General features: G+C 39.0%; 1 protein-coding gene across 7 annotated transcripts; it reads left to right on the top strand.

The window, feature by feature from the left end:
• The first annotated feature begins 13625 nt into the window (after window positions 1–13625).
• Window positions 13626–74437, top strand: TMEM67 (transmembrane protein 67). 7 transcript variants are annotated; one of them, XR_005034147.2, is made up of 29 exons: window positions 13627–13905; window positions 15656–15744; window positions 17352–17445; window positions 20530–20629; window positions 21956–22025; window positions 22125–22199; window positions 26628–26690; window positions 29577–29731; window positions 29848–29956; window positions 35840–35926; window positions 36252–36317; window positions 37768–37924; window positions 38518–38641; window positions 48124–48229; window positions 53519–53575; window positions 54877–54975; window positions 56720–56818; window positions 57066–57152; window positions 57891–57990; window positions 58081–58220; window positions 59674–59814; window positions 62881–62961; window positions 63450–63566; window positions 66570–66686; window positions 66804–66902; window positions 67450–67552; window positions 70244–70386; window positions 71323–71463; window positions 72847–74436. XR_005034147.2 is itself a non-coding variant. In XM_036933064.2 (28 exons), exons 1-28 carry the CDS (start codon window positions 13680–13682, stop codon window positions 72871–72873), a joined length of 2931 nt encoding a protein of 976 aa, XP_036788959.2. In that variant the 5' UTR covers window positions 13626–13679; the 3' UTR covers window positions 72874–74437. The 7 variants fall into 7 exon arrangements, 2 of the variants coding, with proteins under 2 accessions (XP_036788959.2, XP_036788948.2); XM_036933064.2 differs by lacking the exon at window positions 71323–71463 and having other exon boundaries at window positions 13626–13905; window positions 72847–74437; XR_008996239.1 differs by lacking the exon at window positions 57066–57152.
• Window positions 74438–122613: the final 48176 nt, after the last annotated feature.

Genomic DNA, 122613 nt, shown 5'->3' with positions numbered 1-122613 from the left:
TGGATTCAAGCACCCTGATCACCCTTGCTGAGCCCAGGGATACACTACAAGTAGCAGATTTTTTTCAACAGCAACTGACAGAAATCTCCCGAGTTACAGTTAACCAGATGCTGTTACACCAGTACTCGCCCCTTCCCTCTGAACCACCCCTGTCCACATACCAGCTGTAACTTCCCCACATCACCCCTCCTCAGCAGGAAGTAGCTAGAACAAGCTGGCGTCCCCTATGACAAAAAGCCTGGAATATAAGACTGGAGGTACCGGAGGAAGAGACGGGTCTCACTGGAGGAACCCAACTTGAGCCAAGTAAGGAAGAGAACGGCGAATGTCACTCAAATGATTCAACGGAAGGTCCCTAGCTGCAGGTCCTGGCTAGAACATGCATCGTAGTGCTCTCTCCCCAGCAACCCAACATGACCAATCATCAGTGATTACGATACCCACACCAGCCAATTAGTTCTGTTCACAATACCCTCAGAACTCTCCCAGAGCCCTTGATAAGTCTGTCGCCCCTCCTACTGGCATGGCTTCCCTGGCCCATGCGCAGACCAGTAAACCTCGCCTGGGATTGCGCTAATAAATTTTTTATTGGCTCCTTCGCTGCCGCTTGCCTGGTCTGGTTTCGTTTACCTTTCACATTGTATTTTCCTTGGTGACTCTGATACTAAGATGCAATGGGAAGAAGTGTTCGGAATCCTCTCCTGGGATTGGTAAGAAGTGTACAGAACTTTGATACCATGCCATGTTGACAAAAAAATTCTTTCCCTTATGATTATGGCCAGAAGCCTCCTGATCCAGGCTTAAGCCACACTGGTTCTCTGCTGCCCTTCCCAGGGATGAATGCAAATAGTACTGAGTTCCCCTTATAGTTCGGAAGGTGATAATAAACCATAGAATGAGGAAATGAAGCAAATTTTGATTTTTTATTTTCCATTGCAACAAGTGTGTATTAAATGCTTACAATGTATTATGCACAACTCCTGGTGCTAAGGAGATAATGGTGAATAAAAATGGGTATGGTCCTTGCTCTCATGAAGCTTGCAGTCCATGAAAGGAGAGAAAAATTGATAGGATCATTTAACTAAATGTAAATTTACAACAGGGTTAAGAACTACTAAAAGGAAGTACATAGTGCTGTGAGTATTTCATAGGAAGGCCAGGACAACACTTTACTTACATAGAGAAGAGACAGCAGGATCAGCTACAATAGTGAGTGTTAGTCCCCCATGGCCAGTGGGTCTCTACTGCCCATTGACATAGGAAATAGCCTGTACACCCACCCCTCTCATGTTGCAGAAGGAGTTGCCTACAGGAGTTATAGATGTTCTGGAAGGAAAGGAGGTGTTAACAGGTACATGAAAATTGCTGGTAGAGTGGGGGAGAAGTAGTGGTCCAAGCAGAGAAGTAAGTGCACCGGCTTAGCAGCATTCAGAGAACTGAAAGGCCAGTGTGGGCAGAGTGCACAGGAAAATGAGAGGCTCCAGGAAGAATTCAGACCCTGATGGGGATTACAGTTCATGTTAAAGACTGTGAGCTTTCCACTGGAAAATCAATTAACTCCTTTAAGCAGAAAGGTGACATATTTGACTTATGTTTCAAAAGATTACTCCAGCCGAGATGGGGAGAATGCATTACAGTGTGGCAAGAATATGTGTATGAAGACAGGTTAACAGGTTATTTTGACTTCCAGTTTAAGGCGACAGTTTGAACATTGCAGAAATCCTAAGAGAAAATGAACTTTCAAAAGAAGCAAAACTGAAAACAATGAAGATAATAGGGTAGAAGGCAACAGCAGTAAAACATTGCAAGCAGCAGGTAGGTGGATAGTTGATCATTTTTTCTGTGATTCCAGGAGGGCTAAAATCTAAATTGACAGTGGGAAAACCAAAGAAGCCACCTTATATGTACCAAATTAAGTCCTCAAAGGCTTAGGAGGCCTCAATATTTTCTGTTGCCAAAGGATGTGAAAACAGATTCTGGAGAGGGATTAAAGATGGTGGCATAATAGGAGAAACAGAGGCTTCCTCCTAAAACCATATACAATTAGAAAATATAGTTGGTGCAACTAATCCTGAAAGAGTGACAGGAAAGAAGGCAGCACCAGACTGCATACACCTGTAAAAAAGAGCAGACCTCATGGAACAGGGTAACGTACCAAAGCTGTGACCCAGTTGGACCCAAGCCCTTCCCCCACCCCAGCTCACCAGGGGGAGGAAGAGAAACCGAGCAGGGAGGGAGTGGAGGCCTGGGACTGCTGAATAGCCAACTTCGGAGATCTGATCTGGGAGCACAAACCTACATTTCATGGTGCTTTCATGATACTCACTTTATTACAGGGTTGGAAAGCTAATACAGGCAGAATTCCTGGAGAGACTGAGATTCCAGACACTTGTGGAAAGCAGGGATCCATATCCAGCTGCTCTGGGACAAAAGCTTATACCTGTGTGCTTGGCTCACTGGTTTAGGCAGTGGAGACAGGCATAGCAGCTGGGAAGCAGGAAACAGCTCTTCCTCCTCACAGGAACCAATACCACTCCACTGTGATCCCCAACATTGCTTCAGTGGCTGAGCAGCTCCAGGGTAGAGCTTCTGGACATTAGAGGGCACCATATACAAACATGAAACGCCAAAGGAACCTGGTCCAGAGTAAAATTAATATAACTCTGGAGAAAGATTTAAATGACATGGACCTTATGACTCTTCCTGAAAGGGAGTTCAAAATAAAAATCATCAACATGCTAATGGAGGTATGGAAAGATACCCAAGAACTCAGGAATGAATTCAGGTCAGAGATCCAATTGCTGAAGAGCATGATAGAGGGTATTAAAAGCAGGTTGGATACAGTGGAGAAGACGATAAATGAAATAGAAACTAGAGAAGAGGAATACAAAGAGGCTGAGGCACAGAGAGAAAATAGGATCTCTAAGAATGAAAGAATATTGAGAGAATTGTGTGACCAATCCAAACGGAACAATATTTGCATTATAGGGATACCAGAAGAAGAAGAGAGAGAGAAAGGGATAGAAAGTGTCTTTGAGGAGGTAGTTTCTGAAAACTTCCCCAATCTGGGGAAGGAGATAGTCTCTCAGGCCATGGAGATCCACAGATCTCCCAACACAAGGGACCCAAGGAAGACAACACCAAGACACATAGTAATTAAAATGGGAAAGATCAAGGATAAGGACAGACTGTTAAAAGCAGCCAGAGAAAGTAATAAGATCACATACAAAGGAAAGCCCATCAGGCTAACATCAGACTTCTCAGCAGACCCCTCAGCAGACCCCTTACAGGCCAGAAGGGAGTGGCATGATGTATTTAATGCAATGAAGCAGTAGGGCCTGGAACTAAGATTACTTTATCTGGCAAGATTATCATTTGAATTTGAAGGAGGGATTAAACAATTTCCAAATAAGCAAAGCTGAGAGAATTTACCTCCCACAAGCCATCTCTACAGTCTGTTTTGGAGGGACTGCTATAGATGGAAGTGTTCCTAAGGTTTAATAGCTGTCACCAGAGGAAATAAAACCACAGTAAAGAAAGTAGAACAGCTAATTACTAAGCAAATGCAAAATTAAATTAACTATCCCCAAAGTCAATTAATGCAAAGAATACAGAATATGATACCTAATATATAAAGAATGGAGGAGGAAGAAAACGGAGGAGAAAAAGAAAAGAACCTTTAGATTGTGTTTGTAACAGCATATTAAGTGAGTTAAGTTAGACTCTTAGTAAGGAAATTAACCTTGAACCTTTGGTAACCACGAATCTAAAGCCTGCAATGGCAATAAGTACATACCTATTGATAATCACCCTAAATGTAAATGGACTGAATGCACCAATCAAAAGACACAGAGACACTGAATGGATAAAAAAATTAGACCCATCTATATGCTGCCTACAAGAGACTCACTTTAAACCCAAAGACATACACAGACTAAAAGTGAAGGGATGGAAAAGATATTTCATGCAACTAACAGAAAAAAGCAGGAATTGCAGTACTTGTATCAGACAAAATAGACTTCAAAACAATGAAAGTCACAAGAGACAAAGAATGACATGACATAATAATAAAGGGGTCAATTCATCAAGAAGATATAACCATTATAAATATCTATGCTCCCAACACAGGATTACCCACATATGTGAAACAAATACTAATAGAATTAAAAGGGGAAATAGAATGCAATGCATTCAGTGTAGGAGACTTCAACACTCCACTCACTGTGAAGGACAGATAAACCAGACAGAAGATAAGTGAGGAGACAGAGGCACTGAACAACACAATAGAACAGATGGACCTAACAGACATCTAGAGAACTCTACACTCAAAAGCAACAGAATACACATTCTTCTCAAGTGCACATGGAACATTTTCAAGAATAGATCATATACTCAGCCACAAAAAGAGCCTCAGTAAATTAAACAAGATTGAAATTGTGCCAACCAGTTTCTCAGATCACAAAGGTATGAAACTAGAAATAAATTATGCAAACAAAATGAAAAATACCACAAACACATGGAGGCTTCACAACATGCTCCTAAATAACCAATGGATAAATGACCAAATAAAAATAGAGATCAAGTAATATATGGAGACAAATGACAACAATAATTCAACACTGCAAAATCTGTGGGATGCAGCCAAGGCTGTGCTAAGAGGAAAGTATATTGCAGTACAGGCCTACCTCAAGAAAGAAGAACAATCCCATATAAGTAGTCTAAACTCACAATTAATGAAACTAGAAAAAGAACAACAAATGAGGCCCAAATTCAGTAGAAGAAGGGACATAATAAAGATTAGAGCAGAAATAAATGAAATTGAGAAGAATAAAACAATAGAAAGAATCAATGAAAGCAAGAGCTGGTTCTTCAAGAAAATAAACAAAATAGATAAACCCCTAGCCAGACTTATCAAGAAAAAAACTTGTGCCCTTTAAGATCGGGAACAAGACAGGGATGTCCACTCTCCCCACTTCTATTCAACATAGAACTGGAGGTCCTAGCCACAGCAATCAGACAACAAAAAGAAATGAAAGGCATCCAGATTGGCAAGGAAGAAGTTAAACTGTCCCTGTTTGCAGATGACATGATATTGTACTTAAAAAACCCTAAAGAATACAGTCCAAAACTACTAGATCTAATATCTGAATTCAGCAAAGTTTCAGGATCCAAAATTGATACACAGAAATCTGTGGCATTCCTATACACTAACAATGAACTAGCAGAGAGAGAATTCAGAAAAACAATTCCATTCACAATTGCATCAAAAAGAATAAAATACCTAGGAATAAACCTAACCAAGGAAGTGAAAGGCCTATACTCTGAAGACTACAAGACACTCATGAGAGAAATTAAAGAAGATACCAATAAATGGAAACACATCCCATGCTCATGGATAGGAAGAATTAATATTGTCCAAATGGCCATCCTGCCTAAAGCAATCTACAGATTCAATGAAATTCCTATCAAAATACCTATAGTATTCTTCAATGAACTAGAGAAAATCATTGTAAAATTCATATGGAACCACAAAAGACCTCGAATAGCCAAAGCAATCCTGAGAAGGAAGAATAAAGCAGGGGGAATTATGCTCCCCGACTTCAAGCTCTTCTACAAAGCCACAGTAATCAAGAGAGTTTGGTACTGGCACAAGAACAGAACCATAGACCAATGGAACAGACTAGAGAGCCCAAATATAAACCCAACCATATATGGTCAATTAATATATGATAAAGGAGCCATGGACATACAATGGGGAAATGACAGCTTCTTCAACAGCTGGTATTGGCAAAACTGGACAGCTACATGAAAGAGAATGAAACTGGATTATTGTTTAACCCCATACACAAAAGTAAACTCGAAATGGATTAAAGACTTGAATGTAAGTCATGAAACCATAGAACTCTTAGAAGACAACGTAGGCAAACATCTCCTGAATACAAGCATGAGCAACTTCTTCCTGAACCCATCTCCTCAAGAAAGGGAAACAAAAGCAAAAATGATCTCATGGACTATGCCAAACTAAAAAGGTTTTGTATGGCAAAGGACATCATCAACAAAACAAAAAGGCATCCTACAGTATGGGAGAATATATTTATAAATGATATATCCAATAAGGGGATAACATCCAAAATATACGAAGAATTTACACACCTCAACACCCAAAAAGCAAGTAACCTGATTAACAATTGGGCAGAGGATATGAAGAGACAGTTCTCCAAAGAAGAAATTCAGATGGCCAACAGACACATGAGAAGATGCTCCACATCACTAATCATCAGGGAAATGCAAATTAAAACCACAATGAGATGTCACCTCATACCAGTAATGATGGCCAGCATCAAAAAGACTAAGAAGAGCAAATGCTGGCGAGGATGTGGAGAAAGGGGAACCCTCCTATGCTGCTGGTGGGAATGTAAGCTAGTTCAACCATTGTGGAAGGCAATATGGAGGTCCTCAAAAAACTAAAAATAGAAATACCATTTGACCCAGGAATCCCACTCCTTGGAATATACCCAAAGAATACAACGTCTCAGATTCAAAAAGACATATGCACCCCTATGTTTATCACAGCACTTTTTACAATAGCCAAGGTATTGAAGCAACATAAGTGTCCATCTGTAGATGAATGGATAAAGAAGATGTGGTACATATATACAATGGAATACTATTCATTCATAAGAAAGAAACAAATCCTACCATTTGCAACAACATGGATGGAGCTGGAGGACATCATGCTGAATGAAATAAGCCAGGCAGGAAAGACAAATGCCAAATGATTTCCCTCATTTGTGAAGTATACCAATGAAGCAAAACTGAAGGAACAAAATGGCAGCAGACTCACAGACTCTAAGAATAACTAGTGTTTACCAAAGGGGAGGGGTGTGGGAGGGCGGGTGGGGAGGGAGGGAGAAGGGGACTGAGGGGTATTACATTTAGTACCCATATTATGGGGGATCACGGGGAGAACATTGTGTCACAGAGAAGGAACATAGTGGATCTCTGGCAACTTGCTGCACTGATGGACAGTGACTGCATTGGGGTATGGGTGGGGACTTGATAATATGGGTAAATGTAGTAACCACATTTTTTTTCATGTGAAATCTTCATAAGAGTGTATATCAATTATACCCTAAAAAATCAATAAATAAATTAATTTTTTTTAAAAAGACGTGAAAACAGAGTTGGCTGAACATCAATATATAAAGTATTAAAGACATCCACTTAAGACTCCATCCTTCCAGTCCCAAGTAAACTGTCTCTCCCTCCCTATAACACAAGACTGAAGTTTTATTCTCTGGAGACAGTATGACTAGGCAATAATGGGTACAGTTGAGATCAAGGGTTCTATATAGAAAAGAAGAGCAGATGTGAGATGAGACTGAATAATAATGAAACTCCTTCCCCACTAAACCTGGCAGCCAGGCTTAAATCCTCCAAGGAAAACATTCTGGGGAATCTGATCAGTACAACAAGGCTGGAGGATACTGACGTGTTGGATGCCCTATGAAACAGTCCAGGCCAGTCACCCTACACATTATAGCCCAGTCATGAAGCCCCACCTGTCCCTGTAGAACTTCCAATTAGCTTTTCAGTGTGCTCCACTCTAATATGCATATATTATATAGGTATACATATACATTGTTATATACATAAATAGTAAAAGGTCACTGGATTAATTAATAAATCTAACACCAAACATAACTTTGAAGAAACAGAGATTGTTTAGGCATAAGAAACTAAAACACCATCAGTAATGTCCTCAAATAGATAAAACATTACATCCATGAAGGAATACTAGAGTGTTATAAATAAGGTATAGTCAGAAAACAAGAGCTCTTAGAAGGTAAATTAATAATAGTGGAAATGAAAATTTTAAGGGAATGTTTGACAGGAAAAGCTTAGAAAATCTTCCAGAAAGTAAAGCAAAACAAAATAAAATGAAAAATAGAAAAAATAATTTAAGAAAACTAGAGGGACAGTCAAGGAGGTCCAACATATGAAAAATAGGGTATCCAGAAAGAGAGAACAGGAAAGAAGGAAAGGAGATATTCAAAGGAATAATTAAGGTCCAACAAGTACTCAACACAAAAGAGGACAATGAAACACCACAAGACACATCATTATAAAATTAAGAAAAATGAGGACAGAAGGACATATTAAGACTTAAACTAAAAGGCTGCTGCACAGGAAAGGAAATGATCAACAAAATATCAATGGGAGATGATATTTGCAAATCATATATCTGAAAGGTGTTAATATCCAAAAAGACATATAAAACTAATATAGCTAAATATAAAAAACAATATGATTTAAAAATGGGCAGAAGGCAAATGGATATTTTCCAAAGAAGAAATTCAGATGGCCAAGAGGCACATGAAAAGATGCGCCATATCACTAATCATCAGGGAAATGCAGATCAAAACTACAATGACATATTATCTCACACATGTTAGACAGGTTATTATCACACACACACAAAAAAAACAAATAACAGTTGTTGGCGAGGATGTGGAGAAAAGGGAAGAACTGTGCACTGTTGGTAAATTGGTTCAGCCTCTATGGAAAACGACATGAAGTTTCCTCAAAAAGTTTAAAATAGAGCTACCATATGATCCACTGAGTCCCCTTCTGGATGTTTACCTGAAGAAAATGGAAACACTAACTCAAAAAGTATACATTCACCTCCATATTCATTGTAGCATTATTTACAATAGCCAAGATATGAAAACAACCTAAGTGCCTCAAAGATGGATGAATTGATAAAGAAAATGTGGCATATATATATAATGAAATATTATTCAGCCATGAAAGAGAATGAAATCTTGCCATTTGCAACCATATGGAAGAATCTCATGCTAAGTGAAATAAGACAAAGAAAGATAAATAGTGTGTGATCTCACATGCAGAATGCAAAACCAAAACAAAAACAAAAAACAACTCCAAGCTTGTAGAAACCAATAACAGATTGGTGGTTGCCAGGGATAGGGGGTGGGAGGGGTCACAGGCTGTTGAACAAATTTCCAGTTATAGAATAAATAATTCATGGGGATGTAATATACAGCATGGTAACTATAGTTAATAATACTCCATTGCATATTTGAAAGTTGCTAAGAGTAGATCTTAAAAGTTCTCATCACAAAACATTGTGTAACTGTGTATGGTGATGGATGTTAACTACACTTATTGTGGCAATTAGTTCTTAACACATACAATCAGTACGTTCTACACCTAAAACTTATATGTTATATGTCAATTATACCTCAAAAAGATAAAATTAAATATTTTCCTTAAAAAAAAGAACACAGATGTCTGGAGCCTAATAGTTTTTGTTGGCTGTCTCTGTGCCTGAACCTCCTCATCTATGAATTGGGGATAACAGTACTACTTCTAAGAGATACCATGAGGATTAAAAGCACTTGGAGGAGAACCTGGCACATAGTAAATGTGTTAAATATATTGAAAGGAGATTATAGTTTTAAGGAAGAAATTAAGAATCAATGATAGTAATTGATAAGTAAAGAAGCAATGATGCTTATTCACATAAGATAAAAATTGTAGTATGGTATATGACTTAATTGTGAATAGCATTTAAGTAGTCATAATAATGTAAAAGTGATAACTACTCTAATTGAAAATTCTAAATAAATATATTAAAGAGATGGAGGTGTTCAGAAAGCATATCTTCATCCTCCATAACAGGCAGTCAATTAATAATACCTAAAATTGAAAAAATCAAGTTTTGAAATAGGTTTTGCAGTAATTTATATGGCAGAAGATAGCATTTTAGGGTAGTAGTGATGGTAGAGGTTAAGAAAAGTAAGAGAACTCAAGGAATATTTGGGCAGTACATTAAAAAAATCAAGAAGTCTTGTTAATAGACTGGAATGGGAACATGAAGAAAAGGAAAGAATCAAAAGTGATCCTAGATTTTTGACCTACTGTAAAGGTTAGATAATGTTGCCATTAACTGAGATAGAGGCTGCTGGAAGAGGACGAGGTTGGAGGCAGGGGAAGGAATGGTGATCGTGAGTTGTTTTTGGACACCTGGAATTAAAGATGCTTCATTCCACCCAAAAGGAGTTTTCAAGCAAGCAGTGGAAATACTGGTTCAGAGTTCAGAATAGATACTTTGCCTGGAAAGATAAAAATATATAAATCATCTACAAAAAGTAGTCACTGAAGTCATAGACATTACCACCTAGGAGGAAAACCAAAGACTGAGAAGAGAAGCAGGTCTAGAACTAAGCCCTCAGGACTCCATATTTAATGGTGCAGTAAAGGAGGATGAGCTCGCAGAGAACAAGAATAGCCAGAAAATTTATTCTAGGAATAACCTGGAGGAAAGCCAGGTTATTCCATCTTGTAGGCCAAGTTCAGTTTGAAACATCTTGAATATGATTCAGCAGTTGTTTATATCTAGTTAACTATTGTCAATGAGGAGTCTGGAGATTGGGAAAGAATGCAGGGTGTACCACACAAAGTGTCCCAACTATAAGAGCTTAACCTCACTAATTCCCCTTTCTGATTACAACCTCCACTTCTGCAACTCTGAATTTGTTCTTCAATGTTCTTTGTAGTATTTTAATTCCTTATTCCTCTCAGGGGCTCACTTGCCTTTCCCTTTACTAATTCCCAGGAAAGCACACACATTGATTCAAGAGCAGTAGTAAAGAATCAGGGCTAACATTGTGGACTCTGGTATCAAATTACCAGGGTTAGAATCATGATCTGAGTATGACCCTAGGAAGTCATAGTCATATATGTTTGCTAAGCCCTGGTTTTCTCATTTGTGAAATAAGGGTTATGATAATGGTCCCAACTCCATCAAATGAGATATTGAGGTGGTTGACACATTGAAAGCAGGCAATTAATATTAATTATTTCAATTATTATCCATGGCCTTAACTCCTACCAACATATTTGATAATTACTATAACTTTAATTTCTACCTCTGAAATTTTTTCTTAATTCAATATGAAGCTTTAATCTGCTTCCAGGTACTTCCTATCTTCCTTTAATGTAACAATCCACCCAGCCACCCAGAATAGAAACTGGGAGCAATCCCTGTTTCTGTTTATTTACTTCCTTTGTCCAAGTCATAATCTTCTCATGATTCTTCCCACTAAACAGCTCTTTCATTCATCTTCTCCTGCCTCTCCCCTCTTCTATTACCCTAATTTAGACTCTAGATTTCTGCTTTAGCCTCCTAAGTGATCTTTGCCTCTAGAGGTTTCCATATTTGTCTTTTCCTGGATATTTCCTAAAATGCAAATCTGATCATGTTATTCCCTAGCTTAAAGTCATAACATGCTTGAAACCATGGTAGGCAAATATAGACATTCAAAAGCCTTTATTTTTATTCCTTCCTACTTTTCCACCTTATCTCCTGCCACTTCTATGCATAACCTTTACATTTTATCTGGGTGATAGTGGGCATGTCTTTAAGCCTGGTAAATGGGGAAATGTATTACCTATTCATGAGGTTGTTAAAAAGGTTGAAATGATGCATTTAAGAATTTTAGCACAATACAGAGAAAACACTTGTTTCCCTGATTAAAGAGACAGAAGAAACATCTCTAGTTCAGCTTCTTTCATTTTTCCTGTCTTTAATATGACTGTTGATATCTGGTGTTAGACAATCACGCTGCAGCTAAGAGTGAAAAGTAAAGAGAACTGCAGAGATGGCTCTCTAACATAATTGAATGAATACAAGCAGCTACCTACCTCCAGACCTCTCACATACTTTTTTGTTTAAGCAATTGTGAACCAGCTTAAATTACCTGACCTTCTATTACTTCCAGCAAAAATATCACTAATAGTACAGTCCAAATTTATGCTTAAAAGTTTTAGCTAACATTCTTTCTGCTATCTTGTAAGCAGTTTATACAGATGAACCCATAGTATCTACAGTTACCTCAAATGTAACTGCCTCTATTTTGAATCCTTCTGCTACAAATAAGCTCTCTAGATCTTTGGGGGCAGTTTTGTTAGTTGCAGTGCCCAAAGCTCATAGACAATCATAGTTTCACTGTGGTAATACAATGGCTGTACCATCTTGTTAACTAAAAACAATAGGTTTGTCCTACATGTAGAACATGACAAAATTTTTCTCTATTCCACAAAGAAGACACTTAATATGATTGAAAAGTTAACAGGTTTTAGAGTTGACCAGATGGAGATAAATTCCAGTTCCACCGTTACCTAAAATGTAAATTTTTGATTCTCAGTTTCCTTTTTTTGTAAAAGGATACAAAAAAGGTATAGTATTTCCTCAAAGGATTATTATGAAGAGTTAAGGTTAATGTTGTCAAGTGCCTAGCACAGTGCATAATGAATGGAATTTCTTTTATTGCTTTAATTATATACTAAGCAATTAGTAAATATTTATTATTGCCCTAATCCCTTCCACAGAAAATAAATCAGTATACACTTCATTAGGGAAGACTAGAGTTAAAGTTTACCCATAGAAAGAAGCTTTTGCAAATTAATCTCAACTGTTCTGACCATATCCTTTCTGGATCCCCATTAACATTTATATAGCCCCATGGTTTTTAAAAAATCTTACTCAGATAAGTGATTTCCACTTCCAACTAGACACTCCAACAACATGGTAATTAGTCAAAAACATTCTTTAGAAATCCTCTTTTAAGGAAAGGTTTTCAGAACGTAGCCCTCCTGTGTCATAGATATTCGTGACTGAGTGAGTGCTGGTGGTTTAAGTTACCTAACTTCCTTAGATGTTATTTTCCACATGCATTGAGATTATATGTGTTTGTGTGTTTTCCTTTAGTGGCAAATCATTTCCATTAGAAATCTGTTTTTTGAGAAAACCGAAAGTTGTTTCAAGCTACTAGTAGTGATGAATAAGGTGGTTAAAAAATATGCCAGGCGATTTTATTGGTGATGAGGGAGTTGGGGAGGAGAACAAAATACAACAAAAATAGAAGTGAGATTTAAATATTAAGAAATTTTTCCTTATGACCTATAATTGGCTTTGAAGGTATTCTAAAATATTTTGGACTAACAGTCTCCAAGGCTGCTTACTTCGAAAAACAACGTTCATATATGTGTAAATTTGACTTAGTTAGATTCCTTTTTTATTCACAATGTGGTAAAAATGATCTCATTGTATATACATGATTTCCTATACTTAAAAAGTAGAAACACAGAGAAAGGTCTGGCAGGAAAACCTTTTTCAGTGCTTTTATGTGCTTGAGCATATGTCATAACTGTTTTTCATTTTTTTTTTTGACACATACATTGTTGGAATGTCTCCTTTAACACGAAAATGGCCTAGTCTGGATTAACTCTGATGTAAACATCATCTAACAGTTTAATGAAATTAGTGAAACAATACTCTTGTGTGATATTTTCTTTGCTGTGTATTCCATTTCCGGACCTCCTAAATTGATTTCACTTTCCGCTAACGGGTCGCGTCCCCAACTTTGAAACAATCGTTTTAAATTGCCGGTCGCGTCCGCCAGACTCTATGGTTAGCCGACTTCTAAGTCATCCTTTCTCGGGCTAGCAAGTCGGCTGCGACTTTGGCAACCTAGCAACCAGGCAGCGTGTGCAGACACTTCCGGAACCTGGCCGGAGTTGTCCAATCGGCTCTGCGGAGTTGCTGCAGAGGCTGATGGGGTAACGGAGACGGCACTGCCTCAGGCGACTGCACCATGGTGATGGGCCGCGGTGGAACTAGGCTGGCAATGGCGGCGTGGTCCATCTTTCCGGCCGCTGCTGTGATTGCATTCCTCCTGTTAGACCTCCCAAGAGTCTCACAGGCCCAGACCTTCTCCTTCCCCTTCCGGCAGCCGGAGACGTGCGGCCACAACCAGTACTTCGATATCTCCGCGCTCTCCTGTGTTCCTTGTGGAGCCAACCAGAGGCGGGACTCCCTAGGTGAGAAGGTTCCGGGTGGGCCTTGGCCAAAGTAACATTCTGGCCTTGGTGCTGCCCCAAGTCCCTGGCGTCGCTGAAACACCTATTCGTCTGCGGGAAGAAAGTTTCAGGAAAATTAATTGCCAACGCCTGAGAAAGGGTTTTCTTGGGGGATTGTAGGTTGCACACAAATGAGGATGGAGAACCCCGAGATCTGCTACTCGGTGATCCATTGCCATAATTTCTGAGCGCTAGTTCCCCGGGGACTCCTCATCCGAGGGGTCTTTAGGCAGGCACCTGGAAAGTCGACCACTAAATGTGGAAAAAATACAGAGAAGTAAGCTGAAGTACGGAGGAGCAGATGACAGGACGGGTTGGGAAGGGAATGCATATTGGTGCTTTTATAAACTTCGATAGCCCCAAATCCTAGAATTGTAGAGCTGGAAGGGACCTTAACCATGATCTGGTCTAGTCTTCTCATTTTACCGATAAGGAAGTTGAAGCCCAGATGAGGGTGTAATGTTTTGTCACCTAAACTGGGGTGGGGGGAAGAACTCCTGTCTCTGCTTTCAGTCTCCACCTGTGCATTTCCATTATACATTGTGGAATAATATATTTCCTTAGAATTTAGGCCTTTTATTGTTGAAAGTTACTAATTGACCTTACATCTCTTTAGAATAAATCAAAAATTTTTTGAAACATCTATTCTTTGTTCCTAGTTCTCACTGAAACTGCTCTGAATATGACGTTTACCATATTCTAAAATCTAAGATTTAAAAAAAAGTTAGTGAAAATATATGAAATCCTGATTTGGGCGATGGTTATGGGGGTATATACACATGTCAAAATCCATCTATAATTTGTTTATGTATGCACCTCAAGATAAACTTAAAATAATTTATTTAAAAGTAAAAAAAATTCTTAAAGATGTTTTCAATCTCAGTTTGATCACGCATGGTATCACCTTCTGCCATGTTAAATTTGATGTATCCTCGCGTGAATCATACAGGACAGGTCAGGCTTCTCACATGAAGAAATATGAATGAGAAAACATTTCACAGACTCTAAAGTGTAAAGTATTAGTTTCATAATTATGAATCCGGATATCATACTCATTCTACCTAAATTTCTATAGGTCCTGTTTCCACTTATTGCCTCCTTAGAGAATGTTATCTTTGCCTATGTGTTAAATTAAATAGTAATTATCATATAATAGTTACTATCTGTCCAAGCAGAGGAAAACAAATTATTTTAATCAAGGTAATTTTCCTAATAAGATTTTGTTTTGACAGTAAATTTGAATTCTTGGATGTATATTTATGGTTGGGTGAAATAGAAATGTAAATTTTCCATAGCAGTTAATGAATAGATTATTAGTGTAATAGTTGAGTAATTTAGTAATTTATTCTTACACTAAAATAGTCGCAAACACAAAACCTTCCTTTTGCCAGACACATTTCTAAGAGCTTTTCATATATAAACTAATATTCATACTTAACCTATGAGGTAGGTAGGTAATTTTCCCCCCGATTTTACCAAAGTGACAATGAGGCACAGAGAAGTTCAGTAACTTGCTCTAGGAAACACAGCTAAGTAGCAGAATTAAGATTAGAACCCAAGGAGTATGTTTCTGTATTTGAATCCAGGCAGTACTGGTTCCAGAGTATTGTTCTTACTACCGTACCGCTTTTCAAGATTTTAATAACTATTAAAAATGTCCTGATCTTGGAGTTTTTATTTACCAAGGTCAAAATTGGCATTTTCTTTTTAGGAACTTCATGTGTGTGTGTACCAGGATTTCAGATGATCTCCAATAATGGAGGACCTGATATTATTTGTAAAAAGTGCCCAGAAAATATGGTATGAAGTATTTACTTTAAAATAATTTTACTGTAAAAAGTAGTAAGTTAAATGTCTTTTTTTTTTAAACTATGACTTAATATACTCTAATGTTTTCCCACAAACTTTAAAATTATTAAGCTAGAGTAAATTTTGGGAGGTCCGTGAAATTTTATGCAAACTTTGAAAAAACGGGCATGTATTTCTTTACTTTTTAAAATCTGAAACCCAAAAATACCCACAAAGTTGTGGAAATTTGCATGTCTATTTTTTCTCATAAAGAAACTTAGCGATAAAAACAGATAAGTATACGTATATAGAGCAATTTGGGATGTGTGTATCCTAATGTACAGATTCAATTCAGTTTTCTATAACATGTCAACAGTCATATAATAATTCATGTTCAAAACGATATGTAAGGTGTGCCATTCATGAAATGCCAATTGCCTCATACTAAATAGCTAAATAATGTCTGTCTGTTGCTGTTTTGTTACTTATTTCATCATAATTTTTGGAAAATTAGTAAATTAGTAGCTACTATATATAATGATTCTTAATGGAAACACATTTTCCAATCATTTTGGATAACTAGGAGTCTTTGTGTGTCAGTTCTGACTTTTAATGTTTCTTCTCATTATCTATATTTTAAAAAATTGAATCTGGGAATTTAATATAAAGTTACCAGTTGTTCCTAATTTATGACTAATACTTATAAGTTTGAGGATCATCTTGATACTTATTTTATGTTTTTGGAAATATTTACCCTAGCTGAATTACCAGTCATAAAAAGCTACTAATATGAAATGGCAAGACAAATTTATTTTTCAGTGACATTGCTAAAGTGTCATAATTTTTAAATGGCCCTTTATAATAATTATGCTGCCAAGTGTAGGAGCATTTCTTGATATACCCAGTCTTTTCAACCAAAATTAAAAATAATTTTTGGTATTGTTTTGCTGTTACCATTGTTCTCTATTAGTTTTGATTATGTCCATGTATGTAATACAATTATTGTATTTTTATCCCAGGTTTAGGAAAAGCCATATAATATAATAATCCCAATTTGGAATAATGTCATATTTTACCAAAAACCTTTACTAGTACAAACTACTAATGGGTAGAAGGAAATATCCTTATAATTTAATTTAACAACTTTATTTACATATAATTTATATACCATAAAATTCATCCATTTTGAATTATAACTTAATTTATAAAAGCTAATATATTTGGATTTTTAAAAATTAGAATAATTACTTAAGAACAAGTTAAACTAAACCATTAATTGGCTATCTGTTGATTAAATACTGTTGAATTTTGTTGTTTTATCTTTGTAAATGGAAAAACTGAATGATAGTACTACTTTGAAAGTAAGGACTCATTTGAACTAAAAATTATGAAGAACTATTGCCTAGAGTTAATAGTAGTCAGTACCTAGTAATGTATAGCTTTATTTTAGAATGTAAGCACAATGGGCTATCCAGGAAATTTTTATGTGACTCATGCATATATGATTTATTTGAGTATTGACTACAAGTTATATACTGTTGTGGCTTTTTGAACTTACATAATCAGTTAAGAAGGAAAAAGCTAATATAGATGGAGAAAATAATTTTTTTTTAATTTAGAAAGGTGTTACTGAAGATGGCTGGAACTGCATTTCTTGCCCTGGTGGTTTAACGGCAGAAGGAAAATGCCACTGTCCCACTGGCCATATTTTAGGTAAGAAGTAGAGTCTTTATGAAATGGTAGTGATGAATCTTCATTTGTGTTTGTTTTTGATAAGGACATTCACTGAAATAGCTTGGTTTTTTTCTTCCTAGTGCTTGCTGCTGTCTTAAACATCATTGGATGTTCTGGACAGCACTCCAATGATGTTTAAGACAGCAGCAAGCACTAGGAAGAAAATAAAAAACCCTACCCATTTAAAAAACAAATTGTTAATAATGTAGGATTGAATGGATACATCCTTAAAATAACATTATAGAATATATATGTTTCAACTCAGAAGCCAACATGATGCTTGATAGGGAAAAATCATAAGCATTCCTATTAATGTCAGGACCCAGATAAGGATGTAAACTATGCATTCAGGTAAGTGAAAGAAATAGATTGTAGAGTAAATTAAAAGGAGAAGGTAAAAATCACTAATTTCCAGTGATCTAATTCTATGTTTAGACAACTCAAGGGAACTACTAAAATTATTATAAACAATAAGGGTTCCTGCCTGCATATAAAATTAATATCCAAAAATTATAGCCTTCTATCCAAGTAACAATCCTTTAGAATATATGAAGGAATAAAAGATTTCATCTACAGTAGCAAAAGAAAAAAAGAAAAAAAACACCTATCCATAAACTTTAGAAGAAATGTATACAGTAAATTAATTGAAGAAACCTTAGAATAATATTGAGGCACACAAAAGCAGACTTTAAGAAATCAAATACATACTTCATTCTTGGATGGAAGATTAAAGATGTCAGCTCTCCCAATACCAATCTACACATTTAAAGGAACCCTATTAAAATAATAATAATAATAAATGAATAAATAAATAAATAAATAAAGGAACCCTATTAATTCTACTAGGATATTGTTTCACTTAATTTTCACTTTTAAGTTCCTATTTGTCTTTATTTTTATACCTTATTTATGCATTACCTGTTCAAAAACTAATTTTTTAAAGAAGTAAAAATCCCTGCCATTGACTTATTTAAAATCTACTTAGAAAGTAGGACATGCAAAAGGTAAAGTAATTTGCAAAGGATTTCTTAAGTGTGGGTAAGGGGGATGATCGTCTATAGATTCAAATGCTGCAGAGAAGTCAGTGTGAACTGAATTACTGAGATTACTTTAACAGTCAGAAATCACTGGTACTATAGTTGTGGTTTTAGTGAGTTGCTGAAAATGAATGCTAGTGGCTCTGATACCTAGTGACCCCTTAAGGTTGGGTGACAGCTGTGAAAATAGCGTTTCATTTTAGGGGCTACTATTGCATACTTAAAATTCTTCATGGTGTGAGTTTCTTAGAGCTTCCTTGAACTTTTGCTTAATTCTGTGGATTTGCAAGAAGGGTTGGGGAAGAGTGGGAGAGTGGGCAGAAAGAGGTTCCATTTTCTTGCACAGCTTCCCCCAGCTCTTCTCATTTCTTATGTGAGAAGAAAATACCCAGGTAAACAGATAAATAATTTTTTAAAATAACACAGTAAGTACATAGTACTAAAAATACCAAATAATAAATAAGGCTATAAAATGGAAAGTGAAACACTAAGCTTCCCACCTATTTCATTTCCCAGAAGTAATTTGTTTCTTCTCTATCATTTCAAAGCTCATATATATGCAAATATTTTGGAATGTTTACTTGCAGTGTATTTTGGAGATAGTTCCATAAGAGCACATACAAATTTACAGCTTAAAAATATCTATCTATCTTTTTCAAGTTCAACTTCAAAATTATACTTTAAATAGTATAGAAAAATACAAATAAAAACTAAGGGTCCTTTCCTTCCTACCTTCACTCCCATTCCCAGTCCTCAAATTTAACCACTATTAAGTTTCTTCTATATTCTTTCAGGAATGCTTTATATATTTATATGTCTCTATATATCCTTGAAAATATCTGTAGAAGTCTTGTCATACTTGCTCATTTATTTACAAATATTTGTTGATAAAAAGTTAAAATAAATTTTAAAAGTTTATTTAACAGAAGGGCAGTGACTAGCCCCAACTCAGTCTCACCAGATTGTTGTCATATAGGAACATGGGTCCCATGAAACTAGGTTTTCCCATTTTTTGAGATGCCAGAAATAAAAAATTTTAAGTAAAACCTCTCAATTTTGAATCTAATTACAAAGAACAGTTTATTGAGTACCACCTGGAAGGTACTCTGATGACGGTAGTCAGAGCAAACTGTTCACCTTCACTTCTGTTAAAATTATTTTTACCACCTTGTAAAACCATAAAACACTATGGAAAAAATATTATGGATAACATGATTGGGACTATGGGTCTTTAACCATTTTTCCTAATGCTGATTATTACTTCCTCAGCCCCAAAGTAGTTGTTATCATTTTGATGTGTGTGTGTGTGTGTGTGTGTGTGTGTATCCTTCTACAATTTTTTCTCCTTTTTTTAATGTACAGATATACATTGTAGCCACAAGAAATATAAGTGGTATTTTTATGTAAATGTATCATACCACATGTTTTGTTCTACAGCATACTTTCCTCAGTTAACAGTATGATCTGTTAGATTACCTCATTCTTTTTAGTTCACTTCATAGTATTTCATAGCTTGGATATACTACCTTTTTTCTATTTTAAATATTTAGGTTGTTTTCTAACAAATAATGCTCTATGAATATCCTTATGTACATGTACAAATAGGTTAGATGTCTATAAGTGAAATTGCAGTGCTATAGGTTATGTGAATTTAAAATTTTAATAGGTGCTACCCTATTTGGCAAACCAAAGCCCTCTAAGGTACAGAAACTTACCAGCTGTCTATGAAGAGTTGTTTCCCCATACCCAGTGTAATAGGAACACACACAGGTAAGAGGTAAGAAAATTTTTGAGGAAAAAAATTAATTTATTATGATGATTTGGAAAATTACTATCTATTGTTTTATGTGGGGTTAGGCAAGGCTTCACTTTTCTACACCTTATTTTGGAGGTGACTGACACGACATTTTTTGCAAATAAGGTATTTTGAAAATTAGAATAATAATTAAAAGTGGCTTTGAATAAGTATGAAAAGCTTATGTGTTGACTATGAGTTATATCTTAATTCTGTTTCTAAATTGTTTAGTGGAAAGAAATGTTAATGGAACATTGTTGTCTCAAGCAACTTGTAAGCTCTGTGATGAAAGTGAAGACTCTTTCACGGTAGCAAACACTTTAGGAAACAGGTAAGGAGTGTGCTGATACTAACTTTTTAAATATCATATTTATGTAGAATCTGTACCTTTTTAAAGTACTTTCCTGTCATATCACGTGCTCCTTGTAATAACCCAAGGTAGGATAGAAGGAGATATTAACACATAAAGAAGCTGGTCAGAGAATGAGACTGAATAGAGTTCAAATCTTGGCTTTGTTTTAGTTGATGACCTTGGCTAGCTCAATAAATTAGTCTCTTTGACTTTAGAATGGGGATATACCACTTACTTCATATTCTATAATGTGGTAACTTGTATTTACAGCATACTATATGCCAGGTACTGTGCTTTATGTGTTATAATGTTATATTAAAAAGCATATTAATAAGTATAATGATAATAATAACCCAGGAATCCTGATTTTTAGCCCTGTTCTCTATCATTTCCTGTTCTCCCTTTATGCATGTATACACATGCACCACACACACATATACCCCCTCCCACTCTCTAGCTCAAACATATTATCCTTATCTAAACTTCTTTAATTTTTTAGAGACCTACATGATGACTTCCCCCTAAAGACAGTTTTCAAATCCCAAGTTTAAGGTAGAACATACTTAAGCAGCTTTCTCTAGGGACGCTTAGTGTTGAATCATCTCTTGTCTCAGGCTGATAGGGATTGTAGCATCCAAATACTGACTACTGGGCTGACTACTAAGTCTTCCCGTCCAGTATCTCCTCAAGACAAGTCCGAGTTCTGTGCTGCACCCCAGACCCTGCTCCTACCTGCTCTATCTTGCAAGTAATGAATACCCATACAAACCCATCATGTCTCCACTAGTCTGGTGGATGCTCTTCCTCCCTCTATGTAATTCATTAATATGAATAAGTATTTTCCTAAAATAAAGGTGATGCATAGATTTTTAAAGTTTGGCCGTAGGTTTGATGATGGGTATCTTTTCAGCATCTGTTACCTTTTTGCTTTGTGGCAGACAAAATGAGGAAAGTATATTTGATATAACTACTTATAAAAATGGATTGGGTTTCATTTTTATGAGTTTGTTGGCTCTTTTAATTGAATGACTTAACTGTCTTTGCTATTCACTATTATTTTTTCTTTACATTCCATGTAGTTTCAAAAGAATACTCTATTATTACTTAATTTTATTTATATCTTGCTTTATAGTACAAAGAGTAGTATGAAACTATTCAAATCAGTGTTAATATTTTAATTTTATTACAAGCAGTTGCTTAGTTGAATGAATCTCTCTAATCCAGCATTTAGGAAAACAAGTTTTCAATTTAATAAGATTTAGTATAATTGATTAACATTTAAAAAATGTTTTATTATGTTGACAGGTGTATCCCTTGTGAACCAACATTCATCAGTACCAACAGATCCTGTACATGTTCAGAACCTAACATTTTAGTAAGGCTAATCACATTGATAAAGTATGTATTTTAAATTATATTGCTAATACCGTTCCATAAACTGGGTTTTGTTTTGTTTTGTTACTTATTTATGAAGACCGGGGGATTATGTTTCAGCAGCACAGCGAATTTTCCTCCCCGTATAATTTCAGCTGCCCGTTACGGAGAACTTGTGAGTATGTTTCAGTTTTTTTGTTCCGTTCTTGAAGATCTTTTTGTGTTTATTCCTTTGGTAATTAATTTGGGGCTGAAATGAGAAATGTGTAAATAATTTTAAAACAAAAATTAGGAATCTAAGAAACACTAACAACTCAGCATTATATTGTATAAGTCCAGTTACTCTCTGTTTTACTTTCTAGCTCATTCCTTTTTTAGTGGATCTCAAAATTTGCTCAATTAAATCTGGACAGGTCCTTTAGAGATCCTATAAAAAATACATTACAACACTGTTAAAAGCATCAGAAACTTGAGATTTTACTCGAGATTTGAATCCTGGGTTTGCCAGTTGTTAGTTTTTTATCCTTAGACTTACTTAACATTTCTAAACTTCAGTTTTATTTTCCATAATTTTATTTTATAACAATAATACTGCACATGCTTGTATATGGTAATCACTGGGGAAATGAGGGTTATTTGTATCTGGTCAGGTTCCTTATTTTATATATGAGAGCTTGGAAACCTGTGGTTAGAGCTTCTGCAACAGAGGCTTGTGATGACAATGTCTGGGATATAAAATGGGAAGTAAGTGGATGAATTGGAACTGAAGAGGTCATACAAGAAAACAGAAGTTAGATAACTAAGTAGGAGTTAGTTAATGAGCACTGATGATACCTGGTACGCCAGCCCAGCTCAGAGTGGACAAGCTAGGATCTGGTTGCTAAAGTCATCCTTGGATAAGTGGGAGTGATTAGGAGGGCTGTGAAGATAGGCATGTTAAGGTTAGAATCTGGGCTCTTGATGAATAAAGCAAGAATTCCTTTCCTCCAGTATATATTGTGGGGGTCACAAGCGAAGACCAAATATTTGCAAAACAGTAAAGTAGATGTTTAAATGGGAATATAAAGGGAGCTCTGACATCACCCCCAAACTGACTCATTTGTAACAAGATGCATGTCTTCTGGGACATTCTTCCCCTACCTCTGACTATAGTGAACTTCTATATACCACTATCAAACTTACAGGACTTCAGTTTTCCTTTTTTAAAATTTAAAATTTAAAATAAATAAAAATAATTCTGCCAGAATCCCCAACATCATCTCATTTTCCTATTTGGCCTCAGATCACCAGTCTGAGAAGTCATGCCCTTTTCATTCTCCAATCTGAAACAAGTCCTCAGTCTTTCCTGGTCTTTCATGAACTCAACACTTTTGAATATTACAGACCTAACAATTTATAAGATGACCTGTGACCTGGATCCCTACTCTTTTCTCATAAGACTTTTCCTGTTTATTTGTTAATTAATATCTGTATGAATGAGTGTGTTCCTATTTTATTAAAATGGTTGTAATCCAATATATGCATTATTTGTTTTGATACTCAAATTGTCCTAGACTTGGTCAAACCCCTTCACATTAGCTCCTGTATCTTTCTGGCATATCACCATCATTTTTTGAGCATTTCCTTTCTGGCATAATAAGATTTCCAGAATGCAGTAGATCAATTGCAGACTTCTCTGGTTGGAAGGGAAGGTGGGCCGGGAAAGGCTGTTCCATTCTTAATGCTAATCTGATTTAGTTAATGTATTTCATTTAAACATGCTAGTCATGAACACTGATGCTTTCCTAAGGGCAAGTTTGGAACCCCTGATTCTAAGTCATTTTATAACTGGTGTTCATACTGGTTGTGTGTTGCCAGAATATGAAACATGTAAATAAATGAAGTTAAGATTATGTAGCTATCTTGACTCTGTCTATCCTCAAACTTGGCAGGTGTAAGAACTCAGTTTTATCAGTGCCTTTGTAGGTCAGTCAGGTTGTAAGGGATGGTTTAAAGTAATTAAACTCTTAAAAGATTAGATCGACTGATAAAGCAGAATATGCTTGTTTATTAGTTAATGTTGAGACTGTAATTGCCAGCTGGACTGAAGTACTTGTGTTGACTCAATAACATATAACCTTCCTAATTGGAAAAGCACATTAGAATATTACAGGTTAGATGTTTTTCTGGGTAATACAGAATTAGGTCATAATTAGTTTGGTTTAATTTTTTGAGAGGCATCCAATCCTACTCTAGGAATATACTTGCCAAATAGTATAGAATTTCCATATATATGGTTGAGTGTCTTCTTACTGCCTTTCCCCAAAGATAGTAATAGTGATCTAGCATCTTGGTTTCATTTGTTTTTCCCAAGTTTTATTTTGAAAAATTTCAAAATAACAGGAAAGTTGAAAAATGAAGGCACTAACTATGTATATATGTTTTACTTAGGTTAATCAACTATTAATGTTTTGCCACATGTGCTTTATCTCTGTGTATATAAATGCATATATATATGCACACACATGTACACATACATATGTGCACTTTTTTTTTCTGAACCACTTGAAAATAAGTTGTAGACATGTGACATTTCACTTCTAAATACTTTATTATGTAGCTCCTAAGATCAAGGGCACTTACCAGACATCAAATCCAAGAAATTTTAAATTAATATAATAGAATTGCCTGATACTCTGTTCATATCCAAATTCCCCCTCTTATTCCAATAATGTCCTTTATTCCCCCACTCCTTCTTTTGGGGAAAGGAAGAATCCAGAATCCAATCAAGGCTCACATTGCAATTACTCTTTTTAGTCTCTTAATCTAGACCCTTGCTCTGTTTTGCTTTTTTTGCTGTTACAGCATTGACTCTTGTAGACTGTCCCACAATGTGGATTTTTCTGATGGTTTTCTCATGATAAGACTCAGTGAAATATCTTTTTGAAAAAATATTATATAGGTGTTATATACAGTACATTGCATCATAAGAAAAGGCAGATAATGTCACTTACCCAGGATGCTAAATTTGATTGCCTGTCTGGTGCTTCTCTCCATTGTAAAGGTACTGTGATCTATAAGTTAGTCTGAGACTATACTTTTGAGACCATGAAAATATCCATGTTAAAAACCATTGATGCAATTTGCCTGAATCAATTAAATTGGTCATTTCAAAATGACTTTGCAGTTCTATTATTTCCTCTCATTCATTAGCTAGCTATCTTCTGTAGAGTGCTTTACTTTCTGTGCCTTTTTTTTTTTAGCCTAACTGCAAACTCAGGAAATATTTGTTTATTCAATGTGTTATAATTGACTATTTTTACTCTTCTTTTCAAAACTCAGATTGCCCCAAATTTGGACTTTCCTTTTGAGATAGCTCCTGTGTTATTTTGACATGTCTCCATTAACCTTTTTGCACTTCCTTGGTTTCTGTGCTCAACCAACATAATAATAATTTTTAATAGTACATAACACTGTAGTTCATACACTGAAATTATACAATTGTACCTTCTTTGAATATTAGATTTTCTGTTATCAGTAGTATTCCTCTCAACCATTTTATGCCGATATGTTTTTCCTTTTGGAGAGATTATCGTCAAGATAAATTTAGGTGTTTCTAAATTCCTAGGTTAAAGTGTGTGCATATTATTTTATCAGGGCATCACTCAACTTCAGCTCTATCACTGGCATTGTCTGTGGGTTCATTTTCCATGACTTTGTAAGCACTGTTGCCATTGCTTTCCATTTTTACTAGTTTTTTGATGTGTTGCATGAATGTTTTTTTTCTTACAAAATGTGAATTTTTGCTTATTGAAGAGATGAGAATAGTGATTCATGTAATTTTATATTTTTTTGATACCCCTGGTGCTGTGTTGCATGTAATTTAGTTTTATCTTCTCGGTCTATGCCCAGAGAATCTACTCTGAATGGTGCTTTTCACTGTCTTATTTTTTAGCAAGATGTGCAGATAAGCTCTAATGCAGTTGTTCTTAGCCAGAGGTTTGTATCTGCAGCTTTCAGATTGCATGCATGTTTTGGTCTCTTCCAAGAGATTCTGATTGATTTGATTTAGAAACTAGGCATTTTCTGTTTTTAGGAAATTCCACAGGTGATTCTGATGCCCAGCATTGTGTGAGAACCACCACTTGGAGGTTATAAATGTTACTCTGGGTATCCCCAATCTCCTGTTGCTTAGAAATCATTCATAAATATTTATTTTTTATTAATTGCCAATTTAACACAATACAGTGATCCTAAATCAGTGCATGTTAACCAGTCAATACTAAATCAGTATCAAGTTTTTCTTTTTTTTTGTCCACCTTGTTCTTTGTTTTTTGTATTAGTGAAATGCGCATAGTAATTTTTTTGGATTACAGATATACTTTGTTTCCTTGTGTCTTTTGCCAAAATGACAGACTTTGTAATGAAGTCCTATTTGTAATAGCTGACATTGGTTAGAATTGTTTTCTTATATTCTTATTTGAATTTATTTTTCTCATAACAGTGAAAGAGAAATACTAGTTATTTTCCATTGGACAATGTGCATATTAATCTCTTCCTAATAATGTAAATTTAAGGAATCTTCTTTTGAGTCTAAAACTAAAATTCATCTTTTTGTTTACAGGGCATGTCTCTTACTTCAGAATGGTTTGCAAAGTATTTGCAATCATCAGCAGCTGCTTGTTGGGTCAGTTTGAATTTTTAGAAAACAATTTCATTTCATTTTGAAAAAACTATGGTACCACTTTTTCCCCCAAGATAATGAAAGTTTTCTAAGTAGATATATCTCCTTCATCATGTTCTATAAGAAGAATAAGCCCTTACTAGTAGATTAAAAGAAGGAAAATGTTACTCATTTCACATTTCATTGTACACAAATTGTATGTCTCCCAAGTTTATTCAGCTAGAATTGAGTGTTAGGGGACACTGATTCATACTGTCATTTACTAAATGTTTATTGATGACTTACTGTGTGCCAGGTCCTGTTCTCAAATCAGGTTATATATTTCATAAAAAGATAGAAAAATCCATCATGGAATTATATTAGAAATAAATGTCAGGTGGTGCTATGCAGTAGGAAGACACATAAACCAGGAGAAAGAGCATAGAGAGTGGAAAGGGTACTCTTTTATACAGGGTAGTCAGGATATGTTTCCTGTTAGGGTTGTATATGAACAAAGACCTGAAACAAGTGAGAGTGAGCCATGTGAAATCCCAGGGAAGAGTGTTCTAGGTGGAGACCAGGGCAAGTACAGAGGTCCCAAAGCAGGAGTTCCCTGGCATGTTCTACTAAGAAACAGGAAGGAGGCTGGAGTGGATGGAGCAGAATGAGCAGGGAAAGTGGAGGAATGATGAGTTCAGGGATGAAGAGAGGGCTTTGGCAGGGACCTGGAGTTCACTGTAAGGAAGATAGAAGGATTTTGTGCAAAGGGAAGTATGACTGAATTTCAGGTTTTGAAAGGAACATTCTAGCATGGAGAATGGATTTTTCTGGGGCAAGGACAGAAACAGGGAGACCAGTTAGGAGCATTACAATCTGAGTGAATGAGAGTAGACCTGTGGATGAGTGTGGTACCGTGGAAATGAGAGAAGGGTTTAGTCTCTGGATAAACTCTGACGAGTGAGCCAACAGGATTTACTGATGAGTTGGATATGGGAAGGGAGAAAAAGACCACTGTGATGTTTGACTTGAATAACTATAAAAATGGAGTTGCCTTCTGAATTCTCTCAGACTGTTCAAGTTCAGTTGGACAATATCCACCAGATCATAGATAAGTTTTCACAAATGCCTAAGGTGCCTAACTGGTTTTCTTGGTTTCACTGGAGATGGCTGGTAATTACAGGTATGCTTTGGTTACGTAACTGTACTCCTATTATGTTAATGTGTGTGCACAATTTAATTAGTAGTTTGAAACCTATACATGCTGAAGTTACTCTACAAGAAGATATGTCAAAGAAATAATCAATCTTCCCAGGTTTTCTTCCGCCTGCTACTTCTATAGCTTTTCTTCTTCCTTCCTAATTACAACCCTTAAATAGAATTCATGCCACATATCGAATTTACCGAGTATCATAATTCTTCCAAGTGGTAAAGACACCTCAAGACAAATGCTGGGCATAGAAGCCACAGGGCATAAATATGCAAAGAAGTAAAAAGCTAACCTTTTCAAACAATAAGGCTTCTCTCTCACTTACCAACTTTACATTTCCCTGTATGGCCCCAGAAGATGACTGGTTAGCCAGAGACGGGTAAGATTCCTCAAGGGAGGAACAACCTAAGACAGGCACAGTCGCAGGGGGGCCATCAGGTGAGAAAATGGGGATCAACAGAGGTGAGGCTTAGAACCTCCCCCCCCCCCGTTCTGAGAGAAATCTTCTGCATACGTGGATGTTTTATTGCCCTGGTCTAGCTTGGATTAACACATAGTCTACAGGCACACACCTGATCATCTACATTTGCTCTCTTACAACACTAAACTATGTTTTCTACCTTTATCTTGTATCTACCTACCACTTCAGCATTTTATTAAAAATAATAATAATAAAGAGAGAAATGTGGTATCCACATAGAAATCAAGTATAAAAATCAAATGAATATTCATATTTGAACTGACTGTTTATAGTTCATAATGCATGAGCAAAACCGAAAGCTTCTGTGATGACTGCCCTTGTACTGTTCACCATGTAACTTATTCACTATGTAAGAATTTGTACTCCATGTAAGAACTTGTTTGTTATGCTTCAGAAGATTGGAGACTGATGAAAATTAGGCTTGGGGTGGATTAATGATTGTGCATTGAGCATTGACCCCCCTATACAGAATTTTATTGTTGTTAACAACCATTTGATCAATAAATATGAGAGATGCCCTCACAAAAGAAAAAAATATATATATATATATGTATGTATATATACACACTTCCAATTGTAAAATAAATAAGTAACCGGGATGTAATGTATAGCATAAGGAATATAGTCAAAATATTGTAACAACTTGGTATGGTGATAGCTGGTACCTAGAATTATCATGTATATAAATGTTGAATCACTGTGTTGTACACCTGAAACTAATGTAATACTGTGTGTCAACTACCCTTCAATAAAAAATAATTATCCAAAAAAAAAAAAAAATGAAGTTGCCTTTTCCTGATAAGGAAAACTGAAAAAGTTTGAACAACTAACTCAATAAATGATCTTACTTTGTTGTTCGTAAAACAGATTGCTTAAACCAAATGGATTAGACTTATATGCATAGATTCTAATATATAAATTATTATTTCAGATATAATTATATAATTGTTGCTTTAAATATCATGTTGTGTTTTAGTTCTTTTTTCAATTGCCTGTCTGTCTTTATATTTTTGCCTAAAATTTGTAATTAAGCATATTATTCATCTGTCATATGAAAAGTTCTTTTCTATTTAAATTAGATGAAAGGTATTAAAAAGCAAAAAAATACCCCATAAAAGTATTTATAAAATAGGTCAAATTAAAACCAAGCAAATTTTAATATCAAGTTTTGCTTAGAGTAGTAAAGTCCATGTTACATTTCTCTGCCATTATTCTTTTATAGGTGTATGCCAATCTAACATCTTGCCAAGCTCTCGGAAATATGTGTGTGATGAACATGAATTCTTATGACTCTGTCACTTTTGATGCATGTCGACTGTTTCAGTTTATCTTTGAAAACACTGCTAGACGGCATACAGTTCATTCAATTTCTTTTTGGTAAGGATATGCTACTTGATGAACTGTCATTTCAACCTAATTCAGTGTAGCTATTTTCCCAAATATTAATATTTAAAAATGCACCCCATTATTAACACAATTGTAATTGTCTCTAGGAGACAGAATCTTCCATGGCTGTTCTATGGAGACCAACTAGGATTAGCTCCTCAAGTACTCAGGACTACACCTCTTCCTACAAATTTCATTTTTAAAGGGCAAAATCAGGTACAAGTCACTGTCTTATTATAGCATGACTACATTATAAATTGTAATTTTGAAAGGTAATAAGAATGTTATAGTCACAATTCTTCCTTTAGTTCTTTTATTTTAATAAAAAGTTTTTTTACTAATGTATTATTGATATACACTCTTCTGAAGGTTTCACATGAAAAACAATGTGGTTACTACATTCATCCATATTATCAAGTTCCCCCCCTTATCCCATTGCAGTCACTGTCCATCAGTATAGTGAGATGCCAGAGTCACTACTTGTCTTCTCTGTGCTATACTGTCTTCCCCATGTTCCCCCCACATCATGTGTACTAATCATAATACCCCTTAATCTCCTTCTCCCTCCCTCTCCACCTGCCCTCCCCCATGCCTCTCCTTTGGTAACCTCTAGTCCCTACTTGGAGAGTATGAGTCTGCTGCTGTTTTGCTCCGTCAACTATGCTTCGTTGTTATGCTCCACAAATGAGGGAAATCATTTGGTACTTCTCTTTCTCTGCCTGGCTTATTTCACTGAGCATAATACCCTCTAGTTCCATCCATGTTGTTGCAAATGGTAGGATTTGTTTCTTTTTTGTGGCTGAATAGTATTCCATTGTGTGTATGTACCACATCTTCTTTAACCATTCAACTACTGATGGACACTTAGGTTGCTTCCATATCTTGGCTATTGTAAATAGTGCTGCAGTAAACATAGAGGTGCCTTGAATGTCTTTTTGAATCTGAGAACTTGTAATCTTTGGGTAAATTCCTTGGAGTGGAATTCCTGTGACAAATGGTATTTCTATTTTTAGTTTTTTGAGGAACCTCCATATTGTTTTCCACAATGGTTGAACTAGCTTACATTCCCACCAGCAGTGTAGGAGGATTCCCCTTTCTCTGCATCCTCACCAGCATTTGTTGTTCTTAGTCTTTTCGATGCTAGCCATCCTAACTGATGTGAGGTGGTATCTCATTATGGTTTTAATTTACATTTCCTTGATAATTAGAAATGTGTAGCATATTTTCATGTACCAGTTGACATCTGAATTTCTTCTTTGGAGAATTGTCTGGTCATATCCTCCACCCATTTTTAATAGGGTTATTTGCTTTTTGGTTGTTGAGGCATGTGAGTTCTTTATATATTTTGGATGTTAACTCCTCGTCAGATAGGTCATTTACAAATATATTCTCCCATATCTGTAGGATGCCTTTTTGTGTTGCTCATGGTGTCCTTTGCTGTTCAGAAGTTTTTTAGCATGATATAGTCCCATTTGTTCATTTTTTATTTTCTTTCCCTTGTTCCAGGAGATGCATTCAAGAAAAAGTTGCTCATATTTATATTCAGGATATTTTTGCCCATGTTTTCTTCTAAGAGTTTTATGGTTTCATGACTTACATTCAGGTCTTTAATCCATTTTGAGTTTACTTTTGTGTATGGGGTTAGACAATAATCCAATTTCATTGTCTTGCATGTAGCTGTCCAGTTTTGCCAGCACCAGCTGTTGAAGAGGCTGTCATTTCCCCATTGTATGTCCATGGCTCCTTTATCGTATATTAATTGACCATATATGCTTCGGTTTATATCTGAACTCTCTAGTCTGTTCCATTGATCTGTGGATCTGTTCTTGTGCCAATACCAAATTGTCTTGATTACTGTGGCATTGTAGTAGAGCTTGAAGTTGGGGAGCATAATACCCCAGCTTTATTCTTCCTTCTCAGGATTGCTTTGGCTATTCATGGTCTTTTGTGGTTCCATATGAATTTTAGGATGACTTTTTCTAGTTCATTGAAGAATGTTATTGGTATTTTGATAGGAATTGTATTGAATCTGTAGATTGCTTTAAGCAGGATGGCCATTTGGATAATATTAATTCTTCCTATCCATGAGCACGGGATGTTTCCATTTATTGGTATCTTCTTTAATTTCTCTCATGAGTGTCCAGTAATTTTCAGGGTATAGATCTTTCACCCCCTTGGTTAGGTTTATTCCTAGGTATTTTATTCTTTTTGATGCAATTATGAATGGAATTGTTTTCCTGATTTTTCTTTCTGCTAGTTTATTGTTAGTGTATAGGAATGCAACAGACTTCTGTGTATTAATTTTGTATCCTGTAACTTTGCTGAATTCAGATATTAGATCTAGTAGTTTTGGAGTCGATTCTTTAGGGTTCTTTATGTACCATATCATGTCATCTGCAAACAGTTTGGCTTTTTCCTTGCCAATCTGGATGCCTTTTATTTCTTTGTGTTATCTGATTGTTTTGACTCGGACCTCCAGAACTATGTTGAATAAAACCAGGGAGAGTGGGCATCCTTGTCTTCTTCCCAATCTTAAAGGAAAAGCTTTCAACTTCTCACTGTTAAGTATGACGTTGGCTGTGGGTTTATCATATGTGGCCTTTATTATGTTGAGTTACTTGCCCTCTATATCCATTTTGTTGAGAGTTTTTATCATGAATGGATGTTGAATTTTGTCAAATGCATTTTCAGCATCTATGGAGATGATCATGTGATTTTTGTCCTCTTTGTTATCTGGTGGATGATGTTGATGGATTTTCAAATGTTGTACTATCCTTGCATCCCTGGAATAAATCCTACTTGATCATAATGGATGATCTTTTTGATGTATTTTTGAATTCGGTTTGCTAATATTTTGTTGAGTATTTTTGCATCTATGTTCATCAGGGACATTAGTCTCTAATTTTCTTTTTTTGTGGTGTCTTTCCATGGTTTTGGTATTAGCGTGATGCTGGCCTTATAGAATGAGTTTGTGAATGTTCTCTCTTCTTCTGCTTTTTGGAAAACTTTAAGGAGGATGGTTATTAGGTCTTCTCTCAATGTTTGATAAAATTCAGCAGTTAAACCATCTGGTCCAGGAGTTTTGTTCTTAGGTAGTTTTTTGATTACCAATTCAATTTCATTGCTGGTAATTGGTCTGTTCAGATTTTTCTGTTTTCTTCCTGGGTCAGCCTTGGAAGATTGTATTTTTCTAGAAAGTTGTCCATTTCTTCTAGGTTTTTCAGTTTGTTAGCATAAAAATTTCATATGATTCTCTCACAATCTTTGTCTTTCTGTCGTGTCAGTAGTGACTTTTCCTTTCTCATTTCTGATTCTGTTTATGTGTGTAGAGTCTCTTTTTTTCTTGATAAGTCTGGCTAGGGGGTTATCTATTTTGTTATTTTCTTGAAGAACCAGCTTCTGCTTTCATTGATTCTTTCTATTGTTTTATTCTTCTCAATTTTATTTATTTCTGCTCTAATTTTTATTATATCCCTCCTTCTACTGACTTTGGGCCTCATTTGTTCTTTTTCTAGTTTTGTTAATTGTGAGTTTAGACTGTTCATTTTGGATTGTTGTTATCTCCTGAGGTAGGCCTATATTGCAGTATACTTCCCTATTAGCATGGCCTTTGCTGCATCCCACAAATTTTGCATTGTTGAATTATTGTTTTCATTTGTCTCCATACATTACTTGATCTCTGTTTTTATTTGATCATTGATTTTTTAGGACCATGTTATTAAGCCTCCATGTGTTTGTGGGCTTTTTTCATTTTCTTTGTGTAATTTATTTCTAGTTTCATACCTTTGTGATCTGAGAATCTGGTTTGTACAATTTCAATCTTTTTGAATTTACTGAGATTCTTTTTGTGGCCTTGATATCTGTTCTTGAAAATGTTCCATGTGCACTTGAGAAGAATGTGTAACCTGTTGCTTTTGGATGGAGTGTTCTGTAGATGTCGTGAGGTCCATCTGTTCTAATGTGTTGTTCACTGCCTCTGCCTCCTTATTTCCTGTCTAGTTGATCTATCCTTTGGAGTGAGTGGTGTGCTTAAGTCTTCTAAAATGAATACACTGCATTCTATTTCCTCCTTTAATTCTGTTAGTATTTGTTTCACATATGTCGGTGCTCCTGTGTTTGGTGCATGGATACTTATAATAGTTATATCCTCTTGTTGGACTGCCCCCTTTATCATTATGTAATGTCCTTCTTTGTCTCTTGTTACTTTCTTTGTTTTGAAGTCTATTTTGTCTCACACAAGTACTGTAACACCTGCTTTTTTCTCCCTATTAGCTGCATGAAATATCTTTTTCCATCCCTTCACTTTTAGTCTGTGTATGTTCCTTGGTTTGAAATGAGTCTCTTATAGGCAGCATATATATGGGTCTTTTTTTTAATCCATTCAGTGACTCTGTGTCTTTTGATTGGTGCATTCAGACCATTTACATTTAGGGTGATTATCAGTAGGTATGTACTTATTGCCATTGCAGGCTTTAGATTCGTGGTTACCAAAGGTTCAAGGGTAACTTCCTTACTGTTGAACAGTCTAAAACTTAACTCACTTAGCATGCTATGACAAACACAATCTAAAGATTCTTTTTTTTTGTTCTTCCTTTTCCTTCCTGTTCCATTCTTTATATATTAGGTATCATATTCTGTACTCTCTGTCTATCCCTTGACTGACTTTGGGAGTAGTTGATTTGATTTTGCATCTGCGTAGTAATTAATTGTTCTAATTTCTTTACTGTGGTTTTATTTTCTCTGGTGACAGCTATTTAGCCATAGGAACACTTCCGTCTATAGCAGTCCCTCCAAAATACACTGTAGAGACGGTTTGTGGGGGGTAAATTCTCTCAGTTTTTGCTTATCTGGAAATTGTTTAGTCCCTCCTTCAAATTTAAATGATAATCTTGCCAGGTAGAGTATTCTTGGTTCTAGACCCTTCTGCTTCATTGCATTAAATATATCATGCCACTCCCTTCTAGCCTATAAGGTGTCTGTTGAGAAGTCTGATGATAGCCTGATGGGTTTTCCTTTGTATGTGATCTTATTTCTCTCTCTGGCTACTTTTAATACTCTGTCCTTATCCTTGATCTTTGCCATTTTAATTATATGTCTTGGTGTTGTCCTCCTCAGGTCCCTTGTGTTGGGAGTTCTGTGTACTTCCATAGCCTAAGAAACTATCTCCTTCCCCAGATTGGGGAAGTTTTCAGTAATTATCTCCTCAAAGACACTCTCTATCCATTTTTCTCTCTTCTTTTCTGTTACCCCTATAATGCGAATATTGTTCCATTTGGATTGGTCACACAGTTCTCTCAATATTCTTTGATTCCTACAGACCCTTTTTTCTCTCTGTGCCTTAGCTTCTTTGTATTCCTCTTCTCTAATTTCTATTCCATTTACCTTCTCCACTATATCTAATCTGCTTTTTTAATCCCTCCATTTTAGTATTATATGTCATTTTGGGAGGAGGGCTCTGTCTCACCTCTCACGCTGCTATCTTCAATCTCTTTTGCTTTAGTTCTTTTAAATTTTAATTACTAAATGAAACCTAAATATATATAGAAACTAAACTATAGAATTTCACTGTCTTGAGTATATGGCTACCTCTGTATTATATGGTTACGGCAACAAGTTGTGCTTGTTGTATTGGAAGGATAGTTTTCATCACCAAATTCAAAACAATCTCTGTCTTGTAGCTCTAGTTTTTAAAAAGTACTTCCAAAGATTGATTGGGACTCTGTGCCATTTCCCCAGGACTTTACAGGTCCAAATTCTCAACTCCCTATTTTTTGATCTTCTATAATGAAGGAATAGATTACTCCTTTCCCTACTCACTCTCCATCTCCCAACTCACATTTTAGCAGGTTTGCAAGGATGTTATCTATCACTTGCACTGCCTCTCAATTCCGAAATAATAGTTTTCTTGCAAAAAAAAAATCCATTTATTTTAAGTGTGTTAATCATAGAAATACTTAACTTTGCTTCAAAGAAAAGATAGTTGAATTTAATATTTCATCTCTGGAAAAAGACAGGATCTGTCAACAATGAAAATTTCTTAATAGAATGCTGTATTTCAGAGTATGTGGCATTATTTTATTCTTGTACTTACTTAATCAGAATTCAAAACTGAAGTTTATTGCTGCTTCCTATGATGTAAGAGGAAATTTTCTCAAGTGGCAAACTTTAGAAGGAGGTGTTTTACAGGTGAGCATAATTTTAGCTAATGAATTACTAATGTGCCCCATTTTTGCCTGATGCAAAGATGAGGAAAAGACCAGATTACTGTTTGATTATTATATCAGTTGTATGCTACAGTTGATTTTTTTCTGAAAGCTACTTTAAATGGGAATTTCTTGAAGCTACTTTAAGTTGTGATATTATAACAAAGATACCCCCTTAACTTTTTACACCCTTAATATATTAAATAAATATTACACAAAACATGTCCATGTTGGGGCTTGAGAACTCTTGATTATAAGCAGAAAAAACATTGTGAGAGGTATTTATTATTTGTATTATTTTGCTACAGCTCTGTCCAGACACAGAAACAAGACTAAATGCTGCTTATTGTTTTGGAACAACCTATCAACAAAATGTAAGTTTGACTGAATTCACAGTCTTCATTTTTCACATCAGCAATAATTGGAATTATCTTTGAATTTTTAAAATTAGAAATGTTTTTAATACTAATGGATAGTTTCACTCATTTACATAGCCTTCTATTACCTGGGTAGAGAAAATACTAATTTACTCAGCATGAAGAGAGTACTTTGTCATTTTAGAGTCTGAAGCATAATGTTAGATTTTCATAGTTAATTGTTTATTGACTTTTAGGCATATAGGTCTTAAAAATAATGTGTACTTCTGGACATTTTGTAATAAAGTAAAAATATTAACTTTATTTTTAATGACTAGTAAGATATTACCCCCTCATCTCTCTACATTCCAGTAACAAATAAAAATGCTTCCTTTTCTCTCCCTTCATACTTTCCTCCTACCTCCCTTCCCTGACTTTCCTTCCTTTGGTATCCCATTTTTTGAAATTACAGTATAGTACAAAGGAATATTATGAGCCATTAAACATTTGAATCCTAATCTACAAGACCACTTCTTGATAAGGTGCATATACACACACCATAGAATAAAACTGATTCCAGTTTTGTTAAAACCATAATGAAAAATACCATCATAGAAGACAATAAACATTTTTAACAGTGCTTATCTCTGAATGGTGGAATTATAGGTGATTTATTTTTCTTTTTTATATTTTCCAAATTTTCCTTCATGAACATGAATTTACTATCATTTTCAGAAATGACTTACATGTTGTTTTTTAAAAAAAGAAAGAAGTGTTACTATATGTCTACCATGGACCAGGAGAATCAATACTTACTAAATGCCTGCTGCTGTGTTCTCAGCATTTTATCATTGTTATTTTATTTGATCCATGAAATAGCTATGTGAGATACATATTATCTATGCTTCACAGATGAGAAAGTAGTGCTTAGTGAGATTAGGTAATTTACTCAAGGTCTTGCATCAAGTAAATTGTAGAACCAGTGTTCCATTAAACTTGGCTACCTCTGAAGTGGTTCACAGCCTAGTAGAGAAAACATCTGTATAGACAAAAAATTACAAAGACTGTAATAAGTGTTGTTCTCTAGGGACCACATTGGCACAAAGGAAGGGTCATGGGTCATGAACACTTCCCTGGGGTAGAACAGAAAGAATTCACAGAGTGAGTCAAACTTGGGCTTGTAGAATGAAATTGAGTTTGCCAGAAGAACACAGTGGGCCAGGAATGTCAGGCAGAAACATTTGCGACATCCAAGAGACAGAAGAGCTTAGCATATTTAGGAACAGCAAGTATTATTAAAAAAATACATTTGTAGTATTCATGTTTTGGAAGGCACATGGAAATGCATATAAACAAGATAGTTTAAAGATATTTTATCTTAAAAAATCAAAAAACATTTATTTAAAGGTAATAAATATGCTTTCTAATTTTCAATTGGGATGATTTTGTTTTACATTTTATTTTCTAGTGTGAAATTCCTCTCTCTAAGATCTTAAATGACTTTCCCACTCCTATATTTTATGATGTATATGTTGAATATACCAATGAAAATCAACACCAGTATATTTGGGCTGTGCCTGTGTTAAACCTAAATCTTCAACACAATAATATATTTGTGAACCGAGGTGAGACATCCTTATATACTACTCTCTATGAGTTGAAACCAATAAATATATCAACCAACATGATAGTAAACCATGGATTATAAAGTCACGGATTCTCTCTTACTATATGCTTTGTATAGCATGACCAAAAGTAAAACAATAAGATTGCTAGTTTGTTTACAATTTTTACTAAATGTATCAGGATTACTGTTAAGAAATTAATATTATTACTCATGTTATATCCTGAGAAGAGTTAGAACTATAAATTGGGGCTTCTTCAAGATTTCTATGAGCTGCTTTTTGGACAAATTAGTTTCTTGTTTCCCATATTATAAAATCCTGCTTATTCAGGAAATTTGAAGGGAAAATCCTTCCAAACTAATGAAGAGTCCAATCAGAAGACATTCAAGTGAGGTGAGGAAAGCTATTACTAGGAATTGCTTATAGCAGTAGCTGTTTTTGTAACCACAGTATCTTAAACAAAATGTATTATCTTTATGTTTTAAATTTGTTCAATAAACTCCTTGAGAACCATCTTAAACAATTTGAAGGGTTTTTTTTAATGCCATCTTTTTTGTTGTTTTTGTTTCTTTGTTTTGCTTTTTATGATAAAGACAGTGCCTCTAGCAAGTGGCTTTTGACTCGGCGCATTTTCTTAGTGGATGCACTAAGTGGACAAGAAAATGACATAGGAAGTCAGCCAAGATTAATTCGAATTGCTACCCAAATATCACTGAGGTAAATGTCTAATGCACTAAATTAGGCCTGGAATATATGGGAAAATGTCTTAATGAAAGTGTTTGTCAATAATTATCAGATGAAAATGATAACAACTGAATTTGGACATTACATAAGGATTTTCAGATATCTCCATAGAGTGGTACCCACCAGTAAAGGTGAGGAGCCAAGGGGGCGGTTATATCAGAAGAGCCTGGGGAATCTCATCCAAGTTTGCATTCTAGGCTCTACTCTACCTCTGAATTAGAATGATTTGGGAGGTGAAAGGAAAGTGAATGCCAGTGGGCTGAAACGGTATGATAAAAAGAGCCTGCTGAAGGGACGTTGTTCTCCCAGCTGACACACACGCCAGCTGCCCACAACTACCTCTATAGCAATGAAAAGGCAGAAGAATCTGATCCAGTTGAGAATCACCCAGACAACACCTGAGAGGGGGCCTGGGGAGACAGATTTAACCAATATTTCTGAAAAAGAATTCAAAATAAAGGTAATAACCATGCTGATGGACCTGCAGAGAAATATGCAAGAGCTAAGGGATCAAGTTAGGAGGGAGAATACAGAAATAAAACAATCTCTGGAGGACTTAAGACCAAACTAGATGAGCTGCAAGAGGCCATTAATGGAATAGAAATCAGAGAACAGAAACACAGAGAAGCTGAGGCAGAGAGAGATAAAAGGATCTCCAGAAATGAAAGAATATTAAGAGAACTGTGTGACCAATCCAAATGGAACAATATTCTCATTATAGGGGTACCAGAAGAAGAAGAGAGATAAAAAGGGATAGAAAGTTTATTTGAAGAAATAATTGCTGAAAACTTCTCCAAACAGGGGGAGGAAATAGTCTCTCAGACCATGGAAGCCCACAGAACTCCTAACAAAAGGGACTCAAGGAGGACAACACCAAGACACATAATAATTAAAATGGCAAAGATCAAGGACAAGGACAGAGTAGGAAAGGCAGCCAGAGAGAGGAAAAAGGTCACCTACAAAGGAAAACCCATCAGGCTATCATCAGACTTCTCAGCAGAAACCTTACATGCCAGAAGAGAATGGCATGATATATTTAATGCAGTGAAACAGAAGGGCCTTCAACCAAGAATACTGTATCCAGCATGATTATCATTTAAATTTGAAGGGGGGATTAAACAATCTCCAGATAAGCAAAAGTTGAGGAAATTTGCCTCTCACAAACCAACTCTTCAGAATATTTTAAAGGGACTGCTCTAGATGGAAGCACTCCTAAGACTAAATAGATGTCACCAGAGAAAATAAAATCATAGCAAAGAAGGCAGAACAACCAAATAATAACTAAAGGCAAAAAATAAAATCAACTACTCACAAAAGCAGTCAAAGGAAACACAAAAGAGCACAGAATAAAACACCTAACATATAAAGAATGGAGGAGGAAGAGTAAGAAGGGAGAGGAACAAAGAATCATCAGACTGCGTTTATAATAGCTTAATAAGCAAGTTAAGTTAGGTGGTTAGATAGTAAAGAACCTACCCTGGAACCTTTGGTAAACATGAATCTAAAGCCTGCAATGGCAATAAGTACATATCTTTCAATAGTCACCCTAAATGTAAATGGACTGAATGCACCAATCAAAAGACACAGAATAATAGATTGCATAAAAAAGAAGACCCATCTCTATGCTGCTTACAAGAGACTCACCTCAAACCCAAAGACGTACACAGACTAAAAGTAAAGAGATGGAAAAACATATTTCAGGCAAACAATAGGGAGAAAAAAGCAGGTGTTGCAGTACTAGTATCAGACAAAATAGACTTCAAAACAAAGAAAGTAATAAGAGATAAAGAAGGACATTACATAATGACAAAGGTGTCAGTCCAACAAGATGATATAACCACTGTAAATATATATGCACCCAATACAGAAGCACCAACATATGTACAACAAATACTAACAATACTAACAGAATTAAAGGAGAAATAGAATGCAATCCACTCATTTTAGGAAACTTCAACACACCACTCACTCCAAAGGACAGATCCACCAGACAGAAAATAAGTAAGGACACAGAGGCACTTAACAGCACACTAGAACAGATGGACCTAACAGAAATCTACAGAACTCTACACCCAAAAGCAGCAGGATACACATTCTTCTCAAGTGCACATGGACGGTTTTTCCAGAATAGACCACATACTAGGCCACAAAAAAGAGCCTCAGTAAATTCAAAAAGATTGAAATCCTACCAAACAACTTCTTGGACCACAAAGGTATAAAACTAGAAATAAATTGTAGAAAGAAAACAAAAAAACTCACAAACACATAGAGGCTTAACAACATGCTCCTAAATAATCAACGGATTAATGACCAAATTAAAATATAGATCAAGCAATATATGGAGACAAATGACAACAACAACACAAAGCCCCAACTTCTGTGGGAGGCAGCGAAAGCAGTTCTAAGAGGAAAGTATATAGCAATCCCGGACTATTTAAAGAAGGAAGTACAATCCCAAATGAGTAGTCTGAAGTCACAATTACTGAAATTGGAAAAAGAACAAATGAGGCCCAAAGTCAGTAGAAGGAGGGACATAATAAAGATCAGCGAAGAAATAAATAAAATTGAGAAGAATAAAACAATAGAAAAAAATTAATGAAACCATGAGCTGGTTCTTTGAGAAAATAAACAAGATAGATAAACCCCTAGTCAGACTTACTTAGAGAAAAAAAGAATCTACACACATCAACAGAATCAGAAATGAGAAAGGAAAAATCACGACGGACCCCACAGAAATAAAAAGAATCATTAGAGAATACTATGAGAATCTGTGTGCTAACAAGCTGGAAAACCTAGAAGAAATGGACAACTTCCTAGAAAAATACAACCTTCCAAGACTGACCAAGGAAGAAACAGAATATCTAAACAGACCAATTATCAGCAACGAAATTGAAGCGGTAATCAAAAAACTACCCAAGAGCAAAACCCCCGGGCCAGATGGATTTACCTCAGAATTTTATCAGAATACAGAGTAGACATAATACCCTTTCTCCTTAAAGTTCTCCAAAAAGTATACAAGGAGGGAATATTTCCAAACTCATTCTATGAAGCTAGCATCACTCTAATACCAAACCAGGCAAAGACACCACCAAAAAAGAAAATTACAGACCAATATCCCTGATGAACATAGATGCAGAAATACTCAGCAAAATATTAGCAAACCGAATTCAAAAATACTTCAAGAGGATCATACACCAGGACCAAGTGGGATTCATCTCAGGGATGCAAGGATGGTACAACATTCAAAAATCCATCAACATCATCCACCACATCAACAAAAAGAAGGACAACAACCACATGATCATCTCCATAGATGCTGAAAAAGCATTCAACAAAATTCAACATCCATTCATTAAAAAAACTCTCAACAAAATGGGTATGGAGGGCAAGTACCTCAACATAATAAAGGCCATATATGATAAACCCACAGCCAACATCATACTTAACAACAAGAAGCTGAAAGCTTTTCCTCTAAAATCAGGAAAAAGACAGGGATCCCCACTCTTCCCACTGTTATTCAAAATAGTACTGGAGGTCCTAGCCACGGCAATCAGACAAAACAAAGAAATACAAGGAATCCAGATTGGTAAAGAAGAAGTCAGACTGTCACTATTTGCAGATGACATGATATTGTACATAAAAAACCCTAACAACTCCACTCCAAAACTACTAGAACAAATACCTGAATTCAGCAAAGTTGCAGGATACAAAATTAATACACAGAAATCTGTGGCTCTCCTATACACTAATGATGAACTAGCAGAAAGAGAAATCAGGAAAACAATTCCATTCACAATTGCATCAAAAATAATAAAATACCTAGGAATAAACTTAACCAAGGAAGTGAAAGACCTATACCCTCAAAACTACAAGACACTCTTAACACAAATTAAACAGGACACTAACAAATAGTAACTCATCCCGTGCTCTTGGCTAGGAAGAATTAATATTGTCAAAATGGCCATCCTGCCTAAAGTAATCTACAGATTCAATGCAATCCCTATCAAAATACTGACAACATTCTTCAACGGACTGGATCAAATAGTTCTAAAATTCATATGGAACAACAAAAGACCCTGAATAGCCAAAGCAATCTTGAGAAGGAAGAATAAAGTGGGGGGGATCTCACTCCCCAACATCAAGCTCTACTACAGAGTCACAGTAAACAAGACAATTTGGTACTGGCACAAGAACAGAGCCACAGACCAGTGGAACAGAATAGAGACTCCAGATATTAACCCAAACATATATGGTCAATTAATATACAATAAAGGAGCCATGGACATACAATGGGGAAATGAAAGCCTCTTCAACAGCTGGTATTGGCAAAACTGGACAGCTACATGTAAGAGAATGAAACTGGATCATTGTCTAACCCCATACACAAAAGTAAATTTGAAAGGGATCAAAGACCTGAATGTAAGACATGAAGCCATAAAACTCAGAAAAAAACATAGGCAAAAATCTCTTGGACATAAACATGAGCAACTTCTTCATGAACATATCTCCTCAGGCAAAGGAAACAAAAGCAGAAATGAACAAGCGGGTCTATATCAAGCTGAAAAGCTTCTGTAAAGCAAAGGACACCACCAATAGAACAAAAAGGTACCCTACAGTATGGGAGAATATATTCATAAATGACAGATCCGATAAAGGGTTGACATCCAAAATATATAAAGAGCTCACACACCTCAACAAACAGAAAGCAAATAATCCAATTAAAAAATGGGCAGAGGAGCTGAACAGACACTTCTCCAAAGAAGAAATTCAGATGGCCAACAGGCACATGAAAAGATGCTCCACATCACTAATCATCAGAGAAATGCAAATTAAAACCACAATGAGATCTCACCTCACACCAGTAAGGATTGCCGCCATCCAAAAGACAAACAACAACAAATGTTGGCGAGGTTGTGGAGAAAGGGGAACCCCTCCTACACTGCTGGTGGGAATGTAAATTAGTTCAACCATTGTGGAAAGCAGTATGGAGGTTCCTCAAAAAGCTCAAAATAGACATACAATTTGACCCAGGAATTCCACTTCTAGGAATTTACCCTAAGAATGCAGCACTCCAGTTTGAAAAAGACAGGTGCACCCCTATGTTTATTACAGCACTATTTATAATAGCCAAGAAATGGAAGCAACCTACGTGTGCATCAGTAGCTGAATGGATAAAGAAGATGTGGTACATATACACAATGGAATATTATTCAGCCATAAGAAGAAAACAAATCCTACCATTTGCAACAACATGGATAGAGCTAGAGGGTATAATGCTCAGTGAAATAAGGCAGGCGGAGAAAGACATGTACCAAATGATTTCACTCATCTGTGGAGTGTAAGAACAAAGAAAAAAAATGAAGGAACAAAACAGCAGCAGAAACACAGAACCCAAGAATGGACTAACAGTTACCAAGGGAAAAGGGACTGGGGAGGATGGGTGGGAAGGGAGGGATAAGGGTGGGGAAAAAGAAAGGGGTCATAACAATTAGCATGTATAATGTCGGGGGGGCACGGAGAGAGCTGTGCAACACAGAGAAGACAAGTAGTGATTGTACAGCACCTTACTACACTGATGGACAGTGACTATAATGGGGTTTGTTGGGGGGGCTTGGTGATGGGGGGAATCTAGTAAACATAATGTTCCTCATGTAATTGTAGATTAATGATACTAACATTTTTAAAAAGATATAATTATGGATACAGAAGAGATTTTTCAAAACTTTCTTCAGGAAATTATGAATTATATGGTAGCAAATTTCAAGATCTACATGAAATGTATAATTTCCAGGTAGAATATAAAATGACCCAAGAATAAGTGGTAAATCCAAATGGTCCATAACATTAGAAGTAACTGGAAAGATAATTAAACATCTTCCATTAGTTAGAGGAAATCAAAATTGATTATTAATGTCTTCAGATATATAAAAGGGATCCATGGAAAGAGAACAGAACAATACAAGAAAGGATCAATAGAGAACAAAGATGAAGAAAGAACCCTTATGAACTTAAAATATGGTTATTTTAACTTAAAAATTCAATGACACATTTGGGAGAAAAGTTTAGAAATCTCTCAGGAAGTATAGAAAAAAAGACAAAAGTAGAGAAAACAGAAGAGGACAATATAAGATAAATACTGGACCAGTGCAGGTAGTCTAACATCTTACTAATAGGAATGCTAGAAAGAATAGAGAAAATGGAGAGAAAAACATTTTTTTAAGCCCAGTAAATTTCCCAGTGCTGAAAATCCTGAGCTTTTAAAATTGCAAGGACTCATTGACTCTCCAGGTCAAAGAAAGTCAACCCACAGTAAGAAAAAGAAATATCTAAAACCTCCATAGATTCAAAAAAAGGAGAAAAATAAGGAGAATTGATGATTACTTGGTCCAGTTGACCAGGTGGGAGTTAGTGGAGAGGGTACTCTATAGTTATATTGGCAAGAAAAAGAGAGTGATTTGGTTTCATAGAAACCTGAGCAAACAAACTAACAAAAAGTAAGTATTAAGCAGAGTGTTGTACAAGGAAGGAAGTGTCATGGCAGTCTATTACTTGGCTTAGAGTTATAAGGGATTAATAGCCAGAATATATAAAGAGCTTCTACAATCAACAGCAAAAGGTAACCTCATTTAAAAATGGACAAAAGATTTGAATAGATATTTCTCCAAAGATGACACACAGATGGCCAACAAGCATGCGAAAGATGCTCAAAAATCACTAATCATTAGGGGAATGCAACTCAAAACCACAATGAGATATCTCAGAAAAAAATAAAGAAAAAAAATACCAGCAGCATTCTTCAACAAACTGATCAAATAGTTCCAAAATTCATATGGAACAAAAGACCCCGAATAGCCAAAGCAATCCTGAGAAGGAAAAATAAAGGGGGGGGGATATCGCTTCCCAACTTCAAGCTCTACTACACAGCCACAGTAATCAAGACAATTTGCTACTGGCACTAGAACAGAGCCACAGACCAGTGAAACAGAATAGAGACTCCAGATATTAACCCAAACATATATGGTCAATTAATATACAATAAAGGAGCCATGGACATACAATGGGGAAATGACAGCCTCTTCAACAGCTGGTGTTGGCGAAACTGGACAGCTGCATGTAAGAGAATGAAACTGGATCATTGTCTAATCCCATACACAAAAGTAAATTTGAAATGGATCAAAGACCTGAATGTAAGTCATGAAACCATAAAACTATTAGAAAAAAACATAGGCAAAAATCTCTTGGACATAAACATGAGCAACTTCTTCATGAACATATCTCCCCAGGCAAGGGAAACAAAAGCAACAATGAACAAGTGGGTCTATATCAAGCTGAAAAGCTTCTGTACAGCAAAGGACACTATCAATAGAACAAAAAGGCATCCTACAGTGTGGGAGAATATATTCATAAATGACAGATCCGATAAAGGGTTGACATCCAAAATATATAAAGAGCTCACACACCTCAACAAACAAAAAGCAAATAATCCAATTAAAAAATGGGCAGAGGAGCTGAACAGACACTTCTCCAAAGAAGAAATTCAGATTGCCAACAGGCACATGAAAAGATGCTCCACATCACTAATCATCAGAGAAATGCAAATTAAAACCACAATGAGATATCACCTCACACCAGTGAGGATTGCCACCATCCAAAAGAGAAACAACAACAAATGTTGGCGAAGTTGTGGAGAAAGGAGAACCCTCCTACACTGCTGGTGGGAATGTAAATTAGTTCAACCATTATGGAAAGCAGTATGGAGGTTCCTCAAAAAGCTCAAAATAGACATACAATTTGACCCAGGAATTCCATAAGAATTTACCCTAAGAATGCAGCACTCCAGTTTGAAAAAGACAGATGCACCCCTATGTTTATTGCAGCACTATTTACAATAGCCAAGAAATGGAAGCAACTTAAGTGTCCATCAGTAGATGAATGGGTAAAGAAGATGTGGCACATATACACAATGGAATAATATTCAGCCATAAGAAAACAAATCCTACCATTTGCAACAACATGAATGGAGTAGAGGATATTATGCTCAGTGAAATAAGCCAGGCGGAGAAAGACAAGTACCAAATGATTTCACTCATCTGTGGAGTATAAGAACAAAGCAATACTGAAGGAACAAAACAGCAGCAGAAACACAGAACCCAGTAATGGACTAACAGTTACCAAGGGAAAAGGGACTGGGGAGGATGGGTGGGAAGGGAGGGATAAGGGTGGGGAAAAAGAAAGGGGGCATAACGTTTAGCATGTATAATGTGGGGGGTGTCACATGGGTGGGCTGGGCAACACAGAGAAGACAAATAGTGATTCTACAGCATCTTACTACACTGATGGATAGTGACTGTAATGGGGTTTGTTGGGGGGACTTGGTGATGGGGGAGTCTAGTAAACATAATGTTCCTCATGTAATTGTAGATTAATGATAACAAAATAAAAAAAAATAAATGATGAAAAAATTTAAAAAAAGAAAGAGCCTGCTAGGTGATTGTAATGTGCAGGCATCCTCTGTCTTCATCCCCTTTACTAGCTACTGTTCTAGGTTGACCCAGATTAACTATAAACACCTCACTCTTCCTAGGATACTTTAATGGCGAGCCTACCTTAGAGTCATGCTGTGCAGCCCTTCTTTCTCTTTTCCAGTGTGAGATTCCTATCTGTATGCCATACCTGCCTTTCCCACTCCAGTATTTTATGATGTGTCCCTTGAATACACTGATGAAAATCAGCACCATCAACTTAAATTAGTCTGGCAGTTTGACATACTTCAATATGTGTTATTTTTTTCACCGTTACTTCATTTTCACTTTAATAACAATCTTATGAGGTAGGCACTACAGAGGGTCTGTCATATATTTTGCTTAAACCCAAGTGTACCATGTTTGTAGCATTCCCGCAGTCTGCTGCTAATGTAGTATCGCCAGTAAAAATGAAATCGAACCTAGTCAGGCCTGATTTGATCTTGGTGAGACCATGGTGACCTGCAGTGTTGTACATTTTCTTTTTTGAGTTTACAAACTGTACATTACTAATGCTTTGAGTTCAGCAAAATGTACCCCATAAACAATACTAGGTAGGACACATTATTTTGTTCAGAATCAATCTTTCTCTTTTGAAAATGAGGATATTATCTGCCTTCTCTAGGCTTCATGTAACACCCCTCTTTTGAGTATTCCTCAAAGATGGTTCACATTAAGTGATTTCATTTGTAAACATAGGAGCTAGATAGAGAAGAGTTCTAATTGGTCTCAGAGAGTATATTTTAATATTAAAGTTTTGCCTACTTAAGGTAGCTTGTGTTGTTACCATTAGTTTACATTTGGCCTTCCCTAGTTTCTATTTAACTGGTTGGTTCTCAGATTACCACGACTTAAATTACAAAGAAATGATGTTAACTATATGTTTACATGATTAGATGTATTTATAATAAGAAATGTATTTCTTTTAAACAGCATCCACCTTGTACCCAATACAGAAAATGGAAACATCTATCCTCCCTTAATTACCATTGCCTACAGTGATATTGATATCAAAGATATTAACAGCCAGTCTGTGAAGGTGAGTTCCATACTAATCTGTGCCTCTGTATGTGTTAATATAATACTGCTGCAGTTTACATTATAGTCAAAAGACAATTGTCTTTAAGTTTTAAATAAACACTGTATAGTCAAGTCTTAATTATTTTTACTAATAATGGTAAGAGAGTTCTTATAGATCCTGAGTATAAAAAAACAAGAATCAAGTTTTTCTGTAGACAGTGTCACCAGCAGTTGGGCATCCTGTCCTTGATCCTGAGGTATGCTGAGATGTTCAGTGTCTGCTCCTGTCTTCTTTTGCCACCTTGCTTCTGTTAAGATTTTGTCTCCTTGCCTAATTAAACCAGGAACTCAAACTTTATAGTAGGTGTTTTCTTTTCTCACCAGTCTTGCCCACCTGACAGAGAAACACTTCAACAGGCATAAAGAGATTCAAATGATCAACTTTATTACTATAATGCTAAAGTGAACTACAGAATGTAGTTTAGCCTGCACACAACTAGGCTTCTTACTACTTCCTCAGCTTAATTAAAGTTAACCAGAGATCTAATGAATGGTCTCTCCTGCCTGCGAGGCCTGGATGTAGAAGGGAGAGCTCGTATACCCCGAGGACAGGCTGAACCAAGGAGAGTGAGTATGGAAAAGGCTGAGCCACACACATAGTTCCTCTTCCCAACCTCATCAGTCAGATAAGGCAGCCCTGCTTTGAGGGGGGATAAGTGAGAGGGGTAGAGAGCAAAACCAGAGGCAATCCTGTACTTTTTCCTCAGAATAAATAGGTATTCCTTCCCTCTCTGGAAGATGAGAAATGGGGGAATAAGCATTCCTTAGCTCCAGGACCCACTAGGAGCTTTTAGTTTTACTGTTTAACTTTCCTGAATTTGAATGTCCCAGTTCCTTCAGAGTGCTTCAGGCCTGTCTGTCACGCTTGTACTTGTACTCAGCTGCTGTTGGATTCAGGCTCCCATTAAGCAAAAAGTAGGCACATAACTTTTCTCTGAGAAATTTCACATCCTCATTTTCATGACCTAATTCAATGTTAAAATTATCTCCCATTGCCTGAGCTTATATACACTGTAAGGAAAGGAGAAGAAAATACAGAAACATGCTTAATAACAACAAAAGACTGCTTGGTTTAGAATTTCCTGGAGTGATCATTCTTGGTTAACCAAGAGTTTATTTATTTATTTATTCATTTATTCATTCATTTATTATTTATTTATTTATTTATTTTTTATAGAGAGAAACCTTTTAATACCTTTAACTCTAACAGTTGGTAGCTACCGGTAGCTACAATGAAAACAACAAAAATTCATGGTTGTAGACAGTCACATTGGCTAATAACACTTCATAAAATTAATATAAACACTATACAATACACATCACCCTGAGAATATTGGAATCTCCTTAATATATCTATTATCTGTGAGATGTGTTAAATCCCACTATTTCACTGGATTCATCTATATCTGCCAATTTTTTTTTCTGTTTTATTTTATATATTTTTCTTTTTTCTTTTTTACTTTTTATTATTTATTTATTTTTTTAATATTCATTTTATTATCATTAATCTACAATTACCTGAAGAACATTATGGTTACTAGACTCCTCCTTTACCAAGTGCCCCCCCACAAACCCAATTACAGTCACTGTGCATCAGCGTAGTAAGATACTGTAGACTCACTACTTGTCTTCTCTGTGTTGCACAGCCCTCCTGTGCACCTCCCCACATTATCCATGCTAATTGTAAGGCCCACTTTCTTTTTCCCTGCCCTTATCCCTCCCTTCCCACCCCTCCTGCCCAGTCCCTTTCCCTTTGGTAACCATTAGTCCATTCTTGGGTTCCGTGATTCTGCTGCTGTTTTGTTCCTTCAGTTTTTCTTTGTTCTTATACTCCACAGATGAGTGAAATCATTTGGTACATGTCTTTCTCCACCTGCCTTATTTCACTGAGCATAATACCCTCTAGCTCCATCCATGTTGTTGCAAATGGTAGGATCTGTTTTTTTCTTATGGCTGAGTAATATTCCACTGTGTATATGTACCACCTCTTCTTTATCCATTCATCTGCTGATGGACATTTAGGTTGCTTCCATTTCTTGGCTATTATAAATAGTGCTGTAATAAACATAGGGGTGCACCTGTCTTTTTCAAACTGGAGTGCTGCATTCTTAGGGTAAATTCCTAGAAGTGGAATTCCTGGGTCAAATTGTATGTCTATTTTGAGCTTTTTGAGGAACCTCCATACTGCTTTCCACAATGGTTGAACTAATTTACATTCCCACCAGCAGTGTAGGAGGGGTTCCCCTTTCTCCACAACCTCGCCAACATTTGTTGTTGTTTGTCTTTTGGATGGCGGCAATCCTTACTGGTGTGAGGTGATATCTCATTGTGGTTTTAATTTGCATTTCTCTGATGACTAGCGATGTGGAGCATCTTTTCATGTGTGTGTTGGCCATCTGAATTTCTTCTTTGGAGAAGTGTCTGTTCAGCTCCTCTGCCCATTTTTTAATTGGATTATTTGCTTTTTGTTTGTTGAGGTGCATGAGCTCATTATATATTTTGGATGTCAAGCCTTTATCGGATCTGTCACTTATGAATATATTCTCCCATACTGTAAGGTACCTTTTTGTTCTATTGATAGTGTCCTTTGCTGTACAGAAGCTTTTCAGCTTGATATAGTCCTACTTGCTCATTTTTGCTTTTGCTTCCCTTGCCTGGGGAGATATGTTCATGAAGAAATCACTCATGTTTATGTCCAAGACATTTTTGCCTGTGTTTTTTCTAAGAGTTTTATGGTTTCATGACTTACATTCAGGTCTTTGATCCCTTTCAAATTTACTTTTGTGTATGGGGTTAGACAATGATCCAGTTTCATTCTCTTACATGTAGCTGTCCAGTTTTGCCAGCACCATCTGTTGAAGAGACTGTCATTTCCCCATTGTATGTCAATGGCTCCTTTATCATATATTAATTGACCATAAATGTTTGGGTTAATATCTGGGGTCTCTATTCTGTTTCACTGGTCTGTGGCTCTGTTCTTGTGCCAGTACCAAACAGTCTTGATTACTGTGGCTTTGTAGTAGAGCTTGAAGTTGGGGAGCGAGATCCCCCCAACTTCATTCTTCCTTCACAGGATTGCTTTGGCTATTCAGGGTCTTTGGTGTTTTCATATGAATTTTTGAACTATTTGTTCTAGTTTGTTGAAGAATGTTGTTGTTAATTTGATAGGGATTGCATCAAATCTGTATATTGCTTTGGGCAGGATGGCCATTTTGACGATAATAATTGTTCCTAGTCAAGAGCATGGGATGAGTTTCCGTTTGTTAGTGACCTCTTTAATTTCTCTTAAGAGTGTCTTATAGTTTTCTGGGTATAGGTCTTTCTATTCCATGGTAAAGTTTATTCCTAAGTATTTTATTCTTTTTGATGCAATTTTGAATGGAATTGTTTTCCTGATTTCTCTTTCTATTAGTTCATTGTTAGTGTATAGGAAAGCCACAGATTTCTGTGTGTTAATTTTGTATCCTGCAACTTTGCTGTATTCCGATATCAGTTCTAGTAGTTTTGGAGTGGAGTTGTTAGGGTTTTTTATGTACAATATCATGTCATCTGCAAATAGTGACAGTTTGACTTCTTCTTTACCAATTTGGATCCCTTGTATTTCTTTGTTTTGTCTAATTGCCATGGCTAGGACCTCCAGTACTATGTTGAATAACAGTGGGGAGAGTGGGCATCCCTGTCTTGTTCCCGATCTCAGAGGAAAAGCTTTCAGCTTCTCGCTGTTCAGTATGATGTTGGCTGTGGGTTTATCATACATGGCCTTTATTATGTTGAGGTACCTGCCCTCTATACCCATTTTGTTGAGAGTTTTTATCATAAATGGATGTTGAATTTTGTCGAATGCTTTTTCAGCATCTATGGAGATGATCATGTGGTTTTTGTCCTTTTTGTTGATGTGGTGGATGTTGTTGATGGATTTTCAGATGTTATAAGAAGAGTATATTTATTTTGATATTAAATACTTTGTGTCTTTTCTTTAAATATTTTTATTGTTCAAAATATGCCAAACTGTATCTTGAAAAATTGGAAAATAAATAGAAAAAGAGGTGAGAGAATCATGAAATTATGCTGACAAAATCCACCTCAAATTCATTGTAATTGTTGCCTGTATGTACATTTAAACATTTCTTAATTTTTTATGACAGCCATTGCAAAAATTCTACATTAGTTTTAAGCATCCAGCTACATCTCTGTTCCCTCATCAAAAGCAAATAACCATCCCTCATTTCACTGAGCAGATCAAGACCATCCAGAATGAATTCCCTCATACTTCCTTGTTAATATTTCAGAGTCTGTTTCTTATCCTTCCTGTCTCTCATCTCTATTTCTAAGAAAAAAAGGGCCCTTCCTCCTTTCTGAAGCTAAATCTTCTCCCTATGCCCGTTTACAGTACTTTGTCCAGTATCCTGTTTCACTCCTAGCTCCTCATTCAGCCTGCTTCTACACTGGTCCCCTTTCCTTTGCTCATATCAACCATCATTTTCTGTATCTTAAGAACAAAGTAAAACAACCAAACAATAAAATCTTTCCTCAGTTCTGCCAGCTTTTCAGTTTGCTATAGTTATCTTTCCTTGATTTCCCAACTATGTACTCTTTCATCATTCAGTCTGGCTCTTGCCATTTTAGTAAACCACTTTCATGAAGATTAGCAATGAATTCCACATATATTTGCTATATTTCTTAAACATTCATGTAACATTTGACACGAACTCTTGACCTTCTTGAAACTCCTATTCCATGACCCTAGTAAGACAGATATGTTGTCTCTCCTGCTCCCCATAGTCCTGTTTCTCTTACCCTTTACTGGTTCTTCTCTCTCTTCCTGTCTCTTAAAACAGTGGTACCCCTAAGATTGTTAGTGAGCCCTTTGGTTAATCTGCATTCTCAGGGAGTGATTATTTAGCCATTTGCTAAATTCTTGATACATAGTCACATTCCTCAGTTACAGAAACCTATCAGAAAATGAAGTATGATTAGTTTTGGTGTGACTTCTGTTACGGAGCCTAATCTAGCTCCTAATGAACACTTCTTTCTTTAATGTGTGTTCAAAGAGGATATTTAAAGCAACATAAGTAATTCCCCAAAACATTTCCATTTATGTGTTAAGTAAGGGTCAACTCTAGTAATACTGATAGTTTAAGAACATGGCTTTTATGGTAAACTCCAGCTACCAATTTATTTTTGTAGTAAAAATAGGTTTGTGTTCTATCTTTTCAGTGTTTCTAATTTGCTTCCTTTTAAATATCAGGTTTCTTTCTCAGTCAAATACGCAATGAATCAAGAGGAGGCACAAGTCCGGACAGATGTGAGTTTAACTTGTTAAATATTTACAGTATATTTTTTAGTTAAAAAAATGATTTTACATGTATAGGAAAGTTGTCAAAATAGTTTTGCCTAATGTGCTTCACCCAGCCTCCCCCGATGGTAATGTCTTATGTAACCATAGTACAGTGATCATAATCAGTAAATTAATATTGATGTGCTATTACTATCTATGTACTCCTTGAATTTCACAAGTTTTTTCACTATCCCTTTTCCTATTTCAGGACCCAATCCAGGGTCACATGTTGCTTTTTGCAGTCACGTCTCCTTAGTCTCCTCTAAGCTGGGATGGTCCCTCAGTCTGTCTTTGTCTTTCATGACCCCAACACTTTGGAAGAGTACTGGTCAGTTTTTTTGCCCCTTAGTTGGGTTTGTCTCATATTTTCCCATGTAGTCTGACACACACAGATAGGACGTTGTGCCTTTCTCAGTGCATCCCATCAGAAAGTACCTGATGGCGGTGTGTTTTATTGCTGGTGATGCTCACCTGGATCATATGGCTCGAGGGTATCTGCAAAGTTCTCCACTGTATTTTCCCATTTATATTTAATTAAGTATCTTACAGGGCGATACTTTGGGATGTTGCAAATATTCTGCTTCTTATTATCCATTTGCTCTAATTTTGGTGTCATTTGATGACTCCTGCCTGTAGAAAGTATATTACCTTGATATCTGTATCAGATGATGGTGATTTTTTTATTACTGTCATTTCTTCTATATTAATTTCAATTGTCCTGTAAGGGGAAGCTATCCCTTTGCCCACATTGATTTATTTATTCAATTATTTATTTAATCCTGTATTGACTCTTGAATATTTATTTTATTCTAGTGATTATAATGCACTAGTATTTTCTTAGTCAAATTGTCCTAGATTTGGCCAATGGGAGTTCCTTCAACTTGGCTCCCGTGCCCTTTTTTTAAAAAATTTTTATTATTTTTTTTTCTTAAAGCATCATTGATAAACAATCTTATGTTGGTTTCAAATGTACATCACAGTGGTTCAGCAGTCCCCGTGATCAACTTATATAGTGATCACAAACTATTGTGCCCTTTTATCCCCCCTGCCCCACCATCACCCCACCCCTCCCCCTTAGTAACCCGTAGTTCTTTCTCAGTGTCTGTGAGTCTACTGCTGTTTTGTTCCTTCTGTTTTGCTTTGTTTTTATATTACACAAATAAGTGAAATCATATTCTCCCCTGCCCTTTCAACACATACTCCACCATTTTTTTGAGCACTTCCTTACTCTCTATTTACATATTTTTGAACATTGTTGTTTTTTTTAGATCGCTTTGGGTGTATTGGGTGGGCTAGCTGTTTTATCATCTCTTCTGAAGACAGCAGGGTGGAAGAGGCGGATTGGGAGTCCCATGATTGACTTACAGGTATGATCTCAGGAGTTTTTGAAGTATATTTTTATCTTTGGACTATACTGTATCCTTCTCACAAGACACAGCTAGAGGACGAGTGAAAAGTTGCCTGAGTTTCTCTGGAGTATATAATGAGGAGAGGGGTTCGCACCCCTCAGCGCCCTCCCTCGTCGCTGTGTGCCAGTCTGCATTCCCACCCGCAGTGTTGCTCTGGTTTCAGCACTTGATATTTTTTCAGCCTTTCCATGTTTTACCAGTTTGGTAGGATAGGTAGTAAGTGTGTCATTGTTGGTTCAATCTTCATGTCGCTGATTTCATACAGTTTATTAATCATGTGTGTTTCCCCTTCTGTTAACTATCTGTTTATGTCCCTTGCCCATTTTTTCAATTAGGTTTCAAGTTTTTCTTACTTATTTAAGGACTTCTTTGTATTTTCTAAATATAAATCCCCTTTTGGTTTTTGATGTTGAAATTTCTCTTCCAGATGTGACCCATCTGTTATTTTTATCTGTGTGTTCCTTTCTTTAACAGAAACTTTTGATTTTGATACTGTCAAATCTGAGTAGTTTCTCCTGTTTTGGAATGTGTTTTTAGGATATTGTTTAGGAAAACCTTCCCTTTCTGAAGATCACAAAGATATTTTCCCACATTTTCTTCCATTAGCTTTATGGCTTTACTTCTTCTCATTTAATCATTTTTATATTTATCTTTGTTTTTATTTTTATCTAAAATTGAATATTTACTATGAGCCAGGTACTTTTTAAAGCCTTACTTGGGTAATTCATTACAATAGCTGTATGAAGTTAGATATTATTATTATCATTCTCATTTTACACATGATGAAATTGTGGAAGAGTTTAAATAAATTTTCCACTCCTTTAATTTTTACAATTCAGTAATAGGTGGTATTACCATGTTGTTGATGAAGAATATGAGAAAGGCAACCTAGTAGCCTTTTTGTTCTGGGTATCTTCCTGACTCCAGAGCCAATGTCCTGAAGAATCAGAGTGGTGACTGATTTACTGTTTGGGATAGTCAAGAAAGGCTTCCCAGAGAAGTGAACATTAGACTGGGCTGGGCTATCTGTGCAGTCCCCGGATAGTCACTGAGGACCTGCTTGATGAGTGCCGTTCACACCACCAGACGCTAGGGCCTGTGGTAGTGAGCAAAGACAGGCATGGGCTCTGAGTTCATAAGAGTTGGCCACAGAGAAGGAAAGAATATTTGATGAAACTATGCCCATTTCACTTCACAAAATAACTTAGATGAAGTGTGGAATGGTTAGTCATTGAGTGAGTAGTTAGAACTGGCAGGTGAGACTAAAAAGGCCATTTTGGTCTAGGTGGTGAAGGGTATTGAGTTTGTGGGTCAGAACTTTACACTTTAGTGAGGAGACACTATATTTTTAAGAGGGGATGTGACACAATCCAACTTATAATTTAGAAAGGTAACTCTGGTGACAGTGTGGAGGATTGATTGGCATGAAAGTTTCCAAACCAGGAGAAAATGATGAAGCAGTCTAACTTTCTTAGATGGTGAAGGGGAGAAGGGTTGACTACGACAGTGCTAATGGGAATGGACGGAAAGGTAAAGATCCCCAAGTATCCAGGAGGTAGCTGCGGTTGGTCTTCAGAGCTGAGTGATCCATGGACACATGAAAAAAGGCTTGAAGCTTGAGAAACTGGGTAGATAATGTGTTATTAAAAGTGGTAGTATAAATTGAGTCTGTAACAACTGTAATTCTCTTTTTAAATTGCAGACAGTTATGAAATTCTTGGTATACTATGCTGGTGATCTAGCCAATGTTTTCTTTATCGTCACTGTGGGAACAGGTCTTTATTGGCTAATTTTCTTCAAAGTAAGTGAGTTTCTGAATTTAACCTAAATGCCAATGCCTGAATAACTGGTAAGCTCCCTTTATAAAGAAACTATTTTTATTTGGGAGCATTGCTGATAAGAGTTTTGAGGCAAGTGCCAAACTTACCATTCCCTGAGTATAGTGCTTATTGTGTATCACCACCTCCCTCTCTTATACTGTCTTTGGTTTATAAGTTGTGCTTAGTAAGACTTGCATGGTCATACTTAATGGTGTAATTTTATCATAGGCACAGAAGTTGGCTTTTGTTTTGCTGCCAGGGCCGGCTCAGGAAGAGCGTCTCGTTACTTACGTGGGATGTGCTTTTGCTCTAAAGGTGAATTTCCAAAGACAGGTTACTGAATTGAAAAGACCTGCTAAAAACGTATTGGTCTTTAAAATTAAAATGTTTTTGAGGTCTTTGGTGTAAAATTTAGTTTGATTTTGAAAGCACAGATTATTCTGTTTTAAAACAGCTCATTCTGAAAATCTGCCTTAAATACTTTTTCTAGGAAACCATAAATGTGTTTGGACTAACATGAGTTACAGCTAATTGATAAAATATTTTATTTGTGACTTTGTTCTCTAAACTCTGATAATGCATTCACAATGGGACAAAATGCCTTCAGGCATGAATTTTGTCTCTGTCGAGAGTTAAAGGTACCACCTTGGATAAAGTGCCAAAATCATAGAATTTATTTTCCCTGTCTCCATATTCTTTTCATCCTCTTCCCATGGCAACCTCCCTCCACACCTCATTGTTCTGTCAATCTATGTGAAGTTTTTACATGCCTCTTTGGTAGATATCATCCCATTGTAATATGATTATTGAGTGCCCCATTGATTTGAGAACCCTTTGAAGAGAGGAATCATCGTATACACTCTCCATGTTGTTTGATGAGCTTCTGGTGATCCCTGAATGGTACTATAACTTCATTTGTCACTTGTGAAAATGGTACTGTGACTTCATTTGTCACTTGTGAAAATTGTAGTATGTTTCTTTAAAAACTCAGTGTTGGTTTCATGAGCAGGCTTAATGCAGGTACTTTTCAGGTGGTCTGTTTGTCATTCTCAGGCTCTGCAATTTATGCATAAGCTCATATCCCAGATTACCATAGATATATTCTTTATTGACTGGGAGCGACCTAAAAGAAGCATTATTAAAGCTGTTGAAGGTAACTAAAATAATCATTTGCACCAAAATTCTATTGCTACCCTTGCAGAACAAAGTGAAACCCTTTTACTCATCTTATCTCCCTGACCAGGTGAGGGCGGTGTTCGGAGTGCTGCTGTTCCTGTAAGCATATGGAGAACATATTTTGTAGCAAATGAATGGAATGAAATTCAGACTGTGAGAAAAATTAACCCACTCTTTCAAGTACTTACTGTCCTCTTCTTTTTGGAGGTATAAACTCGTGTGTGCAATTTATGGGGGCCTCATTAATATTAATTTCATATAATTTCAGCTAAATTTTCATCTCAGTGGATGAGTTTTCTACAGGTTAAAATAGTTATCAAGCCATTAGAAAGAGGGGCTTTTTAAAAATTGTGGCAAAATAAGCATAACATAAAACTACCCTCTTAACCATTATTAAGTGTACAGTTCAGTTAAGTACATTCACACTGTTGTGCAACCAATCTCTAGAACTCTTTTCATATCGCAAAACTGAAACCATACCTATGCCTGGTGTCACCTCTGGAGATTATGTTTGATTCAGTAGCTCTGAGGTGAGCCCAGCTATCTATATTTTGCAAAAGCCACCTCCCTACATGACTCACATTCTCATACCTGCATTAGAATCACTATTATAAGGGTGAAATTTTCTAACAAATTATCATTGAACACCTACTGTGGACTGTGTTATTTGCAAAGAGCTGGGGCTACAGCTAAGCAGTAAATACGTAGTGAATCGGTACATGCTTATGATTCCTTTATAATTATTTTGTGGATCTCGTTGGAATTGTTAAAAGAAGTATTCAGTACTGAATATGAGACTGAAATATGTAAGCCATTTATATGGATAATAGGGATTTTCAGGAATTAGCTGCTTAAATAAGATTAGATATGATTTATTACCTCATGTCTGTCAGCTTTTTTCTCTTTTTCCTCTTTTCGTGTTTTCTCCCTTTTTTCTCTTCCTTCCTTTCCTTTTTTAAAGCTAGAAGAATATGTGTATCCCTAGAGCACATGAACAATATTTCAAAAATTCATTGTACTAGTGTTTTTTAGGAGTGTTTCATAGAGCTTTAAAAGCTCTATACATGAAAAAGAAGTGTTACATAGTCAAGTAAGTTTGGTAAACACTGGATTCAATAAAGTCATATTGATTCCTTTACCATAAATCTTCCCAGAGCCTTTATTCTTTGAGGGTAAATGCATGGAGGTAAGTATAAAATTCATGGCTAACCATGGCTTCTTTTCATCAAATAAGGTATCTTCCTCAAAAGATGTTTTGGGAAATAGTGTTTAAGAGTATAAAAAGTATTTTGCGTACCTTTTGGCATATGTTAAAAACTCATGAAATGCTGGTTGTTCATTGGTAGTTTACTGAAGGAAGTTTTATTCTTTTAATAGAAATTTTGAGCTTTGTCAGTATATATGATGTCAGTGTCAGTGTAATAAAAATATGATTATATTTGGCTTTTGGAAATATTGAAAAGAATATCAAATGAACTAAATAAATACTTTATATGAAATACTTTGTAATTTAAAATACTGGACAATTTACATTTTCTGTTTGTGCAAACTTGAATTTGTTTTTAAGGTAAGGGGTAAAGAAGAATGTCTCATTTTCAGATCAAAGAAGTTTTCTTCATCCATGTCTACTTAAATTGTTATTTTTCCCTCTTTGCTCCAGGTTGTGGGATTCAAGAACTTAGCATTGATGGACTTATCCTCTAGTCTTTCCAGAAGCTCTGCTAGCTACATAGCTCCTTACAGCCTCATTTTGAGATATGCAGTATCTGCTGTTCTTTGGCTAGTCATTGGAATTATACAGGTAATAAAAGATCATGCTTTTAAGCAACAGTGCCTCTGTTTATATACTGATTATCCTCAAATGCTGACTACATCCTGGTCTCTAAAAGAAAAGTGGTAACAACAATAATAACTAATAGCTTATTCTTACATAATGTTATAATCCAAGCACTGTATATTAATTAATTGCATTATTATATATTAATTTATTTAGTCTGAGTAGCCCTCAGAGATAGGTTCTATTGGTACCCTCATTTTACAGATGACATTGAGGTGCAAAAAGTTTAAATAGTTTCTTAAAGTCATGCAACTAGAGATTGGCAGAACTGGAATTTGAACCCAGGCAATCTGATTTCAGATTCATATTCATATCAATAGAGGGGCTCTGAGGGTTTTTCAGAGTCTGCACTTTCAAGTCATAGGCTAGACTTTCTTTAGTTTATATTTAACTACAAGGATGGCTAAGCTGCCCTTAATATTTTCTTTTATTTTTGAAATATAACTTACTGTTTACATTTATTTAAATATCATTAAATCCCACCCAAAATGATAGAACCTCTTGTGAAGATTTCTTTAAAATATTTATTCAAATAACTGAACCTGAAAATAAATCTTCTCAGCCTTATGTCATATGGGTCTAGCAGAGGATCTTTTCTATGCTTACGTCCCTTCTTAAAACTTAAAAAAAAAAAAAAAAAGAATGAGAGGGAGTAAAGAAAGAAGCAGCTAAAGCACTTAACTCTAATGTCTGCACTTCTTTCTCTTGCTTCCAAATACTTCCATGCATGGAAAGAGAGTTTGTTGGTTAAAAATTCCTTTAACTTTGAAGTCAGCAAATAAAAATGAGACCTGTAGAAAGACTGGAGTCAAGTGTTTCAAAATCTTTCCATTTCAATATTCATATGAACACATTATCTGTAATTGAAATAGAATACTGATCTATGCATATTCTATAACCCAGTGAAAAAATATTTGCCTAAAAAAGCCAATTTTTAAAGATCTTTTGGGATTGAAATTCCAAAATTCCTATAGAATTGGGTCTAGGTGGCATTCGATGACCTGAGAATAGACTTTTTAAATTTATAGTTATTTTAAATTGGTGAGACTTGTTTAAATTTGACACTATAGGAATAGAGCTAATGAGGGATAGTTTGATAATCAGAAAAGAAAGACAAACAAATCAGAATTTGAAATAAGATAGGATCAAAAGAGTATTGCTTTTGGTGTTTATCATCAATAAAATAGTAAGAAAGTATTTTATTTTGTACATAATACCAGTATTATGTTTTCTGAATAGATGAGATTCATCTGGATGTAGAAATTTAAAGGAACACCTTCTAAAGCTTTTCATATTTGGTTGAGTACAACAAAAAAAGAAAATTACAGTGGCTGAAATAAATGGTCTTTAGTTCTCCCATGAGAAAGAAAAGCAGAGGTCAGCAGTGCAGAGTGGCTCTGTGCTGCTGTCAGGACCCAGAAGCCTGTGTTCTGCTCTGCTGCTCAGCACTTCCAGCTCTAAGGTCACCTCATGGTCCTTAATGGCTGATAGGGTTGTAGGAGGAAGACAGTGGAGCAGAGCTCACCCTCTTCTCTGTAAAAGTCTTCTCAGAAGTCTCTACAACATCTCCTTAGCCAGGACTTGGTCATGTGGCCACATCTTGCTGCACCAGCATCTTTCACCTGGACAGCAGTGTGCCTACTGCAAGGAGGCTGTGTCACTGAGGAGTATGGGGAAGAGATCCCTGGGGCAGAGACAAGGGTCTCAGGCACCACATCTAACCTTATGCTTTGTTCTCACTGCTGTCATTCTGATAGGAATATTTCTCTCCATGGTAACATTTTAAGGTTTTCAGTGTTTATATCCTTAAGTGTTCCTGTAGCAACCTGCTCCATAAATTTGTCTATAAAGATTCTTTTTGATTCTCATAATGCTAGACTTTTATTTCCCCAAACCTTCAACTTTTAAGGGCATCCTTTAATTTTTAAACTTTGAAAGTTGCTGTTTTTCATCTCCTTTAAAGTTGTTTAAAACAATGTGTATATAGAATGTAGTACACTGTTTTTAGTAATCAGCTGCTGTAATTCATTAGTTTATTCATTCACATATCTGAGTACATTTCATGTACTAGGCACTGTGCTGAAGTCAGGGATGTGCTATAACAAGAACAAGTTACAAATTGGGACTGGGGATGTGAAGGGAATAAGCAGGGAGATGAGAGCAAATAAATGGAGGGGAGGGGAGGGTAAGTTAAGAATGGGGGACAACAGGGACAGCTTTAAACTGAGTGGTTAGGAAATGTTATCTTTCTCTGAAATACATCTAAGAAAGTCTACAAAGTAAACTTCTCTTTTGATATGTAAAATTTCCCTTTCTAGTATTGTTACATATAAGAAAACAACTGAAACCATTACATTTGTGTATTTAACACATCTGTAGTTGAAATAGAAGACTTGATACGTGTTTTTCTTATGCTGATTTGAAAAGCAGCAACATTTTTTTAATTGAAGTTTACTAGATACAGGCTTATATTGGTTTCAAGTATACAACACAGTGGACCAACGGTTACCCATATTATTAAATCCTCATCCCCAGTAGTCAATTACTATCTGTCAACATAGGAAGATGTTAAAGAATCACTGGCTATATTTTCCATGCTGAACTACCATCCCCATGACCAACTTATATTATGATTGAGCATTTTTGGAAAAGCAGCAGCTTGCCTAATGGTTTTGGAATTTAGGAGATGGGCAGAACTTCAGAACCAGACACAAATATGACCATTAACACATTGTTTTATCCTAAAATTTTTTAAGCCCCTGTCTTCCCCCATGTTTTTTCTACCTTGTTTAATGACACAAAATTTTTAAAAATTTAAAATAGGCTCCCTCGATGAATATTAACAGAATTCCAAAGCCTTCTTTTGACAGAAGAATCAGAAATCATAAGTAGGATTTTATCCCACAGGAATTGTTAGAGGCCAATGTGTTTTTCGTTGGAACTTCTTTGTTCTTATGATACCATACTGTGACTATAAAAGAAAATTAAAAACTAAAAGCTAATAAGTATGAACTTGGCTTAATGTTTCAGATTGTGTTCTTTGCTGTCTTTTATGAGAGATTTATAGAAGATAAAATTCGACAGTTTGTTGATTTATGCTGTATGAGCAATGTAAGTACTTTCTGACTTTATCTTACAACTGTTACTTTTCCCTTTTTAAAGGTCATGAGTACATTAAGAGAGGCCTTAAAAGTGATTTGATATGACTGGATTTCTAGTCTAGTTCTCCACTGTTTGTTAATTCCAGAGATATTGTAATGAGCTAAAGTTAATATTCACTGCCTTAATTTCTTTTTCCTTATTTACAGTTTCTTAATTATGAATTCCTTATGCTACCAGATACTTTACTGAGCACAGAATCCCTGAAAACTTTTCATTTATCAAACCTATTTCTTTCTTTCTTGTATAATACCTTCAATCTCTTTTCCATCTACATTTTAAAAATAACCTCATTATCCTTTATTACCTTATTATCCTCTTTATATATTTTCCAAGAATTCAACCCTCATTATTTGGAGATAAAGGGATCAGTTTTAAAGAAAACTTAATTCTGTTTTGTGATAAGTTGCTAATTGTTCCTTTTTCTTCTCTCTTTCTAGATATCAGTGTTTCTATTATCCCACAAATGTTTTGGCTATTACATTCATGGTAGATCAGTACATGGGCATGCGGATACTAATATGGAAGAGATGAATATGAATCTTAAAAGAGAAGCGGTATGAATATTTTATATCTCTTATTTTCTAAGTTGAGAGGTGGGTTCTCTTAATCTAGGATTCATAATATTTAAGAAAATCTTGTTGCTTTGTTTTGAAAGTTGCTAGGGTACCAACTCATTACCAGAAGCACTGATAAAGGGAAAGAATCAAATTTAATCCTGCAGTTCCTAAATGAACTATTTCAGAGTAACCAGATAATTTCATGAGGGACAGTCCTTCCTTATAGAAAAAAGTAAAAGGACTTCTAAGTTAGGAACCACCATTTTATAATGACTGATCGGTTAATACACACAGATTACAGTCGTCAATGGATGCTTAGATTATTAAGTGAAGGTTAATTGGAAACTTTATAATGAGGAATGAGGTTGACATAATCTGAACACTGGCTCAATCTTACCACAAGAAAAATTTGGACAACTGACATTCATTTCCTGTTATGATACAGTAGGAATTATACAACATTGCCCATGAAATATTCTTGCCTGAGAAAATTGAACCTGAATGTAATCAAGCCTCTAGCTCTAAAGCCACGAATTTACAGGACATAGAGGGGACAGAGGGACAAATAAAATAATACCATAGGAAGCAAGTAGCCAAAACTAGAATGTAGGCTGTCTCATGGGACAAATGATCATGTCTCCAACAAATCGAAGGCATCAAAAGAAAAGGAGGGGTGGGGGTGGGGATGGGAGAAGAACTGTTAGATAGTAAGAGAGATTTAAGAAACAAAGCAATAAAATAAAATGTGTAGACCTTGGATCTTGATTCAAACAAACCACCTATAAAAAAATCTTTGGGAAAAATCTGGGAGACTTAATAGACTATTAAATTATATTAGGAATGATTAATTTTTTAGGTGTGAAAAAGGCATGGTGCTGTTTTTTCAGACCTTATTAGTTAAGAGATACATACAGAAGTATTTACAGATGAAATGACATGATATCTAAGGTTTACTTTTAAGGAAAAAAGAAAAGTTGGGAGGATAGATGAAACAAAATTGGTAAAATGTTGGGAATTATTAATGTTGGATGATGGATGGTTTACTGTTCTCTCTACTATGTACATTAGAAAGTTTTCATAATAAATTTTAAAAAGAAAAGTGAATCCTTAAGAGGAAAAAATCAAGGGGTTTTATTGACCAAGGAACTATACCTTTGACTTGCAAGAATTTAATACATGGTAACGGCATCTCAGAGATGCCGTTGAAATGGATCAGTTGGTTAACTATTAGAAGTTACATCTGGGTTGAAAAGTTAAATATAAAAAAATGAAACTATGAAAACCTAGAAAATATTTCAGATTGAGAGAGACATTGTAAGCATAAAGAATAGAAAACATCAAAGAGGGAATATCCATTGATTTTACTTTATTAATGCAGAACATTTACAACAATCATATAAGTAAAAGACATAGCAAATTAAGGTAAAATTCTCATAGTAAATAGAACAAAAGTATTGATAACAATATTGAAAGTCATGCAAATCAGTCAGTAGGCAAACACTGAGTTAAAACCTCAGTGGAAAAATGACAAAAAGATTTTTAAAAATACATAAATAAGAAACAGAAGAGACTAATAAACCTCTAAAAAATGTTCAGCTCATATATAATCAAATAAATGAATGTAAGAATAATACTTTTGCCCTTTTCAAATTAGCAAACTCCTTTTCAAAAGCTAACACTAGCAGCAAGGACTGGTGAAATGGGCACTCATAAAGCTACTAGTCTCAGGGTGAATATTTGTAAACTTTCTGGAAAGCATTTGGCAGTATATACCAAGAGTTTTTTAAGAGTTCATTATCTTTGACTCACTATTTCTATGCCCCTAACTCAAGGAAATAGTTAGCAATGTGAATAGCTAGTTAGGTTTAGGATCTTTATCCCAGGGGTTACTTAAAAGAGCAAAAACATATATAAAAATTAGAATATTAAATCAATTGGTTTATCTATATAGTGAAGTCTTAGGTAGACATTAAAAATCATGTTTTATAGAATATTTAAGGGCATGGAGATTGACTTAGGATATAATATTAAGTGAAAAAAACTGGTCTATATCCCAGTTTTATGCTATCTATATGTATATGCCTAGACCTTTAAAGGACTGGAAATGAAACCATAGAATACTTCTATTTTTGAGTGTTGAGATCATAGGTGATTTGTTTTCTTTTCTTTTTTTAACTCTCCATATATTATAAATTCTCTGCAATAACAATGTGCTTTTCCAATCAGGAAAAAAAAACACATTCTTTTAACAACAGAGAAGTTCACTACATGTAGATTTCATAATAAGCTGTAGAAAACCAAGTGTTATATTTGCAGATTAACTTTAGACAAAGACGAGACTATTAAGCTCTGAGGTAGGCAAATAAAGGGAAGAGAAGGGAGGTAAGAGGACTTCAGCCGACCTTGAAACATCAATAGGAAGTGGCTAGTTGGTGTAGGGTAGAAACAAAACTTCATGTTTCATCGTTGTCAGGCTGCAAGTAGTGTCAAGGAGACCTGAAGTGGATTTTTGGTCCATGACATCATCAACTGTCAGTCATGTATTCAGTCACATATTACTACCTTTTTATTGCAGTTAACTAAGAAAGTTTTTAAAAGTGTTTAGATAACAAAAAGGGACTATTTACAGTTTTAAAAAGTTATTTCTAAAACAACTCTTTGGCATGTGTTAAAGATCAATCAGTAAACTTAATCATAAAGAAAGCTAAGAATACCAGTATACAGTGAACTTAGTATGGATTTTTTTAAGTCGGGAATAGTAAAAGAGATAATATAGAAATCTGCAAGGAAGTATAACAAAAGAGAAATCAGTAAAACATAAAGCGGTGTGGGAACCTTGGATAATATTAAATTTTCTTTGTCTCAAATGTAGTTTCAATAAAATTTCAATTGGCTTACAGATCTTGTAAGAGATGAAACCAACTAAAAGAAAAACATTGTATATTCTTTTTGAGATAGGCAAATTTTCATGATCTTAATTTAAATCCTTTAACTTTTCAGGAGAATTTGTGTAGCCAGAGAGGTTTGGTACCCAACACAGATGGCCAAACTTTTCAAATTGCAGTTTCTAGCCAGATGAGACAACACTATGACAGAATCCATGAGACACTTACAAGGGTTGGTATGAAGCACAGTTGTATGAAGTTCAGGTATATTTCACCAATATTTCATGTTACTGAAAAAAACAAGAATGGAAGCCATATTACATTTATTCTTGTCTTTTTTTCACATTAGAAAAATGGCCCTGCCTTGAGTTCATCAGCAAGTACTTTTGAGCAGAGCATAAAAGCATATCATACTATGAATAAATTCCTTGGCTCTTTCATTGATCATGTATGTATGTCAGCATTTATATGACTAGAATCAAAATGCAATTTTAAAAAAATTAACCAGGAATATCAATTATTTCTTCAGTCAACTGAGTCAGTGAATTTAGAACCCTCCTTCTTTTGGGTATCAGAATTAATACCATGGTTTAGGGATAGAGTTAAGTTATGTAAAAGTAAGATGAGATCCTATATGTCTATCGGTGTAGTGACAATTTGTTTAAAGTATATTTATACTGGAATTTTCTTAGCCAGTTACTAAAAAGTTACTATTTCATTACAGAACTACGTTATGCCATGATAGTATTTCTGAAAAGCTTATAAGTTAATTTTTAGTACATGTGGTTCTAAATACCACTGAAGACATTTGTAATTTAAAACATTCCTAAAGAGAATTTTGTGATAAAGCTCAGCATGGCAAAATCAGTCTTTTTGAAGAACAGATTTTCTTTGTGTACTATTTATTTTTCATTTTCTTTCCTCCTGATTTTACATTAATTGAGAAACATTTATTTCACTGCTATTTTTGAAATGAATCTGTCTTTTTATATTAGGTGCATAAAGAAATGGACTACATTATAAAAGATAAATTGCTTCTTGAAAGAATTCTTGGAATGGAATTCATGGAACCGGTGGAAAAAAGCATCTTTTACAATGGTATCCTTCAAATACCTTTGCTAAACTTGATTACTATTTTCTAAGTATGATATAAAGTGCTTATAGTTATTACTTCCCTTTTAATTTTATAATTTTACATATAAACAAAGGAAACAATGAACTTAGGTAACTTCATGGAATTATAGTTGTTTTCTGTGTTTAGTTTTATTATGTCATGTAGCAGGGAACAAAAATATAAAAGATAATTATTCTGTAAGAATGCAAAAAAGCTTAATTTCAAAATCAGTGATATACAAAGAAGAGATAGTAAAATACATACATACATAAAATTTAGATTTTATTAGAATGTTCATTCAGTGGCGCACCTATGGAACAATTAAAGGAAATAACATTAGTGATTAATCCAACCATTTAAATTAACATTTAATTTTTCATTTTATCCAAATTCTTAAAAATTGCAGATGTCTATGATAGAAGTCATGATTAAACTTGGTTTCTTATCAATATGAAGATAGTATGTATGTAACTTTTAATGTGACAGATAACCTCTTACATGGGTTGATAAGAATGGAAATGGTATAACCAGTGTCCTGGCCTAGATAACACTTACCCATGCATATGTGTGCCAGTCCTGGGATACCCAGACCAGTGGTCATTCCTTGGGCATCTTGTTTAGTAGACCCTGGGAAGTAGGCATGTGAATGGGTGAGTGGAAAGATGCTGGGATAGAAGTCTGTGCAGGCACAAGTTGCACCAGGTGCAGAAAGAAGAGCAGAAAATCTACTGAGACACATGAAGCCAGAAGAGGCAACATGGAGAAGTTTCAACTGGATCAAAAATGAGTTACTGTTGTCAAACAGGAGGGCCAAGGGAAGAGAAGCAGACATTTGTGTAGAAGGGGAAAAGGGCATACTGTACTTTTGAACTTTATGACTGAAGGCTGATAGGGAGTGGGACACAGTAAGGGAGAATTCATGAAACAAACAGGGCTGAGTCCAAATCCCAAAGGCCTTGTCTGACATCCTAAGGTTTTACTTTATCCTATGGAGCAGTGTTTCCAAAAAAATTGTTTTTAAATTTTTTGTCCCATAGAGGTATGGAGGTTGATGCACAGAGGTATAAGAAAAATACATTAAAATGTCTATTTGTATATTTACAATTCCATTATTCTTAATTTATATTTTAAAAATATTTTTGACATATGTCATGGTAACTAATAAAGTATACCTACTGTGGGATGTATGCTCAACATTTTATCCTGATAGGGATACATGGTCAAAAAAATTTGAAAAATTTCAAAAAGTGTTAAGTAGATCTGATTTGCAAGTTGGAAGAATTACTCTGGCAGTAGTGAATAGTATATAGCCCTCTAGAGAGAGGTTTTTGTGTTTATACATGTGTTGTAGGTATGAGTACCTGATATAGGTAGGCTTCCCAATGGAGTGATGGCACTATTTCTAATAATAATATAGTCATTATCATCTTCATCTTCAGGAGATGATGAGAATATGAGCAAAGGCAGTAGTAATGGGGATAAAGAAGGATTGCCAGATATACTAGGAAAAACAGGGGTAGGAGAGAAAGAGTAGTCAAAGGTAATCTGCACTTCCAGCTTGTGTGACTGGGTGGGTGGTGGTAGTACGTTTCACAAGACAGAGCATGCAGGAGGAGGCCCAAGTTGAAAGAGTATGAGTTTAGTTTTCAATATGTTGTGTCTTGAGGTACCTTTGGGACATCTGGGAGGAGATATCCAGTAAGGCATTAAATATTAACTGTAAGGGACTGCATCTTAGGAGAAAGCAAAGACATAATAAGCTGGAATTTCATCAAGTAAGGTCACTGTTGGAGCAGTGGTAGTGAAAGATCACTCAGGAAGAGCATCTAGAGCAAGCTTGTTCATTTTTAAAAATACATATACAAGTATAATATATATACAGAACTGCATATTTTGTAAGGATATGTCTTAAATATCAGTGAATTTCCACAAACAGAATATATCCTTGTAACTAGCACCCTTATCAAAAAAAGAACATTACCAGCATGCCAGACCTCCCCTTGAATAAAGGGGAAATTCCTAACTGGGTATATCCATGGCTTCAGTTGTTCTCTGGACCTCCCTAAATTGTGTGCAAGATTCATATATGTGTGCTTTTTTTCCACCCTGGTGGAAAGGTCCGCTTTCATCAGAATCTTAAATGGATGTTCATATGCCAGAAAGGACAAACCCTTCCTTGTGGAGTGAGAAGAAAAGAAGTCTTAGAGCAGAACCTTACCGGACTATTTGAGACACAAATTGTAGCACACTATGTAGTATTCTAGTCCTCACTGGTTTTGTTTTGCTTTTTCTAGCTTAGTGCATCTTAGAGAATATTTCTAAGATTTTTAGCTTTTAGTTATATAAGCAAATAAAGGATATTCATTACCTGGTCTTTGAACAATATATAGGTATTGACTATATATACTTCCACTTCTAGCAGTTACTGACACTTAGTGCAAATGTTAAAAACTGCTTTTTAAGAGCAGAGTTCCTTGACTAACCATTTACATTAGCAAATTTTAATAATTTCTGTTTATTTTTTGTAAGCCACCAAGTACTGTAAGTAGTAACTAGCTAGTTTCTATTAGGCTGTTTTTAAATGTCCAAATTTTATCACCAGAAATTTATCACAGATTTATTCTATTTTTAAATTTCTAATTTATATCTTATAAATTGCTTTTTTGTTTTAATAGATGAAGGTTATTCTTTCAGCAGTGTTCTGTATTATGGAAATGAAGCCACGCTTCTTATTTATGATCTGCTGTTCTTCTCTGTTGTGGATTTGGTTAACCAAGATTTTCTTCTAGCAGCCTTCCTTACATACCTACAACAAGAGGTAAATTTAAAGGTTTTTTGGGGTTCATTTTAAAAGAAATATGTTTGAAGTAAATACTTATTTTTGTAGCAGACTGATTATGTCTACTTTGACTAGGAATGTACGAAGGTTTAGAATATGATTAATCTTACCCCTAAAAATGAATAACATGTCAACCAACCTCATTTGATACTTTCCTTCAGGGTCAGTGAAATACTGGGGTCTCGTGGGGGACCCAAGTTTCTTGAGCAAATATGAAAGTAATCTAGTAGGAAGACACTTACATTGCCAATCTCCTAGAGGCCAGAAGTGAGCAGTAATTACAGTCCCATTCACCCTTTGCACCAAAAGTTAATGTAACAAAAAGGCAAGCACTGGAGATCTACCTCAGCTCAGCTACAGAAAACCCTCTTTAAGTTGTAACTCACACATTTCTTACCTGCGTGAATAAAAAAAATAACTTTTTGGAAGAGTGTGGAACCTGAAATGGAGATTTTAAGGAAGATTTATTCTGTAAATGTTACTAATGTTACCCAAATATTCTCCCCACCATGTGGAGGAAGAATATGAGTTAGTAAGATATATTTTATTATTCCTTGACAAGAGATCCAGAATTACAAACAAATTGTATCCCAACCGGTTATTCTGATGTTGCCTTAGCTTTTAAAGCTAGAGGAAAGTTGCCTTGAAAATTATTTAAAAGTATATTCCTGTGAAATGAGATTTGTATTACTAATTCATAAAAAATATATTCTAAATAAACACACACACTGCTTTAATATTATAAAAATAGTAATAGTCTTGAAATAATTTTGTATGTCATCTTGGAGCTCATATGTCTGATTCATGAAAATAAATGGTTGAGAGAATTAGTTTAATTTAAATATTTTAATTGATGTGAATATTTTTCTTAATATATTGTTTTCATTCTGAATTGTTTTCATATTTTTTTCCCAGATTTTTAGATTTATCCGTAATACAGTTGGACAGAAGAATTTAGCATCCAAAACATTGGTGGACCAGAGATTTCTGATTTAATTTGCTGAATAGATAACTAAGACTCAATATAATCATGGCAAAAAAGGGTTATGATTATAGGTTAGTTTGCTATATTTTTATCAGCTTGTAGTACAGCTTATTCTATTTTTATTTTTTAATATACAGAATGATTTATTTTTATTACTGATATATAACCTGTTTTGTGAATATATAGTGTGATTTAGTGGAAAATATTGTTTTCCCATTATATATGGTATTTAATTCACCAACTCATAAATTAGATAACACTGACAATGGGGCAAAAAAATCCAGATGTTGCTCTCAGCACAATATGTTCTCATAATCAAAACAGTCCCTATCATTTGTCTCTGTAGACTCTTTTACAAACTGGGATTTGCCAACATTTTCTCACATTGACAAAATTACTTGATTCCAAGTTCAAGCCTACTTTTCAGTTCACTATTTTCTTGTTTTATATATTTTATGGTTAAATAAAAGTTGAAAACTATTTTCAAGTTTACTTAAAAATTTGAAGTAGTATATTGCTGACTCAGCCTACCTTAGTAATTACTCAGGCAGTGGACCAATTCACTGTTGGATTAGCAGGTGTCGCATGAACTATGCATTCTTTTGTATACCGGTATTGTTAGGTCAGTGTCCCAAGATGTATGTGCATACATTTCAAATATCATTTACATTTATTAAGCTATAATGAATGACATTTTCCTTGATACAGTTTTTTATACATTTTAAGTTACTTAACATTTTAAGAGCATTCCCAAAGTTTTGTTCTTCAGTTATGTTTAAAGATTGTAAATAACAAACTACCATTTGCAACAACATGGATGGAGCTAGAGGGTATTATGCTCAGTGAAATAAGCCACGCAGAGAAAGACAAGAACCAAATGATATCACCCATCTGTGGAGTATAACAACAAAGCAAAAACTGAAGGAACAAAACAGCAGCAGATTCCCAGAACCCAAGAATGGACTAACAGTTACCGAAAGGAAAGGGACTGGGAAGGGTGGGTGGGGAGGGAGGGATAAGGGGATTAAGGGTCATTATGATTAGCACACATAATGTAGGGAGGGCACCGGAAAGGCAGTAGAGCACAGAGGAGACAAGTAGTGACTCTATAGCATCTTACTATGCTGATGGGCAGTGGCTGTAATGGGGTATGTGGTGGGGACTTGATAATAGGGGGAATGTAGTAACCACAATGTTGCTCATGTGAAACCTGAGCATAGGATTGTATGTCATTTAAAAATTTTTAAAAAAGAAAAAACAATAACAAACTAAATTTATCATGTTATGTCGATAGGTGATTTATTGAAAGCAAACTTAGACTTTCAAGTAGGCTTCTATTTTTTTTAAAATAAGGTAAAGAATATTAGGATCCAAAATATACTTAATGTAAATTCTGAGCCATGTAGCTAATAATTTTCCATGAAATGATTTTTTTTCTTCAATATACTCTTTAGGTGAACAAGGCAGAAGCTTTTATTTAGAGGTACAGCAAGAGGACAGAGCTCCTGGCTCAGGCCAGGAGGGAACAAGAGAGTCCCCTCTTCAATGTACTCTTTAATAATCCTTTTCATTGTATACCATGTACTTGAAAGGTACCTTATACTTCAAGTATAATAATCATCAACCTCCAAACTGATATTTCTTATTGTCTTCTATGTTAATGCTGTATAATACTTAAATATAATGCTATGTAAATATTGTTTATATTTTTTTTCTTGATTTTTTATTTTGTAAATATGTACATTTTTTAATTGAAAATATAGAATAAGACATTTGGTGTTTCTGTTTCCTATTGGATTAATCTCTATTTCATGAAATAGCACTTCGGAATGAATACATATAGCACCATTGAGGCAGGGTCTCCAAACACTACCAAAGTTGAATCTTGTCATTTTCCCTGAATCTTGAGGATTGACTGAAGAGAAAGAGGGAAAGCTAGTAAGTTGACTATTCAAAACTTCAGTTTCTGAAGGGTCATAGTACAGGAATGCCTTTATAAAAGCTGCGAAGACAGATAAATGTACCAACATGGATTTTTAAAACCACCTGCTCAGAAGCATATGGAAGACATTCAGCTCTCATTCTGCAAATGAGAAGTTAATACTAATGTGAATGTTTTAAAATGAAAATTTTGAAAAATGAGGTCAGTTGGCTCACCTAATAAATTAAAACAGAAAAGACATTAAAAGAATCATTCTACACTACTTTTGCATAATATTTTTTATTTTGGTTAGAGACATAAAAATGTATATTGATTTTCATACAGTGTTGACTCAATTTAATTTTTATGCCACAATTTAAATTTTATGATCATGTACCTAATTTTCCACAAGATCTGTAAACTTTCATCTATTTCTGTAGCACCAATTCATTGTACTTTGCATCTTATAACCCTAATTTTACTGACTACCTAGAAATGTTTGAGAAGTCTCATCATCATTTCATAATGAAACAAACTCTAGGTTTACCTAGATATTCTATATAAGTGCTGTGTCCTCCTTAGAAGTGCACAGGCCTCCAAAATAATTCTGCAGATCATTCTCTGTGTTATGAGCTGCTTATATTTACTTACTTCCCTGGCACTGCTGTCCTATTAAACTACCTTTTGAGAAGGCTCTTCTAGTTACATAGATTGAGAAGCATTCAAAAGTACCATTAATTCAGTGATTGTAAGCATAAAAAAAGTATCCTTTTTATGGTCTGTAAATACTGACAAAAGCTGAGGAGAAATAAAAGTACGTTAAGGAGCTGTGTGACTTAATGGAAAGTGCTCCAGATTTAGTAACAGAAGCCCTGGATTCAAATTAAAATTTGCCCATCACCTACCAGCTTTGGAACCTTAAACCAAGTTATTTGGCATCTTTGAAATTTCATTCTGCATCTTTGCAATGGAATCAATACCCTTTGTTTACCACTTGTAAAGATTAATTCATTAAGATAAGACTTATCACAATGAATAAACTGTGAACACTGGAATTTTTATAGTTTTTGGATTGAACTATCTGCCTCCAAATATATTTTGTATCTTGCTAATAAACAAACTCCATGATACTGAAATTTTTGAGCCTTACTTCTACTTTAGCCACCCCAGCCCCATCAGAAAGAGGACTTGGAAGATGTTACAGCTGTTGGTGAAAATAGGCAGGAAGGAGCCGTCATCACACCATGTCATAGACATGGGTCATGGCACAGACAGAAGGGGGCAGGGGATGGTGCCTGTGGAAAGGAGAATCATTTGCTCATTCGTCTACTCATTCCAGCAATACTTCTGCCTCTTCCTACTCCCCAGCTTCTCAGAAGGATTTTACAATTATTAGAGGAAACAGGTTTATTAACCAATAATTACAGCAATCTGAAAAATGCATCAGTCACCAGGGTGCATGGGGAAAACCCTCCACAGTGCATCTGTGGTCATCTGGGCTTTTATGTGAGAAATTTAAAGATAGGCAAGTGCCATCAACGCAAAGAGCAGTATGTGCTCTGAGATGAAGTACATGGCAGTTGGGTACTACAGGTAATTTGATTACAGAATACATGTGTTTATATTTTTTAGTTTTCTGCATATTATGATGTACTATTTTGACAGCTTAAAATTTTTTATGGCTAGGGGTATTCTAGTCATTTCTTAGAGATAGCAAAGAGCTGAGCCAGGAGCATGCTTTTGATATGTAAACTAACCAATCCAAATACTACCTGTTCCATCTGGCCCCCTATACACCAGTAGGCAATATTCCTCTGCCTTCATCATCCCAGGACCAGGCAGCAGAGAACGAGAACCACTCCAATAGTTTAGAGCCTGCTGTATAATCAAGCTAGCCAGTCCTGAACTGTTTACCCCACCCTGCCTTGACTTTACTGTATAAGGGCATAAACTAATGAAGTCCATGGCCTAGGCTCTCCCTTTGCTCCTGTCCCTCTGCCTCCTGGCCAGCACTGGTACTGCCCCAAATGGTTCTGCATAGTGTAGGGTATCTGTGTGGCACAGCGTGCCTTCTGTTTCCAGGACCTGTGAGTAAAAATAAACTTTGTTTTCCTGAGCCTCTCCTGTATCTCCTCTTGTGGCCCCACCTGACTGACTATCATGTAAAAGAACACAAAACAGTACGTTTGGGGTTCTTGGAGGGTTAGGAGGTCAGAAAGAAAATCAAGCTGTAGCATTAAAGGTTTTTATATTCTAGCCACAGTATATAGAGAATTTAGCCAAGCCAAGTTTACCAGCCTCCCCCTCAAATACCCCATAGAGTGAGTGAATGGACAGAGGCATGAGAGAGGATTTTCCACAAATTACTCTGGAAAAATTGATAGTCTGTAGGCTAAGAGACTGGTGCTCCTCCCTCTGTTGCCTGATGCTTGTTACAGTTCACAAGAAAATACATTGCCTGTAAGAGAGGCAGGGAAGGGTAGTGGCTAAGAACAGAATCTGGAGCCAGACTTGCTTTATTCAAGTCCTGGCCCCACCACTTACTTAGCTGGGTGATTCAGGGCAAGTCATGTACTTCGCTGTGACTACATTTCATCATCTGTAAAAGGGAATACTACTACCCACCCCACAGAGTTACTGGGAAGATGAAGTGTGTGTAGTGGTAGTCGTAGTAGTAAGTTCCATTGAAATTCAATTCTGAAGGACCCAGAAGAGCCCATCTGGAACCTGTAGTAAGATGCTGTCCCATTTCTGGGAGTGCTAGAGGTAGCAGTAGAGAAACTACCCAAAAAAATAGTCTGTGTATAATGTGGGGGTTGGGGCACGGGGAGGGCTGTGCAACACAGAGAAGACAAGTAGTGATTTTACAGCGTCTTACTACCCTGATGGACAGTGACTAATGGGGTATGTGGGGGGGACTTGGTGAAGGGGGGAGTCTAGTAAACATAATGTTCCTCATGTAATTGTAGATTAATGATACCAAATTAAAAAATTTTTTAAAACAGTCTGTGGGCTTTAAAGAATAACGTTGCCTCTATTTTAATCATTACAAAGAAAAATACAGTGGGTGTGGCCCAAGGATAAACAAATGACCACTGGAATGGAATGTGGACACAGACCCATAGGTGTACAGTCACTTCATTTATGACAAGGGTGATACATGTGCAGTCAGGGAAGGGTAGCTTTTCGATGTCAAGTGACTATCATAATGAAAAAAAATATCTTTACACCTATGTCACACTTTATCAAAAATAAAGTTCAGGAAGATGGTAGATCTAAATGTGATAACTGATAATGCTTCTAGAAGATAATAGAATATATTCATGACTTTGGTGTAGGTCAAGCTATCTTAAGACCCAAAAAAGACCAACCTTAAAGGAAAGTATTGGTAAGCTGGACTTTCCAATTTACACTAAGTTTACTCAAACGTATATTTACATCTGATGTAAATGTAATTTTATATTGAAATTTTAAATTTTAAATTTATATTGAAATTATAACCTTGCTTATCAAGTGGTAACATTGTAAGAATGAAAAAGCAAACCTCAAGATGAGAAAAAATATTTTAAAACATATCTAACAAAGCACTTCCATTCAGAATAAAATCATCAAACCACTAAGGAAAAGACAACTCAATGGAAGAAAATAGTCAAAAGACAGAAGTATGCATCTCTCAAAAGAGTATTTCCAAATGACCAATAAATACATATGAACTACAAAACCACCAATATGGCTAAAATTAAAAATCTTAAAACAGCAAGTGTTAGTGAGGATATGGAGCAAGTCATACTACATTTATTATATAAAGTGAGAGAATTAATCCGTAGCTTTCCACGGGACTACTTTGTATCTTACAGGCAGGAAGATGAAGTCGCCTGTGTTTGAGCCACAGCAGATGGCAGTAGAGCACACACCGAGGTCTCTGTACGGGGCTCCTCAGGCAGGTGCACTCCCAGGCCTGCAGGGAGGACACCACAGCCCCTCTTCCCTTGTTTCACCCCGTCACTGCTCCTCACTTCTCTAGTTCCTCCCCTAGCTGCACCAGAGCATTAGGCAGCTCAGATGATAAAGTGTACTATTTGTACAGCTGAGGCTTTTCTGCTCAGGTTTGGGAATTGAGTGCTAAAAATAAAAATACACTTTCATACATCTCCTAGGGAGAGATCACAAAACAGGTCATACCTCACCAAAAAATAAGAGCTGATGAATGATTATGGAATCCTGCTCCCCCCATTTTAATGAGTTACGCATTTATGTTAGAATCTTTTTAAAAAATCAAACCACTTTTCAGAGTATGTAATGTCTCTTTAACAAGTACAATCTCCCCAAATGAGACTCTCTGTGACATTCTCCTGATACAACATGATGGACATTGCATCATAATGTAAAATATGGCATATATATTGTGTGGTAAATACGATATACTTTATGTTTTAATGTGGCAACTTTAAACTTTCACCAAAGGCAATGTGGTTTCAAAGACTGTGAAGTCCACTCTCTTCTCTTAGATTCTCTTAAAGTTTGTTATGTTGTAAGAGTGGGACCACCATTTTGTAGATAAAATGAGAGTTCCTGTGGCCAGGATTCTCACCTGGCCCTGGTTGACTAGCTCACTGCGCACCTGTGGGCAATACATGGCTGTTGACTCTATATAAAGAGCTCTGCCCTGTGCTCTGGGCACAAAACGGTGGCACGGCTGCAGGAGAGCAGAGCAGAGGCTGGAGTGGTGGCAGTGCCGAGGATAGAGGCCCAGAGGGTGGCTGTGCAGACAGAGGGGCCCAGAAGCAGAGACCGGCTTGCGGCATGCAGACTCACTCTGAGTGAATGGGATTCTAGTGACTGACCTGCCACCTGGAAATAAAGTTGGGTATAACCCTTTCACCCCAAGAACGTTTTGCTGTCAATTTCTTTGGTCACATTGAATCCATAGTGAACTTACCTGGGGCTGAAACCCATTGACAAGACACCCGTATTGCACAAGATTATAGAATGAGATGCTTATTGCATGTGTAAGTGTGTATACACGTGTTTCCCCCTATTTTTTTATTTATGTAACATTTGTGCTTTTTAAATACTATTATACCATATATCAATAATACCTTAATTAAAAAAATTTTTAATACTATTATGCCATTACTTTTCTAGTTTATATCTCATATTTATTCTTTTACTTGATGGAAGCAGAAAAGGAGAAAAACAATCACACAAAGTCTTCACCTGACTGACAGAGTTACAGACAAGCCTGTGCCAGGGTCTGGTCTCTTCCAGCCTCATTACCTGTAACTTGTACTTACTTCTTTTCCTGTGGGTGAGAATGGTGGAGTTTACATATAGTGGCTGAAATTGTTTTGAACTGCTGCTGCTTCAAACACCTTCCTAATTACTACTTGAACTTATAAACAACTTTGTTATATAATCTTCTGATTATAAGTCCATTTTTTGTTTTGACAAACGGCATAACAAATACAAACAAGATTTTTCAGAAAGATTTACGTGTTTCCCACCCATGATCACTTTAAACACTTGGGCACAGCTGTGTAATGAAGAGGAAGCTTCTGGATAGCTGCTGGCACCTCTTATAAATCCTCATCATTGAGGGAAAGACCAGGTCTGTTTTGATCACTCTCATCCCAATTATCTGGCATTGCACCTGGAGCATAATAGCAAACATCTGAAGGAATGAATGGGTATCCTGGTTGGGGTTATGGCCTATTTTAATAAAGAGCTGTTGAGTGAGATCTCATACCATTACTGCTTGCTTCTGTGGAGCATAATCAATTTGCAAATATTTATCCAGTGCTTGCAAATGCTAAGTACTACACCAGGTGCTAAAGATATGGAGTCCTTTCCCTTTGTGGAGCTTATAGTTAAACAGAAAAGATAGAACAACAAATAAATATAGTAAGTACTACATTCATTTCCTGCAGCTGCTGTGACAAATTACCACAATTTTGTGGCTTAAAACAACACAAATTTATCATCTTAGAGTTGTGGACATCAGAAGTCTGAAATGGGTCTCACTGGACTAAAACCAAGTTGTTGCCAGGCTGTATTCCTTCAAGAGGCTCCAGGGAAGACTGTACTTTCTTGCCTTTCCCAGTTTCTAGGGGTCACTTGCATTCCTTGGCTTTGGCCCCTTCGTTTCTCTTCAAGGCCAGCAGACAGCATCTTCCCATCTCTCTCTGCCCTGACTCTTCCCCCTTTTCCCTCACTTAAAGGACTTCTGTGAATATATTGGGCGACCAGGTAATCCCCATCTCAAGATCCTTAACTTAATCACAACTGCAAAGTCCCTTTTCCTATGTAAGGTGATGTACTCACAGGCTCTAGGGATTGGGATGTGGACATCTTTGTGGGTGTGGGGGCATTATTCCACCTATCACAATCATTGAAAAGGAAATCTATATGGTGCAAGAACATAAAACCTAAAACAGTTTGGGCAGTCTGGTAAGGCCTGTGGGGAAGATACTTTAACTGACGCATAATGTATGAACAGATAACAGCCAGGATGATGAGGTAGGAATGAGCATGAAGGTTTCCAGATAGGAGGAACAGCATGTACAAAGGCCCTGAGGTGGGAACAACCCTGTTAACAGAAGCTCTGGATGGGCCATTTAACAGAACTGACCAACAGTGGAGAAAGAATTTGCATAGAGTCAAGCATATAGTTTCAAAGCAACAAAAGGCTAAGTGCTTGATTCCAAAGTATTCATTCTAATTCATGTTTTTGGCCTTCTCCATCACAGCAACCAGAGCAAGATCTTGTTTTGTTTTGTTTTGTTTTGTTTTTTTTAGCTAGAGGTGGTTCCATCCACTGAACATGTCTCATTTTCTGGAGCCTCTCAAAGCCATCACCAGACACAGTTTCAAAAGATCCTTATCTAGCAGGCAGAGAGACCAAGCTCAGAGCACAAAGCCAAAGTCAATGCCCTAATCCTATCTGGAAAAGTTATGTTCCCTGCTGGGGGTCAGTTATTATTATGATCATGTTTCTATACTGGCATTTCTCTTGTACTCACTCTTACATGGAGAGAGGTGCTGAGGGCAGAGCTGACATAGCAGGGAGAAACAGCTGTTAGCAGACCAAAGCATTAAAAAGAAATAGTCTTAAAATGAATCATAGAGCTCTTTTCCCACTTCTGTCACTATTGAACTTGAATCAAGCCATCTCTGATAGAAATAATGATAGACAGTGTCTGCATGGCACTTTGCTTCCCAATGTTTTAAAAAATAATTGGATGTCATTCCATGTATCCTCTTTAGCTGCCATGTGTCATATGAGCTCATATGAGCCAGCTGCCAGGGGGACTCATTAAGTTGACATTTTCAATGACCTTTAAGTTACTAGAGAGGGTAAAGGATTATGAGACTTTATGCACTTGAGTATCTATCCTAGACACCAATCAAACCAGAACTCCAAACCTATGTCTTGATTCTGTCTGCTCTCCTTGGTTATTACAAAGCTGCAGGAAAAAGCCTTCAATTAATCTGTTTTTTGATTATCTGTATGGTTAGGATAAAGAGGCAGAGTAGAATTGTAGCTAAGAGCAAAATAAAGACTTTTAATTCTGAGAGACTTGGAACTGACTTCCCCACTTCTCTATTTCTGTCATGTGTCATCAAGCAGACTCCACAATGTCCATGAGCCTGCTCTTCATCTGTAAAATCAGGTAATATCTGCTTCAAGAGCATCTTTGTAAGGACTAAAGGAGAGAATAGACGTGAGGTTGTTAGCACAGTGCCTGGCATACGTAAGTGCCCAGTGAGTGTGCTGCATCACTGTGAGTTGTTATGTCGAAAGCCACAAGAGAAGCTAATGTGACAGTGAATTATGGATGCTTCTGTGGCACAGCTGAGGGAAGCACAGATTTGGGAATCCAGAGGAGAAGACCTGGCCCAACGATGATGCTCTGGAAAAGGACCAGTAGCTTCACCTGACCGACAAGCTCAATATGGAACAACACCGGGATGAGATTGTTAATGGGATTTAAGGCCACATTAATTGTGTATGCAAAATAAAGGCGGAAATGGCCCTCTTATGTGTGCTTCACATATTATCCATGATATTGTGTCTAGTTCTGAAAACACCTGGTTTTAATGGGCCTTGACAAATTGGGTTTTATTTGAAGGGTGGTGATCAGGATGGTGAAAGGTTTAAATGCCCCAGGAAGAATAATAGAAGGAACGGGGGAAAAGACTGACCAGTATAATCATGGCTTTCTTCAAATATTTGTCCTATGGACAAAGGAGTTAACCAACATCCATATAGCCCCCAAGTACAGAACTAAGATCAATAAATGGAAGCTATGAAAAGTAGATTCCCAGCTCAAGAGAGGGAATACCTTTTAGGTAATTTGGAGCTGCCTAAAGAATAGCAGCTCCTTATCATTCAGGTCTTCCCACAGATGCCTTATGGCAAAGAGTCTGGGATGCAGAGATGAGTTACCTGCCTTGGGGAAGCTTGGACATGGAGTCCATGCTCCTTTCCCAATCTGCCACTCGAGTGTGCACAAAGGCTTTCCCAGACAGACTCACACCACCAGAGGACCGTGTCTGTTTGGCCTCCAGGAGGGTGAGTCTTGAGCACTGAAATACTGAAGAACCCTGAAAGCAAATTGCCTTGTACACCTCACAAACCCAGGGATCAGAAACCAAATTGGACTGTAACAGACTCTTATTTATATAGCTTTACCTTTCTGGAGAATATAATTTATTCCATGATGTATGTGTCTAAGTCCATAAAGTAACAAAACTCGTAAATAAGTGAGTTAGGAAAGAATCTGCAATGGAGATCAAATGAAAGCTCTGTGACTCATTTCTTCTTTCTCATGAAAGAAGTGTGTTCAAATATGATACATATCTAATAGGCAGATCTGGAAAAACATGGAAAGGATACCAGACTAGAAGTCGAAAGGTTTGGATTTTAGTCCCATCTCTGTTGGTAACTAGACTGTGGCTGACCCAGCTACACTTTCTGAGCTTCTGTTCCATCATTTACATCCCAGTGATCTCAGGGCCTCTTCTCACTCTGATTCAAGGTACACAGCTGATAACTTTCTACATGTAAAATGCTGGATGAAGATAATTAAAGCTCACATTGAGTCCACTTGTCCTTGAACAAGTCATTTAATGTAAAATTTGGTACGATATATTTTTAAATGGTGGATAATAAGCTTGAGAGGATAGATGGAAGGATTTATAAGAAGTACATCAGTTTTAACTCAGACATATGTGAAAAGATGTTAATGACTCTCACGTTTGAACATGACCTATAATATGGAGTATGCCACCACAAAGCCCTGAATTACTATCCCCAAATGAATCAAAGTGTGGAAGAACATTGCTAGATGCCTGTGGAATATCCATTTTTCTCTTCTTCTTTACTATGGAACACTGGTTTCTTTTAGTGCTCAACTTCCATTGCGTAGGTGGCCGTGTTTCATGGTGACCAGAGATTAGCAGAAGTTCACTAGATGGGGTTTCTGAAAAAACTACTGATTTCCTCAGGAACAGGGATACACTCAGGCGTGCATGCTTTTTGTCCTTCCCCTTTCCCTGCCTGAGATGTGGTCATGGTGCCTGGAGGTGCAAAAGACGTGTTCAACTCAAGCCTGAGGATGCAGAGCGGGAGAGTACAGAGGACTGAGTCCCTGAGGGCTGCCTCGCACAGATTCAACCCAGGCTGCTTCCACTTCTTGTTACTGGGAACTTTATAGTTTCAAAGCCTTATTTGGAGACAGGTATCAATTGCATGCAGCCTAACGCAATCCTAACTAATAACATTCCCCTGAACAACTACTTCCAGTCAGTCCACGTTAATTATGCCACGATATGAATTTCACTTGATAACCTCCAGAATTCCCTATTTCTTAAGAGAGCATGTAACCATCTGCAGCCCAAAGAGATCCGATGATACAGTGGAGAGTCCTCCTTTTGTACCTTCCTTTCCACATCGTTCTTCTAAATAGATTATTCAGCATTTTACAAGAAGACACTATCATTATCATCAGCACTTTCAACAATAAAGATAACACACAAGTAATGAACATCAACTATTTCCTTAAGGAACTTTTGGTGAATTGACTGACTTTCAGCAGCACAGCTTAATTGAGGGCCATTTTATAAGAGAAAAAAGGCATTAACTCAAACTTTGTCAAATCCCTTTAAGGGTTATACTTATTGTCCCATAAAACTACATTTAAGTGCTAAGAAAGCAAACAAAATATCACTAAATGTTCAGTTTTTGTTATAACTAACGTATTTCATGCTAAATTTGTTAACACTACTTTTTACAGCTATTCACTTTATAGTATATTGGAGTTGCTTGTAAAATCATCCATCTATTACAGTTAGGCTTGTTTTATAGAGCTCAAGAATAATTTTACAGGTTTAAGTGATTATATAAGTTCATACCTATATTTGCTTTTAGGGCATGTGGTTGGTTATATTTATGGTTTAAGTGATGCTGAGTTCTTGGTGAGGATGTTACTCTGTTATAATAATATTTCTAGGGGGAGAATAGAATCTGTTTTGTAGCAGTCTGCTTTATGATACAGTCAGCAGGAATGCCTGCACTCCATTTAAGAACAGACAATAGGCATATTTTTCTTTTTCCTGCAAAGATTTGGCTCCAACTGGACAGGACAGGATGCCTTCATGGAACTCTCTTATTTAAGCCAGCCCTCAAAATTGTGAGATTCCTTTTAACTGCTCTCTCTTTGTGCAGCATTTCACGAGACGTTCCAATTCACTTCCTGAGTGCCCAGGTTTGCTGCCACACCTCAGCTTCTGTTCACTTCTACTCTATGCCCTGCCTCCCTCTGAGCATGCTGGCTGTGCCCCTCAAGTGCAGCCAGGGGACTTCTCCTCCCTGAGATTGCATGGGCGCTGGCTGGTTGGCTCCTCAGTCCCTCTGTGAGTTTCCATGAGACATGGGATCCACCAATCATTCTGCATTTCCTTGCTTTTAACTTTCTGAATATTTAGGGGTCCCCAGTCATGGCACAGTACCCAACACCTCCTCTCTCCTTCTCCATTTCTTCCTCTTCCCACCCATTGCCAGATCCAGCAAGGAACTGCTGGGTGGTGTGACAAGCCACACTTGAGCCTCTGTAGATCCAGCTTTTACCCCAGCAGGAATGGCATTTTAGTATGAAGGCAAGCTTTCCCCAGGAGGAATTCTTGTGCCAGTGGCTAATAGAATATTTCTTCCCATCTTGTTACACTATGGTCATTACACACAAAAGGCATATGCTCACATATTTTAATGAATAACCAAGGAATGTTCTGGCTCACAGAACCATTTGATAACCTCATACCTTAAACTTTGTTTTTACAACTGGCAGTGCAGTAAGAATACAGAGGGTTTGGACCATTCTTCAGCTTGTGGTGGTCATGGAAGCTAACAGAGTAAATTAGGGTAAACACAGATCCATGACGCCCAAATCACATCTGGTATGTTTACTTCTTTTACAGTCTGTTCAGCGTTTCTAGTTTTACATGCTCCAAATGGCAGAGTATATACAGAGCCTCTAGTACTCACACTCCATCACTTAAATGAAAAAACCTCAGTGGCAAGTAAAGAGAGATGGCCGTGGAGACCCAGCCCCTCTTTGGGGCCCCTTTAGTGGAAGGATCTCAGAAAGGGCCAGGAGAGACAGAAGTCCTTGAGGCTGAAGGACTGGCCAGTGAAGAAGCAGTTGTAAGTACAAGGTGTGCACTGAGCTCCACTGACTAAGCAAGAGGTTAAAATAGAAACACAACTTAAAGAAAACTTTGCCAACAATTGGAGACATGATTTCTACTACAATGGAAATTGCTACTCTCTTTAAAAAAATATATTGAGCCAACTGAAGTTAAATTTTACTCATATAACAAGACTGTGTTCTCTGTTAAGAATTATACATTCAAATGAAAGCCACTCACCAATCTTCTGATCTTCTGAGAATACCCTGTCCTATAAAACCCAAATGAAATGATGAGCTTCAGGCCTCAACTCCTATATTGGAAGTCCTGTCTCCTTCCAGAATTTCTGAGGATTTTTAAAAACCCTCAGGGTGTGCATGATATGTACATGTGGTTGTGTGTGTGTACATGCCATGTGTTCGCTCATGTGTATGGTGGGGTGTGTCACAGCCGAAGACCAGGTGTGGGAGGCATGTCGGCTTATGTTCAAGTTGCCGCTCACTCTGAATGCTTCTGCTGAATTCCTTCCTACTTCTCATCTTGCCTCCTGCAGCTGCAGTTCTTGCTCCTACCACTTCACCCCTAGGGGGACTCAGCCGTCTTCCTTCATTCCCCAAAGCACTGCTAACACTGGACACTTGCAGGTGTGAAGCTTCTGCTAAAGGTTTGAAATAAGAGAGGAGGGGCTACAGCATGGCACAGATCAGAAAACAACTTCAAGTTGAATATCAGGCCTTGCGGTTCTCAGAGTCCTTCGGCCAACCCTCCACTGTGGGGAATTTCCATTGTCGTATTTCCTTCAGAGCTTGGCTGCTGTGTGCTGCTGGGACTTGCTTTCCCCTGTGCCCGGATCCTTCTCCTCTTTATCCTCCTCTTTATTCTCTAGGTATTTCTCAAACAAAAGATCAGCCTTGTCTCTGCCTTCCAGAATGTGAAATAACTTCAGACATTTTTTTTTAAAAAGCAGTTGTCCTTTTCTGTAAGACTTGTAGAATAAAGAGGATTAGTATTCAAAGAGTGCTCGGTCTTCATTATGTTTTTAGGATGTTGTCAAGTTTGACCACGGGGAGAAAGAAATCCCCCAGTCATAGGCTTTAGTGGACCGTAGCAACTGTAGCTTGCATCTCTCATTTGTGGATCAGAAAGCTGAGGCCCTAAGCAATTCTCTGGTAAGCCGACGGTCACTGGTAAACCAGCAGTGGAGCTGGGATTAAAGCCTCCTCAGAACAGCCACTATTGGTCTGATAAGAGTTTAACAGAAGCAGGATATAATTTACATTGCTCACCTTGCTTGTCAAATGCACCCAGTGTGGCTTAGAATTCTTACAAATATGACTTGCGGGTTTAAATTTTATTCAAATGACATGATTAGACATGCAAAAATATGTACATGTCTACTCGCTGTACAGGTGAACTTTTCTGCCAACAGGGAAATGCATATTATGCAGTCAAAAGAGAAACAGAACTTCCTTTAGTGCTGTTCAGATGACAATTCAAATTGTTATAGGAAAATGAGAGTAAAATATCTTGGGCCCTTGAGTCCCATGCAGGCCTCAGTGCTGAGTCTTGGTTTTTCACCACTAAATAGCTGCTTGTATCTCTTCTCCATCATTAGGATGCTTGGTGACTTCTGACCCTTAAGATACTGCTCTCTGTCTCTAAAGCACACTTCTTACTCATTTAAATCTTTTTGTAATCATAAAAATAATATATATTCCTTGTAGAAATTCTGGGCAATACAGAAAAGCATAAAGAAAAGAAAAACAAAAACTGCCTATACTTGCACCATTACAAATAAGCACCAATTCCATTTTGGTGTTAGCTTATTTCCCCAGACATTTTTCTTTGCATTTTAAGTAATATATCCCATACTAACACTTTTTTGCATAATGGGTTTATATGCTATACATTGCTCTATAGCCTGCTTTAAAAAAATTATACAGAATAAGCATATTACCCTGTGATTAAGTATTCTTCAGAAATTGAATTTAAAGATATTATTATTTTAAAAAAGTTTCTTCCTAAAAAAGTACACACTAGGGCTAACCGCATTTACTGATCCCTTGTATTACTCATGATGACCTTTGAGAGGTCACTCAAGGTCAAGGCTATAGTTTCATGAGTTGGCCCTGGGTGCTTCTCCAGCTTCTTCTCTTCTTGTTGCTCCAGCCTCACTCAAACTCTAATCACCAAACACTCCAGAATCAGCTGGACATTCAGCTGGTATGTCTATTTGCCCTCCTTCCCTCCTCTTTGATGCCTTCAAACCTACTATGGCTTCTTTCTGGAAATCTCCCCCTTATTTCAGCTGCCTAAGTCCTAACTCATGCTGTCAGCTTAGAATTCTGTCCTCAGGAAGCTTTCCCCAATTCCTCCTGATCCAATCATCTGTCCCCTGCCCACTGCCACACAGGCTGCTTACTGCTTCCTTCGTGGTGTTGGACATGTTACCACTGTATCTGTCCTGGCTACCTCCACGGAAGGACTGAGATTTCTGTCAGGACAGGGCCCATATCTACCTATCTTACTCAGTAAATTGTATCCCCAGAACTGATAACAGGATGTGGCATATGGTTTACGTTTATTTATTAGCTTATTTTTTATGTTATGTCTTTCCCCACGAAGATTTCTCCATGAATAGGGTCCTTGTCTGTCTGATTTGCTGCTGTATCTAACCCCAGTGCCTAGAATTCTATTTACCTTACAGTAAACCATTGTGTATTTTTTTGGTTTTTGCTTCCATAAGCACACAACATATAACATGTATGTACTGTTGTTTTTACAGAAATGAGATGACTGCATTTTTTTGTAGCCTATTTTTTTCTCTTAACTATATATTGTGAATATCATTTCATGTTAGTAAATGGTGAAGGGTGTCAGAGTATACCACACCAAAATAAGACTGTAGGAATTCAGGATATGCCACCCCCAAATATGCTGCTTTGTATATTAATTATTTTGGGGTATAGACACTTGAAAAACAGCAAATTGAGGAGCTGGCTTTCTCTGAATTCCTCTTATCTGCCTAAAGACAGATCCTCCAAAAGGAACTCAATTGTCATAGACAGGGCTTTGGGGGTTTCATCAACCCAAGAAGACTGCCTCTTATCACAGCAGCGGAGCCTAGAAGTCACGCCACACCCAGACACACTTTGTCACAAACCATCACACCTCCCATTTATTCTTCTAAGGGATCCATGCATCTTTCCTAAAAATAATTTATTCTCGCTTAAGTGGTCTTCATTCTTTCTCCCCTTTCTCTGTTAAAATGGTATTTAAATCTGAATTCTACACCACCTGGAGGAGTTACTCATTTTTTCCTTAGGTATTTCCCATATATCCACAAGACATACATATTAATAAAATTCTGTTTGTCTTTCTCTTGTTAATCTGTCTTTTTATTACAGGGCTTTCAGCTAAGAACTTAGAAGGTTGGAGGGAATATTAGTTTTCCTCCACTATAGTAGTCTTCTATTATATTTTCTTAACCTATCTTCCATTGGTCCTTTTGATTATTTTCTATCTTGAACCTTTATGCCTTAACCATTCAGAAGAGCATCAAGCAGTGTCTATGAGGAAAGGTCTTTCAATCTGGTGCACATGCACGTAGATACCAGAAGGTGGCGGAAGAGAGCGCTTTGGTTATCCACCCGGGTCTTCTGTGTCCCAGGAGCCCAACCCCTCCGAGAAGGCTGGGAGTAGCTGTGCCTGGTCTCCGCTTATCTCCTTCCTCCTAGCTTTTTACCTCTCCGTCTCTCCTCTGCTCCCTTACCCCTTCCAGGTTCTTCCTCAGACCTCTGGCTCCAATTTTAAGTTCCTCAGTTCTCTCTGGTTTGTCCCAATGAAGGTGGGGCGGGTGGGGGGGAGGGATAAAGGAAAGTGGCCCTGCCTTGTGTAACCCCTCAAGACCTGAGGCCCAGATAGCAGTGATTATGTTTTTCTTCCCTATTGTGTTCCAAACCCACAATTTATACAGAACAGAGCCCCAAAGATCTGTCCTACTTGTTTGGCAAATAGCACTTCATTCAATCCACATTTAATGAGTTTCTTTTCTAATCCAAATATGAGAAAAGCCACCATTTAGCTGGAGCTTTCTTGCAGAGAACCTTCTAGAAAGAGTACTTCCTGGTTCAAATATTTTTAAAATATGCATTTTTACTCTGATAATACAGTTGCCCTCCATAAAGGTTGCACCAAATTACATTCCTACCAGTGGTGTACAATAATGCTCTTAGCAGTGAGATAATCATTCTATTTAGTAGGCAATTTATGTATTTTATTGTTGCATCAATTTGCATTTCCCTATGTACGTTTTCAGGAAATAAGTAGGCAGAATATGGTGTCTCGTATTAATTTGTATTTTGCTAAAGCATATGCTTTAAAATTTTAATAATTTCAGATTTTATTGTTGTTTTTCATAAACCAATAGAATTTCAGGATTTTGGTCTATTAATTCTGAGATCATTTAACACAATGAGACAACAGGGTTTTTAATTGTATTTCAGAACTTTACACTGCAGATGGTTGGAGCTGAAAAGAAATAGTCATCACCTAGGTAATCCTGTTTTATAGATTAAAAAAAAAATTAAAGCCTAGTGGTTAAAGAAAAATGTATCCAGTGAAAGCCATGATAGTTGAATCAAATGCAAAATAAGATTATTTTTCAGCTACAAAACTTGGAAAGTGTATTTCAATTTAAGCAATACTTTGTAGCATGCACTTTGCATAAGGTTGTTCAACAACCTGTCACCAAATAAACTACATAAAGATATGACTTCTTTCAAGGAATTTATATGTAATCATGAAGGATTAATACCAATTAAGTGCTTGGCAAAGAGCAAAGGGTTAACCTTGAAAATGCACAGAATGAACCTAAATGAATTGACTGTTTATGACATAGTCAAACTTAATAGAATTCTGTCAGCACATAATGGAAAAAAATAAGAAAACACATTTTATAAGTGAAATGCTCTTATGTTCTTGTGGGGGAAAAAAAGCTACTTAAGACCACAGTTATGAGTACTTCTCACTGATCTGAATCTGGTCATATATGAGGAGTTTCAGAAGACTGAGTGAACAATCAGATGCTTCTGTGTGTCATAAGATTTATACATCAGAAGCCTCCAAGATTCACAGCTACTTGTTTGGAAAAGAATAGTCTATTCAGTCAACAGGCACTTACTGAGGGTTTATCCTAAACCAGGTGTTACTGAAGATTTACCAACATAAAAAATCAAGATATCTCTGTCCTGAAAGAATTCAGTCTAATGGACAAGGCAAACAAATAACACAAAACAGTATCATAAGATCTGTGATTGTCCTATCAGAACCATTGTAGGTCAATCTCTGGCAGTTGTCACCTTCAGAAAAACTAGAAACAGGAGACAGACTGAGGTCAGATGCCAAGCGGACAAGACACCAAAGTCTGGCACTCAAGAGGAACACGCTGGCACAGAGTTGAGGTCAGATGCCGTCAAACTGCTGGAGCTGGGTAGCCAGGCCGGCAAGTCAGAGCAAGGGCAAGACTGGAGGACAAATCTGACATCAGAGGTGGCGGGGATGGAGAAGAGGCAGGACAAGAGAAATCTGAAGCGGGAGACCTGGGAGAGCTTGTGGGAAGAGCATTCTGTGGTGAGGCCTTACCCCAAGACCTATGGACCAGCCACAGGAGACGTTCCACCACTGGCCTTAGGGGCTGCACACAACCACGTTTCCAACTGTAGAGGTAAGTGTAAAGTGGTAGAGGAGTCACCAGCTGGAACTGGGAAGACTGCACAGAGTTGATAACAGAGTGTGGGCTGCTTGAAAGGTGAAAAATGGAAAGCAAATGCTGCAGGATGTGAGGCTGGTAGCCGACCCCCGCTGGGCACTTGCGTTGGGACAAGCAGTGTGCGCAGCGTTTCACGGGCAGCATGTAGTTAGTCCCTCAGTGACCCTGTGGGATGATCGCTATGATCGGCCTTGCTGCACTCATTAGGAAACTGAGGTTTGAGAGGTTTTGTAACTTACCCAAGGTCTTACACTAGAGTTTGGGTTCATGCTAAAAGGTCTGAACTTTCTTTTGCAGGCAGTGGTGCGGAATCAAAGGTCTTAAAACCAAGGACTGACACGTGTTTGGTAGTGTGGTTTCATGTCATCAGCATAAACTTGAGAGTCCTCAGATTCAAACACCGGCACTATGACTTTCTGAGGATCCCCCAAGGGACTGAGGCCTCAAACTCCTGTTTTGAGTTAAGAATAACAATATCTTCTTGCTGAAATGCTGTGATACTTAAATATGATAATGCACATGAAAGCAACTTGTTAACTGCCAAGCTAGAAATACATACTCAGTTAATAAAATATAACATAATAAAAATGATTTCTACCGTATTTCAGAAATACCAAGGCAGCCATGGGCAGAGTGACCGGAAAGCCAGTGGGGACTGTTGTAGTGGTCCAGATGAAAGAGAATGACAGGGCCCACACTAAGGCCATGGCAATGAGGATAAAGAGGAAGGACATATTTAATGGATAATTAGGACAGTCTACAAACTGGACTAAATGACTGATATGGAGAGGGAAAGAAAATGGGGTCAGGATGATGCAGAATTTTCTGTTGAGTCCTCAGGTGATGGTGATGCCATTAAAGCATGAAGAAGGGTAGGCAGGATGTTTTATTTCAGAAACATTGTGAAGAGGTAGCTATGAGGCTTCCAGCAGGTGAAGATGGTGACATGTAAGTGGGTCTGTGAGTGGGGGGTCAGAAAAGAAGTGTGCTGTGGATTCCCATTAGAACCTCTCTAGGTGTGACTAAAGCCATGAGAGCAGATGGGATGTCCAGGTGGACCATGTAAAGCAATGCTTTGTAACCCTTTAAAGCAAAGGAAGCATCTCCACTCACATGCCAGAGTAAATGCCAATGCCAAAACCCAACTTGTAAAAATTTATCAAAAGAAAGTTTTTCTGGAGTGAATTGGCTGGAGCCCACTTTTTGAGGCAGCCTCTGAATGGGCTTCACTGAGCCCAGCATGAGAACCACCAACTTAGAGTAAGAAGAGGAGGGGGAGGGTTAATAGCCTACCAAGTCTGAAAGAAAGCAGCTTGCACAAAATCAGACTGGAATGTTCATTTTGGATTTTTTGAAAAGCTGCTTGGAAACTCTAATTCTTTTGGAAGCCTCATCCAGTCAGATGTGGTACTATTTTTCTGCCCTGCTCATATAGATGCTTGACACTGTTACAGTGTCCATGCTTGCTCCCTGGAAGCCACAATACAATTCACATAAAGATAGTTGGCTCAGAGCTTATGCTGATAACATATTTTCAAGTCCATACATTTGGGTTTTCCTCTTTGGAAGCTGTTCGTCGTGTGCCCATCTGCTGGGTCACCAGCACTGAGATGACCCCATGTGGGTCACAGTTACCATAAGACTCATATGTGAGCTCCAAATTAGAGAAACATTACCCACGTACACAAACAGTTGTTTGATAAAAATTATCCTGGATACTTATCATGTAAGCCTTTAAAAAAAGTTGAATTAATTAACCTTTTTCTCCTAATAAATTAATTGAGTCTGCTTATTATTTCAAAGCTTAATCCCAAATCCAGTAAAAGCAGTTTGGTTATTAAATTAGAAAGACCTAATCACATGATAAACAAAGACAATAGGAGCAAAGCGATTAGGAGAGCAGGAGACCAAAAAAGACAAGGAAGGACAGTGGGTGACGTGTTAAAAGGTGCTGTCACAAAACCACAACGACAAAAATCAACCAACTCTAAAATCTCAGTGATTTCACACAATGAATGTTTATTTATTTTCCCGCTCAAAGTCCAGTGTTGTGGATGTTTACAGTTGGCACATGGCCATTCATCTTTGTGACTTGGCCTTAGCATGTTTGCCTGGGTCCTTGGCCATTCAGTGATTGGAGTGGGGATCAGAGAGTTTCTTTGGACCAAGCCAAAAGGTGGGTCCTTTCCTTTGGGCCAGAATGCATCCCAAGGCTGTGCTAATCTGCTCAGGAGAAGGTGGAAGTGGGTGTGGCTAGCAGCCAGCCCGTCTCTGCTACAGATGAAACAAAAAATGCCTATGCTCAGGCTTTGTAAAAATTAGAAAAAGGAATCCCTTGCATACAAAAAATTTGTCTTATTCTCCTTCTACAGAAGCCTTCTTCCAAAAGACTAGGAGAGATTAATATTGAATACTCTCGACCCTGCCATAAATATCAGCTAATTCCTAAGCAGGAGTGCATTACCGTGTTTTCAAATGCACCAAAGAAAACATCGATCACTTTAACAGGTAAAGCTCAATTTTTAAAACATTCTTTTTAAAACGTATTTTAAATAGTGAAATAAAATGTGTTTGTGTTAGATACAGCTCAGCATTATTATACAAACTTTTCCTTTACAGACTTCTCATAAAAACTTCTTCACATTCTTACCCATAAAGAGAATTTTAAAAAAGCTAGACGTACACCACTGAGTCATAGAATAATTGGAATTCTGGCCGGAAGATAGCTGTAAAGCAATTCTTTAAAAAGGAACACCATCCTGCTTTATTTCAGCTCCACAAAGTAGGTAAGCGTTTTATGGGTCGAGACTTTCTAATACAGGTGTTATGCAATACGCAGCTCAGCTGCACCAGCTTGCTCCTTTGTTCCTCTTGGGCACCACGCACATGCCATTCGTGACATCCTGAGGTCTGGGAGGCGACTGGATTAGGCGTCCTGAAGAAGAAAAGGTTATTCTACATCCTGTGTGAGAAAAAGCTTTGATGATTCATAAAATTAAAGCCTTTTAGCTCCTGGCAGGGGAGACTTCCTAGCCAACGCGCTGAAAGGAAAGTGGCTGTGTAATAGCTTTGCCCCTGACAGAACCAAAGCTCCCAGCTGGCTTATTTTTGCAGGAAGGACAGAGCATTAGGCCAACGTTGATTAAACAACTTTTAAACAGCACAAAGTAGACAAAGACACTTTCAGCCTCCCAGAAAGAAACTGAGTAAGTGCCGGTAAGTTGTCATGTTAGAGAAAGTACAAGGACTGTTCCCTGTTCCAGCAAACGTTTCCTTATTATGGAATAATGTGTGAGCAATTGCACATCACGCTTGTGTCCCTCATAACTTACCTATACCACTGGTGTATGCTGCTGAGATAAGGTAACTTTTGCCTCAGAAACTAAAAATTTGCCTTAGAAAATGCAACCCAGTCCAACTTGCTTTACCTGAGAGTCCCCGCAGCATCTTCCACCCCTTGCTATTTCCATTCCACCCTGCGTTTTCCTTTTTTCTGCCTGGTGAGAACACTTAGTAAATGTGTATTAGTTTCTAATTGGCATCAGAACTTGATAACTTAATAACTTGTAAAGAGCTTGAAATTAAAGTTCTTGGTGAGTTTTTCCTTTTTTTGGAATATCAAAAGACAGATCTGTGTTTTTCTTTTCTTCCCTATTATATGCAGTTCTTTGCATAGCCAGAATCCTACTTTTAATGTATTTTGATCTTTACCATTTTGATGAGATGGCCATTGCAAAGAAGGCAGGGAAACAATGGTGCCTCTGAAGATGTCTACAGCTTGGCATCCTACAAGGCTTGTGATGTGAACCATTGGGACATCTATAGGTGTTATGTGCACACAATTATAGGTGTTATGTGCACACAGAATTTATGAATTAATAAAAGAACTATTTGACTTTTCCAACATTTATTATTTGACTCATATAGTGAAACTGTCACTCCATTTCAGTTCTCTTTCAACCCTCCTGTTAAGGAGATAACCTTGATATAAGCTAGCTACATGTTTATTCCTGTTACTTGCTGTTCCTTCTAAGGAGAGACAAGTTTCAGGCTGAGTCCTCAGCAGGCAATTTTATGCAGTTGAAACTTAGTAACATTTTATTTTCATTATTCTTATTTTTAGTTCTCATCTATGAATAGCAAGTGAAACAGATTTTCCAATATCAAGTGCTATAAAAGTTTCTTTTAAAATAAATAGGTTAAATGCTAAAAAGGGAGTCACTTTAAAGGAAAATATTGAATGATAGGATAAGTGCTTTGTGAATGTTGTGAATGTGAGTCAAGATTGAAAAACACAGGGATGGTGGGATGAACACTGGTCTGAGAGCCAGAATACCTGGGTTTCTGTCCTTTGCCACTATCTAGCTGTGTGACATACAGCAGGTCAATTAACCTCTCTGGTCCTCAACTTCCTTATCCATAAAGGCTGCCAGATATCAGTGGTTCTCAACTTCGGCTGCCCATTAAAATCACCTGAGGAGCTTTTAAGACTCCCAGTTCTTGGGTCACATCCCAGACCAACTGTACCAGAATCTATAGGAGTGTGACCCGGGCATGAGTATTTTGCAAAGCTCCCCTATAATTCCAGCATGCATCTAAAGTAAAAAACCAACTGCACTGAATGAGTTATAAGGCCTTTATAACTCTAAGTTTCTATGATTCTAAGACAAACAATAGATGACATAAAAAAGTGTACTGACATAATTAAGACATACACTCCAGCATTTAATGTAACTACTCAAAGGAACCAACTTATTGCCATCATTCATGGATTTAGATATGCATGTATCATGCATGCATATTACAATTTGACACAGGAACTACACCGGGGATACGATGGGGACCAAGGCAGATGTGGTCTCTTCCTCACAAAACTGACAATTCAATGGAAAAGGAGCTAAATAAACACAGCGCCATGTTTCTGTGTTAGAGAATGCTGGGGGAAGTGGGAGTATATAGGAGAAGCATCATCAGTACTCTTAAATTTTATTATGTGAATTCCATAAACAAAAATCAAAACATTCCTCCATATAGTTGCTCTGTATTACCTGGGCTACCAGTTCACGATACTGCAACATGTGTCAAACAGAAAAGCTCATGGTGTGATGGTGGCACACCAGTGTGAGTGTACTTAATGCCATGGAGCTGTACCCTTAAAAATGGTCAAAAGAGTGAGTTTTATATTACATGTTTTTACAGGGCAGTCCTGTAAGTAAGCAACTTCTTGGCCTCTCCTCCTTCCCCTCCTACCTCCCTGTACTAGGCCTGGGAGTGTGATTTACAGTCACAATTACAAAGTTGAAGGACAGCAGGAGCCAGGAGAGGACAAGCCACCCATAGCAGCTTCTCTACCACTGCAGGGCAGAGATCTGAGGTCCCAGCTGGGAGGGATGGGGGCTGGACTTCTAGAAAACCTCATCTGTCAGTAAAAATTGCAGTGTTGCTCTATTGGAATGACCTTCCTAATTTTTGAATCAGGACTGTGTTTTGAGTTAAGGAGATCAAGATATTTTCCATCACTTAAGAAGGTATGGAGAGAGCCAAAAGGTGGAAGTGGCCTTATTCTGGTCTGTGCTTCCCCCCCAATGAGGAGACAAAGGCCACGGCAGATCGATGCAACAAGCAAGAGGTTTATTGTTATTCCAGCTAGCTGGGGTCCAAGTGTCTGCCCGGCGCAGTGGGTTTCAACAAGGACCCCGAGCACTCAGAGCCAAGGGTTTATATAGCATTTTCAAAGCACTTAACTCATAGTAATTTTCCACAGCTATACATTATTCTTGCAAGACATACATCCTGGGGTTAGGCAAGAGCAAGATAAGACTATTCTTCAATTGTCAGGGAGGTTCTGCGCGATAAGCTTGGTATGTAGGATTAACTGACCAAGGTTAGCTGACCAAGGGTCACCGCTGCCTTATTCCGGTGTTCATGATTGATTATCTTGTTTTTCTCAGCCTTACCCAGTTCCAGTTCACACACACTCAGGAAATGGCTTTAACGCCCTTAAGATGGCTACTCTTATGCTAACTTATTTCTATTCTTACATTTAACCTATTTCTATTCTTACAGAAGAAACCCAAAGGTGAAAACAATGCCAACAGACAAAAAACATGTCATCTATTAATAAAATAGAATATTATCCTGTCTTAGATAGAAATGAAATTCTGACAAATGCTACAAAATAATGAACCTTGAAGACATAATGCTGAAATAAGCCAGTTGCAAAAGGACAAATATTTTATGATTCCATTTTTTATAGGACATATCTAGACTAGGCAAATTCAGAAAGACAGAAAGGAGGTTAGAGGGTTGGGGGCAGGCAGAATGGACAGTTAGTGTTTAATGAGTACCAAGTTTAAGTTTGGGAAGATATAAAACCTCTGGAGGTGGTGGTGAAGGCTGCAAAATTTGAATATACTTAGTGCCATAGAACTGTACTCTCAAAAATAGATAAAATGGTAAATATTTATTTTATGGTATGTGTATCTATCACAATATACAAAATTCAGGTAAAAAAAGAAGGGATGGGAAAGTTATGGGTTCTGTCCAAATTTTCCCCAGGTTACAAGAAGACTGCCTACACTGAGCAGGCTTACAGGAGGCATGAGGGACACAAATGAAGTCCCATTTGTCTTCAGGCCACTCAAGTCCTACAGGTTCAAGTGCAAATGACACAAGTAATAGAAAATCCAACTCAGACGGACTTAAAGTAGAACTTGAATTTATTGGCTTAGTTAGGTAACTGCTCTAAGGTCAGTAGGTCTCCAGCTTTAACAGCATCAGAATCACTTGCAGCCTGCATCGTGACCTACTATCTGACCAGGCCAAGTTCCCTGGATCTGTCCCTCTAAAGAAATTCTCTTTTCTCATAAAAAAAAACCACAATTCTCTACATTTATAGATAAACACCTGAGTTGGGGGCTTTTTCCTGGCAGTAGACAAAGGCTATTGTTAGTGATTCTGATCACAAAGCAGCTCTGATTTGTGGCCCAGATATGACCTAGTGTTGGATTCTCCCAGAGGAGGACGCCGCCCCAGATCACTCACGGAAGGCGTCTCTTGATGCAACAAGCAAGAGGAATTTATTCAGAGGCCAGCTAGCTGGGGTCCATGCGTTAGCCCGATGCAGCGGGTCTCAACAAGGACCCCGAACACACAAAGCCAGAAGTTTTTATAGCATTTTCAAAGGGGCAGTATTTTCTATAGTCACAATACAGTGTTTTTCCATAGACACATAAATTTTCGGCTGACGCCACATCCTGGGGGTCTGGTTAGATAAAATCACTTTCGGAATGTTTAGGGTGGTTCTAGCAAGATAAGCTTAACTGATTGAGGTTAGCTAACTAAAGGTCACTACAATTAACACTGGCTGACTAACTTGTTTTTCAAAGTTCTAGTAATTTTTCTCCTTCTAGGTTAGAAAATGGTGTTTGAGCCTTTAAGATGGCTGTGCTTATGCTAACTTTTGATTCTTCAGGTTCTACATTTCCCCACTTCTCTTTAAGGGCATTCTAATCATGGAATGTTTGTATCTTCCTGTTGGGTGAGTGAATGATATTGTTGCTGCAACATTAGTACATGAACGGCACTCACTCTTTCTCTAACAAAAGTTATCAGCCGATTTAATATGCAGGGTCTTAAAGTGAGGAGCAACACAAAGATGAGTAAGGGCTTAGCTAGAGTGGATATTAAGGTCGTAAACTACGGGGACCTAGTGAACTAAGATTTAAATAGCCTTTGGCCGGCTTCTCGTTTTCTCTTTCTCTGGTCTAGCTTTTCTCTAAGCTTTGACATTGAATCTCTTACTATTCCGGAATGGTCTGCATAAAAGCAGCATTCTTTTTTTAAAGCTGCACACAATCTTCTTTCTTTTAGAAACAGCAGATCTAGCCCTCGTCTGTTCTGCAAGACTACTTCTAAGAGGGAAGTCAGAGATTTTTCAAGTTTAGTAATGGATTGCTCTATGGTTTTTAGGTCTTTATCAATAGCTGTCCTTAGTCTCTTATAATGTTGGTTCTCTTGGATAATAGCGGCTGTCCCTGTTCTTACTCCGGCTGCGATTTTTATTTCTAACAACACAGCTAAGGTCAGCAAGACTGGCTCTCTCTTATATCTATGCCTAGGTTCAAATTCAGCTACGAATGAGAGGTCATCATGATACATCAACTTGGGCACTTGCTGAACTATGATACAGAAATCGCTGGAGGAGTTGAAGGCAGAAGTAGAGACACATGGGGTCACTCTAGTGTTACAAGCCTACCACCCTTCGGGAGGAGGGACTAGATACTCATTTTTACCTGAGGAGGTCACAGCTATGGTTTTATTACACAAAGCTTTATGGGTGGGGGGGACTGAACTTAAACATTTTCTTCTTCTAGTTACTTCAGTCAGAGTTAGCTTCTTGTGGCTTCTCCAGCTACAGATCTCGTGACGGGTTGTCCTGTTAAAACTGCCTAACAATCTCAATCTTTCATAATAAGGCGGCCCAGAAGAGAAACACAACTAACAGGATTCAGTAGTGTTAGGGTTGGTGGTATTTAAGACCTGAAAAGCCCCTTCAAGGAGGTTGAGAAGGCGTTGTCCGGTGCCAGGAAAGGAGGTGACTCGGCTAAGAGTGGAGGCAGAGGGAGTGGTGGCAGAGTCTATAGGTGGGGCTAGGGCCTGTTTTGGGGCCGGGGCTGGGAGACGCGGTTGATCCCGCAAGACAGCGTTGGGTCTTACTGGAACAGCCGGAAGAGTCTCTACCTTAAGCCTGAGCATAAACAAGACTCTATTATCATAGCCACTCTGGTAGAGTCTTAGTCCTCATATAAGCCCTTTTTCTCAGTTTGTTGCTCTTTTTCCTGCATCTGTGAAAGAGATGTCAATAGGGTTGCAGGTGGGATTAGTCGTGCATTGGGCACGAGCGGTATTCTACTGGATTTTTATGAGGCTTAGAGGAGATCTCTCTGCGCTTCCTGTCAGCCAGTGGCATGTCCCTGTTTGTTTACAACTTCAATTTTTGCAGAAAAAATCTGTCTTCTCACTACACTGTGAGGCCTTGGCACTATCGGCTGAGGGGGCTGGGCATACATAGAAGCAGGTATTCTGGAGCTCTTTCATGGTCTCAGAGCCCCAATGCACTGTATAATCTCGAGTACTACATCCGGGTACTCCAACTTTGTCTTCGTACTATGGGTCTTGTTTGAAGAGAGTGCACAAATCTACAGTGAGGGTAGGCCACCAAGTTCCCCTAGGGTGTTGTCCTGTTAACTGGACTACTACTTGTTGGGAAGCCGGGGTAATGATTTGCCATGTGAGTAACTTGGGTTCATGGGGGTTAGGGTTCTGGAAGGTGGGAAGTAACTGGGTTATTAGAATTAGAATTGTTAGTGACACAATCATTTTTATACAAGCGAAATTTAAGAGGGTTATCAGTTCGAATTACTCGCCAGTCCGGGTCTGGTTGAGGCGCTTTCTTCAGATGTGAAGCATGTATCCAGGAAGAGATGCCATTTACTTTCACAGCTGTAGGTGTGGTCAAAAGGACGATGAAGGGTCCTTTCCACCGAGGCTCAAGATTGTCCGTTCGATGTCGCTTTACGTAGACAGTCTCTCACTTGGAACGGGTGAGGTACTGAAATGTCCTCTGGCCGATAGGCTTCTCGGATAGAGGCTCACACTTCTTTCTGCACAACTTCTAGAGCCCGTAACTTTTCAAGCAGAAACTTATTAGTCACAGATTCAGGGGATACGTGGAAGTGAGCTGCATTTAGTGGAGCCAGGGCTCCAAACATTATTTCAAAGGGTGTTAGTCTAAAACAGCTGGGGGTGTTTCTAACTCAGAATAAGGCGAAGGGAAGGAGGACTAACTAATCATATAAACTAGTCTTTATGGATAATTTAGTCAGGGTCTCTTTTAGAGTTCTATTTATCTTTTCTACCTGTCCTGAGCTCTGGGGCCTGTATGCACAATGCAATTTCTAATCCGTCTTTAAAATCTTGGCTAATCCCTGACTTACCTGGGCAACAAAGGCAGGGCCGTTGTCGGAGCCGATTACCTTTGGGATTCTAAACCTGGGAAATATTTCTTCAAGGATTTTTTAGACACCGTCTGAACTGTCTCAGTTTTGGTGGGGAACGCCTCTGTCTATCCTGAAAATGTGTCTAGGAAAACTAGAAGGTACTTATATCTATACTTAGCAGGCTTGATCTCAGTGAAGTCAACTTCCCAGTAAGCTCCTGGGCGATCTCCTCGAAGTCTTTTCTCGGATGTTACTGGATTTTTACTCACATTTACTAATTGGCAGGGAACACAATTTCTTACAACTTCGTCAGCCAGTTTTCTTAATCTAATAACATGATAAGGGGAGTCTTGAACCAAGGTCTTTAGGTTTTTTGCTCTCAAATGTGTCAATTGATGCAATTGCCTTAAGTATTCTTCTGCCTCTCTCTGGGGCAGGACAACTCTCTCTTTTTCAGACTTGTATATCTCGTGGGATGAGGAATTTTTAAACTTTAATTTGTTTATACAAGCGAGGTCTTCGGGTGTATACTGGAAGCTCTTAATACAAGTGGCCTCTGGGTACACTTGGAGGGGTAAGATATTCATTCCCTGGGCTGCTTGTTTTGCAGCTTGGTCCGCCTTTCTGTTTCTTTGAGCTATTAGAGAGTCGCTTTTTTGATGCCCAGGGCAATGTATTATTGCCACTTCTCTAGGTCTATGGATGGCTTCTAACAAATTTAAAATTTCTTGTTTGTTTTTAACATCTCTCCCGGCAGAAGTCAATAACCCTCTCTGTCTATAAATAGCCCCGTGTATGTGAGCGGTGGCAAAAGCGTATCGGCTGTCGGTATAGACGTTAAGTCTCTTACCTTCTGCCATTTTTAGAGCCTGATTCAGAGCGACGAGCTCTGCTCGCTGTGCAGAAGTGCCCGTTGGAAGTCCACTGGCCCACACGATTCGGTTATCATCTACTACTGCAGCTCTCGCCATTCTCTTACTATCTATAATGTAACTGCTCTCATCTGTATACTAAGTCAGGAGTCTTGGTCTTTCTAAAGGCTGATCTTGTAAGTCCTGGCGGGTCCCCGTCTCCTCAGCCAGGATTTCCTGGCAGGTATGAAGTACTTCTTTTTTCAAATCGGGGAGCAGAGTAGCTGGGTTTAGGATGGCGGGTGGGGCAAATTCTACACGATCACGATTCAGGAGTAAGGTCTGGTAGTGAGTCATTCTGGCATTTGACATCTATTTTTCGGGTGGTTGCCGGATTATGCTCTCTAACGCATGTGAAGCAACCACAGTGAGTTTTTGTCTCAGTGTTAGTTTGTCAGAATCTTTAACTAGGAGGGCCACAGCTGCTACTACTCTCAGGCAGGCAGGCCACCCACTACTCCCGGGGTCTAATTTTTTTGACAGATAGGCGACAGGTCTCTTCTAAGGTCCCCATTGTTGGGTCAACACTCTTTGAGCTACTCCGCTCCGTTCGTCTACGAAAAGGACAAATGGCTTAGTTACATCTGGCAATGCTAGAGCGGGTGCTGAGAGGAGGGCTTTCTTGATATCATCAAAGGCCTGTTGTTGCTCAGATCTCTAAACAAACGGGGCTGTCTCTTTGGTAAGGGGGTACAGAGGGGCGGCCAAGGAAGCATATCTGGGTATCCACAATCTACAAAACCCCGCTGTCCCCAGAAACTCGCTAACCTGGCGTGCTGTAGTTGGGACCGGAATCTGCGTCACAGTCTGCTTCTGGGCTTCAGTAAGCTACTTTTTCTCTTTTCTCAGGGAATATTTCAAATAAATCACTTGTTGTTGGCAGATCTGTGCTTTCTTAGCAGATGCTCTATACTTTAATTTGGCAAGTTCAGTCAAAAGGGCTTCAGTGGCTTCTTGGCAGGTCTCCCGGGTGGGAGCGGCTATCAATAAGTCATCAACATATTGCAGCAAAGTTACCTGTGGGTTTGAAGCTCGGTAGAAAGCCAAGTCCTGATGTAAAGCCTCATCGAAGAGGGTGGGCGAGTTCTTGAATCTTTGTGGCAAACGAGTCCAGGTCAATTGCCCAGTAGTTCCTGTGGTGGGATCTTTCTACTCAAAGGCAAACAGCGGTTGGCTGTTCTGGTGCAAGCGCAGACAAAAGAAAGCATCTTTTAGATCTAAAACTGAATACCAGATGTTTTTTGGGGCCAGGGAGCTTAGTAGGTTATAGGGATTTGGCACGGTGTGGTGAATGTCCTGTGTTTTTTTGTTAACTTCTCTTAAATCTTGTACTGGTCGGTAATCTCCCATTCCTGCCTTTTTTACAGGCAGCAAGGGGGTGTTCTATGGGGATTGACATTTTACTAATATTCCCTGTTCTATAAGCTTCTGGATATGTGGCTTAATTCTATCCCTGGCTTCTTTACTCATTGGATATTGCCTCACAGTCACTGGCAAGGCTGAAGCTTTTAGTTCTATGATTACAGGGGGCTGGTTCTTGGCGAGCCCTATGCCCGCCATCTCTGCCCAGGCTCCTGGGAATCGGTCGAGCCACTCCTGACTAATTCGGGAGGGCTCTGGTTCCATAAAAAGACAGTATTCGTCTTCCAATCTTATGGTCAGAATACTCAAGTCTAAAGGCTTATTTTCCTGATTAGTCACCAGAGGTTTCTCAGCTTGAAAAGATATTTGGGCTCTTACTTTGGTTAAGATGTCCCTTCCTAACAGGGGCGTAGGGCATTCCGGTATAATGAGGAACGAGTGACTTACTCGTCTTACTCCTAAGTCTACTGCTCTTCGGGTGGTCCATGCATATTGTTTCTGGCTTGTAGCTCTAATTACTCAAGACTTTTTGCCAGAGAGAGGGCCCTTGTCTTTAGTTAATACAGAATGTTGCGCACCGGTGTCTACTAGGAACTCAACGGGTTGCCCCTCCACTTTCAGAGTTACCCTGGGCTTGGGGAGGGGTTCCGAGCCCCGTCTTCTCTAATCTTCGTCTTCTAGCAGAGACAACACTTTTTTTGGAGGCTTCTGCAGTGGCTTTTTAGGGCATTCTTTCACCTAATGTCTTTTCTCTTTGCAGTATGCACATTGATCTTTATCTAAAGGAGGCCAGTTGCCCAGGTGCCCTGCCTTACTAGTTCTACTACTAGAGGGCGGGCATCCCTTATCTTCTACTACTGCGGCCAAGATTTTTGTTAAATTTCTCTCATGCTTCTTATCTCTCTTTTCCTCTTTACTTTCTCTTTCTTTTTCCTTCTTTAATTCTTTCTTTTCCTCAGTCTCTCTCTTATGATAAACTTTCTCAGCTTCTTTCACTAAATCTCTCAACAACAAATCCTGTAAGCTTTCTAGTCTCTGAAGCTTCTTTCTAATATCAGGCGCTGATCGCTCAATAAAGGCAAGAGCTACTGAAGCACTGTGTTCCTCAGAAGTGGGGTTAAAAGGAGTATACCGCCTGAAGGCTTCTATCAGGCGTTCTAAGAACACTGCGGGTGCCTCAGCGGCTCTCTGACTAACCTCTCTTACCTTGGCCAAATTGGTGGGGCACCTTGCAGCCCCGCGAAGACCTGCCACCAGAGCCTGGCGATAGATGGTTAGTCACTCTCTACTTTCTGGAGAATTAAAGTCCCAGTTGGGTCTGGTCAGTCCCCCTTTCTATATCGTGAGGGAGTTGCGACAGTCGTCCATCAGCTCTAGGCACGTTCTTTCGCGCTTCCAGGAGGATCCTTTCTCTTTCTTCCGTGGTGAAGAGTACCTGTAAGAGCTGCTGACAATCATCTCAAGTGGGCTGGTGAGAGAACATCAGGGACTCTATCAGTCCCATTAGTCTCTGCGGTTCCTCTGAAAAAGGAGGGTGGTTAGCTTTCTAATTATATAAATCGGCAGAGGAGAATGGCCAGTATTGCAGAGGTTGGAAAGGCGGGTCTCCTTCCTCCCCGAGAATGGGGGCCCCATAAGACCTGAGGGGAAAAATACCTGATGGGTCCAATGCGGCCCCTCGGCGCCGCCGAGTTCCCTGGGCCGGTCCCGGGGCTGGCCCCGATGCCTCGGTACCAGAGGCTAGAGGCATCGGAGGTGCCGGGGCCGGAGGCACTGGGGCCTCAGCTGCCGGGGCCTCGGGCGCCGGGGCAGAGGCAGGAGGGTAAGGAGGGGAATCATCAACCATGAGCAAGTCTTGAGTGTCAGGGTGTATTTTGGTGGTCTCTTTCCCTTTTCCTTGAGGTTGAGCCTGAGCCAATAAGACTCGAGAGTTCGCTTTCTTTCGCACCCAGGGCTTTACCCAGGGCGGTGGATTTTCCACCAATTCATGCCAGACCACAATGTAGGGCTGCTGATCCGGATGTCCCCGAGTTGAATTCTGGAAAACAACAGCTTTTACTGCAAGCAGAGTGGAGAGGTCAAAAGTCCCCTCCGGGGGCCATCCAACGTTAAAAGTGGGCCACTCGGAAGTACAGAAAGTCTGCCACAGCCCTTTTTAAACTTCTACCGACAAGTCATGCGCCCTTGCTCTCACTTCTGTCCAATGACCTAACGTCAGGCTAAGGGGGGTCGTCACTGTCTGTCCCATTGCCAGTTATAACAATTATTAGACACGTAAATGACACAAAAAACAGAGACACACAGAGATTAGACACACAGCGGCCGCTTTTTGTCTTCCTCAGATTTCTGACCAAGAACCGGAAGGAATCAGTGGGCTGATACTCTCGGCGCCCAAAAACCAACTCTATCTCATCCGGTTCACTTTTGCGGAAAAACAGGTGGGAGGCCACCAGGCGTCCCTGGCCCTCTAAACTCCCCGGGGCATCCCCCAGGGTTGCAGCCTGCGGTGCTCCAAGTACGTCTACCGACCGCAGTCGCAACCCCTTACAGGACCGGGACGGCTGCCAGACAGAGGGTACCCTTTTCAGAACTCCGACCCGTCTCACTGAAAAGCAGAACACAGAACACAGACAACTCAAGGCGCCACTAATCTTACCTCTTCCTCCAAGAATGGCTTCGGGAGTGAAGCGGGGTGAGCGCACGATCCCGGACGAGCCCCCAAATGTTGGATTCTCCCAGAGGAGGACTCCGCCCCAAATCACTCACGGAAGGCGTCTCTTGATGCAACAAGCAAGAGGAATTTATTCAGAGGCCAGCTAGCTGGGGTCCATGCGTTAGCCCGACACAGCGGGTCTCAACAAGGACCCCGAACACACAAAGCCATAAGTTTTTATAGCATTTTCAAAGGGGCAGTATTTTCTATAGTCACAATACAGTGTTTTTCCATAGACACATAAATTTTCGGCTGACGCCACATCCTGGGGGTCTGATTAGATAAAATCACTTTCGGAATGTTTAGGGTGGTTCTAGCAAGATAAGCTTAACTGATTGAGGTTAGCTAACTAAAGGTCGCTACAATTAACACTGGCTGACTAACTTGTTTTTCAAAGTTCTAGTAATTTTTCTCCTTCTAGGTTAGAAAATAGTGTTTGAGCCTTTAAGATGGCTGTGCTTATGCTAACTTTTGATTCTTCAGGTTCTACACTAGAATCCTAGCAGCAAATGTCCAGGATGGATCACAAAGATTTGATCCCTGAGGCGGAGCTCGGTTTTCCCCAGGTACCAAAGCAGTTGGTTCCTTGAAGTCATGCTCTATGCTGTTCTCCCCAGAGAAGACTTGCCCAGTCACAGCAGCTCCCAGGGACCCTCTTGTCACTGGAGACCTAGAGCTTTCAGTTGCAACCAGTTAATTGAATTGTAATATATGGTATTTGAGCATTCTCTGCTTCATGAGTGTGCCTTTTCTTTTGTCTCCTGAATTAAATTCTGGACTCTGTAAGAGCAGAAACCATATTAATATTTATACATAATCCTCACAGAATGAGCACAGCTCTGACACAGGATAACTACTCAATAAATACACATGGATGACAATCACTAGGAGAACAAAACCCCATGCAGTGCCAGATCTGCTTGTGCAGAGGCAACCCTACCATCTTGGTATAAAGACAACATTCTAATAAATGGTGCATTCAATACATTTAACTACAAAGTTAAAACCAAGTTGCATGGTAGAGAGAGACATCTGCTCACTCTCCCACACAAACCCTAGGGCTGCAGGTTCTTGCGGCCTTAACTGATTTCCCCAATACTGCCGTGTGGACCTAGCTCTGGGTGTCTGCCTAATGCTTGTAGCACCCTGTCTTTAGCATCTCTTTTCTGCTACATATATATTGTCTCACAGCATCCCTAGCTGTACCCTCTGCAATCATTTCTGATTCTTCCTCTATTTCAGCCTGTCAAGGAGAAAACATCTACATAGATAGATGAACAGATATGAGACAGGGACCATAGATGTAGTCAGAGTAGGGTGAGGGCCTCTGGAGGGGGCAGGGTGGGATATTTGCAGTCAGAGCAATGTAACTACATGCAAAGAAACCCCCCTACTAAAACTCTATGTTAAACATTGAGCTCTAGAATCATTCTTCAGTGAGATCAGTTAATGTTCCCCAGATAAAGAAGAGTAGCACATGTTTTATTATGCTAATAATTTGTAATAATGTGTAAGATTCACTTCAGCATGCTAAAAGGCCCAGCCCTATGTGCTGTCTTTCCTCCTTCAGATCTGAGGAGGTAATTTTGCAAACTGAGCAACTTACTTAGCATGCAGACTCTGCTGTAGACGACATGGTAAAAGGCAGGAAGAATTCCATCTTAAAGATAAGATTGCATTTTAACACCCAAGAAGTTCAAGAGGCAGGATTCTTTAGCAAATAGACAATACCTCAGCCCACCTTGAAGGCTGGGCAGGCAGCCTTCTGATGTGCTCCCGGACCAAGGCACCGGTGTCCCGGAGAGAAATCAAGGCAGGAAATTCCTTATGTTAAGTTAATTTTTAATATTCAGGGACCACTTAACAAGTCCACACCCCTAAGTTTTTTTCATATTCTCGAAAAATCCTCAACTACCTATAAAACCCCCTAGACAATGCACCACTACGGACTCTCTTGTCCCCTCCTGGCGTGAGCCGGGAGCTCTGTCCTTTCACTTTATCTCTAAATAAAAGCCTGTACCTTGCTCTCCTACCTTGACTCTTTGTGAAGCTCATTCTTTGGCTCCGCAAACAAGAACCCCAGCATCAGATAGACATTCAAATGTAAATATGAATCTTGTTTTCTTGTAGAAAATCTGAAACATTGAGAATAACAAAAATTAAGCATTGAAATCATCCATAATTTTACATCTCAGATAAACACTGTGATGTTTTGATATTTACCCTTCCAGATTTTCCTGTGTGTATAAACTCACATGCAGATATATTTCATTCCATTCTTTTTTCCCTCTTCTTTTCTTTTTTTTAATAATTAGGCCTTTACAAATGTGGCCAACACATCTACCTGGCACTGGGTAAAACTAGAAATTAAAAGAGGCCTGGTCAATAACAACAAGATGGAATTATGAGGTGGCACAGAATTTCCTAACCTGAAGAATAGTTTTTAAGTCCTTGAGTCAGTGTAGGCATGTGCTAAGGCTTTATCGGAACAATATCTTTGTTTTGAAAAGAATATTACAGGTCATATAATCCAAACTCTACTCATTAGAATTCCTGCCCCACTCTCTCCAGACAGGTGTTCAGCTCAAATACTTTCCACCTGGGAAGCTCAAAGGTTCCCAAGGCAGCCCATTCCATCCTCCCCTCAGCCCCACATTCGAATTGTTAGGAAGTTTGCAATGATAAAAGGCAAGCTTGGTAAAGACAGTGAGGATCAGGAAAAGCTAAAAGGAAAAATAGAATTAGAAATCAACTATGAAGGGGAAAATATGGTTTTCCCAAAGCAAGGAAAAAAAACGTGAGGGTCTAGCCATTGTGGGAAGCAGAGGAATGAGGTCCTGGGAAGGGTTTGTTTCTTGGGTTTCACTTAAATTGCAAGACAATAAATGGCATTTCCATGAGTGGTCTACCAGGTTTTACTGCTTATTCCTCTGTACTTTTGAGTATTGCATGCGGTTTCCCTAATCACACCAGGTATGGCCCAGAAACTTTCCTTTATGTTACTATCCCTTCAGTAACCCAATACGGAATTTCTTTTAAATGCAAGGTTAAAAAAGTACACTTGAATTTTATTGACTCAAAGAATGCAGTTAGAAATGGAGGCCTGGATAGTAATATCATTTATTTAATGTAAACCCAGACTAACACTACTGGCTAGGGTGGGGCTGGGCTGGGAGAAAGGAATTTGTTTTAAAACAGATAACTTCAGAAATGGAGGTATCTTAACAATGAAAAAAAAACTGTGAAGGAAAGGTTAACTAGCTTGCTTATTTAAATGTTAATATTTCTGTATAGAAAAAAAACAATAAAACAATAAAACAATAAAAATGGAAACAAAAAAAAAGACAAGGAAAATAGTGTTTGTAAAATATATGACAGGAATAGTACCCATAGTATATTTTTTAAACTTCAAAAAATGATTTAAATGAACAGTCTAATAGAAACGTGGTCAGAAAATCATATATGGAGTTAAATTAAAAGGAAGAAAAATATTTATCCGATAAATGTTTTAAAAAAGATGTTTAGCTGAACTATTGTAAGTCCGGGGAAAGGAAATCCGGGGGCAAAATACCTCTAAGAATCAAAATCAGTCAAAGGGAGAAATAAAGTTTAAAACCCGTTTATTCCTTACAAAACTGCAGTCCCGCCCATCTCTCTCTCCTGCTCAAGCAGCCACACCACCCATTGATATGTAGATGAACTTCTCCACCCATGAGGAAGGATGCAAATGCAGTAAAGCCTACTTCTTTCCACCTCTGAATGCCTGTTGATATGCAGATGAACCAAATCCAGGCGAGAAATTCTGGAAATGTTTCAATTTTACCCACAATCCACCCCTCCAGAAATCTCGCCTTACAATTTACTTGATCCCCCTCTTCTGACCAATCTAGTAACATGCAATAGCAACAGCAGTAAAATCTTGATAATCTTCAAGCCAGAGGATTCAGCCTATGCAGATTAAGTAAATCACTTTACAGCAGCACAATCTCTCACTAAGCACAAAATACGTTTCTACACTTGTTTACTCATTCCTAACAATCATGCTAGATTGCTCACAAAACTTTTACCAAGCAATAGACAAAGTCAAGCCTCTCTTTAAACATTATTTTCTTGACAACAGCAACACAATCATAATTCTCAAGCCAGAGGATTCAGTTAGGTTCAAAGTCCCATGCAGATTAAATCCAAAGCTTGTCTGTCCATTCCAGCCATCACACGGCGGCTGCAGCCAGGGGTTGCATCCAGGACACAAAGACCATAGAAGCAAATAACTGTGATTGTCGGGGGCCAATTTGCTGTTGTTACAGGAATACACAGAAGGCCAGCTTCCAGGCCTTTTTCCCCAAGGTGCCAGAAGAGCCAGCCATCGCCGATCCATGTGTTGAAATGTCCAGGGCCATATCCATTTTACTTCTAATTGCTGCACCCATCTTTGCAACACATGTCCAATAAAGTGGGTGCCTCAATTGCTCTCAGTAACTGGCAACCGACCATAAGCTGCAGAGAGACACTCTAGGCTCCTCATGGTGGTTTGCTGATCTGCACAACATACAGGGCACTCCTTCCACGCTTGGCTGACTTCTTCAAAGGTGAAAGACAAGCCACACTGATGGACCCACATTGTCTTTTGAGGTGTCTGTGCCACGCCACTCCATGGTCTTTGGGTCCAGTCTTGCACCCACCCCGCGATGGGATAGGAGGTTATTACCTTAGTCAGAGCTGTTACGGCGATGGGCTCTGTAACCAGCAAGGCATGGTACACAGCAGCCAGTTGCTTCAAGGTGACCCAGACCTCTGCTCCTTTCCATGGTTGTGGCCAGGCTCTGGCCAGCAGCAAGAGCAGCAGCAGTGGCAGAAACAGTAGCCTTAGGCTTGGACCACGGGCCAGGGTCAGCGTGGCCAGCAGCGGTGGTGGTGCCTCCACAACCAAACGTGTAGACACATGTCCCTTGACGCGAGCGCCACTTCTCTCCATCTTTTCTAGGAGCAGCCCTCCCAAAGGTCGCACCCATTATGACAGATTTCGGGTTCAGAGGAACCCTGCCGACTGTGCCAATTGTAAGCCCGGGGAAAGGAAATCCAGGGGCAAAATACCTCTAAGAATCAAAATCAGTCAAAGGGAGAAATAAAGTTTAAAACCCGTTTATTCCTTACAAAACTGCAGTCCCGCCCATCTCTCTCTCCTGCTCAAGCAGCCACACCACCCATTGATATGTAGATGAACTTCTCCACCCATGAGGAAGGAAGCAAATGCACTAAAGCCTACTTCTTTCCACCTCTGAATGCCTGTTGATATGCAGATGAACCAAATCCAGGCGAGAAATTCTGGAAATGTTTCAATTTTACCCACAACTATGAAAAACAAATAAAAATAGTCATTATTTGTCTCTCAAACTGGCAAAGATATAAAATGTTAATAATACCAGGTTGATGATGATGTAAGAAAATAAGCATTCTCATACTTGATGAGAGTGTGTGGGTAAAATAGTAATTTATCCAGAATATCTCACTTGGCTTTCATACATATGCATATCAACAGGAGCTCAAGGGTGGAGAGAAGCATGGCTTTAGTAGATTTGCATATTCCTCAGTGGTGAAGAGAAGGTCATCTCCATATCAATGGGTAATTACCTGGGCAATGGAGGACTTATCTGTACCTGAGAGGTGAGGGGAGGGCCGGTTTTGCTGCTGCTGAAGCAGGAGAGAGAGATGGGCCGGACTGCAGTTTGTAAGCAATAAATTGGTTTAAAGTTTCTCCCTTTGACTGATTTCGGTTTTTAGAGGTATTTTGCCCCGGGATTTTCTTTCCCCAGACTGACATCTGGCTCAATCAGTAGGATTCCTCTGAACCCGAAATCTATCATAGTGGGTGTGGCCTTGGGGAGGGCCACCCCAAGAAATGATGGGGAGAAGTGGCGCTCACGTGTGTCTACACTCATGTATTCGTGGAGGTGCCCCCACCCCTGCTGGCCACGCCAACCCCGGCCCGTGGCCTGAGCCTAAGGCTACTGCTGCCACTGGTGCTGCTTCTGCTGCTGGCTGGAGCCTGGTCACAACCATGGAAAGGAGCAGAGGTCTGGTACATCTTGATAGAGAAGCAACTGGCTACTGTGTACCACTCTTTGTTGATTATGGAGCCCATCACCGGAAAAGCTCCGACCAAGGTAATAACCACCTATTCCGTCGTGGGGTGGGTGAGAGACGACCCAAAGGCCATCGAGTGGTGTGGCACAGACACCTATCATATATCATGTGACTGGCCATTTGCCTTTGGCATCCCCAGGGAGTGATGAAGCAGATGCATAGGCCCAGGTGCTCTGGCTAGAAGGAAAGCCTGCCTCTGATGTGGCCCAATGGCTGCATCAGCGTTTGTTGTGTTAGGGTCCAGGACTCCGGGGTTTCCCCAGAGAGCAAACCACATAGACACAGAGATGCAAATCCAAGCAATGTCTTTATTCAGCCAGCTAGCTGGGGCCGACAGCACCTCCCCTGACATGGAGGCCAAATCCAAGCTGCCGACCCCTAGGCAACTCTAGGAATGGATTATATAGGGTTTTCACAGTCATTGCACCAAAGCCCGTGCATTTCTACAACCAATAATTTTAAAACACATTCTATATATTCTATATTTTAACAATGGAGTTGAAACGAGAACACCCCGTTACCTAACCGCTTCCCGTAATCTCTAGCTCACACAAGCGTGTCCACGTGACTTATCATGGGTTATGTCCTGAGGCTACTGCCCACCTCTGGTTATCTAACTTAGGGCAGGCGTGTTAGCTTCGGGCAGTTTCTACGAAAACTGGGTGGCTCCTGCTCTAGGGTTCAGCCAGGCCTTATTAGTTCTCCTTCCCGACTTTTGCTGCTCCCCGCACCTCTCTACATTCCCCTCTTTTCTTGATCAGACTGAGGAATCTTCCACAGCGGCACCTAGGGCCTGATACTTTTGATGAAGGACCAGAAGTTGGATGGTGTTAATCCTCTCCCGTACAAACCTAAGCAGCCTGTTTATTATGCACGGACCGATTGTAAGCAACAACAGCAGGATGACTAATGGCCCTGCAACGGCCAAGAGGAGGGTAGCGAACCAAGGCTTATATTTGAACCAAGACTCAAACCAGCTTTCGTTACTTTCATATTCTTTACGCCTCTTCTCTAGATCCGTTTTTACTTTGGCTAAGGAATCTCTGACTGCACCTGTCTTATCTACATAGAAACAGCACTCTTCCTTTAGGGCTGCACATAGTCCACCTTCCTTTAAAAACAAGAGGTCCAGGCCCCTTCGGTTTTGCAGGACCACCTCTGACAAGGAGGTGATGGATTGCTCCAGGTCTGATATTGACTGTCGGAGTTGTTCTAGGTCCCTGTTGACTGCCAGCCTCAGGGCTGTGAGCCCTTTTTCCCCAAGTTAGAAGGGCTGCGACCCCAGTGCCTGCCCCGCTATCCCTAGGGAGAAGAGGGTCCCAATGGTCAGGGCGATAACAACCTCCCTCTTGCTCCGGTGGGGGCTCGGCCTTTCTTCCCAATAAGAAAGGAGAGATTCATGAGAATGATACATTAGGCGAGGTAGAATGGCCACCAGCACACAAAACTCACTGTTAGCATTGAACACAGAGGTGGATAGGGCCGGAGTGAGGCCTGTCTTTAAGCAGAGCCACCAGCCCGAGGAGGGTATAATCCACTTTTCCTGCTCCCACATGGTGTAAGCATAGGAAGAGCATAACTGGCCCTGGGCCATCGAGACTGTGCCTACACACGTACCAGCGACTGAAACCTGAGCAATCGTAAGTCCCCACGGTTTCCTGTCCCAGTAAGTGGGATGGGAGTTGCTGATAGTGTAGGAGCCATTTATCCCGATTGCCTCATAGAAGGGGGGTGAACCTGGGTAGCATAGCCAACAGGGATAGGTGAGGGAGGGAGTGGTATGGTTAAGAGTCTCTGCTACTGCCTGCACCATTTCCCACATGGGGTTATCTGACCTGGAGGGACCCAGACCCGGTCCTCTTGTGGGCTCTGGAATCAGGGCTACAGCACCTACTGGAACCATGGCTACGGCTACCAGCAGGGCTACGGGCCAGGCTATGGCGGCTCCGACAACTCACCCCATGGCTATTACAGCTACAGCCCCGGCTACTACTACAGGTGGGTCCAGGGCATGTGTTCCGGCAGTTGGCCGGCGGATGTAGTTGTCGGTGCCTGCCAGGGCGCCCCTCGGGGAGCTGAGCCGGGCGTGAGGCTCAGGCGTACATCCGGTTGACATTTTCTCGTCCCTTTGCCCCAGGCCCTTGTCCTGTATCGAAGGTGTCTGGGGATGTATAACCGGGTTGGGACCTACGGCAGTGCTGGGAGTTGACACGGCTAATTTGATGGTGAGGATTGAGCCTTCATGTTCCCCATGTCCCCCATATTTATAGTACTTTATCCCCCATTTTAGTCCTTTTATCCAACGCTATACCTCAGTCTTTTTGCCCATCTCGGTGAATTGAATTCATACCCAATCCTGGTCCCTTCGGTCACAAGCCTTGTCCATAGGCATGTGATGAGGGATGCCTTGGTTGACATAAGAAAATTTGACAGCATCCTTTTTTGTAACTGGCCATCTCCGATCCCCATCGTTCGAGGTCACACAGTCCCCTATGTTGGCACACCAGAAGGGCCCCCACCCACATGACTCTCCTTTACCTGCTTCTGGGCAAGTATAAAATCCATGGGAGCGAGCCAAGTTTTGAGGGACGTTGGGCTGCCCCCAAAGGGTTCAGTAACCTTGGTTGATCCGTCAAAGGCAGAAAAACAGGTCAGGCCACCAGTGTGGCCTGTGTTCTGTGGTACTGATGACCTTCCCGGTTGCGCCGTTAACCAGCATCCAGGTCAGGTCCCATGGCTGAGGGGGGGTTGGTGCCTTCAAGCGTGGTTCCCTTGAAGGTCCATATTAAGGTGCTTATCAGCAGGATCCCCTTCATCTTTGGCTAGGTGTAGTTTTAGGGGATTCTCAGGATGCTGCTGCACCTTCCACTCTTCCTTGCGGGCCCCTGGATCTTTATGAGGCAGGACCTTCCGAACGTGGGTGTGATGCACCCAGGGAGCGATACCATCAACCTTGAGAGCAGTGGGGGTGGTAAACAATACAACATAAGGTCCCTTCCACCTGGGCTCGAGAGTCCTCACTTGGTGTCTCTTGACCCATACCATATCCCCTGGGACTATGCCATGTCCCGCGCTCGGAATTTTCCCGCCCTCGTAATATGCTCTGATCAGGGGCCAGATTTCCTGCTGCACTTTAGCAAGAGCTTACAACACATTCAGATAGTCAGGGGCCGGGTCCTCTGCACTGGGAAGCTGCACTCGCCGAGTTATGGGTGGAGGGGCCCCATACATTATCTCAAATGGAGTTAAACCATGTACATAGGGGGAGTTCCGAGTGCGGAAGATGGCTAAGGGAAGGAGGGTCACTCAGTCCCTGCCAGTCTCCAATACCAATTTAGAAAGGGTCTCCTTCAAGGTCCGATTCATTCTCTCTACCTGCCCAGAGTTTTGTGGGTTGTAAGCACAATGTAACTTCCAGTCCACCCCCAAAGCCAGGGCTAGTCCCTGCAGGACTTTGTTAACGAAAGCCGGGCCATTATTGGAACCTATGGCTTCAGGGACCCCATATCTGGGGACGATCTCTTCAATTATTTTTTTTGCTACCACCTGGCTGGTCTCATGCTTGGTTGGGAAAGCCTCCACCCACCCCGAGAAGGTATCCACCATAACCAGCAAATACTTATATCCATACTTCCCTGGTTTTACTTCAGTGAAGTCTATTTCCCAATTCCTCCCTGGAGCCCTCCCCCTTTCCCGAGTACCTGCCGGGTGCAGCTCTCTTGGGGCTGGTCTTAGCATTGCACAGCTACTACATTCTTTCGTGATCTGACGAGCTGCCTCATTCTGGTGGGGAAACACCAACTGTGCAGACTGGAAAAGGCTGAGCAGCTTTTTCCAGCCTAGATGGGTGGACTTATGCAGATTAGCAAGCATATACTGTCCTAATGCTTCTGGCAGAATCAATCTACCTTCTTGGTCCCTACCCCAATTTCCTTCCCCAAACACTTTCCCTGAGACTTGTTTCCTAATCCACTCGAGGTCCTGAGGGGAATACTCAGGTTTGGGTGGCAGGGCCGGCAGTTCAGGTATGGGTATCTCGAGGGCTGCAAGTACAAGGGAGTCCGAGAGGGCTGCCCTCCTAGCTTCCGCATCAGCATGGTTGTTGCCGATGGCCTCAGGTGTCTTCTTTGGTTGGTGGCCTGGTACGTGTATAACTGCTACCGCCTTTGGTTTTTCGATAGCGGCTAGTAGTCTTTGGACTTCTTGTAGATTCCTCAGTTCCTTTCCTTCCGCAGAACGGAATCCTCTTTCTCGGTAGATGGCACCGTGGACATGGACAGTGCCAAAAGCATACCTGCTATCTGTGTAGATGTTGGCCCACTTGCCTTCGGCTCTTTCCAGGGCCTCAGCGAGAGCAATAAGTTCCGCCTTCTGTGCTGAGGTGCCAGGGGGCAGAGCTGCGCTCCAGACAACTTCCCCTTCGTGGGTCACTACCGCTGCCCCAGACAACTTCCCCTCCGTGGGTCACTACCGCTGCCCCTGCTCTCCTGACCCCTTCCTGCACAAAGCTGCTCCCATCTTTGTACCAATTTAGCTCACAGTTCGGTAATGGTGTGTCTTTCAGGTCTGCTCGCACCTGTATAATTTCGGAAAGGATGTCTCTACAGTCACGGATGGGGGTCGACAGATCTGGGTCCGGCAGAAGGGTGGCAGGATTTATGGTCACCGAGTCAGAGAAGAAAATTCGTGGAGAATCTAGTAGGAGCGCTTGGTAGTGGGTGAGTCTTGTATTCGTCATCCATTTCCCTGGAGGATGCCTGAGGATCCCCTCTACAGTATGTGGGGTTGTTACCCTCAGGTTCTGGCCAAAAGTCAGCTTGTCTGCCTCTTTTACTAGTAAAGCGATGGCTGCTAGGATACACAGACAAGGTGGCCACCCAGAGGCCACTGGGTCCAGCCGCTTGGACAAATAGGCCACAGGTCTCTTCCATGGGCCCAGCTGCTGAGCCAGGACTCCTTTAGCCACTCCCTTCTTTTCATCTACAAACAGGATGAAGGGTTTTTCTGGGTCTGGCAGAGATAGGGCGGGGGCCCGGAGGAGAGCTTCTTTCAGTCTGTCAAAAGCCTCTTTTTGTTCCTGATTCCATTGCCAGCCCGGCCCTTCTTTGGTTGCCTCATATAGCGGTCGGGCTATTTCTGCGTATCCTGGAATCCAGAGCCTGCAGAACCCGACTGAGCCAAGAAATTCCCTCACTCCCCGGGGTGAGGAAGGGATGGGGATAGTCAGGATAGTTTGTTTCATGGCCTGCGTTAGCCACCTGGCTCCATTAGATATTTTATACCCCAGGTAGACCACTGACCTCTGACAGATGTGGGCTTTCTTGGCGCTGGCTCGATATCCCAGTGCGCCTAGTTCAGCCAGCAAGTTCCCCGTGGCTTCTTCACACTCCTCACGGGTTTCTGTGGCCAGCAACAGGTCATCCACATACTGCAGCAGTGTCATGCGGGGGTGGCTCCTGCAAAAGGGCTCCAGGTCCTGGCTTAGGGCTTCATTGAATAAGGTGGGAGAGTTCTTGAAGCCCTGTGGCAGTCTAGTCCAGGTAAGTTGCCCATTTCTTCCTCCCCCTGGCTCCTGCCACTCAAAGGCAAACAAAGGCTGACTAACTTCAGAGAGTGGGATACTGAAGAAAGCATCTTTCAGGTCCAGAGTAGTATACCACACATGTGAGGGTGGCAGGTGGCTGCGTAGGGTGTAAGGGTTGGGTACTGTAGGGTGGATGTCTTCTATTCTCTCATTGACCTTTTGCAAGTCCTGCACCGGTCTGTAATCCCCACTGCCAGGCTTCCTTACTGGAAGCAGGGGCGTATTCCATGCGGATCGGCAGGGTTTAAGGATTCCTGTCTCCAACAGTCTCTGGATATGGGGTGCTATCCCTTTCCTAGCCTCTTCCGGTATTGGATACTGCCGGACCCGGACGGGTAGGGCCGCGGCTTTGAGTTGAACAACCGGGAGCAGATGTTTGGCGAGACCGATTCCTCCAGTTTCGGCCCATGCGGAAGGGAACCTCTGCAACCAAAAGTCAATTTCTCCCTGTTCTCCCTGGCCGCCCTCTTCTTGATCTGCCTGAAACAGGTGATGTTCATCAGCCAGGGATAGAGTCAACACATGTACCGGTTGTAAGGGCTGCCCTTCTTTGTCCATGATCTTTATCCCCTCGGGTTCAAAATGGATGCTCGCCCCGACCTTGGTTAGTAAGTCTCTGCCCAGCAATGGTGTGGGGCTCTCGGGTACAACCAGAAATGAGTGAGCGACCTGATGCTTTCCTAGGTCCACTTTTCTGTTAGTAGTCCAGGCACATCTCTTGGACCCTGTCACTCCTTGGACTATACTTGTGCATCCTGGGTTTAGGGGACCGTGGGCTTGGTTGAGAACTGAATACTGTGCCCCAGTATCTACCATGAACCCAATGTGAGTCCCCTCCATGCACAGGGTTACCCAGGACTCGGGGAGGGGTGCCAAGCCCCGTCCCTGTCAATTCTCCTCTCCTAGGTGTAGGGTCTTAGCGGGGTTCCCTCCTCCTTGTTCCCTCCTTTTGGGGCACTCCCTCTTCCAATGCCCATATCTCTTACACAGGGCGCATTGATCTCGTCCTAGTCGGGATTGGCGGGGCCCTGTTCTTTGAGGTGATCTAGAGCTCTCCTTCACCCCGGCCAGGAATATCCTGGCCATCTCCTTCCTCTGCTTCTTATTCTCCCTCCTCTGAAATTCTCTGTCTTCTTTCCTATTTTTCTCCTGCATTACCCATTTCTCTTTCCTCAGCCTTTCCTCTCTGTCTTCTGGAGTTTCCCTAGCATTGAAGACCTTCTCCGCTTGCTGCAGCATTTCTCTAATAGATATTTCCCCCAGGTCATCCCACTTGTGGAGTTTCCTCCGATATCAGGGGCTGCCTGGTTGATGAATGAGAGGACTACAGCTGATCTATGTTCCTCTGCTTCTGGGTTTATGGGGGTATATTGCCTGTAAGCATCAAACAGCCTTTCCAGATATGCGGCCGGGCTTTCCATTTCCCCCTGAACAATAGTTTTTACCTTAGCCAGGTTAGTGGGCCGCCTGGCGGCCACCTGGAGACCAGTCATCAGAGTCTGGCGGTAAACCCGGAGACGCTCCCTACCTTCTGCAGTCCCGAAGTCCCAGTTCGGGCGCGCAAGTGGGAATGCCTCATCGATGATGGGCTGGAGGGTAATGGGTCTTCCATTTTCTCCGAGGACATTTTTCCTGGCCTCATTGAGGATACGCTCTCGCTCTTCCATTGTGAAGAGGGTGTGGAGCAAATGCTGGCAGTCGTCCCATGTGGGACAATGGGTAAACATAATGGACTCCACCAGACCTATAAGACACTTGGGGTCCTCCGAGAAGGGAGGGTTCTGAGTCCTCCAATTATAGAGGTCACTAGATGAAAAGGGCCAGTACTGATATTGTTGAGCTCCGTCCGGACTGCCTGCACCAATGGCACACACAGGCAGGACCGGCACTGCTCCTTCTGAGGTGGAGGAGGGAGCCTCCCCTTCTTGTTCCCTGGCCCCCCGAGGCCTTAACTGCATTCCTCCCACTATCCCTGGCCTCCTGCCCTCTCTTGCTGGAGAGCCTGGAAAAGCTGCGGCCATTCCTCCCACTCTCCCTGGCCTCCTGTCTTCTCTTGCTGAAGAATCTGGAGAAGCTGTGGCCGCCTGGTCCCTGCTGGGCTCCCCAACCTCATTTTCTACCCCTCCGGTGGCTTCACCCCATTCCTCCCTCGGAGCTGCATACGGGGGTGGCCGCTCAATTGGCAGAGGGGGGTAGAGGGGAGAACTGTCCGGGAGAATGGGCAGTGCACTCGGGGTTCTGGCCCTGTGATCAGAGGGCTTTAAATCTTCCCGGGCAACTAGGACGGAGGTCTTTAGTGGGTCGGTGTGAGGTTTCCCCACCAAAAAGGGCCTCAGCCAGGAAGGGGGATTCTCGGCCAAATTTTCCCAGACAAGAATATAGGGAAGTTGGTTCCTGGTGGCCCTCAGGGTCTGGCTGGGAGATAATGGCTTTGACTTTGCCAATAAGGTCCAAGGAAAGAGACCCCTGCATCGGCCAGCCTACTTCACAGGAAGGCCACTCGGCCGAGCAAAGGGTGTCGAGCTTATCTTTCTTGATGCTAAGACCCATATTTAAGGCCTGTTCCTTGACCTTCGGAAAATGGGAAAGGATCAGACCTTTAGGAGTAGCCTGAGTTTGGCCCATAGTGAGGAAGACAAAGGCGAAGGATAGAGATGCCACTTAAAACAAGATGACTGGTGTATGTGCTTGTGAATGGGTGCCTGTCATTGCACAGTTTTTTTCTTCTGCGGGGGACGCGAATTTATCTGGGATTCGCGGCTGTGACCCCCTTATCCTGTCACGGGAGTCTTCTAGCGGCGGGCGCCTTAATGGCTCTTAATTGCCCAACCCGTGCCCACAGGGAATGATTTAGTGGCAGAAAGGAGGAACGGAAAGAACAGGAGAACCTCAGAATAGGGGAAACTTAAAATGATAAGCGCAGAAAGAAATATAAACCAAAACACAATAAAACAAGCAACAATAACACTAAACACACACACCACATCTGATCGCACCGCTCGGACCTGTCCTTCTCTCACTCTGGTGCGTACCACACTCACCACTTTCAGGATCCTCAAAAACTCTCGTGATTCTCCTGAAAGGCGTCCACTCGGACTGCCGCAGGGTGACGAGCTTGGTCTTTTCCTCCTTGGGTGCCAGGTTCCTGCCGATCGGACTTGCCTTCCCAAGGCCGAGTCACTCGGACCCCAGGGCCAGGATTGGTTACCTGGACTTCACCCAGGGTCGCTAACCTGGGGGCCGGGACTACCAACCCGGACTTCCTCACTCGGGGTCACTAACCCGAGACCATACACGGGATGGCGACTCCCGCTTTATAATGGGTTTATGCAGACACGAGGGGGCGACCCTCGAATTACACTGCCCCATCCGGACAATTAGACCTTGCCTCCAGCTGTCCTTTGTTCTCAGGGAAGCCGCTCGGATCCCAGACGAGCCCCCAGAATGTGAGGGTCCAGGACTCCGGGGTTTCCCCAGAGAGCAAACCACATAGACACGGAGATGCAAATCCAAGCAAAGTCTTTATTCAGCCAGCTAGCTGGGGCCGACAGCACCTCCCCTGACATGGAGGCCAAATCCAAGCTGCCGACCCCTAGGCAACTCTAGGTATGGATTATATAGGGTTTTCACAGCCGTTGCACCGAAGCCCGCGCATTTCTACAACCAATAATTTTAAAACACATTCTATATATTCTGTATTTTAACCAATGGAGTTGAAACGAGAACACCCCGGGTTACCTAACCGCTTCCCGTAATCTCTAGCTCACACAAGCGTGTCTACGTGACTTATCATGGGTTATGTCCCGAGGCTACTGCCCACCTCTGGTTATCTAACTTAGGGCAGGCGTGTTAGCTTCGGGCAGTTTCTACGAAAACTGGGTGGCTCTTGCTGTAGAGTTCAGCCAGGCCTTATTAGTTCTCCTTCCCGACTTTTGCTGCTCCCCGCACCTCTTTACAGTTGCACTTGGGACAAAAGACAGTGTGGGCTGTAGCCCATTGGTAGGGCTTGCCATTGACCTTTGAAGAAGTCAGCTGATCCTGAAAGGAGTGCCCTGTACGTTGTGCAGATCAGCAAACCACCAAGAGGGGCCTAGAGCGTCTCTTTCCGGTGATTGAGAGCAATCAAAGCACCCACTTTATTGGACATGCGTTGCAAGGATGGGTGCAGCAATTAGGAATAAATGGACATGTCTATTTCAGTTCAACTTAAATTAGCATTAATGCTTAATATTTTCTATTAGAATTTTCTGGAAGTTTTAGACTGCTCAATTTTCACAAGCGCTTGTCTCTAAGTCAATTTTTATTTATACCGTCTGGAGGTAGAAAAATATTTTTCATTTACACACTTAGACACAAACATACAGATTGAGATATAATAACTACAGTTAGCAACACTTTTCATAAGAACATATATACAGACTGATACAAAGATTTGAGTTACTAATATTCAATTGCCTTCTTTTTCAGCTTACTTGATTAAAAGTATCTCAATTTTTAAGAATACACTCTAAGGACGAGCAGTTTACATAACTGGGTTAAGGTCTAGATGGCCTCAGGCTAAAAGGGTTGATGAAGGTTTTGTACTGATAGGGACTGTGTGTGTCTAGGTGGCTGGAAATTAAATATAAGTACAGTTCTAGCACTAGTCATTTAAAGCCAGCCTGTCTTGTAAGAGGATACTGGGTGGGGGGAGGGGGATGCAATAGCCGTGTCTGCTGCAGAAATGGAACTTAGAGATCGTCCGAAGCCCGTAAGCCCGTCCACCTCCCTGAAGCCTGGGCTGTTGGTCTGAACGAGGTCTGGCCATTGGGCCAGGTCTGATACTGTTCGGCTGCCAGCATGATGCTGAGGGGAGTTGATCTGAAGAATCTGCATTGAGAAGCTACCTGAAAACCCGAAAGGAAGAAGAATCTGGGGGCAATGACAAAAGGGGTGAGGATGGGAAGTCCCAGGAAAGGGAAGGGTTGTAGTAGGTGGATGAGAGGAAGTGAAGCCTGGAGCTGGGGCCTTCTGGTCCAGCCACAGCGGCCCTTCTGGGGGCTCCGGCACCAGGCAGCCGCGGGAGGGGCGTAATGCTTACAGTGAACAAACCAGAGGCTGTGGGCAGAAGGCAACACAGGGAGCTCTTAG

Source organism: Manis pentadactyla, chromosome 3, assembly GCF_030020395.1.
Source record: "Manis pentadactyla isolate mManPen7 chromosome 3, mManPen7.hap1, whole genome shotgun sequence".
NCBI lineage: Eukaryota > Metazoa > Chordata > Mammalia > Pholidota > Manidae > Manis > Manis pentadactyla.
This window is presented reverse-complemented; position numbering and strand designations above follow the sequence as displayed.

What these genes read in the sequence shown, in the direction of transcription:
- TMEM67 (XM_036933053.2), top strand. Translation starts at nt 13,680, where the DNA reads ATGGTGATGGGCCGCGGTGGAACTAGGCTGGCAATGGCGGCGTGGTCC. An exon ending in GCTACCCAAATATCACTGAG is followed by an intron (nt 38,642 to 48,123) that starts GTAAATGTCTAA and finishes TCTTTTAAACAG; the next exon opens with CATCCACCTTGTACCCAATA. An exon ending in AAAAAGCATCTTTTACAATG is followed by an intron (nt 67,553 to 70,243) that starts GTATCCTTCAAA and finishes TTGTTTTAATAG; the next exon opens with ATGAAGGTTATTCTTTCAGC.